At 34.3% G+C, this 114,011-nt stretch overlaps 5 protein-coding genes across 7 annotated transcripts; 3 read left to right on the top strand and 2 right to left on the bottom strand.

The window, feature by feature from the left end:
• The first annotated feature begins 1,100 nt into the window (after positions 1–1,100).
• LOC138327955 (cysteine-rich hydrophobic domain-containing protein 2-like) lies at positions 1,101–19,683 on the top strand. Its single transcript, XM_069274462.1, has 6 exons — positions 1,101–1,259; positions 11,520–11,574; positions 13,353–13,508; positions 14,765–14,821; positions 15,038–15,097; positions 18,531–19,683. Exons 1-6 carry the CDS (start codon positions 1,144–1,146, stop codon positions 18,579–18,581), a joined length of 495 nt encoding a protein of 164 aa, XP_069130563.1. The 5' UTR covers positions 1,101–1,143; the 3' UTR covers positions 18,582–19,683.
• Positions 19,684–35,679: 15,996 nt separating this feature from the next.
• Positions 35,680–61,263, top strand: LOC138327957 (uncharacterized). 3 transcript variants are annotated; one of them, XM_069274464.1, is made up of 8 exons: positions 35,680–35,950; positions 40,685–41,813; positions 42,174–42,322; positions 42,644–50,744; positions 51,086–51,707; positions 52,478–52,550; positions 53,737–53,885; positions 54,453–61,263. In XM_069274464.1, the coding sequence occupies exons 1-4, from the start codon at positions 35,924–35,926 to the stop codon at positions 42,776–42,778; spliced, it is 1,440 nt and encodes a 479-aa protein (XP_069130565.1). In that variant the 5' UTR covers positions 35,680–35,923; the 3' UTR covers positions 42,779–50,744; positions 51,086–51,707; positions 52,478–52,550; positions 53,737–53,885; positions 54,453–61,263. The 3 variants fall into 3 exon arrangements, with proteins under 3 accessions (XP_069130565.1, XP_069130564.1, XP_069130566.1); XM_069274463.1 differs by having other exon boundaries at positions 42,644–48,404; XM_069274465.1 differs by lacking the exon at positions 53,737–53,885 and having other exon boundaries at positions 42,644–48,404.
• Positions 61,264–67,192: 5,929 nt separating this feature from the next.
• LOC138327958 (uncharacterized) lies at positions 67,193–70,278 on the top strand. The gene is made up of 3 exons (XM_069274466.1): positions 67,193–67,308; positions 68,129–68,551; positions 69,119–70,278. The coding sequence occupies exons 1-3, from the start codon at positions 67,263–67,265 to the stop codon at positions 69,544–69,546; spliced, it is 897 nt and encodes a 298-aa protein (XP_069130567.1). The 5' UTR covers positions 67,193–67,262; the 3' UTR covers positions 69,547–70,278.
• Positions 70,279–74,494: 4,216 nt separating this feature from the next.
• Positions 74,495–84,776, bottom strand: LOC138327103 (angiopoietin-related protein 7-like). The gene is made up of 4 exons (XM_069273087.1): positions 84,626–84,776; positions 80,615–80,710; positions 78,093–78,257; positions 74,495–74,765 (listed from the first exon to the last, which is right to left on the bottom strand). Exons 1-4 carry the CDS (start codon positions 84,774–84,776, stop codon positions 74,521–74,523), a joined length of 657 nt encoding a protein of 218 aa, XP_069129188.1. The 3' UTR covers positions 74,495–74,520.
• Positions 84,777–93,611: 8,835 nt separating this feature from the next.
• LOC138326889 (angiopoietin-related protein 7-like) lies at positions 93,612–113,651 on the bottom strand. The gene is made up of 4 exons (XM_069272874.1): positions 113,507–113,651; positions 112,217–112,313; positions 95,536–95,700; positions 93,612–95,244 (listed from the first exon to the last, which is right to left on the bottom strand). Exons 1-4 carry the CDS (start codon positions 113,615–113,617, stop codon positions 95,000–95,002), a joined length of 618 nt encoding a protein of 205 aa, XP_069128975.1. The 5' UTR covers positions 113,618–113,651; the 3' UTR covers positions 93,612–94,999.
• Between the last annotated feature and the right edge of the window lie 360 nt (positions 113,652–114,011).

The raw sequence follows: 114,011 nt of genomic DNA on the forward strand, positions 1-114,011 counted from the left end.
GATTAATCGCCGAGTTACCGACTTTCTACATAATTATCTTGGAATCATTACGTGGGCAGGTACATGTGGTAAGTCGACATATTCTTCTGTTTATGTCGACATCTTCCTATATGATGTCGACATAATGCCTTAATTATGTCGACATCATTAAGTCGTAAGTCGGCAATTCGATGGCAGAAATATGCCACCATACAAAACTATTGTTTTCATAAGCAATAAATTATTGCGCGTGAACGCAATACTACATGTATATCAATTGGTTTTGCACGCAATTTTTACGTTCACATGTAATATTGTGTTGCGTTCGCACGCAAAAGTATTGTGTCCATGCGCAATAATTATTGCCAGCGGTATTCGCAATGGGAAAGTATTACGTGCGCATGCAATACCTTTTTATCTTTTGATGTTCTTTCCCAATCACTAGCACAAACTTTCATTTATAATGATAAAACCGTAAGTTTCTAATAGATGACGCTGTATATATAGATGGAAACCAAAAATACAATAAAATGATAAATGTCCATCGGCCATCGTTTCATGATTTGTACAAGTACATGTACATTGTACATTGTACGTTATCACCAGGCCTGTCAACGTTCCGTTACAATTTTCTCTCGACAATCGATAAAAATGTTCTCCATACAGCAATACACTACATATTAGTTTAAGCTATGGTTATTGATTAAATTAGAAATTAAACTACGGGATAAAGGATATATATAGTAAACATATATTGACATATTTAAGCCATCACCAGACAAAATATCATTGTAATTATATATGTATTTGTTCGGACAGGACGTTAGTAAGTTGTAATAACTTTTGTGCAATCCAACAATAAAATTGATTTAAACCAAAAGCTAAACTACATGTACATAGTTACAACCTACGTCGTACATGTACAATTGTAATTATATCTTCCAGTATCTTTTGTTCATGTCTGGAAAAATCAAATTGCATATACATGTAGGAACAAAACATGAATAAAATCTATGCTCACAATAAGATACACACATAGACCTAATACGTGGCGGATGGATCATGACCGAATTTCTACTTTCACTTTCTACTTATAATGAACGCACCATTTGATGACGTCAACAAAACGTGTGCACAAGCACGAACGTGTATTAGAAGAAAGCAATGGCTGACTTCGATACGATTTACGAAGAGGATGACGATGAAGGGCCTCCGAGCGATAATCAGGAGTTGGTGGTACCCGATCCGATACTCGTAAGAGGAGCCGGGAATGTTACGATGTAAGTTTTACAAAAACAGAAGTCATTTTCACTTTCTTTTTACTAGAGAACTGTTGTGAACGATGCACCATATGACTCGTCGAGAATGTTTATTGTCATTGTTTGTCAGTACTGTGACAAATACTGATAGGATTTGCAATGTATGTGTATCGAATTAATGACACAGTTATATGAAATAGGAAAATAATTACAGTAAAGCTATTCAAATTAAAAAAAAAAACTTAACGTATAATGCCCTTTAACTTCGTATATGACAGCTGGACAGTGTTTATGGAAATATATATAGGTACAGGAAGTAGGCCTATATTTTGTTGACATTTTTTGACAGTTTCACCAATACAGTAGAATGTAAACAAAACACAAACATGTACATGTACAAGCGCACAGTATTGGCCACCAATGCACCTTTTATATGGTACCAATTAATACTAGCATTATGAATTCAAGGCAAATTAAGCTTCTGAAGAGCACAGCTGTATGTATATATATATATAAACAATATAAATAAAATATGAATAGATTATATAAAGTTATAATTATAACCTCAGAAATCAGATCTTTGATTTTTCTTTAAATGCAATTCTACAACACTATTGATGGATATTTTGTGGGTAGCAACATCGTCAGACATACAGATCAGAATGAAATACATTAAACTGGAAAAGTTCAATTTCCTTTGATCTTGTTTCTCTCAAATGGGAAAACTTGTATAAAAAATCCACTGGAATATACATGTTCCTTCATCTTTGGCAACAAGATTCATGCTGTCACGGCTGACGATACTGTGTGCGACACAGAGTATATAATTTTGACCAGTGTGCATGCATTTATTGTGTCGTTCTTGTCTATGTACAATTATATTATCTAAAATTACTTACAAAAGTTTTAAAGTGTATCCTGATGACACGTTTCTTCTATAATTAAGAGGCTCTGTATTATAATTGTCATTGTAGTAGAAATTTCTTGTAGAAAAAATTCTACTAGCTAGTGTACAAGGTGTATGGGTAAAAGTAATTGTTTATTGTATCCCTAATTACACTTGATTCTCAAATATATGGAATGATGGTCCCAATCTACAGACAATCAAATGTAAAAGTATGTCTGACACTTTTAAAATAAGTTAGGAATTGAAAAGCATTTTTTTTAAACATTTTAATTTTCAGAAAGATGTACATTGCCAGTGTATCTTTTATCTTTCTTTTTATAGTATCTCCTTGTTGTACAAGTATAGGTATATATCAATTTTTTGTTTAGAGTTAGGAAAAAAAATATTATATACAAATACATTAATTATGTATATATAGATAATTAAAAACCCACAGGAAACAAAAATCAGTAAGAATTGAACTGGATTTCTTGAATTTTTAATTAGCTGACGTGATTGACAATACCAGAACTTTGTTTTATAGTGCAGCCTTTTATATTGGCTAAGTCATTGTGTATCTGTGGTGATCCAATGGCATATAGTACACTTTTGATACAGGATCTCATGAAGCTGAGGAAGGCAATTAAAAGTTTAAACTAAATAGAATCCAGGCATGAATGATCAGTTTTTAGATTCCTGCAGCCTCTAGTACTTCATCACAGGTTGCAACTGCAACAAAAGTATTATAAAATCAATGAAGAAAGTAAATGTGAAAGATTCTATAGAAATTATTTAATTTGTATAATGTTACTATGGTATACATGTATGTGTAGGGAGGGTGGGAGTGCTGGTTCAATTGTTCTTTTACATAATACAGTTTCTGTATAAAGTAACCTACGTAAAATTTTGACCTTCCATCTGAGTGATCTTATATTTAGACATCCTAGCTTTTCAGAAGTTTATATTGATAAAGTTGGATTTATAAACATGTATGTATAGGGCATGGCAGGCATTTCTAGTTTTTCTCTAATTCAGAGAAAACCCCATCTTACTTTATAAGACTATATTTGAAGCAGTATACAAGTAAGGATCAAATTTTGGATATTGAAGCTTAATTATAAACTTGTATCAAGTTGTTATAAAAAACATTAGCATTTTAGAGCTGTTTTCAGATACTTGAGTTATGACATGTATTATGAATTTTAATTAATATTATGAGTCCACACATGGCTCATGATCAATTTAGGATAAGCATGACTTTGAAATGAAATAAGGGGAATGATATATAGTGTAACTGTTCCCCTGTACTGTCCTGTCCCGTCCAGCTAGCTTTGATATGTGGAGTCGAGGCATACAGATTTGTCTTAATTAATTATGACCTCTCTAATGTTAGTTAATTTTAAAAGTTTATAAGTCTAATAAGGCTATAACATATTATACATGTATTTAATCAACTGTATACATAGTACCATTTTTAGGTCATCTGACCGAAGGTCAGGATGACCTATTGTCATCGTGTTTTGTCCGCCGTCGTGCGCCGTCCGCCGTGCGTCGTGCGTAAGACTATTTATACAAAAGCCTACTCCTCCTTCATCCTTGGATGGATTTCATCCATATTTGGTTTGAAACATCATTGGGGAAGGACAATCATATTTTATATAAATGAGCCTGGTCCGACCCCTAGGGGCTGAGGGGTGGGGCCCCAAAAGGGCAAATTTTCTTAATTTAAGCTTTAAAATCCTACTCCTCCTTCATCCTTGGGTTGATTTCATCCATATTTGGTGTGAAGCTTCATTAGGGAAGGACAATTATATTTTATATAAATGAGCTTGGTCCGACCCCTAGGGTCAGAGGGGCGGGGCCCCAAAAGGGCAAATTTTCTTAATTTTAGCTCTAAAATCCTACTCCTTCTTCATCCTTGGATGGATTTCATCTATATTTAGTGTGAAACATTATTTGGGAAAGGCAATCATATTTTATATAAATGAGCCTGGTCCGACCCCTAGGGGCTGAGGGGTGGAGCCCCGAAATGGGCAAATTTTCTTAATTTTAGCTTTAAAATCCTACTCCTCCTTCATCCTTGGATGGATTTCATCCATATTTGGTTTGAAACATCATTTGGGAAGGACAATCATATTTTATATAAATGAGCCTGGTCCGACCCCTAGTGGCTGAGAGGTGGGGCCCCAAAAGGCAAATTTTCTTAATTTAAGCTTTAAAATCCTACTCCTCCTTCATCCTTGGGTTGATTTCATCCATATTTGGTGTGAAGCTTCATTAGGGAAGGACAATTATATTTTATATAAATGAGCTTGGTCCGACCCCTAGGGTCAGAGGGGCGGGGCCCCAAAAGGGCAAATTTTCTTAATTTTAGCTCTTAAATCCTACTCCTTCTTCATCCTTGGATGGATTTCACCTATATTTAGTGTGAAACATTATTTGGGAATTGGTTATCATATTTTATATAAATGAGCCTGGTCCGACCCTTAGGGGCTGAGGGGCGGGGCCCCAAAAGGGCAAATTTTCTTAATTTTAGCTCTAAAATCCTACTCCTTCTTCATCCTTGGATGGATTTCATCTACATTTAGTGTGAAACATTATTTGGGAAGGGTAATCATATTTTATATAAATGAGCCTGGTCCGACACCTAGGGGCTGAGGGGTGGGGCCCCAAAAAGGCAAATTTTCTTAATTTTAGCTTTGAAATCCTACTCCTCCTTCATGCTTGGATTGATTTCATCCATATTTGGTGTGAAACATCATTGGGGAGGGACAATCATATTTTTTATATAAATGAGCGTGGTCCAACCCCTAGGGGCTGAGGGTGGGGCCCCCCAATGGGCATATTTTCTTAAGTTAGCTTTAAAATCCTACTCCTCCTTCATCCTTGTATGGATTTCATCTATATTTAGTGTAAAACATTATTGGGGAAGGATAATCATATTTTTATGTAAATGCATGAGCTGGTCCAACCCCTAGGGGCTGAGGGTGGGGCCCCCAAAAGGGCAAATTTTTCTAATTTTAGTTTAAAATCCTACTCCTCCTCCATCCTTGGATGAATTTATTAGTCTCCGATCTCAATGAACACAAATATTGGTCTATAGGGGTTTTAATTGATGCCGAACAAGGCAAACATTTTCGTAAAGATTTTGGTTTTCCAAGATGGCCGCTGGCCCACTTCCTGTTTTAAGGTTTCAGTCTCCGAACTCAATGAAAATTGGTCTATAGGGGTTTTAATTGATGCCGAACAACATGCAAACATTTTCGTAAAGATTTTGGTATTCCAAGATGGCCGCTGGCCCACTTCCTGTTTTAAGGTTTTAGTCTCCGATCTCAATGAAAATTGGTCTATAGGGGTTTTAATTGATGCCGAACAACATGCAAACATTTTCGTAAAGATTTTGGTATTCCAAGATGGCCGCTGGCCCACTTCCTGTTTTAAGGTTTCAGTCTCCGATCTCAATGAAAATTGGTCTATAGGGGTTTTAATTGATGCCGAATACCATGCAAACATTTTCGTAAAGATTTTGGTATTCCAAGATGGCCACTGGCCCACTTCCTATTTTAAGGTTTCAGTCTCCGATCTCAATGAAAATTGGTCTATAGGGGTTTTAATTGATGCCCGAACAACATGCAAACATAATTGTAAAGATTTTGTTATTCCAAGATGGCCGCTGGCCCACTTCCTGTTTTAAAGTTTCAGTCTCCGACCTCAATGAAAATTGGTCTATAGGGGTTTTAATTGATTCAGAAGGGGGAACTTTAGGTAAGGACAATCATATTTTATAAAGGACCAAGGTAAGACCCATGGGGATAGTATGGCCGAGGTCCAAAATGGGAGCTTTGCTGAAATTTGGCTTTTAAATCTGACTCCTCCTTATATTAATCCTTGAATGGGTTTCGACCATATTTGGATGAAGGGCTACCAAGTTTGTTCAACAAATGACATTTACCTTTTTCAGAAACTTACATATTCAACTAAGGAGTTCCTTGTATTGTTTATATTAATCGTTAACCAATACTTTATACTGTGACTTTGTTGTTTTGTGCCATGAGTCAGATGACCGTTAAGGCCCATGGGCCTCTTGTATTAACATATATTTGTACACAGTCTTTTGTTTCAATACATATATTTTCATTGTTAATAGAATTTGTCCACCAAGAATGTTTATTCAGCATAAAATAGATACTGGTGTGTGTTGGAGCTCAATGTAGGATGGTACTTGTCCAGATTCACAAGCAAAAACAATGTTGGCAGTCTTTATGCAGTTATACTAGTCTGCCCATGCAGCAGTCTGTGGGTTAGACCCAATTTACTTACCACAAATCTGCACCACTCTTTAGTTTTATTACCCTGACTAGTCAACATAGAGGTAATTTTACTCTGTCTGCACCTCTTATCACTTAACATGTACAAAATTAAAGGAAAGGGTTGAACTCTGAAGCAAGGGTTTACAAATTTAATTAATCGTTTTTCTTTTTAAATGCTACGTTCATACAAATGTATAATGGTACCCGGTACATATGTCACCTCTTAATGATAACTACTTATTCCTCCTCTATATCTCTACTTTAATTTTAAAATAATTAATTAGCATAATTGTGATAGAAAGACAGAAATAGCTGTCTTCGTCCTATGTTGGGAAATACATGTAGGTACCCCTTTACCCCTTTACTTAAAGGGACAATTCAGTGAAGCTAATTCTGTTACATAACCACGAAGCAAAACATAATATAAATGTATTGTAATACATTCCTCATGAAACATATAACAAGAATATTGACAAAGTTCACAACACTGTTAAGTATTTTGATTGGTAGTGTTGAAATTCCAAATCATTGATCAATACGATTAAGTAGGTACAACATGTACTCTGTATTATTTTTAGACATCTAGAACATACATTTAATAAGGTAAACACACTACTGTAAGAGCTATTTGAGTAGTTCTAGACAAAATTTCTTTACTACACTAGCAAGGGCCAGGGTTCCGCATACAAGACATCCGATCACTATGTGTATATGGTGGACAGTAACCGAGTTTGAACATTTAAAGGTGATAAAAACAGATTTTAAATATGCTATTTTTGTGTTGATATTTGTTTATTGTGGTGCACTTTATGATTTCCAACAAAAAATACAGGTTGTATTTGACGTAATTTCCATAAAATGTGCTTGAAACGAAGTCCACAACGACCCTTGTCTAGAACGATCGCATCGCTTATCGCCCCTGATATCACCAGGTGGCCGTAGATTTGTGACGTCATCTGAGACCAACAGCTGTGACAAAAGAGCCGGGAAACTCAATGGGGCAGTGTTGCGGTATTGGCGATTATAGATATTTAAAACAGTCGCGCTACGTGTAGTTGCTATATTGAATAGTGGAAATGAATCCGTATATAATATATAATCTATAACATACAATGATATAATAAATACGATAGCTTACTCATTCTTATCGTCATATTCTGGGCTATAAAATTGTTATGTTCAGTATGTTAAAGATGCTCCGCCGCTGACAAATGGTAAATTTTAACTATCAAAAACAGGAGCAGACGATTTAGTATTTTTCTTCAGTTACAAAAGTTACTTACTTTACACCATTACCACCATTGAACAGTTTGTGAGCTTCTAATTTTACTTCAAGTTAAAAACATGAAATATAATTAATTGCATCCCGAAAAAAATCCGTGTTACTATATCCTATATGGAATGAAGTACTGATTGCGCATGCACCAAAGGCGAAATAAATTATTCTATATTATTGTTTGTGTTAATTAGACATATATATACACGATTAAACACCAATTATTGTTCAAATGGTGAATATCATTTATGCTCTGTCGGCGGTGGAGCATCCGTGTGTGCCACTGACTCAGGTTCAAGGGGGTTGCGCTTGACTTTTGTCTGTAACTTAAAACTCAAAACATAGACTTTAAAGTTAAACCAACAAGAAGAAATATAACTTTACAAGAAAATGGACCCAAATTACAATGAGACTACATGCTACATGCACATACATGTACATATAATGCATATTTATAAAAAAAAAACCGCCATCCCTCATACCCTATCCAAAACCCTATCATACCGCGATAAACGTGCCCCTATCCCGCCTTATGTACGTACTGCACACCTCTATATTTCCTATTTGAAGCTTAATCTTTCAGAACACCGCACAGAAAGGGCTAGACTTATTTATTTTCTTAAAGTTCTATAATGAGTTTTACGGATGTGTACGAAATAGAATAACATGTACAGTAGTAACAATACACGCACGGCCGATAAAAAAGACGGGACACAAAACACAGAAACTAGATACAATGACCTAATATGGATGACATGTACTCGTGGACAAGATACACATGTAATAGTTCAACTAACACAGGACCATGAAACAACATATATTTCTTATAAAACACAAATCATTTACAAGACCGCTTCATTATATTTTCTAACCGTGCAGAGTTTTGGAAATAAGAAACCTGTCGACCTTAGTAAATTTTAAAAGTATATGCACAGACCACAGCACACTAGATAGCCTATTGACCATTATGAGACGATCTAGGGGTCTAAATAAAAAAAAATCGGTAAAATTCGCATTCTACATATATATACGCAAGTGTACTATGTAGAATATAACAGGAAATTAATGAGTACTAAAATTGGCCAAATTTGCGAGCATTGTGGTGTTTTGGGGGTTTCGGGGGAGACCCTGTTAAGATATTACAATTTAGAATGACTGAGATATGGATTCACGATGTATTTTGATGATTTTGCGAGGGCTTAAGGCGAGATATTTTGTTTTTTGGGGGTCCTAAGGTCTCCCCCAAGAAGGAAAAATATTACTAAATGTATTTATGATTGCTGAGATGAGTTTTACGATGTATTTTGATGACTTTAGAGTGTTCTTAACATGGTAATTTTTCGAATTTAAATTCCTGCAATTAAATAATGATAACTGTGAATGTCATCATATCATTATGCAACCCTGCTCGATCTGAACTAGTCCACTAAACCTGCCTATATTATTAGGCTTTTTTCCCCCCTATATATTAGGCAAAAAAAAAAAAATAATTAAAAAAGCCTAATGATATGAGCAGGTTTAGCGGACTAGATCTGAACATACCTGTTTCACACCACCGGCACATTGTTGTGTAACCCAAAATAAATATGAAAATCCCTAAAATGAAGTATGAAAAATGTGCAGAAGGACCTCTTTTATTTTTAATGCGCATTTTGAGAACATTTCAGTCGAGGAAAATGGGGGGCAAAAGGACACAACTTATAAATTATTGATTTTTTTCTTTTAATCTGCATGTATTTTTCATGTCTCCGTATGTTTGTAACAGATGATTTTCTATTAAAACGGTCTAAAGAGGTGGGCCCCAATAATTGTCCATTTTCGCTACGATCTGATTCTATGTATATCAAAACTCCTCGGTTAATTTTATGTGTAAACTATAAATTACATACATGCACAGTCGTATTACTCCAGGGTGGACTGAATAGGAAAGAACTACTTATTCATTCGTGGTTTAACCCCTGGCACACCATAAGCCACATGACATATGTACCCGCGACATTAATGACATCATTATTTACATGTAGTGACGTCATTTCATAGGTTATGACGTCAATAATGTGTCATTATGTAGGGGATAAATCACGCTACCAAATAAGTCGAAATATAACATATTTTCTCCGTGTGTATTTCCGTAAGTACTAAGACATGTGGCTAAAATGCACATGCATGTTGCCAGTTCCGCGATCGGCACACCGGCTTCCGGTAGTTGATTGTCTCAGATGACGTCACAACTCATCGGAACTCAAGGGAGGTAAGTCATAGAAAAAAATATGTCGTCGAAAAGATGTGAAGATTGCTTTCATTAATTTTACTATTTAGAGACAAAATATAAGTAAATATCAAACTGGTATATGTTTAGATAGGCATTACAAATGTTTGTAGCGTATTATCTCATTTTCCATGTCCGTTCTGTTTTTATCACCTTTAATTCACATACATTTCACTACAGTGGACTTTTCTACAGTAATTAAGGCCAATTAATTTTTCGTTTGTTTCTGAAATATGTGCATTTTAATGTACTCTTAGACTGAATTGTCCCTTTGAAACTGTTGATTGATTATTGCATTTAGCAAGATATATATATAAACTTACCTGGTATGTTAAATGTTTGAGATGGAGGAGTGTGAAAGATCTTAATATATAGGAGGAAACTGGATTACTAGGAGAAAAATCCATGTGATCAAGCACTGGATATATAACACTGGTATATATGTTATATATGCCAATAATCTAGTGTAATAAATGAGAAGATTCTTTGTACCCTTTAAAGATGCTCCACCGCCGACAGAGCATAAACGATGTTCATCATTTGAGCAATAATTTCCGGTTAATCGTGTACATATATGTCAAATTAGCACAAATAGTAATATGAAATAATTTATTTTGCCTTTAGTAAATGCACAATCAGTACTTCACTCCATATAGGACATAGTGCCACGGAATTTTTTCGGGATGCAATTAATTATTTTTAATATTTTTATCTCAAAGTAAAATTAGAAGCTCAAACTTTTCAAATGTGGTAATGGTGCAAAGAAAGTAACTTTTGCAACTGAAGAAAAGTACTAAATTGTTTGTTTCTGTTTTTGATAGAGAAAAAATACCATTTGTCAGCGGTCACAGGTGGAGCATCTTTAATTAATTGTATGGTAACCCCTAATAGTATCGACTACATTGTGTATGAGATAGGCAAACATGTTAAAGAGACGGTCAAACTTGTTTGCTGCTTATTAAGAATTATACAATTTGAATTATCTGTAGATCGAGTCACTGTGTTGGTTAAATACATTAAAAATTATACAATTTGAATTATCTGTATGTCGAGTCACTGTGTTGGTTAAATACATTAAAAATTATACAATTTGAATTATCTGTAGGTCGAGTCACTGTGTTGGTTAAATACATTAAGATTTATATAATATGATTTATCTGTAGTTTGGGACCTCAATTACATTCATAATTTGAGATTTTTGAAAGTAAGATAGTTGGTGATGTCAGATGACATTTGTGGGTGTTAGATATATATTGGGTGATGATGTAATCTGTATGTGTGTACATGTATTTTTAAGTATGGAAGGTTAGGATGTTATTGTATTTGTTAGTTGTGGTTGCACAAATGGGCCAGCTTCAGAATTGAAACTATATTCCACAATCTGTATTAAAATCAATGTAATCCAATCTCCATGCAAGCAATGTATACTACCAGGGGTAATATTGACGTTAGTTCGTTAAATAAATTTGTGAATTTCTATGTTTGTTAGTGTGCTAAATGAATGTTTATGAATGTTTATGAATTTGTCTTTTTTTTCTAGATTTGGTCTCAGTAACAGATTTGACACAGAATTCCCCAACAGTCTTTCAGCAAAGGTAATTGTCATTGCATATGTTGCTAAAAGGTCATAGAAAACATTGTATGTTATTAGTTCTTTACAGAAAGGTCATAGAAAACATTGTATGTTATTAGTTCTTTACAGAAAGTATCATGATTAAGCTGATTAAGTGGCAAGAGTAAAATTCAAACTTGTTATCCCCCGCCCAATGAAGTTGGCGGGGGATATACAAATGGGTTCCGTCCGTCCGTCCCGTCCGTCCGTCCGTCCGTCCGTACGAATGGTTTCCGGAGCATAACTCTAAAACCAGTAGAGATATTTCCATGAAACTTCATACACACATTGTTCTTATGGTCTAGTAGTGCCTTTTGCTATTTTTAGGTTTTCATTTTTTGCACTTTTTCCGTTACCATGGAAACATTGCTGAAAATATCATATTTTTGTACCAGGTTCGTTTACGCAGCATAACTGGAAAACCGATTGAGATATATGTATGGAACTCCATAGACACATTATTCTTATGGTCTAGTAGTGCTTTTTGCTATTTTAAGGTTTTCACTTTTTGTACTTTTTTCTTTAACCATGGAAACATTGCTGAAAATGGCAGATTTTTGTGTAAGAATCGTTTCCGGAGCACAACTCTAAATCAGCAGAGATATTTCCATGAAACTTCATAGACACATTGTTCTTATGGTCTATGTAGTAGTGCCTTTTGCTATTTTTAGGTTTTCATTTTTTGCACTTTTTCCGTTACCATGGAAACATTGCTGAAAATATATCATATTTTTTGTACCAGGTTCGTTTCCGCAGCATAACTCTAAAACCAGCAGAGATATTTCCACGAAACTTCATAGACACATTCTTTTTATGGTCTAGTAGTACCTTTTGCTATTTTTAGGTTTTCATTTTTTGCACTTTTTTCCGTTACCATGGAAACATTGCTGAAAATATCATGGTAAATGGTAAATGTTACTTTGCAAAACTCCACCCATCTTTGTGTATATAGTCTAATATAAATGTCAAGGCTGTATACCTGATTCAACAATTGCAGCCCCGCTCTACTTGAATTATACTCCATCTTTCTTTAGCTCAACTTCCTTTTTCCTGGTTTTTTTCATACACATAAGTCTCCACAATCAAACTTACTTCAGCTTTGATATCTCTATTGGCGGGGGTCTGAATGACTATGTCCTTGTTTTTATTGAGATGATTATTAAACTAAGTTACTAATTAAGTTTAACTCATTCATCCCTGTAGACTCATTCTAACTCTTTTCATTCAAAGAATGGAACAGTTCTTTATGAGTTTTCACGAGTAAATCAGTTGAAAACTTAGCATACTTAATGTGTATGGATAATTTTGAAATAGAAATATCTGGGTCATGCCTGCATACCCTCTTAGCTTTAGATCTTACCATATTCAACCCTATAAGCGCTGTGGTCGCAAGTAGAAATTGAAAAAAGTAAGGGGTCCTTAATAAAACTAAATTTCATAGAATTAAAATAATTAACAAAAGAAATCAAATAAAAGTATTTCCATTACTGTATTACCTACAATGTTATGTAAACAAACATATTTTAGCATTGTCAAATTTAACGCAAATGTGAGAAACTGAACATTATGATTGATTAGTGAAGATAAAAGTTAGCATATTTCAGTAGTTCAAGGACGGGAATACCCTTTCATTAAATTCAGCACTGTACATGAATTAGTGCTTCAAAGATAATGGGGAAAGCACTAAATTAAAACTACCACTAAAATACTGTTTACATGAAAGCGTGAGTACGGTATGTTTATGTTGCTTGATGCCCACAGGTGGCTCCAGAGGAGTACAAAGCAACAGTGATCCGGTTGAACAGTGTACTGAAGAAGGCCCTACCTGTAAATGTCAAGTGGCTCTTCTGTGGATGTATATGTTGCTGCTGTACCCTGGGTTGTTCTCTCTGGCCTGTGGTCTGTCTCAGTAAAAGGGTAGGTAACTCTGGTCATACAAAGGCAATTACAAGTAATATTTGTCTTGTCATACCAAAGCAGATGTTTAATATCTGTAACTAACTTTTACCAATGGTGCAGACTAGTCAGATTTGTTTCATTTAATTCTATGGCATATAAAAGAGATATACAATTTTATATGTACCAAAGTAGTGAACTCCGACGTTTTCAAGGTTAATTACTCTATAGTCATGAAGGTACTCTTCAAGCATAATCTTACATGTGTAAATAACTTAGTCCTACAAATATTCTGTATTTGCATATTATAGCGTTATCTGTCCTTGCGCTTGATTGTGATTGCGAGCGTAATGTCATACTTTTCGGAGAAATTGATGTGAATTGCGCCAATAAAATATTGACGTCACAATTGATACCTTCATGTACCCGCAGGGGAGCTAACTTTGTATTATGCAAAAACGGAATAGATAGCATCAGAAACTGATTTCACCATACAGCCAGAGCGGGTACCTCAATCTATTTATTAGGCATTAACTCTCGAACCTCAACTTGCTGACTGGTATTTCAAGGTTGATAACTCCAATACTTTTCTACTAGAAATTCCATGTCATGATAATCTAAAGTCTACTAAAGGAATATAGGTAATACTTAATTACAGTAAAAGCAAGGGATAGCATATATTTTGTTTGGGTAAAGCTTATACCTTAACATGGTACAGTCGAAACTTGTTATCTCGAAATTCAACAGACCAACGAAAATAATTCGACTCATCCTGAATTCGACTCAAACGTAACGTCATCAGGTTTGATCAAAACGTGGATTTTAAAATAATTAGCAGTCATTGTTGTGGTATGTTCCCATAGGCCTGCGTATACCAATCGCGATATGTACAGGTAAACCAATCATGTGTTACGACAAACTACAGATGAATTTCAATTGTTTGCATACATGGTATATTTACGTAATTTTTTTTTTTTTGAATTTGAAACTTTGACTGAAATTAAATTTGCGATAGCCACTATTTTTTTTCCGCTGAATATCAGTAATAGGGACCAGGCATTGACTTTGACTCAATCGGAGTTTTGAGTCATTGAAATTGGAGTCATCTGATCTTAAAATTCATATAAGAAGAAGGAAAAAAAAAACCAGGCCTTCAAAATTAATTCGACTCAACCGGAATTTCGAGTCGAGCGATTTTGAGATAACGAGTTTTGACTGTATTCATCCTTTGTAGGGTTTGAGCATATGTATTAAAAGTTTACATCTTTGTTTTTCAGACAAGACATGCAATAGAGAAAGTTCTTGACTGGGAAAACACACGTTTATATCACAAAGTAAGTTTTTTTTTCTTGAGCATTAAGTTACATGAATTTGAAATAAAATTTCACATGATCCTGTATCTTTCCATCTGATTTGAAGGTGTTTTAACACAATATTTTCAAATATATGATTTCATGACTACAGTGTTAATTGTAAAAACACTTGATTATAAGCTTTTCATTGTATTGTTTTGACATCTTTGATGTGTATTTTCGTTCTCCTCTCTACAGCTTGGGTTACACTGGCGACTGAGTAAACAGCGCTGTGACTCCAGTAGTATGATGGAATATGTAAGTTTGCTTCTCTTCCATTTTGTATACACCAAGTCATAATCCTTAATATATATCAGCACAAGCAGAGAGTTCTTCATTGCACCATACTACTTAGTCCGCTAAACCTGCTATATTATTAGGCTTTTTTTTTTTTTTTTTTTTTTGGCCTAATATATAGTCAGCTCGCGGTACCTCTTAAAAATGTGAAATCGTAGGCCAGATTTGGCCTACGCTACGTCAGCGGCATATTTCTAATATATCGTCCATGCAATGCCGGGAAAACGTACACATACCTTTATATTGGGATCTTATGCACTCCTTTGCCCCCATGTTACATCCCATTTATGAAATTAAACAACTGTGTACAATGAAATACTTCCGAGACCCTTCTATTTCACACATTTGTAATGGCCGCCGTATACACATTTAGTAGAGCAAATGGCAGCCAATCAACTTCGCTTCCGGTTTTATTTTTAAAAAACCACGTGTAGTTGAAAGATAAACAAAATTCTACCGTGTATATATGCTACATGTATATGCAACGTGAATATCGCGAAAGTTATGCGGTACCAGCAATAGTCGTGTTCAATTTGAATATTTGACAACATGTCGTGTATGTCGACCATGATTTTACTTTAAAAACTCTAACTGGCTAGCATTTTGTTTATCTTTCAACTACACGTGGTTTTTAGCTCACCTGGCCCGAAGGGCCGGTGAGCTTATGTCATGGCGCGGCGTCCGTCGTCCGTCGTCCGTCGTCCGTCGTCCGTCCGTCCGTCCGTCCGTCCGTCAACATTTCCTATAAATCGCTACTTGTCCTAGAGTTCTGCATGGATTGTAACCAAATTTGGCCACAAACATCCTTGGGGGAGGGGGAACAGAACTTGTATAAATTTTGGCTCTGACCCCCCAGGGGCAGGAGGGGCGGGGCCCAATAGGGGAAATAGAGGTAAATCCTTTAAATCGCTACTTGTCCTAGAGTTTGGCATGGATTGTAACCAAAATCGGCCACAAACATCCTTGGGGGAAGGGGAACAGAACTTGTATAAATTTTGGCTCTGATCCCCCAGGGGCAGGAGGGGCGGGGCCCAATAGGGGAAATAGAGGTAAATCCTTTAAATCGCTACTAGTCATAGAGTTCTGCATGGATTGGAACCAAATTTGGCCACAAACATCCTTGGGGGAGGGGGAACAGAACTTGTATAAATTTTGGCTCTGACCCCCCAGGGGCAGGAGGGGCGGGGCCCAATAGGGGAAATAGAGGTAAATCCTTTAAATCGCTACTTGTCGTAGAGTTCTGAATGAAATGTAACCAAATTTGGCCACAAACATCCTTGGGGGAAGGGGAACAGAACTTGTATAAATTTTGGCTCTGATCCCCCAGGGGCAGGAGGGGCGGGGCCCAATAGGGGAAATAGAGGTAAATCCTTTAAATCGCTACTTGTCCTAGAGTTTGGCATGGAATGTAACCAAAATCAGCCACAAACATCCTTGGGGGAAGGGGAACAGTACTTGTATAAATTTTGGCTCTGATCCCCCAGGGGCAGGAGGGGCGGGGCCCAATAGGGGAAATAGAGGTAAATCCTTTAAATCGCTACTTGTCCTAGAGTTTGGCATGGAATGTAACCAAAATCAGCCACAAACATCCTTGGGGGAAGGGGAACAGTACTTGTATAAATTTTGGCTCTGACCCCCCAGGGGCAGGAGGGGCGGGGCCCAATAGGGGAAATAGAGGTAAATCCTTTAAATCGCTACTTGTCCTAGAGTTTGGCATGGAATGTAACCAAAATCAGCCACAAACATCCTTGGGGGAAGGGGAACAGTACTTGTAAAAATTTTGGCTCTGATCCCCCAGGGGCAGGAGGGGCGGGGCCCAATAGGGGAAATAGAGGTAAATCCTTTAAATCGCTACTTGTCATAGAGTTGTGAATGGAATGTACCCAAATATGGCCACAAACATCCTTGGGGGAAGGGGAACAGAACTTGTATAAATTTTTGCACTGACCCCCCGGGGGCAGGAGGGGCGGGGCCCAAAAGGGGAAATAGAGGTAAATCCTTTAAATCGCTACTAGTCATAGAGTTCTGCAGGGATTGGAACCAAATTTGGCCACAAACATCCTTGGGGGAAGGGGAACAGAACTTGTATAAATTTTGGCTCTGGCCCCCCGGGGGCTGGAGGGGCGGAGCCTAATAGGGGAAATAGAGGTAAATCCTTTAAATCGCTACTAGTCACAGAGTTCCGCATGGAATGTAACCAAATTTGGCCAGAGATATCCTTGGGAGAATAAGAATTGAGTATGTATAAATTTTGGCTCTGGCCGCCCGGGGGCAGGAGGGGCGGGGCCCAATAGGGGAAATAGAGGTAAATTCTTTAAATCGCCACTTGTCATAGAGTTCTATATGGATTGTAACCAAATTTGGCCACAAACATCCTTCGGAGAAGGGGAACAGAACTTGTATAAGTTTTGGCTCTGGCCCCCCAGGGGCAGGACGGGTGGGGCCCAATAGGGGAAATAGAAGTAAATCCTATAAATTGCTACTTGTCCTAGAGTTTTGCTTGGATTGTGACCAAATTTGGCCACAAATATCCTTGGAGGAAGGGGAACAGAACTTGTATAAATTTTGGCTCTGAACCCCTGGGGGCAGGAGGGGTGGGGCCTAATAGGGGATTTAGAGGTTAATATTAAAATTCCTTCAGAAAAGAAACAATGAACCTGTATTCAGAACATTACTTGGCATTACAAACCAGGTGAGCGATACAGGCCCTCTGGGCCTCTTGTTTAAAAATAAAACCGGAAGCGAAGTTGATTGGCTGCCGTTTGCTCTACTAAATGTGTATACGGCGGCCATTACAAATGTGTGAAATAGAAGGGTCTCGGAAGTATTTCATTGTGCAGAGTTGTTTAATTTCATAAATGGGATGTAACATGGGGGCAGTGGAGTACATAAGATCCCAATATAAAGGTATGTGTACGTTTTCCCGGCATTGCATGGACGATATATTAGAAATATGCCGCTGACGTAGCGTAGGCCAAATCTGGCCTACGATTTCACATTTTTAAGAGGTACCCGCGAGCTGACTATATATTAGGCCAAAAAAAAAAAAAAATTAAAAAAAGCCTAATAATATAGGCAGGTTTAGCGGACTACATACTACTAGCTAGTTTACTTTTGTTAAAGTGGTTTTTATCAGTAAGGATATTCTTTTCCGAGGGAAAACGTTCTGAACTTTTGACATGAGGATGAATCTTGTCGGATAAACGTATTGTCCTATAGGGATGACAAGATTTTATTCACAAAAACAAATGTCTAGTTGCTGTTTCACCATCATCATTTTCATATACATGTATTTATTAGATATGAGTACATATCATTACAGGGTTAAAAATACAGATCTATGATTTATAATTTTATGTTAACAACTGGTAATTGTGTACTTCATGTTTTCCAGGTACTGCTCATCGAGTTTCTACCAAAGATCCCAATATTCCGACCAGACTAACTCAATGCCAATCCACCCTGCCATATTTGCTGCCACAAAAAGTTTGTGTGTAATTTATCAAGCATTTACTTACATCTTCGTCCGATGCCATGGCTTCATCTGAACATCTAGACATTACACATCTCATGTTAGAAAATATCATGTATTTACTAACATGTCACAGTTATATACATTTTCTCCATATCATCTTTTTGCGAAATGTCTAGATGTTAATGTTCCATACGCTATTTAGTGTGAGGAAAGGTATGTGTGTATGAATTTTTGCTGACATGTAATCTGTTTGGTTGAACTACCATCTTTCAATTTTTTTTTTATCTAACATAAAATGTATATTTTGGATGAAATGAATCTAACACTATAAATAAATCGCCAAGTGGATGCTACTTTGGAAGTTAGATTTGCTGCACTAGCTGCTATTTTATAATCATCTCAAACTCATTTTAACTGTATTATATGAATCACTGGGGCCCACCCGCGTAAAGAATTGTGCTTATAGGAACTAGCACATACATGCCATACCTCCCGGCGTGAGACAAAACCTCCCGTATTTTAAAGCCTTTTATTGTCTCCCGGCAGGAGAGTCTAAATTCCCGATTTCTATAAACCCCTCCGTTTTATTTTCGTTGCCACATTTGTGTACATGCTAGGTTAATTTTAGCACGAGAGTAACCACTCCCTGACCCCCTGACCAACACCCAAGTGGCCCTAATTAGCAGCCTTGGGCTATTTCCACCTTGGCTTGTGGTGTCACTTTCACTCACGTCTGTGTATTACGTAAACTGAAGTCAAGCAGCCGATCGCGATCGGCTGCCTAGAAAACAATCAGCTGGCCTTTCAATAAATTTTATGACTATACAGCTAGTGAGCATTACAACAAAACAAATACTGCTTACAACTGTGAATGATTTACTCACGTTTTTAATGTTAAATAGGCCTATCTGTATTTGATGGATGTCACAAACTTTGCAATCGTAATGGCCGCCATTTTGGGTAATTGTAATAGATGATCCGGATTTTATAGAATTTCCGGATTTCCTAATAACCACGTTTTTAAAAATGGAAAAAGTATTATTTTTTTAGAATTTCTGTGTGAATTTATTTTTAGAAAAAAATATATTAATTATAAAAAATTATCAGTAGTAACTGAATTTAAATAAATAAAATTAAAAAGAAATTTACTTTTTTTCTCTCTCAGATTAAATTACATTTTGAATACTACTGTAACGATTCTGTTTTTTTTTTTTAATTTAGTGCTTGTAAATGTAAGAACTTTATCTAAGTTAATTATCCGTTATTGTGAAAGATTATTAAAAAGCCCAGTCTAATATTTCGAACAATAAAACTGCTCCAGAACTGGGTGTATATAGGGATGTGACTACTTTTGCAAAACCACACATTCCTTTATTTCAGTAAAATTCAATATGAATGCAGAATTTCATCATAAAAAAGCAGATATTTAATTTATTCATATATGTCGCGCATATATGCTAGCATGACAAAAGTCAGGGTGAATATGTGTAAAAGGGTTGATTGGAATTTTCACATTTATGAATTAAAATACATTGTTTTAATTGTTGGTAATTATATTTGTCTTAATGGTTGCTGGTCAACACTTGTGTATATATATATATATATATATATAAATTTGATAATACACATGTACTTGTAAATCATTTTTGTGTAGTTGAAATACTTGTCATCTATCCCACATTTGTTGCAATGAAATAATGTACATGTATAGACTCATACATTTTCATGTCATTCTGAACCATCTGAGTTAAATCCATTTGTCTACAGTGATAGAGTGAAACAAGGGGAAGTAACTCTGATATACAGTGATAGAGTAAAACAAGGGGAAGTAACTCTGATATACAGTGATAGAGTGAAACAAGGGGAAGTAACTCTGATATACAGTGATAGAGTGAAACAAGGGGAAGTAACTCTGATATACAGTGATAGAGTCAAACAAGGGGAAGTTACTCAGGTAGATCAGGATGATATCCACTGGTCTCTCAAATTGTAACATTAAGCATTTACTAAATATTCAGTTTGCTACCAGTACGTCAGTGTTAAGGAAACAGAGATAACACAGGGACTTGGACAGATGTTTTTACCCAGATTTAATTTTCATTTATTACAGATTGTGGGTTTAGAATTATTCCAAGCCCCTGTGATGGTAGAGTATATTATATGCAGTAATCTACACTTGTAAATATGGTGGCATATCTGATGTTTTCTAATGCTGGGGATTTAACACGAGGCTAACATGTGGTAGGTTTTTATATTTGAGGAATTTGGGATACCACATTTAAATTCAGAAATCAAATGAAAAAGGCTTCATTTATGCCTATCTTGTATAAGGTTTATTTGTATGTGTATTTGTAAATCAGAAGAAAAAAAATTATCTTTTGTAAATGCTATTTGCATCAATGAAAGTCCTATCATTTCTTGCTATCAAAAGAACTGTGTTTTGTAAATATGTTACCAAAGTAAATGACCATCTATTACATATATACACCCATCCTCAATACTCTAAGGGGAACTATCACTGGTGATAGTACTATGTCATACCAAAACTGAAGGCATTTCTGAAAAAAAATCACCAATCATCAGCCTACAAAGATTTCCTTTGAAGATTAACAGAGATTGACACCCAGATAAAGTCATACAGTTTACCTTTATTTGATGTACATTACTGGATCAAACAACTTGTCTCATCTGTTTTTGCACACAGAGTCTTTAGTTTTACTATGGCATAGTCCAAGGGGGTATATAACGGCAGTGATAGTAACCCCTCGAATATTGAGGATGATATATACCATGGGCATAGTCTTGTGTTTAGTACTCCATGTATATGCACAGTGATAGTGAACAAACGGTTACTCTACCCAGTTTTGTACTAATGTCTTAGAATTATATAAAATGTAAACAAATCTACATGTACGTTATATATCATTGGTGTATATCAGATTCAGATTCACTATTAAATGTGATGTATATATCAGTTTAACTTTTGTCTTTTCCCAGGTATAATTGCCATCAGGGATTTTTGCTTCAGGTTTGTGAATTGAGATGTTAATCAAATTATGTATTAAGTGCATTTTTCATGAGATGAATTAAATATATAAATTGAAGGTGATGACTAGGTAAAATGCATAAATTTTCAAACCTTTAATATATTTACAGTGACTGCACATTCTACAGCAGATAAGCCATAGTAAACGTGGTTTTCATATTTGTGGCACTTATCAACAAACTTTTGACTGGTCCTGGATCGCTAATTAACAGTAAGATATCACACACAAAGCTCTATAAATGTCAACATAGCTTTAACTATATTAAGTGAATTTATTTGAAGTAAGAAATATTGGCCACAGATTTTAACTGAAATAATTAAATTTTAATAAATAATATGAATTTTCTTTATCGACCATCAAATTCTATGTTAATTTTTTTTATTACAAATTCAGTTGTATTTCTTTGATTCTAATATTTGCTAAATTCTCTTATGGTATGGTTATCAAAATTGATGACCTTACATAACCTAATACATATGGTAACTAAGATGACTGGATATTAAATAAGTTTACTTGATTCATTAAGGATTTAAAATCTTTAAATGAGGGAGCTCTGATTGCATTCTTCAGTTGTAAAATGATTTAATACCTCAGAAAAGTTGTCTTTAAAGTTGTAGAATATTTTTGATTATTTTACTTCAAAAAAAAAGAAAGAAAATATGTATCACAAATATTATGTATAAATTGATTCTTGTTTGTTTGTGTGGGAAACTATGAAGATAGAAACAGATCATTATATTTAACTCTGTTGTACTTCTGTCTCAGGTTTATGGAAGTTATAAGAAATTGCTTTTGTGTGTTTTGCATCTCTTGATTTTGTGACTTTGTTTTTGTAATGTAGCTATTGTGTATATAATGTTTATTGTGATGACATTCTCGTGGATTCTGTTTTCATTTGTGTACATGTCTTTCATATTCTGTAAAAAAACTTCCTTTCGTGGCTGTTAAATTTTACATTTACCATTTCCAAAAAAGTTGGTGAAGATTAATATTCACAGATTTAGAAATTGAATGAATTCACGAATTGATTTGGTTTGCAAAAGAAAGTTTGTAACAGTTTTTGTCTAAAAGGGACCCAACATCAGTGGTAAGAATTACACACCAGAAATGAAGAGATCTTAAGACGCAAAAGTTGTGTGTTCATTTATTCTTAATGAATACCCCACAGATTATTGTTAAAACAAAAGAACCAAAAAAAAAAAAAAAAAAAAAACCATATCAAAGTTTTTAGATTGTCTATTTTGTATTTTATCTTTCTCTTATAAAGCTGACAATTCTGCCAAATGAACAATGGGGCTCACTAAATCTAGTTAATTGCATGTTAAACTGCCTAGTATTGGTCAATGCCACTTTTTACTTTTTTTTCCAAATGATTAAATCTCTGACAAAATTGGACTTACCATAACCATGATATGCATATTATACAATGTGGGGGAAATGTTTGGTAATCACCATCAAATAGTCCATGTTGATATGGTGTTAAGTTCTCTGGTAAAGCTGTAGTCATGGTAGATACATGTAAGATAAAGGATTTATTCCAGATATTGTATATATAGTTTATTTATATAACCAATTGGATTAGCAGGATAGGGACCAATATCTAAACGTACAAATATATGAACGCTTTACTAAACATAGTGTTTCAATTTGTTTTTATTAGCTCACCTGGTCCAAAGGATCAAGGTGAGCTTACGGCGTCCGGCGTCTGTCGTCCGTCGTCCATCAACAATCGACTTCTTCTACATAACCGCTGGTCGGATTTCAACAAAATTTGACTGGTAGCATCCTTATGGGCTACTAACTATAAATTGTACAAATGATGGGGCTGACCCCCAAGGGGCCTGAGGGGCGGGGCCAAAAGGGGTCAATTTGGCTATTTCCATAAAAACGACTTCTTCTCTGAAACCAAGCATGGGATAGCACCCATAATGCTATGGTAGCATCCTTATAGGGTGGGGATTCAAAATTGTACAAATGATGGGGCTGACCCCCAAGGGGCCTGAGGGGCGGGGTCAAAAGGGGTCAATTTGGCTATTTCCATATAAATGACTTCTTCTCTGAAACCAAGCATGGGATAGCACACATAATGCAATGGTAGCATCCTTATAGAGTGGGGATTCAAAATTGTACAAATGATGGGGCTGATCCCCTGGGGGCCTGAGGGCGGGGTCAAAAGGGGCCAATTTGGCTATTTCCATATAAACGACTTCTTCTCTGAAACCAAGCATGGGATAGCACCCATAATGCAATGGTAGCATCCTTATAGGATGGGGATTCAAAATTGTGCAAATGATAGGGCTGACCCCTGGGGGCCTGAGGGGAGGGGTCAAAAGGGGTCAATTGGGCTATTTCCATATAAATGACACTCTCTGCAACTAAGCATGGTATAGCACCCATAATACAATGGTAGCATCCTTATATGGTGGGGATTCCAAATTGTGCTAATGATAAGGCTGACCCCTCGGGGCCTAAGGGGTGGGGACAAAAATGGTCAATTTCCATATAAATGACTTATGCTCATAATGCAATGGTTACATCCCTTTATAGGGTTTGGATTCAAAAGTTTGCAAATGATGAGGCTGACCCCCCCCCACCCCCCCCCCCCACCCCGGGGGCCTGAAGGGTGAAGTGGCTGACCCCCCCTCCCCACCCCCCCCACCCCCATCTCCCACCCCCACCCCGGGGGCCTGAAGGGTGGGGTCAAATGGGTCAATTTAGCTATTTCTATATAAATGACTTCTTCTCTGCACTCATAATGCAATGGTAGCATCCTTATAGGGTTGGGATTTGAAATTGTACAAATGATAGGGCTGACCCCCTGGGTCTTAGACGGCAATAGATGCGGGTCAAAAAGGTCAATTAGAAATAGGCTAATATTTTCATATAAATTACTTTGTCTCTGAACCATTGTATTGGATAGCATATTTGTATGGTATCAATAGCATCATTGTATGGTTGTGATTCAAAATTAAACTTTGGGAGTCAATTTTGCTTATTTTTCTAATTGTCAGAGTCTTGTGATAATTACTAAAAAAAACACCAGGTGAGCGATACAAGCCCTCTGGGCCTCTTGTTTTGTTAGATGGAAATATTGATAGTTTTTGCTGCACAGAGATTGAAGATTTCACTAAAAGTGAAAATAGAACAGAAATTAACAGTTAAAAATTCTAAATGTCTACTGGTACACTGTATTTCATAAAGTTGTTAATATGATGTTTCAGAGTTAAGTCCCTTTGATTATTATTTCATTATTATGATTCTGACAAACTCTGATGTGTTCTTTGCAATTTCTCATTAATTCATGTGTTAATTGATAATTGCAAGCAGTATTTCTTGATAGTTTACCAATTTTGAATTGTATCAAATTATGTATATGACTAACTTGTTCCTTTATTGGAGACCTTGTGATGAATTGTGAAATCTCATTTATTGGTATTGTAAGTGAGGGAAGCCTAATTATTGGTTATGTTGAGTTCATCCTGTAGATGAAAGTTTGATTTTATTAAGTGCTTTTATTATGTGAAATCAAACGATTTGAAATTTTTAGCTTTGAATGGTGCTTATCATTTCTTGAAATATTGGTTTGTATTTGAAAATAAATGTTTATATCATGTTTATGAATATCTATGAACTTTGTGGAAAAAAAAATCCACAAAAATGCTTCAACTGAATTTTACATCCAACACCAGATTTGCCATACTGAGTATTTAGAAATGATTAAATTTTAGAGTTATTGTAATAGTTATAAATATAAAAAAATAGCTATAATAACACTTTGTAAATGAGAGGCAAATATGTCTTGAATTTTGTGTAAATCTAAGGCAAGAAAGCTGCTATTGTACATGTGGTGTTGGTAAGATAGTCTTGTATTTGAAAAAGATACACATCTTAGTATATGTTGTGTGGGAGGGAGAAGTAAAGTATGTATAGTGTACATGTACATATGATATATATGGGATAGAGTGCAGATAACTTAGTTTATGATGTGTGAGAAGACAGGGGAGATAACCTGATAATTGTAAGTTTAAAAGAGAGGGGCGATAACATGATAGTTTTAAGTTTTGAAGAGAGGGGAGATAACCTGATAGATTTAAGTTTTGAAGAGAGGGGAGATAATCTGATAATTGTAATGTTAGAACATAGGGGAAATAACTTGATATAAGTTTGAAAATGAGGGTAGATACCGATAGTTTAAGTTTAGAAGATAGGGGAGATAATGCAAGGAACAGGGTAGATAACCTGATAGATGTAATTTTATAAGATAGGGGAGATAACCTGATAGCTGTAATTTTATAAAATAGGGGAGATAACCTGATAGTTTTAAATTTATAAAATAGGGAAGATAACCTGATTGTTGTAAGTTTAGAAGATAGGGGTGATAACCTGATAGTTGTAATTTATAAGATAGGGGAGATCGTAAGTTTAGAAGAGAGGGGAGATAAATGATATTTTGTTTTTTTAGAAGAGAAGGTATACTGTATTAACTTTGGTGAATTGTAGTCACATGGGAAGTTTTGATTGCACTTAAATAAGTTGCTGTACAGTATAACCATGCAGATGAGAAGACAGGGACAATACCATATTCTTTATGGATAGAGAAGGAATATAAGCTAGGGTATCTTGTATGGGGAGCATGAGAGGGGGATTTGCAGCATTTGCTATGTGGAAAGAGAGAAAAAGAGGGGAGATAACAAAGTGTATGTTTGGAAAGACAAGGGAGAAAACCTGGTTTATGCTATATGGAATAAAGAGGAAAATAAATGTGACTGTTTTGTTTTTGAAATTTCATAGGTGGGGAATAATTAGCTGTATACTGTGTTTGAAGTAATTGGTATAAATGTACTAATGAAGTGGAAAATAGTGTATATAATGTTGATGTGTGGATGGTGCAACTGAGAATAGTATTTGGGGGAAAGAAGTTAGATTACTCTGTTTATTGTCAGAGATGAGTGATAATTAACCCTGCATGTATGTTGTGTATGAAAGATGTCCCTGTATGTTTCAAGTTTTGGTATGCGAGTCCTATATCACATTAGTGTACATATTAATTTTGGTTTTGTTAGTTTTCAGTAGTATCTGTATGACATTTGTGTACATATTAACTTTGTTTTTGTTAGTTTTCAGTAGTATCTGTATGACATTTGTGTACATATTAATTTTGTTTTTGTTAGTTTTCAGTAGTATTTGACAATTGTGTGCCTCAGTAGTGGTGTGTAAGAGTCGCTGTGTTAGTAACACATTCCAATGCAAAATATACATTTTAATGTTATAGAAGGAAACAAACTATTGAATTAAGATTGCATGTGTAAATCATATTTAGTATTAATTAAGATATGTGAATTGTCTTTTTTCAATATAAGAAAATGCTGATTTTTTGAAATAAAATGTAAAACAACAGATCTTATTGTTGTTTTGATTTTCATTTTGTGGTTGATCAGTTCTTGTTGATCATTATTGGTGCTTGAGATTTAATGAAAAACAAAGTAAACCTTTATATTGTTATGTCAACAGATTTAATTAACACAGTTCTCTTGAAATAAATTCAGATTCAATTGACATAGTTCTCTTGTAATCAATTCATGTATAATTGACATAGTTCTCTTGTAATCAATTCAGATTTAATTGACATTGTTCTCTTGTAATCAATTCAGATTTAATTGACATAGTTCTCTTGTAATCAATTCAGATTTAATTGACATAGTTCTCTTGTAATCAATTCAGGTTTAATTGACATTGCTCTCTTGTAAGTTCTCAATTCAGATTTAATTGACATAGTTTCTTGTAATCATTCAGATTTAATTGACATAGTTATCTTGTATCAGTTCAGATTTCAGTTCTTGTATTAATTGACATAATGCTCTTGCTGCAATCAATTCAGATTTAATTGACATAATGCTCTTGCAATCAATTAAGATTTAATTGACATAGTTTACTTTTAATCAATTTATCTTTAATTGACACAGTTCACTTGTAATCAATTCAGATTTATAATTGATATAGTTTACTTGAAATAAATTCAGATTTAGTTGACATAATTTACTTGCAATCAATTCAGATTTAATTGACATAGTTCTCTTGTTATCAATTCAGATTTATTTGACATAGTTTACTTGTAAACAATTCAGTTTACTTTCACTGACATTTTCACAATGCCACATGTTTGTAATTAACAGTTATAGTATGATTCAACATCTACTAGAGCTGTGTGCCTTTTTGAACTATTCTTAACTTTTCACTTGTTGAATAGTACATGTATCCCTATGATAGATATTCTAGAAATTGTACCTTTCTGGGACTAACCGCGGTCTTTGCAAATATGCTACAAAAGTTTGCAACATGCAACGAAAGGTAATTCGTAGCATAATTGCAACTTTCGCGGTTTGACATAAATATACGAATAACAAAAAGAAATGTATTGTTTAAATGTTTTATTTAATTATTTAAATGAGAATAAAAAAGATTTCTAAGGCGATTTTACTTTTAAAATTATTATCATTATTAATTAGAATAATTGAACCGAATTACCTCCCCTTGCAAAAAATGGACATAAAATTTTATAATTGCTGATGTGAGGTGTAAAAACGGCGTTATTGTTACAAATAATTTTTCTAATTTTTTGTTCGGTTGCTTATGATTTATAATAAGTATTTAGCAATCCATCAAGGCAAGTATTACAAATGAGTAATTTGTTTTGCCCTGGGTTCGACTGCCGCGTTAGCTTGCAGATTCCTATGTCTCGCTACAATATTCAAAGGTACTAGTGAGTATGGACAATGGACGAAATCAAATTCATTTTACCGTTTATTAATATTTAACATGTGTAAAGGCGACAACAAGAAAATACCCGCGTGGCTCAGTGGGAAGTACTGTGAAATGGACAGTTTTGCTGCTAATATTCTCATGTTTTCGCTATCAGAATTAACTCCTACCCATCAATGAAAGACCGAGCACGTGGCGCTACACACCGGGCCGATTATCGATAGTTTAACCTCCAATTTCACAAACACCGTTCTCCAGCAAAGATTCTCAAAATATCTCCTTAACGGTTAACCCCGAAACTCAACACAGGAGGCTCCCACTCTTTTCCAGCCTAACAACGGCTCTCAACACAAGAGTGAAGACTTTTAATTACTATCGAACCCCGTCTAAAAGCGAGACATGCCAAGTCCGACATTGTACAATTTCACAAGTATTTCAAACTCAAAAATATAGCAAAAATATCGACTGACAGCGAAAAATACACAAACAGTAATGTTAATGCATTTCCGTACTATACGATAACAGCAAATTAGGGAAAGGATGGGCGACAAATATATAAAAATTACATAGGATTCAAAAACACAACCCTCACCTCTCAAGGCCCGGTAGAAAACTGAAAGCCTCGGCGCAGTCCCGAGATCTCGTGCCCAGCAAATTCCCGCCAAAGTCCCGGTTAATATAATTTCCGGAAAATATAGCAACGAAGCGCACCGCAGCTTCGTTACACCTACATCCCCAATCTATGGTATATACTTGTCCCTGTATAAGATATTCCAGGGATTGTTCTTATTCCCATGACTTGTAACAAATACTGATTTTTGAGAGAGAATTGAACTACGCTGGCTCCAGATATGATCTATGTAGATTGTTTAACATTTGAGACATATATCTTATAGGAAAATTTTGTTTTCTTTGGCAATATGAAGTCGAAGCTTACCTTTTTGCTTCTCCATATGCCTTCTGGGTTTTTTCGTTGCTACCCACTTCTCATTTGAAAATTCTAGCTTCTGATTTTGACCTATAGTTGGTTTGTATCGTTGATGAATCGGAGAACACTCTCTCTTTCAAAGCAGCACTGCAGGATTTATTTTCTTTGTACTGTTTTTCCTCAAAATTATCAACTTTAATTTTATTTTCGCATTTCTAATTTAGTATTTATGTTTCTGTTCTGATGTCAGTATTTAATTGTTTTTGGTCCATGATGGATATATACGTAGTGATATTTTGATATTATGAACCATTTAATAAATGCTTGGAAAAGGAAACTACATATGTTATCACATAAAACTTATTCTGGAGGCAGATGACTAGGACATGGAAGGTAACTGAATAAGAGGTTCCCGAAATAAATTGTTAGTTACAAATAAGGAGGGGGATACTAACAGATATAATAAAAGGTTCAACCAGACTGATCACAAGGAAACAACTTTGATTTGTCCACTGACAGGGAAAACGGATGAAATCTTACCGTGCAAATACAGAATGATATGTAAAATAAAATGAAAAGATTAATGATTTAAAAACGAAACAAACTATTACCAGAGGAATGAAAAACACAGCAGGAATGTACATCAATAGTTGGGTTCTGCATAATAGGGAAATGGGTTTTGTCTGGTAGAAGGAAGGAAGTGTATATTATGAAGCTCAAATAAAAACAACCGAAAAGAAAATTTCTGCGAGAACACAGAAGCCATGTACATGTTACTTCTTATATGGTTAGATCTGCATGTGCATGTACGTTAGAGATTGAAAGAATCAAATGGGAAAGAATCACGATAAAAACAGTTCTAATTCGCTTGAATTTACAGCTAGCAAGTTTTGGCAGAAATTTTGGCTACCCAAGAGTATTTGAGTAAACTCTAAATGCCATTTATATGAATGTCTAGCATAGTCACTGTATAGTGTACCCGATCTGGAGTGGATACTTCAAGATGGCGGCCGGTTCAGAACGAAAAAGGTAGGTGTCGATTACAAAGTGAGGTTTCTGCAGAAATATGGAGCCGATTTTTCCATAGTACGGCTAGATTTTGAGAGAATTTGACAAGGAACACGCACATCCATTCCTCTGGATATTTCATTACGTTTTATGGTTGTATCACTGCTCAGAAGTAGGCGGAAGTTGCGATTTAAAAATTGAAGCGTAACAATCATTGTAAACATGCGATTTTCGGACGTTTTGATGCTTATATACCGAATGTTTCATCACGTATATCACAAAATGGCGTTTCTACTTAATTCTGTCAAAGCACAACTCATTTGGTCAACTTATTAATTAGTAATCGATGTTTAAACAATTTCGCATTGACATGGAGTGGACCCTGAAAATTTACGATCTTTTAATCACGGAGTAGACTCGAAATTTTGGGCACGGAGTATACTTTTTGGATACGGAGTGGAAAATTGGAAATGATAATAATTACATCCATTCATGTGTACGGTATGATATTCATTCGAGTTGCATTAAATTACTTTCGTTTAACAATTATTGTATTGATGTTTGTAGGGACCATGAGTTCGATGCAGTTAAAAGGCGTTAGTTGCGAGGTAACGAAGAAAGGGAAACGTGAGCAAGCCAGATGAACCTTCCCGAAAGCCGCTTTTTAGTTAGGGAATTTCACCGAGCCCACGACACCAAAATCCTTACACGTTTTAGACGTAGACTCAATCTTTAAAATTTCGTAAAACTATGAAGCAATGAAATATTTCAAAGCCATGTTAAAGTATATCATTATGATTCACTATTAATTGTGATGACATTATGAACAATGATTATAATACAAAATGATATTATGTGAGAATAAACACCAAACGTCGGCGAGAGCTCCACTGTAAAAAACTGAATTTATTTCTGACTCCTGGTTACGTAAATTCTGAAAATCAAATAAAAATAAAAATTATATCTTTTAAGCACAGACAGTTATCAAAATGAACTTGTGTCAAAAACAAAAGTAAAGGACTAGCTATATTTTAATAATAAAAACAACTGTTCTGCAAATGTTCCAACCAAATACATGTATGAAGATATTATTCATGGGTTAGGATGTTCTTACGCAACGTATCTTCAAAGTCCAGGGGCCCACCTGTACTGCTTGTCGCAGTGTCGACATGGATATTTCACAAAGTGATGAACACGCCTCTCCTATCGGCCCTAGTAAAATGTTTGTCACAGTTCGAACACTTTAATGCTTCCTGTCAGTGGCTCTCCATGTGCCTCTTGAGATTACAACTGCCCAGTCCACTCCGTATCCAAATGTGTCCACTCCGTATCCAAAAAGTATACTCCGTATCCAGAGGAATGGAAGTGCGTTTTCCTTGTCAAATTATTTCAACATCTAGCAATGCTATGGAAAAATCGGCTCCTTATTTCTGCAGAAACTTCACTTTGTATCGGACACCTACCTTTTTTCGTTCTGAACCGGCCGCCATCTTGAAGTGTCCACTCCAGATCGGGTACACCACAGTGATAGTGGTAGATCATGAGAAACAACGAATCAAAGATGCCATTAGCAAGGCAAGACTTCTTAGGCTACATGATCAAATGGCATTAGCTATGTCAGGCCCACAAAAAGTGTCCTTGATATATTTTTAAGGCTTCATAGATTGGTGAATTTAGTGTAGTAAGTGTTATCTTGCAACAATACATGGCATATGGCTGTTTAAAAAATTGAATTTAAAAATGATTAAAACAAACCCAGATGTTTCTGTACCTTGCGTACTTTGCGATTTTAGAAAGGGATGATTTAATATATAATAGAGAATTTATCTTCCCTCCACCCCCCCCCCCCCAAAAAAACTACTATTTACATTCAATGATGACGTCACAAGCCAAACCAAACGCTCTTCGGCTGAATCAACGAGATTTGTTGCTGTACATAGAATTGGTTTGACTATGTCGTATTGTCTCTGGGATGACCTTTCGCTGATGTTGTTGTAACGGTTCTTTTTACTCAAATTGATCTATGAAATATTTGACAGACTCCTTTATTCCATGTCCCAGCCTCTATAAGCCGAAGAATGTGACACAGAAAATAAAAAAATTAAAAAAAAAATCTCGTTATTACGAAAAAACATTAGTTTGTAATAACAAGATAAGTTCTCTAAATAAAGAGATAATTATAACTTTATTACGGAAAACAATCAGTTTTGATTTCCTACGTTATAATATTCGGCTTTTATTGTACGAATATTGTAGTCAACATATGGAATGCGTTGAATTCCAACAGGCTAAATACATATACATGTAATTCAATGTAACGACACCAACAAATAATGTAATTACATGTATTAAGTATATAGTTTGTTGTACATTGGCATCATTCTATGATGGTCAGGCTTTTGTCAAAAAAAGATATAATTTTCTAAATATTAACCAATAACTAAATATGGAAAAGCATTTCTGAAATTATTGTTTTAGTCCAACATTTGGGTAGACTCAATACAAGTTTTATACTTTGGTATGCAATGGTATATTGTGTTTTTTCTGCTTCAAGCAGACCTTGCTTAAATCCATTCTTCTGTCTCACTGTAAACATGCCTTACACGACTATATTGTAAATGGAGCTTATGTTAAATAGGCATTTTAAAAACCACAGAGCAAAATACTGATATGATCAATTGTCATCAAACCAGTTTTAGATTTTGAGCTGAACTCTAAAGCTAATGTAGTAACGACCTTCCTCAAAGTCTTCCTCTAACTATCATACAACTCTTATTATCCATGCTCTTATTTATCTGCACTCGTCTTCTTTCAGGCTTGATGCAAATAATTTGTCTTCAGTTTTTATACCAATATCTTGATTTCCTTCCTTGGTCCTTCCAATTTACTGTTGTTCAATTCATCGCTCGAGTGCTTGTTGTTTTTCTCTATATTATCTTAGGTCACTCCGGCACCCATAAACGTCACTCCGGCACCCATAAACCTGGTATGTCCTGAAATGGCCATGGCTGTTAATTGCACGTTACACTTATCAGACAATATATGGAAGAAAATGAAACTTAACAAACCTTTCACTGCAGTCCTCCCATATTCGGTTGCAATATCTACCAAATATATCTACACTATGTTCTATCCAATCTCAACTGATTTATCAATGCTTAGAAATGAAGAACTTACACACACCGAAAACATTTTCCTTTTTACATGTATTCAGAAATTCTTCATCCAATCTCCCAAACTTTTGTATGGAGTTACAAGCTTACATATTACATTTTGTGATAACAAGGATTTGCAAATTTTGAACGAAAATGATTTAAACGCCACACCTGATGATTGTTTAGCTAAATCGGGGACTTAAAAGATATATTTACTAGTACAATTGTAGCTAGGCTTACATGTCGAGTACATGTTATAATACTAAAATGAGTTCAATTATTACGTCAAGAGGTTATCTTTTTACTTTTTTTAAATTTCCAAACATTTTATATATTATTCATACATACCAACACACAAACATATTACTACATACATACATACATATCATACATATCATACATTCCTGCATGGATACATGCATACATGTACATACATGCTATAGCAACGTATACATATTACAACATATATGTGTACATACAATGTAATGGCATCATGCCAGTGGCATAGCATAACACACATATACTAAGCATAAGAGGCATAGATAGCACCATAAAATACATGCATATAAACATACAAATACATCCATGCATACATATATAGCAAGTCATAACTCACACACATGCATCCTCACATTCTCTCACACACACATTCACACCCCCATGCAGACAGACAGACGGACAGACGGACACACTAAAGAATACAGATAAGGAGGAAGAGGAAAGAAGAGAGAGGAGGAGGTACCTTTATTTAATTACACATATAAGCATAATGTTTTTCGCAAAAATATATTATAAATAAAAGACTGCGCAGATGTTAAATCATCAGGCCAACCAGCTATACAAACCAAAACAAAAGATAAAAGAAATTAAAGTAAGTTAGTTGTAAAAATAGACTAAGTATATGAAAGACTTGGGTAAAGGTATAGACTTAAGATCCAATAAAGGTTTCAATTTCCTTCAACCTTATTCAAATTGCCTTTCAACATGGTCTCTTTGACTATTTTACATGAATTTTTGAACTAAAAAATGTTCCTTAATTACATAAATAAGAGCATTGATGTTCAAAAGTTGCTGAGACATCTGGTTTTATATACCACTAAATCAAAACGGAAATTATGATTAAAAATTATGCATATGGTGGGCTTAAGATGATTGACTTGTATGCTTTCATTCATTCATTAAAGTTCGGCTAGATAAGCTCATTCTTGTCTTCATGCAAATGGTATCTGATTCTCAAGTCAACTCTAGATTTAGATAAGGATATATAATTGTGGGAAAGATTTTGCGAAATTGTATGTATCCAGGTGTCCTCATCCATGTTGGAAAGATGTCTTTAAAGCATGCGATAAATTAAATTATTCTGAAGCTATGAGGCTAAATAGACAAGAGTGTATCCTCAAAACACCTTTTTGGTACAAACTGGTTTTTTCCCAACTGGTTTAGGTCAGGTATCTATATTTTAAGTGTTTTGATCAAAAATCCTGACAATCCTACCTTTCTTTCTTTTGATGAGTTTATACAAAAATTTGGAATTAATACTTATTTTTTACGATACCATGGATTAATGTTGGCAATAAAACGCTATTAAGAAATATCGAGTTAAAACCAGAGAAACTTTCACATCCTTTTATACCACAATTATTATTTTTTTTAAAGCAAAAAGGGTATGAAAGATTTCTCTAAGTTTATCATAACTCCATCAACAACTCCTGCACCTACTAGAAAATGGAATCTGAACGTTAACTTTAATACAGAAATGAGGTTGAAAAATTAAAATCTTCCACTTAAGGTAAAAAAAAATTCCAAATAGATATGGTCTCAAGTCAGAATTATTCATCATATCTTAGTTACTAATGCTTTCCTTCATATGATAGGAATAAATCTTGGTCCTATGTGTATTTTACATGGAAAGGGAGACAATTACACATTGCTTGTGGGAATGCAAGGCGGTGCAAACCCTTCTTCAGAATTTTGAAACTTTGTTAGACTTGTTCTATATCCTTTTTGCATATTATGAAGATTCAATCTCTTAAGAATAGTTTTACAAAATTGTAGCTCTATTGACAATACATTTTTGATAATTATGAAACATTACATGTACACAAGGACTTTACTACCTACAAATGTACATGTAGATTAATTGCAAAAATAGCAATATACTTCCTCTTTCCGGGAAAACGTACGCTATAAAAAACATATGACGTCAGGAATATAGTTCTGCATTTTCTTCATCTAGATGAGCTGTATTGCTTATCAGAACCATCTTTCTATCGTAGTTGATTTTTCCATGAGACCAAGTGGCTAACAATCAGAAGTTTGTTTAATGAGGCCAATATAAGGGCTACTTTTAAGCGGAAGAATTCGGTAAAGTGGTCGGAAGTTTTCAAAGTGACTGTGGAAACGACAGATTATGTAATGGATCAAATTCTTTGTGTTCAGAAGGTAAGTGATAAGTCATTATAATTAGTATTACAATAAGTACTCAATTCATTATAATTCTACATACAAATTTTATTTACGTTTTATTTGTCTTCAAACGTTTAGAAATGGGTGTGTGTGTGTTTAGCGTGGTTCCAAAGTGCGAATTGCAATTGTATCAGTGTATGTATACATTGTAAATAAAATTATTTCATAGTTGAAATGAACTACACCCATACATTATTGACAACATACTTAAGTCGTTTAACTTACTCTCTAGATCAGTGCTTACGGTTAATTTAGTATTCTTTTGAGGAGTTAATGGACTTTAAACAACACAGTTCATGTTTATTGTCGGAAATCACTAAAGTAGTGCATGCATTATCATGTTACCTCATGTGTTGTTTGTACCCATGATTATATGTGTATATCTAATACCTACATGCTACGCATACAATCTGTACTATAGATATTACTCCTCTCTCTAGAAATACATTTACATTGTATGGGTTTTGTATACTTGCTATTCAATAACCAAGCAGTAAATACATGTACTATGTGTTCTCTTTCTGTGATATATAATTGAATCTATGTTTAGAATTGTCAGGCGTATGTCTGGCTCTACAGTTTAACTAATTCTATAGGCTGTTTTTGGGTTTGATTTTACACTATGGATATTTTGAAAAATAACCCATCAGCTTCACGTTAGCGTTAGAAAACAATAGACACTATCTGATGTAGATCTGCTGTAATATATGTGTCAATCTTAAGCTAATTACAAAATGTATACATTTTTGTCCGAATCCAATACATTCATCATGTAATTAACATTGATATATTTCCATTGACCCACAACATAAATTAACAACTATGGAAGAACACAACCAACTTATAGACTATCAATTCTATTTGAATGGACCTTGTAAGGCATTGTATATATAGGTTACCGCATTATATTAAACCTACCTCGTATAATACTAAGGATGTTCCAACAACTGTTACTTTTGTATCTGTATTGATAATGATTGGGGATGATTTCTAGCATAAATCCATATAAAGTAATTGAATCGATCCGATAGTTCACTAAATCCCCAGGAATCCTCGTGTTGGATATACCCCCGGTATATGTTTGTTCATTGTAACCTTGCACATGATAACATGCATATACATGTTTTTGTACTTTAAAAAAGACAACGTGATATCCTGATATATAAACACTGACCTACACTTATCAGGAATTTCAAATATCTATGGTCTATTATATGACATAAAGTGTGTGTTCAGGGTGTATGCAATACACACGGGAAGTGCAGATTTTGTTAATTTGAGATCAGTAGGACTTAAACCCGTATTATTACAAAGTACACAGTGCATTCTACTTCAAGTACTAAATTTGGATATAAATGCAGAGATAATACTCATATAAATACTCATATAAAAACACAGCAATAAGACAGTGTGAAATGTTTACAAAATCTAACTTTACATTTGTGGTGGCTCGGTACAAAACATGAATATAAACTGAAGATAAGTTAACACCCATAACTTAATATATAAAGCAATGAAAAGAAAGAAACATTTGAACGATTATACTAAAACATACTAAACTGATTTGATAAGTGTGTTTGGTTTGCTTGGTACAACTAAGGGTATTAGGGTAAAACATATATGGTTTCCAACGGATGCTGTTTACCCTAGGAAATTTAAAACATTTAAAGTTTTAAATAGAGGTTCCCCAACAAGTGACTGTTGTTTATCATGATTATTAAACGCGAGTAAGTTAAGTTTTAAATTTTAAAAAGACATGAGCTTTAGCGAGTGTCTTTTGAAAATTTGAAAATTAACTAACGAGGGCTTAGATAAAATATCTTTTTCAATTAAAAACAAGTAGATATGGATATTACTGAACAAATAACTGAAAATTGATGAAGGTGAACAAATGATCCGTTATAAGCTAGCATTTATAGCAAGCTTACAAAGATTGAGATCAATTTGTTATGATACGTCATATCAATTAGCTAGCATTTATAGGAAACATAGTTCACAATAATTGGGATCTGTTGGTTCATTATCATTATATGATACAGTTCAGCGATGGCATCCTCTTTTGAAGTGGTTTACAATTGTACTTAAGGACAGGGGAAGAACAATTCCCCATATGGATTTGGAAGAGTATGTTTTAACGCAAAATGTTTTAAAATATTTTATAACTAGATAAAGGTAAAGGTTCAATTCGATGAATTTGTAAAATATCTCATTATAATTCAATTTTGCTTGTTACGAGTATTTTCATTGGCTTTAAAATTTACTTAATCAGCCCATAAAAGAAAAAATGGCGTCGCCAGTTGTGACGTTGCTTCTGATTGACTGAGATGACTGCGTAATGATTTCATAGACAAAAGAGTCCAAAAATGATTTTTGAGTATTGAAGAGATTATCTTTAGTAAATTGAATTATAAGGATTAATTTGAATAGATTTTTTATGCTATGGAGATAAAACACAAAAATCTGAGTGTACTCTCATCATAAACAGCTTCGCGGTCCATTTAGAGTACACTCAGATTTTTGTGTTATATCTCCATAACATAAAAAATCTATTCAAGTTAATACTTAAATATTGAATAAAGAAAGTTCCTTTGTTCGGAAAAATAAAAAGTGACAATTTATTTATCATGAATATACTGTACATGCATGAACCTAATATTAATTAGTAATTAGAAATAACTGAAAACATTGTTCTTTACTCATGTTGTTAAAACGCGTGTCCAAAGAGCTACTCTACATTTGAAATACTTAGACATTTTCTATCTATTTATAAATTGGTTTCCAAATTGAAATCAGGAAAACCAGTTATGAGGTGTGCTGAACAGATTTGGTATTGCTTTCAAATCACGTGGTTTTCTTCTGTTAATATTATGGGCCCTAACTGTTTAAAATCGAGAAAACTGGTGCATATAGGTAAAAGGGATATGTCAAATAGCATATCATGTAGTAACATTTTGGAAATGTTTTTTGTCATGGTAACGAAATGAAAACACATGATTTATTAAAATGAAGATGAGGCCTTTGCGATGTTATGACAATGTCTCGCTCTTTAACTTTTCATATTTCTTTTTTTTTACAAATTTGAAGAGTTAAAACATGTATTTACATAAGAGAGAATAAAAACGTATTTTTGTTTCGTCCGAGTTGTTCATATTTTATAAATGGTTGTAAAGTCTCAAAGCAATGCTAATTGTTTTTATTACTGTTAAGAAAAATGAAAATATATGAATACAATAAATAAGTAGTATATATTACTGGGTATGTAAAATTCATTCACTAATTATTATTTTGTCAAGGAACCTATATGGTCACGTTTAAATTTCTAGCTACTTACAACGAACGTTGATTTGTTTTTTTTAAATGCTACTGGCTAAAATTACTTTGATCAGATTTCATAGTTAAGATTTTACTATACTTTTAAAACGGTTGGAAACACTATCATTTGTCAGAAAACGCCTTTGAGCAATCCGAAGACTTTAACCCATTCTTTTAGAAAATATTTTGTTGGACTTGACTGGCCTACGTAGCTTAGTTATATTTCATAACACTATAACATGTTGTTTGTTTTTCAGACGTTAACTTAGCGACAGTAACAGGAAACAAGTCATCAATATTTTGGGGCCAATATTTTCCTTTGGCCAAAATCAACAGGAAAGGCAACACTTTCCGGAAATACAACATTTCATCGCTTGACAGGAAACCCCCGATACCGGAAATTTTCGGCTGTTCACCAGACACAATAGTTACATAATGTGGTGTAGCAAAGACGTCTGATAATCATTTACAACCTTAAGTACAGCTGATGGCGATAAACTTAAGTGGATAACAAACAAATACAAACTACAATATGAATTATAAAAAGAGAACATCTTTATTTGTTATATATATATATATATATGTATTATATATGTTGTATTTATTATATTAAATTGAGGTTTTACTTATATATGAGAAAACTTATGAAAATGCTAACCAAATCAAAAACTAATTATCATTCCTTTAAATTGGATTGTTATAATTTATATCGTCGGTGCCATGGGTATTGTGATACCAAACAATATAAGCGATTTATACATTTTCTGGATAGAAAAGATGGACAAAATATAGTAATTATAAACACAGCACGTCTCCCACCACGACTCCATGTTAACGATGGACGTCAAGGCCATGATGGAGAGACAGTGTTTCCTCGTACCTTGCTGGCCTTTCTGACGGAGGATGGACTGAGGGTCGACTTTCCTGACAATTTCCATCATCTTAATACTCGTTATACGGCTATTCGTGCTCGAGTTCGAAATGGATTAAGGAACACCACCCATGGGGGAATGCTTAGAAGCAACATACTTTTATAATCTACGAAATAAGCATGTTTCGATATATTCTATATTTGTCACATATCACTGAATGATGTATTATAAAAAAATGTTTTATGCATGTTATTAACATAATTATTATTTAGAAATATAACTTATATGTGATATGCACATCCTTGATATGACGTTAAGCGAATAACAAACACAGCATGAACAACAATGATGTACATGTACCATTAACAAATACATTTTATTAAATTTCTCAAGTGGTAATCAGTCCCCTTTAAACTGATACAGAATCGTAAAGTAGATCAAATATTTCATCATATAGATATTTAGATATAAATTGCATCGAATGCGCAACTAATTTTCTATTGCGTTTCATTACAAATTGTTGTAGAGAGCACGTGAAAGAGACCTTGAAAGTCACATAAATGATGCTAATAACAGCCGTAGTGCGGTGCAAGTCCACAGGGCGAGGAGTAATATAATTGATTGGACGAACACCAATGGGGTGGATAATAGTAATGGTACGAATGACATCCAAGGGACGAGTAACGGCAACGGTGCGGTTATCCACCATGGAGCGGATAACTACCTACACGATTGTATGATTAACATTCACAGAGATGGCAACATCGGTGCGGCTAACAGGAATGGTGCGGCTAACATGTACGGTGCGGCTAACATGTATGGTGCGACTAACATGAATGATGCGACTCACATGAATGGTGCGACTAACATGTATGGTGCGACTAACATGTATGGTGCGGCTAACATGTATGGTGCGACTAACATGAATGATGCGACTCACATGAATGGTGCGACTAACATGTATGGTGCGACTAACATGTATGGTGCGGCTAACATGTATGGTGCGACTAACATGTATGGTGCCACTAACATGTATGGTGCGACTAACATGTATGGTGCAGCTTACATGTATGGTGCGACTAACATGTACGGTGCGACTAACATGTATGGTGCAGCTTACATGAATAATGCGACTCACATGTATGGTGCGACTAACATGTATGGTGCGACTAACATGTATGGTGCGACTAACATGTATGGTGCAGCTTACATGTATGGTGCGACTAACATGTACGGTGCGGCTAACATGTACGGTGCGGCTAACATGTATGGTGCGACTAACATGAATGGTGCGACTAACATGTACGGTGCGGCTTACATGTATGGTGCGGCTAACATGTATGGTGAGACTAACATGAATGGTGCGGGTGCGACTAACATGAATGGTGCCGCTAGCAGGAGTGGTGCGGCTAGCATGAATGGTGCGCCTAACAGGAATGGTGCGACTAACAGGAATGGTGCGGCTAACAGGAATATTGCGGCTAACATGAATGGTGCGGCTAACAGGAATGGTGCAGCTAACAGGAATGTTGCGGCTAACAGGAATGGTGCGGCTAGCATGAATGGTGCGGCTAACAGGATTTGTGCAGCTAACAGGAATGGTGCGGCTAACATGAATGGTGCGGCTAGTAGTATGGATACGGAACGTTTAGAAGGTAAGAATTCATTTTAGACTTGTCATGTATTGCACATATGAGTAAATATATTTGATATTATGATGTACAAAATGATGAAATTAATTAACAAGAGATGTAATATACAACTCTAAATATATGTTTCACCTGTAAATATCCTGATGGTAATACTTTATTCAAATCAAGACAAACTAACATTTCAACAAAATTAATATCAAAACACTGTCTTCAAAGAATTAAATTAAGATTATGTATACCCATCATTACATCTACAAACATTGACCACATTGAATTAATTAAGTGAATGGATGTTGTCTTTGCATGTTAACAGTCAGTGCATCAACAGATGCAATTGTATTTTTGAATGCTCTTTATTTTCAGCGGGTTTATTAGATGGCAGAGGTTGTCAAGAAAGATGGAGAGAGTGGATATATGTTAGGGTTCACTTTCGCAGATCACAGGTTTCATTCCAAGTGAAGAAAAGCATATCAGTGGCCGAGTTTATCCGGTCTGACGAATTTGTGAGGAAGGTAAGGCAATAGTTAATGATCATATAATAAACAAGATACTTCAGTAACTGTATGATAAAAATTATCAATTCATGTAATAATATAAAATTACAAAAATAGAAACATAAACGAATAGTATATCGCCTATAGTAATGGATGGTATTTAGTATTTTGAATTAAAAAAAAATATTACCATGTAATTTATTTAAATAATAAAAGCAGATTTAAATGATTTCTTACATGATAATCGTGTTAGTTTTAAAAGTAGTCAATAAAATAATAAATCTAGAAAAACTGCCTTTACTTCGTCTTCAATACATATGTATATATTTTATTTTGAAGGCAACTGCTACATGGGACATTGCGGAGGATGAACTGCTCGGCATGGTACTGAGACAGCACGGCCGTGTGATTGAAACACTGGAGACCGACTGCAATCTACGTTTAGAAACAGGCCATTTGGACCTCTTCATTTAGTAATATTCATGTACATAGTTCACTGATAACTGTTCAAACCCACATCATAGTAATCGGACTAATCGTAATCAGATGGAGCTTTGCAAGAACGATCATGTTTCAAGAAGAAGAATGGTGAAATAACAAACACTTTCGCTTTCGGTACAATTTTTGAATAAAATAAAAAAGATCAATTTGAGAAAGTGATGTAAATATGTATATAGTCATAGTTATCAGTGGATACCATAAGAACAGTACATAGTGATTATAATGATGATACTTAGCATAACAAATAACAATGAAGCTTTGTATTAATTTAGCTGTATTTACTTAATTTACATTCCTTATAGTTTCTATCATGAAGCCAGATGTTCCTTCATTTATATGTTTATTCTTTAATAAAGATTCATTCATGTAGGTATTCTTAATACACACACACACACACACACACACACACACACACACACACACACACACACACACACACACACAGACAATTTCACACACAAACACACACACACACAGACAATTTCACTAGCCAAGGGTATAAATTACGAGACTCTCCCTGAAACAGTATCGTTCTGAATAATATACCTTTTTTTTGCTAGCGAAGATGATGTATATGACAAACAAGATCAGACCGTAGCTAATAATAATTGATTAAAGGGAGACAATCATGAAGCAAATCACACTTCAAACAAGATTTGAATTTATATACAATAAAACCAGTCTCTACGCATGTATTTGATAGCCAGGTGAGTCAAATTAAACCCCTAAACAGTTCCTTTCAGTAACTCTAACTTGATCTTGCATATTTCATGATCGAATTCGTTTATTTTTGTTTGATAATTAACAATGTAACAGCCACGGTCATGTAAGGACGGTCTCCGTTGCGTTTATATAGTGTGCAGCCAGTGTTTCGGTAGAGTGCGGTATGTTCGTGTTGTGTTTTCTTGTATAGTGGAACTCTTGCCATTTTTAAAGTGCTATATCACATAAGCAACACACCCCACCCGGTCACATTATACTGTCAACGGATGAACCAGTCGTCCTTCTCCAAGTATGTTGAACGCTAAGCAGGAACAGAAAATACCATTTTATAGACTTTTATGTGTCTCGGTCAGGGGTCAGAACCGAGAATCTTTCTCATAGGGGCGAGCGCTCAACAGAAAGCCAAAAGTGAGGCTGTGTCAAGGGCAACGTTAGGAGGACAAAAGTTGGTTAGGCAGAAGAGAAAATATCCTAAATTAAGTCGCATTTACGATCATGCACTATGGGCAGCAGGTAAAATATGCTTGGATTTCGGATAAATTATTCATTGATCCTTACATTTTCGTACACTTAAGGTATTAACCCTATTTAAAAGTAACTTTGATTATTTTTTGTTTAAACACAATGCATATGCCTATATTCATACTTTCTTGCTCTTTTGATTAATATGTTGTACAGGGTTTGCTTTTTTATATTATTCGATTGTATTTTATTGTAATTGGTGTTGTGAAAGATACTAAGAATATGTTAATATGTTTAGGAGTTACTCAACGAATCGCAAACAACAATGACCAATCAAATATTTTTACCCCCTATCATAATATTCTGAAATGAATTGGTTTTCAGAGGATTTAAACTGATTGAGGTTCTACACCTGGTAAGGTTGTCCCTAAAATAAAATTATATACCTATATATACGATTTATCAATTAAACCAGAGGATTTAGTATGCCACCGACTAAGATTATACCGCTGGTAAATAAGGATGTGTTTATGTGGCTATGTGATGTGGAATTTATCAAACGAGTTCAATAATTTGATATGCCACGAGCCTTTAGACAAGCGGCAAATCAAATTATTGAACGAGTTTGAAAAATTTCATATCACATAGTCACGAGTGTAAGATTTTATTTATCACATAACTTTTAATAATAGAAATATAAGTAAAACTTTAAATTTCGTCTCTATATAAAACAGTAGAAATCCGGCTTGGATGTGACGTTTCCGTCTACTGAGAAAATCATGCGACGTTATATAAAGATTATGACGTCAAAACTACCTGTCATGTCACAATAGTGTTATTACACATGTGTCTTATGATGTTTATGACATGGCCGTATGACAATGCTGGACGGGCCAGTTATGTGATAAAAACAATTCTTAACCTGATATCGGTGGTGCCTAAAGGTCCTCAGTAGGAAAATTGATACCAAAAAGGTTCACCTCCTGTAAATAAGGTCACAGCAAAATGCATAGTAAAGTCTACCTGCAGTACTTTGAAAGTATATCATGATACCAGTGGGTCATCCCTGGTAATTAAGGGTAAATAACTAATTAATTCAAGGTTGTTTGAAGTCGTACGAGTAACTCCCAAGAAACCACATGCTACGCTATTTAGTCATAGGTCAGGTTGTAATTTTTTTATTTGTATACATTGTATCTCTTGATATGATTTAAGTATGGACATCTGTGAGAAGTCAAAAAAAATTATATCAAATATTTTTTTCTCACATAGATTTTTGGAAATAGAGATCATACAACAGAAAAATGGAAGAAAAAAAATCTTTGTTCGTGTGCTCGTTTTTCAGCTAATATCTCTCAAAGATACATAATTGAGGTGTTTGATATGTATGGATGTTTACGAGAAGTCATCTTTGAAACTATAGCAGTTATGAATAATAACATTGTCTTTTTCTCAGAATAACAACATATGCTACCCTTACCTTTTCACTTTTAGCTACAAATTTACCATTTTCTGCCATTTATGCCAAATTAAACCCTTTATAGAAAAAGTTCTGGTATTAAACTGCAGTATTTTGCATACAAATAGGGAAGAGTTTGTCCTTTCTAAATTAGGCAGAAAAATTTGGGGTCCTTGTTCTTACTTTTCGACCTAATTAGATATTTGTAATTTTTCAATATCTTAGAGTAAAAAATAAAAGTGTTCAAATTACCATTGAATGTAAAAATAAAGTAGCAAAAGTGTATTATTTCTCACGTTAATGCTTAATAAGGGTTTTTTTCTCAAAATAACAGCATAAGAAGAGGTTCAGATATTAAACGTTTGTTAATATTTTGCATAGGGAAAAGGTTGCTCTTTCTAAATCTGGCAGAAAAATAGGGGTCGGTGTGCTTACATTTTTGCCCCATTTAAATATTTGCTGTTTTTTTCCAACACTTTAGAATAAAACATAAAAGTGCTCTATTTACCATTAAATGTAAAACAAAAAGTGATAAAAGGGTATCATTTCACACATTTATGCTTAATATTTTAATTTCCAAAAAATAGCTCTATTTAGCTGAAAAGACAGGCGCAGTGATGATTAAAGTAAAAAGAAATGAAGTAACAAAATGGTAAATCCCATAACTTTCTTGATCTATGTCAAAACGAGAATTCAACGAGACTGAAACCTCAGAGGTATGCATCCCTAATTGCTTTGTATTAGGACGAACTATAAGCAGTAATAAAACAATTGAACTATAATTTTGCCTCATTGTATTGTGTTTACAACTAGTAACGTTTTGAATGGATATATAACCCTCTTAGGTATATAACATGTATTTAACATTAAGAATTACTGTTGACTCGTAGATTGTTGTGTACTTGTACTTTGTGGCAAAGTTAAGGGCTCGATGTGCATACTAGTGTAAAATCTAATCCGGTCAAACAAAACGCTCCTTGTACCTGCTATAGACACTAGTAAACATAATGGCATGGTTATGTGGTAACAGAAACATCTTCCGAATACTGAGGACTTGTTTTCTTGAAGTTTACAATTTTTCGCATATTTTGAAAACATGTACAAATTCCACAACAATTTACGAGTCAAAAGCAATACCAATTGTTAGACCCGATCCATACACAAAATTTGACCTCTTAGTTATGTTCAAGTACACCTAAGAAATGAAATATAGACATAGGACGATAAAGATATTCTTAAATGATAATCAGCAATAACTGAGTTAAGGGTGATAATCATGACGCAAATCAAATTTCAAACTAGATTTACACCAATTCAACTTTCAAGTAAGTGAAACCAGTTCTATCAGTAAAACTCAATACGAATTGAAGCCCATGTATCATGTTTCCTCTTGCATATATTACGAAACAATTACTAGTTTGGTTGCGGACAAGGTATAAAAAACAAGTACTTGTTTCCTTGAAGTCAAAGACAAATTCCATCAAAACAACAGAAAGAACAACTGCCACCGCGCTATTATAGTCATCATCGTCTGTTTGTAATACAAAAAACTCAATAAGTTTTCCACACCTTATTAAACAATATAAATCTTTCATCTGACATGACATGAATATGAATTACTGAACATGAAACATGCATTGGGTTAAACTCAATAACAAAACAACAGGTAGAACTGTGGCCACCTTTTACTACTTGATACACTTTATGTCAACGATTTGAATAGGTGTTATCACTATAATTCGAATCAGTGATATGACGTATGCAAATGGATGATATCACCAAATAGTTTTTAGAGAAAATTCACTCCATATATAGCATTAATTTTAAATGTTTTTATGTACTCTATGAAGTGAATCTAATTCGTACGTAGTAGTTTAGATAGACATATTCGTGGTTTGTCAGTTAAACAAAGATAATAATGATTCATAAAACATGATTCAATATTTTTATATTCAATAACATGGTTCCATTACAAGTAGGAAAACAAGGAACATTTCTGTACAGCATTTTGGTGTTCTACAGTCATCTATATGCAATCGTATGAAATTGTTTTGACGCAGGTCTTTTTGCATACCATCCAATGAACAATATCTACACTTGACATTCAAAAACGTGATAGTATATTTATATGGTCAATCAGGTGTCTGTATCGAGACCATATGTATGTGACCTAAATAAACAACGAGAACATAAATAAAACTTCAAACATTATTTTAGTACTTGTATCAATTATAACAAAAGCAAGATATCTTTTTAGTATACATGAAGAACAACTTTAAACCTTTAACTATTATTAGGTGATTCTTTCTTATTTGTGATTTGAACATACTCGCATAACAGTGTAGATAAACTGTCAATAACAAATATGTGTGGTTTTTATCACATGATCTTAATTTATCTAATTTATAAGTCTTAAAGGCAAAACAGATCAAATGTTATACAGGAAAAGGTAAAACTATTCCCGCGATTAAACTGTCATCTAAATGAAAATGATTTTGTGATTTCATTGTTTCATAAAAAACTATACTCACTACTTTAAAATGTGCCATTTCTAATTGTTTTTATAAAAATGGTATGGTAAAAGAGAAAATCTAACGGTACAACTTCTTTTTATCATTACATGCACCCGATGAGTCACTTCCGGTTTTCCTGGAAAGACAATCTAGGCTAATCTATAGGACCCGAGGTACAACTAACTTCGATTTTTACGAAGACATTTCATTGTTGCCTTCATCAAGATCTTTAATATCTTTAAGCAAATACTTAACTGCTTTCTTTATCAGTGTTTACTGTATAATTCATCACTTGGATACATTCACACGTCCGAAGGCTAACGACGTAGTGACCGACATTTGTGGTACATGTAGCTTAGCAAGTCCATGTCAAAAATGTCACATTTTGATTGACTTTCACTCAAGTATCTTGTTGAATAATGGAAGAGTGTGTATTGTTACGGTAAGTTATTTAGTGCGTAATATTATTGATTTCCACAGAGATTGTTTTTATATAAGTAACCACAAACAAAAAAGTCATTTATATAGGTCATTGTTTGTATAGGCGCCAGTCCCGCTGAAGTCTCGTTACGACATAGATCAAAGAAGTTATGCGATTTTCAAATAAAATTCATCAATATCTGTAGCAAGTTTTCAGTTGCAAATTTTGTCAAAATATTACATTTCTTTTCCTTGTAGATTTTTCGATATAGGGATTTTAAGAAATGACCCATTTGGCGGCCATTTTGAAAATATTTCTTTTTTCGCTTTGAGTATAGCCTAAGTTTTACCATTTTTTTTTTTGCTTAAATTGTTTTTACTTATCATCACTTTTTGCTGTATCGAGCTACTTTTGGCTGTAAAACTTTACTAGATTCATAGTAATTAAAATATTAAGCATAAATGTGTGAAATGATACCCTTTATCACTTTATTTTTACATTGAATGGTAAATAGAGCACTTTTATTTTTTACACTGAAATGTTGAAAAATAAACAAATATTTATTTAAATGGGGCAAAAAAGTAAGCACACCGACCCCTGTTTTTCTGCCAGATTTAGAAAGTTGAACATTTTCCCTATACAAAATATTAACAAACGTTTAATATCTGAACCTCTTCTTATGTTGTTATTTTGAGAGAAAAAATCCTTATTAATTATGACTGCTAATTTCTAAAGAAGACCACTATACAATAAATTCTACAAACATCCATATATATCAAACACTTAATAGGAAAGTAAGGCTTTAATCTATCGTGTATATGGTCAAAACGGCAAAATTCCAATTCTTTGAGAAACCATAGCTCAAAAAGAGCTGATATATGTTGTAAATTCCATTTTCTTCTATGGTATGAACTACAATTTCCAAAAATCTATATGAGAAAAAAAAGTTTAATACAAGAAAGATTTTTACTTCTCAGCGAGGTACAGCCTTAAAGAGAAAATTTAGAGATTGATGAATTCCACTTTATTGTTAAGAGTCTTATTTCGCTACCGTTGATATTCCTGATCATATACATGTAGCTAAACGATTAAGCTGATGTTATATGTAAGCTATACACAGAACACTATGGTATAATAAACTGAATAAGTTTATTTTTAAATTGTAATTATTCACTTTTTGATAATAAACGAAATTGAAGTCTAATGAAAAAATGCTTTCACTTGTATAAAGTGTCATACAAAGCAAAAAAAAAAAAAAAAAAAAAAAAAAAAAACCATCTTGTCATTAACACATTGATAATACTAGGAGATTGTGTATGAATAGTATGAATAGTTATTCAGACCCGATATAAGATGATTTGAAATACAATACCTTATAAGAAACGATAGTAGCAGACGTGTCACAATTCCAAGTCCGAAACGTTCATATACTTCCAGAAATTCAGAAGAATAAATCTACTGTACATTAATTCTGTAGAAAACAAAAGAGTAAAGCAAAATTATCCAATTGCCAAAATATGAATCCTGTTTACGTAATTTAGATGAATTGCACACGATTACGGTCGTTATATATAATACGCATATACATGTATCTTCGGTGGTTTATATATAGGACAATCGTGTGACATTATACGCGAGGCGCATTATCTATATAAACTTAGCTTTACATTTTAAAAGTCCTTTATCTGTATTTATTTAAACCCTTTGTCAGACATGGTGTGTTCTTTTTTCTGTCGGTATACATGTACATTACTCATTGATAGTGCACGTAATGACATAAGAATTATTGCTAAAAATGGCGCCAATTATTAGACTTGTCAAAACTGCTCCAAGGGACCTTCTTAAATTCATTTTACGTAAATCCTTTGCAGCTTTTACAGTCTTATCTCTAGTAATGTAATTTCTTCTTTAAAGTTAACATAGAGACCTCTCCGATACCCAATAGTATAACCGTATCGATTTCTGTACATAACTTGAAATTGCAGTACCATCACATGTATCTAAATCTAAACTCCAGTTTAAAACTGTTGACGATGTATTACCAGTCAGTGCCGTCACAATTGTCGTGCCAGCGATCACATGCACAAAAGATGACTTTTCAAATGGCTCCGTCCTTGACGATAGTGAATTGTTTATTTATCATAGATGCAACATATCTATCCTTTATCTAATCATTGTTACCATGACAAATGTAAACAAAAGCACTGAGCTGCATTAAGTTGGCGGTCATTGGACTGGATAGCGGCAAATTCAACATGAAACACTAGCGCGCTTCATCAAATTTGTTGTTGTCCAGTTGTGATTCAATTTAAATGAAAGGCTTCAGTTTTAAACTATGGTGGCATACCTCTGTGGAAGAAGGTACTTATGCACGCAACTCAATCTTAGCTTTCGATAATAGAAGCAATTCTCTATTACTAAATATACGAAAATCGTAAATCGATGAGATACGTTACGGGACCATGAATAGTTATTTACAATGGAAAATAAAATATTTATATGATCGCATATACATGTAGTTGTGCTGGTAATTAGTGAGTTATCATTTCATTGTTCATTGCTTTCTAATCATATCTTGTTAAGTCAGAAACGACAAAATATAAAACTTTAACGATTTGTGAAACCATTTATGAAGCTATATGTGGATATGTATAACTGGAATTGTGAAGAATTTATGTGATTCATTTTTCTCTCTATTTCAGCATTTAGTATGTGAAGGCAGGTCTTCGATTTCACTTCAGTGGACAAAATCAGATGATATATATTTACATTTGGAATATTAATCAGTTGGATAAACAAGGAAAACCTAGTAAAATTGTGTAAATTAATTATTTCACTAATGTGTACCCCCTAAAAGCCCAATTTATTGATTAAAAGAACAAGATGAAACATGACATAGTAAACCAAATCATAACTAATGTTTTTGCATTATTGATGTCTTATTTATGTACATGTATGTCAACCTACAAAGAGACAGTCAGACGTATGACTGTGATCAAACCAAAACCTTACATTGTCAATTGTATGCATCCATACCTGGGATATACTAATATGACACAGTACAAAAGAATTATACAATTTTTGGATAGACGACATGTACAAAATGTCATAATTGTTTACCCTGCGCGTCTTCCTCCAAGACTGCACGTTAACAGTGCAGCCCAACGTCATGATGGAGTGTTTCCTCGCATCCTACCAGCCTATCAGATAGAAGGGGTGCTAAGGGTGGACTTTCCTGTTGATTTCCAGAATCCTGACAACCCTTATACAACTGTACGTGTTCGGATTCAAACCATCGACGGAGGTACTGGAGCACGGATATCGGTGAGAAAAACAACCTAATCAAGCTGTTGAATACAAAAGTTTAATCTATAGTTTATCTATAAAATCACATGTTAAGATAAAACAGCATTACGTTATCGTAGTCAGATGTTTGTTATATTACTGATTTTGGTTAAAACATATTCTGATACAATTGACCAATAGCTGCATCATTGCCTTGTTGCTTTAATTTAGACATTATTCAGGCGAATAATGACAGATGACAGTGCGTCACGCTGAAAGGATATAAGCATGACCGCTACCTATTTTTTTTATTTCCCCTTCTCCGTTCTGCACGCATTTCATCTCTGTTCTTACATGGTTTCCGTGATGCTACGATACAGAAGTCAGCCTCATTTGGACACCATTTTGCCCCTCACATCTCTGATTGGCTTTGTCTTATGAAACTGCATCCTCGAAATTCCAGGGTTTATTTTCCAGGGGTTTATATAACTGTCGTGATATTAACCCCTGGATTATGTCATAACAAACTGAAGGCAAACCAGTAGATAAAGTTAGAATTTAATAACGGTACACTGTGGTGGACTGTGTGGCTTTGAAGTTAGACATTACTTTCCCTGTGATCTTCAAATGAAATTTACCTTCTATTTTACTATTGGTAGTCCAGGGGTGGATATAACAATAATGAAAGTAACTCCTGGGGTATCGAGGATAATGTGACTGCATCATGATGATAAATATTATTGTTTATCTACCCCCAAGAAAATCAAAGGTAATATTAATTGATGTCCATTCTGCTTTCATTCTTGTAGAATGTACACCATAGGAGTTATGAAAACAACGTCAATTTGGCCCATAGCGACCATGGCGGCATGGGATATACAGGTAACATAACATATTATTTAAGTCGTTTGAGGATACGAATTAGAATGGAATTATTTTCTCCGTTGCTGAATGTGCGCCGCTAGAGGCCGTGTATGTTGTCCGTGTTGATAAGAGCGACCACGTTGCATAGTCAACACGTTAATTTTAAAGGTAGTTTTGAGGTATAATAGGTTAGGGATATTAATTTGGTAAATGAGAAAGACGTACGCTGTAGTGAATTTCATTGTACAATATCTGTATGATGCGGTAGTGAGGTGTGAAGTTGTTTAATATATACGTATTCCGAATTTGCATATTACAGAGTTATCTGCACTTGCGAGTAGGAATTTATTGTGACGTCATGTGTTTGCGAGCGTAACGTCATACGTTTCGGATAAAACGACGTGAACTGCGCTCACAAAATAATGACGTAACAATCGATACCTACCCGAAAGGGAGCTAACTCTGTAATATGCAAAGACGGAATACATGTATATGAAGTTAATAAACTCAGTCCGCGGCGTGGTCCCGCTTTTTGCAATTTACATGTTTTGTTGAGTTATTTTTGTTATCAGTCACAAATGGGTTGTAGGAGAAATACTTATATTTTGGACGGTAAACATATCCACTTAAATATAAAAACAAACCTGCTGCAAATAAAAAAAATGTACGCATATGTATTTGAATTAAAAGTGAATTGTCATATACACTAGAACATAATGTACAATGAAGTGTAGGGTAAATCCGGTTCGTATCCAGTGTATCTATACTTGTATTTGCTTATAATATAAATTTTGAAAATCAAAATTAAATGATAACATACAGTCATGCTAATGCCCATTTTTTCAAAGTCCTATGAAAAGCCAGAATAATTTCAGTGTCATAATGAAAAGAAAGTTATAGTAGCACTTGACAACCATACTAAAGTTACAAAAGCGAACTAGCAAGCCAAGTAATGCATATGATTATGTGTATGATTGTATCCATGCATCATCGGCAAATACTTATCAAAATAAATTTAGATATTTACTGAATGCAAAACCATAAATGCAGTTTAAGATGATCCAATTCAATGATATTCAATTAAAATAAACACTTGATCCAGTGATAAGAAGTGTCTATCACTGAGTTTGTAAATCAAACGGTGTATTTGAACTGAATATCATGTAAGATAATGCATTAATAATGCGGTACGGGGATATTGCAGCAAATCAACGAAATGGTATTAGCCGGGAAGGGAGACATAGAGGTAGAATAACCGTCAGAGTTCACTGTGGTGGATCACACATTCAGCTCAAAGTATTAACGGGCACGTCTATCTCTGGGTTGATAGGCTCCACAGAATTTGTGAGAAAGGTATGACCCTAATCTAGATATATAATGATAATAGATTTAAAATGCTGCTTACAGATGGACAAATATATGAAATAAAGAAAACTCAACACATTCTTTAACGTTTTCGCCCTGTATAAATTTTATAGAGTCGTCTAGGCACGGCGAAAACGTTAAAGTGTTTATTTCATCGGTATATATAATATTTATTGTTATCTATATAATATATATACATTATTGTAAATATTCATATTTTAGCGGTAATCAGATTTCAGTATCCATACGACATTTTGCGGGATAATATGATTGAATTAATTTTATATTATGTATGTTCTTAGTGTAGCCAATAAAACTTGCTTGTTCTTGATCTTACTTGTTCATAATAATCGCATTATAATTCTACAGCACCAGAATAATCACTTTTATAATGCTATATTTCAAACATTATTTCAATTATTCAACATGTAAAAACAAAACTGATATGTGACTAAATAAATACAATCTTTATTCTTTGAAAATTTGAAAACTATTTAATGAGAAATTAGATTGCGTTCCGTCTTTTAGATATGTGTTTTAACTTCTTATATCAAGGTATCTGCTAAATGGAACATACCTGAGAATGATTTGAGAGGAATGGTACTGAGACAGCAAGGCCGAATGATTGAGACCCTCGAAAATGACTGTGATCTACATCTAAGTACAGGCCACTGGGACCTCTTCATTTAACGGCGTCTCAGTGTAGGAACATAGACAATTTTGGTTGTCCTTAATTTTATCCTAGGGCAGTGATAAAGCTTAAATGGAACACTAAGAAATGATCAGTCTCATTTATCTTGGTAAGGTGGAACGTTTAATTATGCTAAGATATTACAATGGCAAATTAATACAAAAAAATATTTATTATAAATATCACTTTAGAAAGATCTTAATTTTCCCCACCATTCACTGATTTGACACCAGTTCTAGTCGTGGGAGATTTCTCTGTCAACCCATAGGGTATTTTAGATTGCGCGCGCTTACGTTGACTTCGTGCGGTGTGACCGTGGCGTGCATTGTCGATGACGTCATCAATATTGACGCGCAGACAACGGAACCAAGTTCATGTCGTGGCGAAAATGCTTCTTTTAGGCTAAAAGAATCATTCCATACATATGAGTGTGAGACAACAAAATCACAATCCTCGGGGCGGGGGAATTCCTGAATGTCCAACCTTCGTCAAGCCTCGGATTGAACGTTCATGATTTACCCCTCGGGATGTGATTTCGTTGTCACACCCTCTAGATAGGGAAATATTCTATTAGTCATTGGTGATAATTTAAACCATGCACTCTTTAAATTCTAAAAGGCAGTTAAACAGTTAATTCATGCATCCGGAAACCTGCATAACAACATAATAAATTTCAACATTTTTTAGCCCACCATCATCAGATGGTAGGCTATTCAAATCGCCTTTCGTCCGCGGTCCGTGGTCCATCCGTAAACAATGCTTGTTACCGCTTAATCAGAAAGTGCTGAAGGGATCTATCACAAATTTTATAAGGAGGTTCCCTAGGAGCGCCATGCTGATTTTTAGACGTATTGAAGAAACAATATGGCCGCCATGCAGCCATCTTGGTTTAGGCAGTTAATGTTTGTTACCGCTGTTACGTTCATTCATTTGGTGGTAAGAGTAAGAAATTAGCTCCACAGTGTCTAGATTCTTATTTTATTACCCGAGTCAAATGTTCATTAAAGGGTGTTAAATTGGTCGGTTCTGTCCAGTTTGGGTCTGGGGGAAACCTAGACACTTGGTCAAGTAGCCGTCACTAATTAGGAATGGTACTAGTGTATAGGTAGGCTGTGTACAGGAGCCTGAACTCTAGGCAACCGGTGTGTGTGTGTATTTTTAGGGTCAAGTTGGCCTACTTCTCAGAGAGATGGCATTGTATATATTTAGTTTAGGGGAATTCACAGAATTATCTTAGGGGTCACTTGGAGTTTTAATTTAGCTTTGCTTGGAAAGTATATTTAGCTTCATTTTGGATGTTTCGAGTGTATATTTAGTATAGGGGAAATTCCTGAAGTCTTTACTTAGATTCCCTAATTTAGATGCTCGGCTGAGCTTATATATAGTCTAAGGGTATTTCCTTAAATCTTTACTTAGATTCCTTAATTTAGATGCTGGTAGATTCTATATTTGTATTTTGTAGATATAGGTTATGTTTATGCATGAGCTCATTAATGAATGGGTATAAAAAGGGCTGCGGCCCTGGGACCGGGGCTTTTTCGACAGGATTTTACAAGAGTGCTTACCCTGGGATTGGGACTAATTGAGTGCGCTTTTGGATAGTAGTGTTTCGCTGGGAGCGGGACTTAGGCTTTTCTTCATTTCGCTGGGAATTAGAGATATTCCGCTTAGATTTGTTTCTTAATTGGATAGTTGGGATCGTCAACGTAGTGACGTTAGGATTTTAGGTTTTATTTCGTATCAACTGTGTTTCGTCATCCTGTACATATTTTGAGTGTTGTAAATAAATTGTAAATATTACTTTAAGTGAGTTTGTGGTTATTGGAAACGCGACAAATGGTGTCAGAAGTGATATTAGTCTAGAGAAAGCAACAGTAGTCAAAGAACGTTACAACTGGTGTCAGAAGTGGGATTCGTACTTAAACACGCGCATCCAAGGGATTATTTTAAAAATTCGGATTTTCGTGTATGTTCGGGATTTATGTGCCGTTAGATTCGAAAGTGTTCGGGATTTATGTGCCGTGAAAATTCGAAAGTGATTGGGATTTATGTCCGGTGAAATTCGAAAGTGTTCGGGATTTATGTGCCGTGAAATTCGAAAGTGATTAGGATTTATGTGCGGTGAAATTCGAAAGTGATTGGGATTTATGTGCCGTGAAATTCGAAAGTTTTTGGATTATATGTAACATAGATATTCTTATACTGGATTTAATTTTGATTTAACCTGCTGGAGTAAGATGGTTCTTCTGTACGACATGGCGTGTGGATTAGCAATTCTTCTTCTCTCATGCGAGTTAATGTTTGACAACTCGTATGTTTTACATGAAAACCATGATAGAAAAGAAAGTGTGAATAGTAATAGAGAACGTAGTTTTCCTGTTTATCTGTCGGTTTCAAGGGAATATCTTGTGAATCTTGAGTCGGACCAAAATTGGGATCCAGGAAAATAAGTGAAGTTTTTATATATGTAAATAAGCCTTACGACTGAAACGCATCATGGATATTGCAAATAGAGTTATGGTTTTGGTAATGTGCCTTTTTCGGATTATAATGTAGAAATATTAGAGTTTTAAATAACTGTCGTAACACTTACCATTTTTGGAGTTTTGGTGCGATTTCAAAACTGCCAAAAGGTACTGAGAGATTTGGAAATATAGACATATTTGCCAGTTCTCATGCTAAGTTTTGATGAGGTATTAAAACTAGGGGTCATGGAGAGGAACGTGGAAATGTGTTGGAGATATTGTTCATTTGTACCAAAGATATGTAGATACTTGGAAGTGTTTCGCAGTACTGTATCAGTTATTAATGTCGGTTTGAGATAGGTGATGAACAATCTTGTGTTTTCGCGAAAGTTTGAAAACATAAGTCTCACTGGTTCACGTAGGTGAGATGTTTATCCCCTATATGGCCAACAATGTGACAGTGAATAGTTAATGGAAGTATTGGAGTGGGGGTCTACTCTAGGCAGGAGATCCACAAAATCAAGATGAATGAACTGATTTGAGACGGGGCAGTAGACATCACAAACAGCCCGGCCGCTTCGGATTGATAGGCTTGGATAAGAAAGGGCTCGCGGGTAATGAGGGATTTTATTGCTAGTGACTGTGTAACACACATTGGAGTTGACTTGTGTGTGTCTGTAAATAGTGTCATGCTGTATGTCAAGACTTTACCTAAATGTAAATGGAAGAAATTAGGGCCACCTGTGTTGTCAAGATAGTGTGGACAGTGGAAATTTAGTAAAAGTTACGAGGAGAAAATGAATTTGTCAGAATCAAAGATGAACATTTCGGCCACGGTTTCGTCCATCCAGACTGAGTTAGTGTTTCTAAATTTCTTTTCATGTGGTTAAAATGGACATTTTCCGTATTGAAGCTGATTTGGCACCAGTAATTTTAGACTGAGAGGGGAGGGGGAGGTTGTCATTATCTGTCACATGACTTTGAGATTGGAATCAGGAAACAAGCAATTGAGATAGAACATCATTTTCTAGTGTGGAACCAACACGCAAACATGTATTCGCCTGTATCTGTAACGAAGGAAATACAAATCATCGTTCAAGACAAGAAATACAACAACATCAACGGAGAAACTCTCTACAAGTCTATATTCAGGAACACAACAGTATATCTCCAGGATCATCAAATTCAGCAACCAAAAACTTCAGGAAATACAGAAAACGGAACCGGTTATTCTTTGGAGTAAAGCCAAGAAAAAGTGTCTTAGAGCCTACTAGTGTTAGAAATTAGCCAGAAAGTGCCAATAATGTGCTAGAAATTAGCAAAAGTGCCAATAATCAAAGTGTTAGAAATTAGCAAAAGTGCTAATTATCAAAGTGTTAGAGCAAAAGTGCCTATATTCCAAGTGATAAAAATTAGCAAAAGTGCCAGAATTCGATGGAATTATTCAAAGTGTTAGAAAAGCAGAAAATGTGTCAATTATCAAAGTGTTTGAAATAAGCAAAAGTGCCAGAATTCGATGGAATTATTCAATGTGTTATAAATTAGCAAAAGTGCCAGAATTCGATGGAATTATTCAATGTGATAGGAATTAGTTAAAAAGTGCCAATAAGTGTTAGAATTTAGAAAAAGTGCCGAAAATTCGTTGGAGAAATCATTGTGTAAGAAGTTATTGAACTGCCTAATTAGTCTAAGTGCTAGAACCATTCGATACAAAAAGTGGTGTTAGATTTAGAAAGTGATGTGAAAAGTTATTGAGGAATAGGAATTTAGAATTAGTGTATATAAATGTGATTTCAGTGCTGTGATTTCGTACGGATTACTGTGCCATTCGTATGAATTATTGTGCCATTCGTATGGATTATTGTGCTATTTGTATGGAATATTGTGCTATTCGTATGGATTACTGTGCCATTCCTGTGGATTAAATAGTGTATATAGTAAAAATCATTTCCGTATTGCTATTTGTGTGAATTAGGGATAGCATGTGTAGCGAAGTGATTTAAGTATTGCTTTTTATGTGGATTACATCAAGTGCATCTATTTGTGTAAATTCGTGTAGATAGGAGAAAGTGTAGATATTTAAAGTGATTTAATTTACTTTCCATGTGGATTACAAAGAGTGTGCATATATTGCAAAATATCTCAGTGTTGATATTCGCTGGATTTAATAAGAAATGATCAAATGTGTGCTTAATTATGTTAAAATTGGCACCTCATCTTATTTGGCACTAAAATTCTCGTCTATGATTTAAATCTGGCTGATGATAGTGAAAATTATTTTGAAATTGATCAAAGCTCTTATGAAAATTGTAGTATAGGTATCTAGTGTAGGCTCTAAGAATGAGTGTCATTCTTTGGGAGGAATTTCGACGGGATCGGCTGCGTGCAACGATCAACAGCTCAAAGATTGGATGGATATGGAACAACGCAACCGTTGGGGCAAACAACGACTCTAGTGTTTGGAACACCACAGCGACAAACGTAACGTCAAGAATCAACGGCACCAACAAAGAAATGTAGAAAAGTACATCAAAAGAGAAAAAGTAAAGAATCTTCATCATCAAAGATTGACATCCTCAAAGATCGACAGCGACATGAAAAGTAGAGTGAAGAATCAACAAAAGACATATATCAAAACCAGAATCAATTGAGGGGCCTAACAATCACTTTGCAGTAATGTTCCATGTTCTACGATGACACCTTATGATAAACTTTGTTATACAAGTCAGTGAAACTTTTGAAATATTACCAAAAGAATGAAAGTTTCATACCTGAATTTGGATTTAGCAGCAGCCGTAATGAACTTTGACATATTTAGTGGCAGCCATAAAGAACTTTAACATATGTTGTGAAATTTACCTAAATTGGGATGTAGCAGCAGCCGTAAAGAACTTTCACACTAATATTGTGAAAATTTATCTGAATTGGGATGTAACAGCAGCCACGATGAACTTTGAAATCAATATTGTGAACTTTCTTGCAAACGTTGGGATTTAGTAGCAGCTATGATGAACTTTGACATTTAAGTTTGTGAAAACTCTTACCTAAATTGGGATTTAGCAGCAGCCGTGAGGAACTTTGACATTAATTGTGTGACAATTCTTACATTAATTGGGATTCAGCAGCCGTGAAGAACTTTGACAGTAAAATTTTGTGAAAATTTCATTTCTGAATTGGGATTTAACAGCAGTGATGAACTTGACAATAATAAGTGAGATATTTATTATCTATATTGGGATTTTAAATTCATTTTTGTGATTTCTATAACGGATTAATCTCAATGGGATTTAATTGTGTTCGCAGGAGCTCACACCAGGCAGGAGATAATGTTACGTTCATTCATTTGGTGGTAAGAGTAAGAAATTAGCTCCACAGTGTCTAGATTCTTATTTTATTACCCGAGTCAAATGTTCATTAAAGGGTGTTAAATTGGTCGGTTCTGTCCAGTTTGGGTCTGGGGGAAACCTAGACACTTGGTCAAGTAGCCGTTACTAATTAGGAATGGTACTAGTGTATAGGTAGGCTGTGTACAGGAGCCTGAACTCTAGGCAACCGGTGTGTGTGTGTATTTTTAGGGTCAAGTTGGCCTACTTCTCAGAGAGATGGCATTGTATATATTTAGTTTAGGGGAATTCACAGAATTATCTTAGGGGTCACTTGGAGTTTTAATTTAGCTTTGCTTGGAAAGTATATTTAGCTTCATTTTGGATGTTTCGAGTGTATATTTAGTATAGGGGAATTTCCTTAAGTCTTTACTTAGATTCCCTAATTTAGATGCTCGGCTGAGCTTATATATAGTCTAAGGGTATTTCCTTAAATCTTTACTTAGATTCCTTAATTTAGATGCTGGTAGATTCTATATTTGTATTTGTAGATATAGGTTATGTTTATGCATGAGCTCATTAATGAATGGGTATAAAAAGGGCTGCGGCCCTGGGACCGGGGCTTTTTCGACAGGATTTTACAAGAGTACTTACCCTGGGATTGGGACTAATTGAGTGCGCTTTTGGATAGTAGTGTTTCGCTGGGAGCGGGACTTAGGCTTTTCTTCATTTCGCTGGGAATTAGAGATATTCCGCTTAGATTTGTTTCTTAATTGGATAGTTGGGATCGTCAACGTAGTGACGTTAGGATTTTAGGTTTTATTTCGTATCAACTGTGTTTCGTCATCCTGTACATATTTTGAGTGTTGTAAATAAATTGTAAATATTACTTTAAGTGAATTTGTGGTTATTGGAAACGCGACAAATGGTGTCAGAAGTGATATTAGTCTAGAGAAAGCAACAGTAGTCAAAGAACGTTACAACTGGTGTCAGAAGTGGGATTAGTCAAGAGAAAACAACAGAAGTTAAGAACGTTACACCGCTATTTCTCATAAAGTACTCAAAGGGTCTATCTCAAATTTCATAGGTAGGTTCCCCTAAGGCATTCGTAGTGTCATGCTGTTTTGAGACTGATCGAAAAAAGCAATATGGCTGCCAGGCAGCCATCTTGGATTTTAGCAGTTGATGTTTGTTACCACTAATTCTCAGAAAGTACCGAAGGAATCTATATCAAATTTCATATGTAGGTTCCCGAAGGGCACTCAGAGTGTCATGCTAATTTTGAGACTGATCGGAAAAAATATGGCCGCAAGGCAGCCATCTTTGATTTTGGTAGTTGAAGTTTGTTTCCGCTAATACTCAGAAAGTACTGAAGAGATCATTCTTAAATTTCATATGTAAGTTCTCCTAGAGCCATAGTTGTGCATATTGTATTTTAGGACTGATCAGTTAACAAGATGGTCGCTATGCCGTCATCTTGCATTTTGATTGTTAAAGTTTGTTACCGCTATTCCGCAGAAAGTACTGAAGGGATAATTCTCAAATTTCCATGTAGGTTCTTCTAGGGCCCTAGTCCTGCATATTGCATTTTGAGACCGATCGGTCAACAAGATGGCCGGTCACCATCTTGGATTTTGATAGTTTAAAGTTTGAAAAGCAGAGAAAAGAAGTTTTAAGTTTGAAAAACAGAAAAAAGAAGTTTCAGTTTGAAAAGCAGAGAAAAGATCCATCTTTCATTTGTCAGACATAGATCAATCTTTGGTGGGCGTCAATATACCTCTGGGATCTCTTGTTATGTTGATAAGTTTACAAGGGTTATCTCCCTTTCACAACTGATTTTCAAGAAAGAAAACTATATACAGTTACTCCCCTGTTGAAAGTAGCAATGAAGCATGAGAAGTATTCTTCCTTTGCGCATCAGAATAAAAATCAGTTTGAATTTCGCCTTGGTTAAAGGTTGTCCAATGGCTTTTACTCACACACTACCCCCCTAAACTTTTTATATAATTAGAATAAAATGTCTCTTGAATGACATAAATGTTGCTTATTTAGTTTATGTCTTATCGTCAGCGATTCACTAGAAATAGTAAACTCAGATATTTATCTATTTGCTGGTGAAAAAAAATATATTTAAAAAAAACCCAACAAATATAGATATAGAAAACGAAATTATATTACAGCCTGATTGGAACACCATGGGTACCTGGAGCGCCATCAGGGCCCGGCACCATAAAACTTTCTCAGACAAATTTTTTAATCAATTCTATGTAAAATCATATACTTGAGTAAAAATTCTGTCTGAGAATAGTTTTATGGTGCCGGGCCCAGGACTCGATTGTTCAAAAGATGATAAGCGTGATCACGTGATTAGTGAACTTTTCAATTGTTTTATTTTCTGCAATATCTTTGATTACACTGTATATCTTTTTCAAACGGATAATTAAAAAATGTAATGCATACAATTCTATAAAATTTTGTCATTTTTTTGACATAGATATAGTTTTATCTTAATTTGAAATTGTCCTTAAACTGTTGTGAGTCCAATAACCCTTTTAACAGCTTTTAAAGATGCACACAGGGAAATGCAAACATCTTAAAGGGCGAATATAATCATATGAAATACCGGGAAACACTGTGGTGAAAACACACAAGGAAATATCTATCAGGCATAACTTACGTAAATGTGACAGTATTGGCTATTTTTTTATCAACAATTCAAAGAGCGCATCCTTGAACAAACTCAACGCTGCTAGTTGTCAGTACAGTAAGAATGAATGGGGTATATTATTCGGTGTCTTTGACGGCACGCTTCAGCTTGATAGCAGTATGAAGTGGGCAATGGTTTCCAATATTTCAGGGACACAACATGGATATAGCACAGCCTCCTAAAACATTTAGACGTTAACACACACAACAAACTGCATGCAGGAGAAATCTTCATTAAATCACATTAGCTGTTAATAGGACGTTAAGTCTAAAACCCAGCCAATCATTTAAATCGTGATTTCAAATCTATGACCCGTTTAACTCTAATTTCTATTATGACTTATGCATGATGTTCGTTTACATAAACTTAAATCATAAGCTGTATCACCTCTTTCATTAAGGTTCTTTGAGTCTTATCTGACAAACAGATCACAAGCAGTAAGCTACAAGGCTGTCATGTCTGATTTTAAACCTATAGATATTGGAGTACCACAGGGTTCAATACTTGGGCCACTGCTGTTTATTTTAAATATAAATGATTATCCTAAATGTCTTAAACATTCTACTGTGATTATGTATGCCGATGATACCTCACAAAGTGTGAGAAATACGTCAGTAGATCTTTTAGAGGCACAAATGAAAGATGATTTACATTGTACAATCAAGTGGATGAGAGAAAACAAACTCAGTCTGAATTTGAACAAAACCCAGTGCATTGATTGGATCATTACAGATGTTATCCAAATGCCGAGAGTTTAATTTAAATATAAATGATTTTCATATTGAATCTGTACATTGTGCAAAACTCTGTTTTTGTTGACCGTTGTCTTTCATGGAAAGACCATATTGACTATGTATCTAAGAAAGTCTCAAAAAAGATTGGTGTTCTGAAAAGGCTAAGGCCATTTATGTCAAATGATGTTCTAAAAAAAGTTTACCAAAGTATAGTTTTTCCACAATTTATATATTGCTCTGTTGTTTGGAGTGAGGCCAGTAACAAATCTTACATTCATAAATTGTGCTAACTGCAAAACAGAGCAGCAAGAGTTTTACTAACTGTTAGAGATATTTAAACACCATCTAAAGTACTTTTTACTCAGTGGCTGCCAATAGAAAACTATTTTATTTTTAGGAAAGCTGTTCTTGCTGACAAAATTTTACATGGGGATACTCCTAGTGTCTTCAGTAACATGTTTACCTATATTAGGGATGTTAGTATGAGAAATACCAGATCTTCAATTTAAAATAAGTTTTAGATTCCTAATGTTAGAACAAGTTATTTTAAGCGTTCATTTGTTTACACTTGTTCCAATTTACTAAATCGATTAAACAATGATATTAGAAATGCCCCCAGTGATGCTGTTTTTAACAACAATATTTAAAGGATGTGTTTTCAAAATTTGAGTTATATACTTTCTAACAATATTTTAGAAAGCAACCATATTTACATGTTGTATGAATGTATATGTCTTTTAAATTAAGGTATTGTCTGTATTAAACTGTTGTCTGTGATAACTGTATATATTGATGCAGGGCCATATTGTAAATTAGACTTGTCTAAATATGTAACCCTGGTTAAATAAAATATTTTATTATTATTTATTATTATTATTTATGCAGCAATTATGTTTTGGGTATTCTGTAATGCGCTTAAAGTGTAGCACGACAAACGAAATAAGGTGTTAGATATTAATTATAATGTACTTTAGCACGACAAACGAAATAAGGTGTTAGATATTAATTATAATGTACTTTATATTTCAAATACAATAACTCTTGACACCAAGTAAAAATTAGGATTTAGTAGGTCAAAAAGGCCCACTCAATACGTTGTACTTTGTCGTTTTGGCGACGTAGTATATACATTTGTGTATATTTGTAAGTGTTACCGAAAATCAAATTCCAATATGTCATAGCTTTTAATAAGAAAGTTTAATAAAACATGATTTGATGTCAATGACCTGTTTCGCTCTTGATGTGTAGAAATGTTTTAGTATCAAAATAAATTATTGTACATTTTGTGACCCCCAGCGTAGAAGATCTTTTTCCCAAGATCCATTCATGAAAGAGTAGTTTTTTATTCCATGAGATGAAACTTCCTTGACTGGCAATGAGAGTAGTTATCATATAAAAATCTTCGCTTCCAATTTTCATCAATAAGTTCACGCGGTTGTGTTATATGGTGAGCCATTTAAGAATATTATGTGGGAATAAACACAAACAGTCTTACTAACATTGCGTTATTAATATAGGGATACTTACAATAAGCGGTATAGGTATACGCATACGTACAAAACGTAAATGTATTGGAAGACGACAATCATTATTCCTAAAATATTTCTTTCTTCGCGTACTGAGTATTGAATTTAAACAAGAATACGTTTTCGCGTGTCAATGAATATGTGTCATATTTTTGTTCGGACATAGCAGCTAGAGTATACAAGTCTGATTATTCAATGTGTGCTCATTTTACACAAAGAAGGACAAAGCATGCATTTTTCACGTTTAAATGAACATACATGCGCTTTCTTAGCTGATTTTTGTAGACGCAGAATAAAAAATGTGGAATTTTTGTATATTAATTATGTTCGCTCCCCTTCCAGTACTATGCGTATACCGCTTATTTCAAGTATCCCGATAAAGAGGATTATTAACTTAATACACCAGAAAGATACAAAATAATAAAACTAAATTTGCATTTCATAAACCATAGATATATAATTTACAGAAATTCTAGTTATGTTGATTTGTTAACTATTTGCCAAGACATAACGCACAATGTTCGGTCACTTTTACGTCACGCCGGAATTTCTTTGGAAAAAGCGTTGAACAGTAAAATAATATAAGCGCAATACTATTTTTTTAAATTGAAAAACAGAAAGGATATATTTATTCAATTACGGGAGGACTTTTATCAAAATATTTGTAATATTTATGTTTCTATTGATGTGTTTTTGTTGAGAAAATGACGTTTTTTGGCGCGACAGATGTAACACGCACCTGTATGCGGTTTCAGTTAAAGTGTCACTGTGGTCATACTGAACACCACATGGCGGTAAAATTTGACAAAGAGATTCCCCAAAAACGAACTATCGTGATGTCATTTCGTTATAATGAATTGTGACGTCATACTTCAAAATGGTGGACTTTGTTTGTAGACTTGCCGATCGACAGATCCGAAGAGAAAAGATAAAAAAGTGAAAAAACACAAATACACACAGTACAAAACGGTACTAATACATGAGATAGAGACATGAATTGTTAATATAAAAATACGTTTTTCTTCTATTTTAATAACATGTCAGAAAATATAGACTGCGACGTCGTTCTACTTTTTTATCGAACAAAACCTTTGTCTTGCAGAAATGACACAAAATGAAATTCTTAAATTGACTGTTCTGTCACGCAAGTTCACGACGTTGAAAAATGACTTTATATTAGGAAGTATGTTTTCTATTCAGAATAAAAAAATACGTTTTTGCTCAAATATACGTGTGCGAAATCTCTACTGAAAATTCAAAAAAGTATTCGAAAAATTGCGTTTTTTCTTTGTCTTGCAGGTTTGCCGAATGTCGGAAATGACGTCAATTGCGCTCGTCATGTTATATAAGATAACGACGTCTTTTACATTAATAACGTTACATAAAAGTGACCGAACATTGTGCGCGACGTCAAAATGTTCAGGCTCGGTCACGGTATCTAAGGTTAATGAAGTGAGGTAAATCTATATTGATTGTTGACTATACACATTTATTCCGTATTTGCATATTACAGAGTTATCTGCCCTTGCGGGTAGGTATTGATTGTGGTGTCATGTGTTTGCGAGCGTCACGTCATATTTATCGCAGAAAACGACGGGAATTGCGCCCACAAAATAATGACGTCACAATTGATACCTACCCACAAGGGAGCTAACTCTGTATTATGCAAAGACGGAATAGGCAGCTTTAAATGTTTTTATTGACGAAGACTAGAACAAACTGCTTGAATGAAAAGTAAGTAATAAACCGAGGCAGCCTAATGTTAAAACGAACTAAGGACCAGATCATTGAATACATATCTTCTATCACACGACATTCAATGAATATATTACGTAATGCTAACCATTGATTGAAGCGACACAGCGATTTTGTATTATCATAGCGACAGGTAAACTAAACATGTTTACAGGTAAACAAACATGTCGTTTACATGGTCAGGTATAATGAAGAAAACACCAGTAAGAGGTATGTAACTTATATTCATATTTATGCAAAGGTGTTAAAAACCACTATGATACCATGGCATCTTCAGCAGCAATATGATTATCATAAAATGCAATTGCGGTAGCTTTGTATTAATCGCTTAGTCAGTAACAGCGAAATCAATATAGTCAAAACTTACTCTGATGGGATTATGTTCTATTCGAGTTATACGAATCTGTATAATTATAAAATCCTCCTGTACATTTCAGAATAAACAAAGATTGCAAGAAAACTTCAGCTATCTGCCAGTCCTGTGTAGCAAACATAAACCAAATCCAATTCAACAGCTTTGCTTGATATTAAGATATAACCATCTAACATGCATTTCTAACAAAATTACCGCTGCCCGCTATTTTAAGTTCCAGCACAGTGAAGTATCCAATGAAGGCGGTATTATTTAGTCATAAGAGACATTAGACTTTTACAAAATAGAAACATCACCACCGACTCGGTGTCAGTATATAACTATGAAATTAATCAATCGTGCGAGTTCACAAGGTAGGGGACGCTATTACAATCATTTCGCAATCGAATTTTAAATCCCAATTTTGTAAATGTAACACGCATTTGAACAATTGAGAATTACTTCAGCTTAAATTGAATTGAATAATCGTTAGTATTTATGGAGATATTACACAAAACTTAAATGGACACTCATCACAAACCGCTTCAATATGTGTGTAGAGAGCACATTTACTTTTTGTGTTATATATACATGTAGTAGTACATGAATTAAAACCTATTCAGTTTAGTCATATACAGGGGTCAATAGTCATTTCTTGACTTGCATTCATTGCTTCAGGATACTCTGATTACCACAGTTACATTGGACACCATAATAAGGCAGAGAGGATGAATACTGTTGGCCACCTATTATTGGTCATACTAACTGTGAGTGTCATAAGTGCTGGAGTTATCCTGAGAAACCAGTTAATGCAGATGCATTCTGATAACATTCGCCAGTACAAGTCCATACCAAGGAACGCGATATCCCAATCCAAAGTGTTGATGAGTTTACGAAGGATGCAACAGGTGGTCGGCAGTATCGCGGCCCAAAAGAACTGCTCACATTCTACTGATTACACAGATATTACCAGCGAAATAGCGGAAAAATTATCAGAATTGTTTGAAGATCAAAGTCGTCTACCAGTCAGAAAAATATGTGACGTACCATCTTCTACTATTCCACACACGAATGAGGAATTTGCTGAGTCAGACGACGAAGGTGAGGTCGATGATGCTTACGGTGGCTCCGTTTTTATGAGCTAAATTGATGATATTTAATTTTGTATTTAACTCCGATAACAAAGTCTTATCATCCCAATAGAATAATATCCCTATCGTTTCTACTCCCTAATAAATAAATAATTCGATTCAGATTTTTTGTTTGTCCATTTTGACATATCCATACATACATTGTATAGATGCTACTTTTGTCAACATATCAAACCATGGGCTATTGAAAGGATATATCAAAGAACTGAACTCCTTTATTTACTTCTATATAACAAAAATAAAGACAACTATTACCATTACCTATTTGTCACGTATATATTTATTTACGATACTCGATTGGATCCGTATCACACGATCAGAGCGTGTTTGTACAACATTTCCCGAAATGATAAATAGATAAATGAATAAATAAATAACAAGATTGCCAAAGATCAGAATGGAATGTTCATAATCACATTTGTTTGGCCGAAAATGCAAGTTTGTTTTCAATGTTGATAGTTTATCATGAATATCAACTAAATAAAATTCCAAACTAACTTGCTTTTGTTGATTACAGATTCTGATCGAGAGGTTACTTACTTGGATATGGTTGGTGGTGTGGTGCCATGGGTATACCTGACCGGCGTGTGGATTTACCGTCTTGTCTTGGTTGCTGTAATTGGATATCTAATGTTTGAGGAATTGCCCGTTCGCTTTCGAAGCAGCGATGGCGTGACGTTTATCCAAGAGACGGTTTTGATATTAGTATTGTGCGTTGGTTATTTCCCACACGTGCTGATGGACGTGTGTGGATCACACTGTATGACTTGGTACTTCAGTCTCGGTAAAGCCATGTCCCGTGTACTGTGGATTATAATAGTTTGCTTTGTGAATCATGGCATTTCCGAAGACATGGGTCTGTTGACACCCGCGTATGTCGTTTTTACATTCTCAAGTATTATTTTGATGTACAATGGTTTTTATCCTGAGAGAATGTTTACATAAATGACTGACATTAAAGACTCCATGAACAGTTTATTTATTCGTATTCTGCATGCGGCTTTGAAGTGTATACTTGTTATACATTGTAAATTAATTTCATGTGTTACACCCATTAATTGGTTAGAAGTTTAAGGTTAGTTTTACATAGACTGTATGAATTTTGTACCTCGAGAATTATGTCGTCATACACATTATGACGTTTTCGCGGGGAATTTTAAAAGTGGCACAGTCATTGGCCAAACAACTATTGGCTATGATATCAATAACACTATAACGGAATTTCTTTTATTGAGTAAAAGCACGAAAATTAATGCTTGATTAGTACCTCACTGAGTTATATAAGCATTATTTTCATTATGTTTTGATTTTATAAATGCATAGACAAATCACCCAAGAAAATCAAGACTATAATAAGACATGCTTGCTCAGTGCACCAGCATATTCACCAAAACTGATAGTGGAATAGCTGACCGAACCACGTGAGACTAGAACCTAGTGTTTTTTTGTATTCTTCTTGCAAAAATAATGTAAATGTTTGATAGCAATTTCAATTGATTAATCAAGAGAATTTTCAGTTTTGATGTAAGAGCCTGGTGGTCAATGTTTACAATAGAATAGTGTAATTATTTATGCGTCATTGTTGTTGGGAGAGGGCTTTTATAAGTTGCAATAACTTGTGTCCAATACGGTCGTAAAATGTTTTTGAAATAAAATACGTTTAAACTGCAATAGATAGAGCTGTGTAAAGTAATAGTTGCTAATCGTTTTGTTCAGATACATATATACGGCGTAAAAAAGGAAGTTAGAAATAAATGAAGAAAAAAGAAAATGCTGTCGTTTATGGTTATGTCTTAATCACATAACTGGCCCGTCCAGCCATGTCATACGGCTATGCCATAAATATCGTAAGACACATGTGTAATAACACTTTTATGCCGTCACATATATATTTCACGTCATAATATATATATGACGTCGCATGAATGTTTCAGTGGACGGAAATGTCACATCCGAGCCGGATTTCTACTGTTTTATATAGGGACCAAATTTAAAGTTTTGCTTATATTTCTATTAATAAAAGTTATGTGATAAATAGAATCTTACACTCGTGACTATGTGATATGAAATTAATCAAATTCGTTAAATAATCTGGTATGCCACTCGCCTAAAGGCTCGTGGCATATCAAATTATTGAACTCGTTTGATAAATGCCATATCACATAGTCACTCATGTAAGATCCTCTATTTGCAAGGGTAAATTGTGAAATGTTTGCAGGGATATTAATGCGATTTTAATAGCAAATGAAGAGAAAGAGCGATAATGGAGTTATCGTTCTTGAACGAAATGTCAACACGGCTAATTAAACATACCAACACGCTTATAACCGCGATTTGGGTAATAAGAAAAAATAAGAAAAAATATGAACGAATTTGCTGAAATTTTGCATGCCGATCAATCTTGGCCTGATCTATCGCAATCATAATTTTAATATTGCTCAAAAGATGAAAACTTGGCGTTGAAAAGACAGCGACTCAGTGTTCACATGTGCTGACCATGGTCCAAACATTACCGAAGATGACACTGAGGCCAAAATTCCTTCCAAACATCCTAGAACTGTTTTTAGATAATTAAAATGCTACAAAAACAGTTAAGACGGTTTCCAGATGTAAAATTGAGGTTTTTTTTCTCTCTTTTCTTGGGGGTTTCATCCGCGAACCCCCGTTGGCACTTCGAAGCGGCGATTCAAAATGGCGGCATGTTTACATGACCCGTAGCAATCTCTGACATGCGCACTGGTTATTATGTTTCTTAAGTTCCGGGATCCGCTATACTAGAAACTTCCCAAGTTTGGAAACAAGTAAATGTACACTATGTGGAACGTTGTGTGGTTTTTCCCCGGGTACTCCTATTTTTCTTGAGCATCTAATCATATATAAACCTGGAGCGTCAAAATGTGTAAAATGTAAGATGTGCAGTAACTTGACGGATAAAAGATGCAAACAGTGAATTAAAACCCTACAAAGACAAGAGACCTTTAAATTCTACATGTAATGTCGCATGTAGACATATAATATGAATTTAAGGCAAAGCGCAGCTACGTGTAAAAATGTGAATATATTTAGGATAATAACCTCAGAACGACATTAAAACTGTTTACTTGTAGTCCGATCATTGATTTTTTATAAAATGCTATTCTTCACCACCATTGATGGATGTTTTGTCTAGCAATAGGCCTATATATTGATGGTCGTCTGTGGCCGCGATGGCCGAGTGGTTAAGATGTACCGACATATTACCACATGCCCTCCACCTCTGGGTCGCGAGTTCGAATCCCATGTGGGGCAGTTGCCAGGTACTGACCGCTGGTCGGTGGTTTTTTCTCCGGGTTCTCCGGCTTTCCTCCACCAACAAACCTGGCACGTCCTTAAATGACCCTGGCTGTTAATAGGACGTTAAACTCAACAAACCACTGTAATCTCTCAAGGAGGAAAACTTGGCAACGTGCCATGTATCAAAAATACGCGGGAATATGTGCCGTCATCTTTGGCACCAAGCTTCCTGATCATGACGTCACGGTTGGAGGTGCCGTGCGCCTGACAACACACAGACAGTATACCATTTTGACCAGTACATTTATTGTGTCGTTCTTGTCTTTGTGTAGTTATCTAAAACTACTTACAGTAATTTCAAAGTGTTTCCTGATGGCACGTTTTTGTCTATAAAGAAAATTTCAAATCTCGTCGTGCTGATAACGAGATTTTAAAACATGGCTGCCTGCATGGAGGCGCGAGACTTTTCCCGCGGGACACGATTTCAAAGTCCAAGGGGTACTGGAATGCATTGGAATCTATATGCTCACACACGTGTTATGGTTAGTAGAGCTTCGCTCTACGCGGCCTTCGGCCGCGCAGAGAGCTGCGCTCTTATAAGGCATATGTACTATGAAGTACACACAAAATGTTTTGTTATACTTGGCATACAGATTACCGAAATTAACTGAAAGTTTCAAAACTAAAAGTGAATAACATTTATACATATCGGACCATATAATAACACCCCCCCAAAAAAAAAATAAATAAAAAATAAACAAACAAACAAACACCAATTCGTCAATCCCATTATCTACATGTATTTAACAATAATTGTCGTTTAGAAACGTATACACAAGGTATTTTGAAAAAAAATCATCATCAATATTTAACATATAGGGTAGTTTATAGATAAAGTTATTGAAAGGTATCAAAAATGTAATAATTTTCTGATTACAGAACCTAGACTAGCCTTTCATAAACTAATTGCACAAATTCACAAAGTAAGCCATGTAGCATGATATCAAATGTTGAAACATATGCTATGTATTTACATTGTATCTCTATATATAAAGCAACAGGGAGATCACTGCTATACAAACATACATTGTAGTTGCACATAAATTTTGACCAAGAATGTCTCATTTATTTTATTTTGAAAACAAATACCATTATTTGCAAGTTTAAAAAGTGCTGGCTGGTGCTCAAATCTCCTGCAATTATAGAGTTATCTCCCCTGCTGACAAATTATATGTCTGTATATCCATTCACTAATCAGATTGATGTTTTTACAAGACTTCTATGTAATTTGTTACATATATAAGATGAAGTACATGTATATGAAACTCTCTGTAAGTTTGATAATGACATGATTTCACCATAAAGCATTTTAATGTTTTACTGAAGTTTTACTGAACTTAAAAAATAGACTTTACTGTAAATGCAGTTCTAAAGTTGAACCTAGACAATATGATGAGATGAAATGATTCACTGGGATTGAATAAAGGGAGGTAATGTGCATTTTTTTTTAATTTTAGAGGAATGCAGTAGACTTTAAAATGAATATTTATGAAAATGCATATTTTCAGGGTAAAACTTCAAAACTTGTGATGTCATATGCATGATATTTTCACTTCTTTGATATCATGTCATTATTTATATATCAGAATCAGTTTATATATTGCAGAACAACAGTGTAAGTATGATTTGTGCTGTCATTGATTATTTATTAGGTCATAGATACTGTCCATATATACATACTGATGATAACATCTGATATCTACATGTATGTGATAAGCTACGATGAAGGGCTACTAATTTTGATTAAATGAATGACCTTAACCTTTATTCAATGCCACATGAGTCAAATAGGCTTCATGGTTTTTTTTATCAAGAACCTAGCGGCCTAGACACCTGATATTACCTTGGCCATACATAGAAATTCTTATTGATTCTCTTACATGTATGTACGTTTACAAATATATACAGTCTTTCAAAGCATAGCAGTCTCTTTTAAAAACAGATCTACATGTACTTCAATCTCTTCATGTAATCTGCGACATTCCCTCAGGTGTCGCCCCACTAGTAATAGGCCTATAAATACTTAGGACTATGATTTCAAGAACATTTAGACCTGTGTCTGTAGATCATTAAATACAACACTCCCGCACTGTATACTGTAAACTAAATTATTCTCGCGTATTTCACGGGCGAGAAAAGTTCGCGAGGAAAGCAAACACTAAGACGCAATTTGAGATGACAATCCAGTAATGTAAACGAAAAGCAGTCACAGACGAGAATGGTAATATACAGTTGGTGACTGGGGTTGACGGCAACAGATTATTTGCTGGATCTGAAGGCAAACTGTTGCGCGAGGCCGAAGGATGAGGACAACAGTTTGTGTGAGGGTCCAACAAATCATCTGTTGCCCGAAAACCCAGCCGATGACTGTTACCCCATTGTGACGCAAATGTTGGAAAGTATTTCTTTCAATTTCCGATTTCCTTGCTAGTTCAACAGACAAATACGCCCAACAGGTAGTCCCATTACACTAACGAACATATAAGTTGTGTCCAAATGTTAAAATGTTCTTACGCTGATATCTGTTTTATATTCATGCAAACGTGAGCAAAGAAAAAAACCACGAAATCTGACATTACTGATAATCTATCGAATCATCATTTTCGTCTTCTTCAAAGGTGTAAAGGTTCCACTTGGGAAATTCTTCCATAACATAGCATTGTTGTTACCTACATGGGCGGCAGTCCTATACACGCCATTCAGGTTGGCATCATAGCAATTCTTGAACCACCAACCAATTTGATAGGACGCGGCACAGTTTAAGTTAGAAACGTCATTATCTTTGTCGTCGGTGGAAAACTTGGAGCCGTTGTGGTAGGTAAGGGCATCATCTTTATTGAGAAATTGATTGGAAAAACAAAATACTTCCAGATAAGCCGAGGCAAACTCTAATGGTAAAATTAAAACTTGTATCATATCAGTATTATATGAAAGCCAATAACACGTATATATATAAATCTGATATAGATATCTGGAATGGTAATGAAAGTACTTTGTACGAATGATTAAGGTTTAAGACCCCATTTAAACTAGTGATGTTTTGTATGGCTATATATCACTTCTTAGGTGTACTTTGAACATAATTTAGTAGATATAAAGTGTCTATGCATCCGTTCAAACCGTCCCATATATGTCATCTTTGCATGTTATAATCTACAGCCGCCATTTTCCTGACAAGGTCAAAAAGGGTTCGATATGTACGCCTTTGTAAAGTCGAATCTGGTCAAATCAACGCTCCTACTACATGCCATCAACACTACATGTAGTAAACATAATGGCATGGCTATTTGGTGAAATAAATGTGTACTAAACTCAGTGGAATTTTTTAGCATCTTTTGGCAAAATTAACAAACAGCATTACAATCTTCGAGTCAACAGTAAAATCCAAGGTTAAATCGGATGCATATGCACTTTAAATCAACTAAATTATGGTGAAATACACCTAATAAATGATATATAGGCATACAAAAATATATTTAACCGGGGTCTTAAAATTTAACAAAACAACTTGTTTATTTCAGCAATTTTATGGAATAAATCAATAGGATTGGACAACAGTTATAATAGTGATATAGCGAGATTAAAGCTCTCTCTCTGTAACTATTATTTTTAAAATTTGATGATATTACATTTGAAAAGAATTTAAATATTTGCCTGTGTTTCTTTATTACTATGATAACAACTTGTTTGGCATTAAAGATGCAAAATATTCATGATTCAACATGCAATCGTTTTGTTTTGTTTGAATGCAGAATGAGGTGAATCGTAATTATCTGAATTTAAAGTATATCAAGTATGCTAGACATAAACAATATGACGTTATAGATGTTTACATACAAGTATGTACAGTAAAAGCTGCTTTATGACGCCCTGTTAATAACACTTCTTTTTGCTGCCCCAAATGACCCATAGAAGATTGTGCTATAAGGGATCAACCAACTAAATAAAAAAGACCTTCGAAATGGCCCCTGTGTATACAAGATTGAGCCCAGGATAGAATTTTAACCCGGCCGCTGATTGGCTGGCTAATTATGAATTTCAAAAGTAAAAATGTTTTCTGACAGGTAATTATTCCTTGATAACCATAATATCAATTTGGAAATTCATATTGAGATTTAGGTTCAAAATATCAATTTTGATAATGAATAGGTAAAAACATTAGAATTTCCGGATATTTTAGTGCAAAATGCGCCTGATTTCAATAAAGCTACCCTGGTTGGAGTTTGAGCAGAAGGACCCAAACTTTTTTTTTCTATCTAGTGTTTATATGAGAACCTAGACTTTAATTATAGAACACAATACCTAACTAATATTTCTTTGTTTTAATAATACAGTACAAAACTTTAACAAAGTTTAACACTGTGGTCTATGTAAAATCATTTAGTTGGTTGCTCTCTATAGCGAACGCAACCGGAAGTATAAGAGTCAGTCACTGGAGCCGAGTGAGTCCATGGATACAAAGGTAAGTCGACAAGTTTTGGAATAATATGTGTCACTGTGACTATGCATGCAGTTTATTTAGAATTGGCCAGTAAGTTAATGGTACATATAACGTAGATTCAGGTAATTAGCACGGCTGTAAACGTGTGACATGTGCGTTTAACACCAGATGGGTACGATCTCATGGGTGCGCGATGCATGGTCTCCTCAGTTGTCAGAATTTAGTTCACAGAACTGTATGCATGTTCCAGTTTAGGTGAACCAGGAATTAGCGGCCAAATCAAGAAATTGGGGGGTCAGTCATCTCTGCCATATTGGAGTGCCGAGAGCCATAAAGGTATAAAACATAAGTTACAGCTTATACATTTGAAATTGGTAACATTAAGGGGAGACAATTATATTGTATTACATAATGTCTAGTTTGGGGTGTGGTATTTAGACCTGCCAGGTATCATTGGTGGGAGGGGGGGGGGATGGGGGGGAGTCATCTCAGGTAAGCTAATTTAACTAATTGTACTGATTAATTGTAATATTAGGGCTAATTAGTTTATTAAAAGTATGCATTTTATGTTATAATGATGAAAAGACCATTTTGTGAATATTTTTTCCTTTAATGAAACATATTAATGGTGTTTCAGGGTCATTCAAGATTTCCGGAAATATGTGTTGGTTGCACAGATTCCAGTCATGGACAAAGACATGCATCTTTTGTGCTCATTACAGGTTTGATCTTTGTTTAATTTGTTTATTTTAAACAGAAAGGCTCTGAAACCATGTTCCTGGTAAATTTGAATATGTAAAAGGTTTGGTATATCTGGTTTTCTTCCAAAATCTTGACATTTTCTATATTATAGGGGTACTTGATTATGTAATGGATTATCTCCCCTTGGCTGGGGACTTTTCCTATTTTTTCATTATATTCAGAAAGTTTAATGATGTAACTAATAATTAACTTAAACAACATTAATACTATTTCAATATTTAATGCATAATTTGCAATTAATCAACACAGTGTGTAAGTTCAACATTTCATGTTTTCAGAATTACTGCGCGGGTGACTGTCCGAAGGTGAAGCCCTGTCCTGGACAAACCACTTGACCGATTAAGTTCATATTACAGATTTGACATACAGCCGAAATACACTTTACATCATAGGTGAGTATTAGAATTTTAATTTCTGCTATAGGGATCAACCAACTAAATAAAAAAAAGACCTTCGAAATGGCCCCTGTGTATACAAGATTGAGCCCAGGATAGAATTTTAACCCGGCCGCGCTGATTGGCTGGCTAATTATGAATTTCAAAAGTAAAAATGTTTTCTGACAGGTAATTATTCCTTGATAACCATAATATCAATTTGGAAATTCATATTGAGATTTAGGTTCAAAATATCAATTTTGATAATGAATAGGTAAAAACATTAGAATTTCCGGATATTTTAGTGCAAAATGCGCCTGATTTCAATAAAGCTACCCTGGTTGGAGTTTGAGCAGAAGGACCCAAACTTTTTTTTCTATCTAGTGTTATATGAGAACCTAGACTTTAATTATAGAACACAATACCTAACTAATATTTCTTTGTTTTAATAATACAGTACAAAACTTTAACAAAGTTTAACACTGTGGTCTATGTAAAATCATTTAGTTGGTTGCTCTCTATAAGGGTTTTTGCTTTGTTAATTTGGTGATCTTCATAGAAATATAAATCAGAGTACTTACTGGAAAGGGTTCCAGAGAATCCCTGTACGGTAAGTCTGTAATACTGTTCCTCGTTGGCTACCTGGAATGTAAAGTACTGGGCATATCCCTTCGCCCCGTCCCAAGCCTCCAGTTCTACACGTAGAATCCGCGGCGTACTCGCCAGTAAATGGAGATTGTCATTACCTATAATGGAGATATGGCGTGATCTGTTACATTGATTTACGACAGATAACCGTTTTGCCTGTTATAGAAGATTTAGGTTAAATCCGTTCCTGATTTATATATATATATTATGTATTGCCAATGCAACGGACCCAGAGGTCCAGGTGATTACAAAGTAGGAAAATAAACTATAATATATAAAACTATAATCTATAACTATCATAGTAATTAAGAAACACAAACACATATCTAAATTCTTTTTCAAACGTCTAAAATATAATTAAGAGATTTTAATGCTGATATTGAAAATACATGTATGCCTTCATTTCAAACATACATGTACATTGTACAATAAGATAAATGATGTTATGTAATGTTTTGAACTGGTGTAAGTTTATAACCATGTCTACCTAGGATGCCGTTTTGAAGAACAAAAGTGCACAATTATAACTACAACATTTTTCACGCTTGTATACGAATATAAGGAGTTGACATTTAAGCTGTTTGTTAAAGCAATAAAATAAGATATTATATATAAAATGATAAAAAACCAACATGACGCATATTTGTATTTTAAGTCCTATTATGTTTTTTTTGTAGTACTTTTAATGTAAAAAATACTATATTTTGCCTAATGATAGAATGTATATCCCAATGGCGATATTGCTTTCAAGTTTGCAACAAGGATGGGAAAATCCCCGTCAGATTGAGAGAAATTTCGTAGTTCTGCCACTCTCCATATAAAGACAAACCACACGGACTTAATTGTATAACCTTTGACCTCACATATATTTGTCAATACGCTGTAGAATTTGACTACCAACCACCATAAATAGTCTTCTTAGTTTTTATTAAAATTTTGATGGTAGTTGATATCTAAGGCTCTGAATATATGCAAATTCTTTACAAACTATCAATGTAAGATTCGCCGAATGAAAATATAGAAAGCGAGTTACACTTTTATTAAAAGCCAATTACAGGTATATGTCTATGTATGTAGTAGGGAACAACCAACTAAATGAAATAAAGACCTTCGAAATGGCCCCTGTGTATACAAGATTGAGCCCAGGATAGGATTTTAACCCGGCCGCTGATTGACTAGCTAAATTAGAAATTTCAAAGGAAAAAATGTTTTCTGACAGACAATAATTCGTTGATAACCATGATATGAATTTGGAAATTGTTCTAGTGTAAAATGCGCCTGATTTCAAAATGGCTACCCTGATTGGAGTTTGAGCTGAAGGACACGAACTTTTTTTTTCTATTTAGTGTTATATGAGAACGTAGACTTTAATTATAGAACACAGTAGCTAACTAATATTCATCTGTTTTAATATTACATTACAAAACTTTAACACTGTGGTCTATGTAAAATCATTTAGTCGGCTGTTCTCTATTAAGCCAACATTTCTTACACGACCTTCAATGCACACAACATCTGTAGCCCTGGGTACGACAGCCAGATAGTACATTGTATACGCGCACGTACCAGGGGCGTCTGAGGGGTTTCATATTTTTATTGAATACGTCGCTCTTTTGTATTTTTTTGCGTATAACTTTGTGGTTAAAGTTGTCGAATTATGGTACATTGTTCTGTTAAAGTAATACATTTTTATTTTGAAAAGTAAAACATGTGCAACAAGGATGAAGATTGTTAAACATCGAATAAAACCAGAGCATGTTCTAAATCTACCCCATTGTCGACCACATTTACAGAAACTAATTTTAGACAAACACATGTACGAATTATATTTTATATATTTTTTTCAATTATCATTTTTGTCGAAAATGTGGACATTTGAACAAAACTCAGTGAAATTAAATTCATTAGGAATATCAATGTTTAGCTATGTAGTTTTATTTATACTGTCAAATCATAATAGGAATTTAATCATACATGTATCATAATAGCAGTTCCCTTGTAATCTAAATTATTAAGAAATTAAATGGCAACTCTAATATAACTCTAATTATCGTCAGGGGTTCTGATTTAGTTCTATTTTTTCATGTTCAAATTACAGTATACCAATTCATGTTCTTATTCAGAATGTCGTTTCACTAAGTGCTTTTTTTAGTGTGAACCATCTAAAAATTGGTTACCTTATCGATATCGCTCACTAATACTTTGCATTACATATTGTGCGTTGGCTTTTCCTTTTATACTTTGTGCTTCATGAAAAGGACGTTTTATTCGATGAAAATTACACTAATAAAATCATTGGATATCAGACGGATTATGTAAAACAATGTTGTTCCAGATGTTCCAATTATTCGGGATTGCAGATGGGAAACTCCTGTATACCTGTAATGCTGATATATATATACAGTATCTTACATTTTAGACTCCCCGAAAAGTTTCAGACTACTTGCAGACTTACCAATCCAAAAGTTTCCAAGGACATCCCCAAACCCGTTTTTATATTGGTTCCAGTTTCGCATGAAATCAACGACTACGCTTGTTCGTCTCTGTATCACTTACTCAATTGAACAGCGAATGATGACGCTGCACGTAAGGTAGAATTATTCATCCGAGACGACAAAAAAGTTCAATATTTTAGTGTAAAATAAACATGACAAACAAAGTAAATTTCAGAGATAATTTTATTTAATCAGATCAGAACTTTAAGTAGGTATCAAATTTTGCAAAAAGTTCATATATAGCGTAATAACATAAAGTATTTGTTCTCGGCCACATGTGTGAACTCGGTGACCGTTATTGTGCAGCGAGGCGAGGCTGACGCACGCTTACACAGTGGAGTTTTCCGAAGTTGTCAAAACACCAGTGTTCAAGTAGCTAAATTTGTTTGAGATTGTCGTCTGACTTGACGATATTACATCCTTCGGAGCAATGTGATTATATAATCTACGCTTATATCCATCGCCATCTAGGCTATAGATGGAACAACTTCACTTGTGTTCGATGGATACAATGTATTTGTGGTGACGCGTAACTGTCAACACGTGGATTACAAGCGGTGCAGGTTTTATAATACACATGATTAAATTCTCAAAGAACAAAGACAAGAGGATATGTTTATAACTGACCTCTATCAGAAGGTCTCACGCCCGTCCACCCAAAAGACTCGATCGTATGACGAACACAGACACAGAGGTAATGTTTACATTTGACACCCATCATTTTCAACAAAAATGAAAGCACGTCGCCCCGGTCGGGATATTTTTCCGTTTCTTTATACAATTGTTAATTTAAAAATTGTTTGAATCATATGTAAATATATAAAACATGTATTTATTGTTTACATTTTCCCAAAATTCTATGAAAAAACAACAATATACACGTAATGTTGCATCAAAATGTAAACAAAGCCATGTGTTTGTTTAAAAAAAGTAGTCCTTTTACGTTGCATAGAACATTTTCTTACGCAAGGTCAAAGTTCAATGTTACCATGCAGTTATGGTAAACAAAATCGGCTAGTATTAGCGTATAGTGACCAAGCATAGCAAGTGTAAATATATGTGAATATGACGAATAGGGATAGTCTACGCGAGGTTCACAATATGTGGTAAAACCCGAGGCTTGCCGAGGGTTTTAACTACATTTTGTGATTAAAAGAGCTTTTCTCTCTCATACTTAATTATATTACTATGATGTTCTGCCCTTTTGAAATAAATTCAAAAGAAAATGTGACTGCAAGAACATTATCCATGCATGAAAATTGCGTGATATTTTCAACTAGAATTCCATTGTTTGTATCTTTTAAAGTAAATCTAACCTAGTTTCTGAAGAAAATTGTTAAAATTGTACCTCAAAAATAGTAATTTTGTTATAGGTAGCCATGCAATACAGCCTCAGGCGACATGCGTGTATTGCCCTAGACCAGCAAGTATTGCACGTGTAGGTATGAGGAATACTTTATATATACTGGGTACTTTTACTTTAATACACATAAGTGGTATCGACAGACCATAAGGTCCACTAGACTAGATAACAAATATACAATACACAATGCAACATGAATAGAAAATACCACAGATTGCATTTAGTGGATAAAAACATAAACACATGAGTAATGTATAATTAGATAATAATGTTAAACGGTCGTTAAATGGCACAAGAGTTACATTTTTCTGACAATAAAATTAATTAGTGGGACAGAAAATGACAATAAATTGATAAAAAACAATCGAAAGTGCTGACGACAAAGTTACAAAGAAAGATATTTTCTAACATGTTTGTCTCCTTTGATTATTATATTCGGCAGGATGATATTATGTTATTACCAGTTGCGTCATCATGTCAATACATTACAACATGAAGTCAATTATTTCATGTTTCAATATTACTTACTCAGTGCTGTGTACTATGAAGTTTGACTTTGTGTCATCTTTCATCATAAATGCACAATTAAAAGCAGTAAATGACAAACTTACAATCCACAGGCGGTTTTCTGTATCGTGATCCAAAAACACTTGGAACCTTTTCCCCGTTGTTGAAGTGAAATTGTTCAGACCTGGGGCTACAATATGGATATGGATAACAATGTTCGTTAGGGAATAAATGAAATCCGTTTTTACAAGGCATTGGACAAGATAAGACCTATGACAATATATGTTGGTACATGTAAATATCATCAGCGGCTTTATTTTTTTGAGGTTCTCAGAAAATAAGACTAATACTAATGATTCTACGAGGATCAAGCTCATTAACAATATATTTGAAGGGCGGCGAATTCAAAGAGACAACAGATGTAATGTGGTAAATGATTTTTTCATTTATTTACTGAAAGTAACTATTCTATCTATACCGTACTGCTGGGACAAATTAATTATTTTTTTTTATATTTTAATCTTCATAATCAAACATAAAAATGATAAATGACTTAAGTCAAAAATGTTTTAACAAAGTTACATCTTGTTTTAATGTAGTGCAGTTTATGTAATATGGTATATTTTGTAAGTCGTGGAAAGCCACCTGATCAACAGTATTGTACTCGTATATGTCACAATTCATGCCAGTTTCAAGTAAGACGAAATGCTTAACATTTTAGACAACCGAGTTTTTTTTTTGCGATTTAGTGACCGTTTTAATGTTACTGACTTTGCCAGAAATATTTTCCTCCGAACAAAATTTTACGTAAAAATTGAGGATATTAAAAGTATTTTGAATTACGTTAATGTGGCAAAAATCAGATTGACCATAAAGTTTGAAGTACATATCTATGAAGTATACTTCGCAAATAATAAATGTTATAGATGCTCCACCGCTGACAAATGCAGACGATTTAGTATTTTTCTTTAGTTACATAAGATACTTACTTTAAACCATTACCACCATTGAAAATTTTAGCTTCTCATTTTAATTCATGATAAATATATTAGTAATGATTAATTGCATCCCGGATTAATCTGTGGCACTATATCCTATATGGAATGAAGTTCTGATTGTGCATGCAGCAAATGCAAACTGAATTATTTTATATCATTTTTTGTTCTAATTTGACATACATGTATATATATATATATATATATATATAATTAAACATCAGTTTTTGTTCAAATGATATAAAGTATCGTTTATGCATTGTCGGCGGTGGAGCATCTTTAATGGAAACATAATCAAAACCTATAAAAAATGATTATATTATGATAGTACATAAAAAGGATGCAAATATGAAAAGAAATGTTGGACATGTTATTGTTTTCTTCAGTAATCAATAATATATATAATCAACATAGGTTTTAATGAATTAATCTGTGATTCGTCTTTTACGCTTTGTGTATGAAAACATAAGTGAAACAGTCACTTAAAAATACTAATATCATTATAACAATGTGAAATGAAAAAGTAAGTCACAACTTAGGTCACTGTACTGTGGAGGTAAATATTTGGCAAAGTGAGTTTTTTTTATTCGATTTGCTAATATCAAAACGTGTGCATTTAAAAATGGTCAATTTTGATCTCATCTATATGTATCATTCGGCATGTCTTTGTTGCTACTTTTGAAGACTCACTACCTTTCCAGAGCATAACATTAATAGCATCAGTAAATATATACCGATGCCATAAGATGAGGTTAAAACACCAAACATATGCAAGATTTCCTGCGTAATATATGATAAAAGTGGGGGTCATTTCGCTATATTGTCGTCTGGCGCAGTGATAGTTTATTACCATGTTATGAAAAGATACATTTTATTTATTTTAATCAAATTGTTCAGAAGGTGCATGTAGTACTAACGGTAAGCTAATTATTTCTGGGACTCTAAAGATATATTGATCTCGTTTTACATTCCTTTTTAAAAATTAAAAGCCGTTTCGCAAAGGTAGTGGGCCTTTAATTAATGATATTTTCGATTACACAACAGAGTGATTTCCAAATGTTTATATAACAATCTTCTTTACACACAATGCAAATTAAGATGCTTACCAAAAACCTTTGAGAAGTAGGTGGTTGTATTGAACACCACGGCGCTCTCCTTCTCTCCAATCAAACGGGAGTAGGTTTTACACGTCTGTCCGCCATCAGTAAATGAGAAAGACAAGCACCCGTCCCTAGTTTGGCACTCTGATGCGCACATTACACGGTTTCGAATTCCATTAAGTGAACTGATTATATCCGAACTTAAGTCCAATTGGTCAAATTTGTGTAATACCTTGAATATATCGTCATTACAGTCATTCGCACTTGAGGTAAGAAAAGATGTAAGAAACAAAATCAAAATTATTTCCATTTCTTATCACTAATATTGTTTCCTGCGACATCAGACACCTAGTGAATAAAAGTGTGCTCTAACACCGTTCATGAATCTCTGTCACCACACACACACACATATCAAGTGTGGTATGTACATTGAATACATTGTAATTGTATCTTTTTACTCTTGTTTTCGATTGGTTGTATTTGAGCGTCTATGAATCAATTAAACGAACCTAGTTCATTTGATTGACATCATGACAATATAGTACTTAGTAAGTTTATATAGTACTTCAATGACATTTAAATAGAGGATCGAATGGGATGGAAATTTTGATATTTTTCACGAATTTTCACATCACGAGATGAAATATAAATATCATTCATCAAGAAACAAGGCATAATCTATTTATTATATTTTGAACATCTCTATTACAGATCTAAACTAGTAACTAATACTAGTACACTAGTACACGTATTTCAATCAGACGCGGTTTTCCCGCTTACCAATTTAGTTCCTCACATGGGGCACACCTTGCGAGGAAAATAATATAAGATAATCTAATTAAATACATTTATGCTCCAACAATCGAAAAAAAATATTAGGAATAGTGTTATTTGGTGTCTCCGATAGGGGACTAAAACACAATATACACAACAAGTTGTCAATATGAATCTAAAAACGAAATTTGAAATTTTGATGCCTGTCGGCGATCTTGTTGTCCAATCAGTTACAAAAATATGTACATACATTGTGTGTATAGCTAAGCACCTAAGAATATTTCTTTCGACACTTTGTGTGAAACAAACGATAGTAAACTTATTTTTTCTGTCAGGTATCATTCTAGTAGATTTCAGATTGCAATATGCAAAACTATGCACCAAAAACGAACCTACATATACAGTTTGAATAGGATATCTTCTGGACATTTGAGAAAAAGGTGCATATACAAGTGCCCTAAAATATCGATGATAAGCCACGGCTTATATTCTTTTTTTGGTAGAAAATCCCAGGCTTATTTTCAAAACTGGCTTATTTTTGAGCCCATCTTATTTTCGAAGTCATTTGTCTTGAATGGAGTCGTAGGCTTACTTACAAGACCGGTTTACTTTCGAAACCTTCCATCGTTGCACGTACATAAGAATACTCATGATCACTTAATTCATGTATAACGCACGTCCTCTATATTTGTAATAAATGTGCACATGCTCGGCAAAAATACTCCGTTTTATGTTTGTGTTTGTACCAAGTTCTTTGCATGATTAAGATTGACAGTTCATATATCACAACAAAAAATAAATTTGGGACAAGGAAGTAATTCCAACCGTGTGGACAAAACAAAATTGTCAAATTTTCGAGGCGATCTGCCCCTTTATCAAGACATACAGAACGAACACGATTACATAATAGGATAAGAACAGTAATGCGGGACAAAGTAGACAAATATTAAACTATACAGCACAATGGAGCGCAATTTACCCTTCGGCAAGTGGCAGCCGAAGGCCGGATCTACAAAAATGTATCCATGCTGTTCGTCAGAACGCTAAAATATGAGCGATGACTGGAAAGCGTGCCACGAGTGACGTCAAATGTGTGGCGAAATTTATTTATGGTGCTCATTGGTATAGGATGCAAATTTAGTCGCCTATCTCCTCGGTGTGTTTGCAAAGAAGCAAAGCCCAAAATTTAGTCGCCTTTACTGGGTTACTGGGCAGCATATGTAAAGGATCAAAAACGCGTAGAACAGAACGGGAAAATGCTGGCAGAAGGGATAATTAATTGAAAAGCAAGTGATCATTTGATGTCAATTTGTATATTTAACGTTCGTTAATGCCTTTGGGATAGCGGGTCTGTAGATTCCGTCTTTGCATATTACAGAGTTAGCTCCCTTGCGGGTAGGTATCGATTGTTACGTCATTACTTTGTGAGCGCAATTTACGTCGTTTTCTCCGAAACGTATGACGTTACGCTCGCAAACACATGACGTCACAATCAATACCTACCCGCAAGTGCAGATAACTCTGTAATATGCAAATTCGGAATAGGTAATCCAGAATATCTCTCTCGATCGACGCTTGGTTTGTGTCAAACAAAAGAAATATGTATACATAATTAAATAAATCTATTATTTGATCAGCAATCAGAATTTTATTCATACACTACACAGAACATTATGGGAATTTTATATCATATATAGGCGGCTTATATTAGGATAATTTTCCTGCAAGTAATCCAAGGCTTACTTTCAAGTGCAGCCTATTTTCAAAGCCGGCATATGTTAAAGATACATTTGACTGTAAGAAATCCAAGGCTTACTTTCAAGACCGGCTTATTTTCAACTCAGGCTTATTGTCGAGATTTAGGGCATGGCAAATAAACAGGGATCTTAAGTGTCGTTATATGGCAAAATGGCGTCCAAAGCTCCATTTTGAGTTTTTTAACATAAATCACTAAGAAATCACTAATATCTCTTATTGACTCCAGTTACTTAAGGATGTACTCCTCTAAGATGTCAAAATTTTCTTGTATTAAACTTTTTTTTCTTATATAGAATTTTGGAAAGAGGAGTTCATACAATAAAAGAAAACGGAAGAAAAAACATATGTCCGTGTACTCGTTTTTGAGCTATTGTCACTCAAAGATACCGAGTTGAAAAAATATCGGATTTTATGGGAATTTTGCCGTTTTGACTATATACACAAGATATTAAGGCCATAATTTCCTAATGAGGTGTTTGATATGTATGGATGTTTGGAGAATTTATTGTCCAGTAGTCTTCATTAGAAATATACCAGTTTTGATTAATTAGACTAATATTTTTTCTCGGAATAACAACATATGCTACCCCTACCCCTTAATTTTGAGCTACAAAATGCACAGTTTTTAGCCTTTTTGCCAAATCTTACCCTTTATAGAAAACGTTCTGGTATTAAACTTTTGTTAATATTTTGCATATCAACAGGGAAAGAGTTGTTTTTTCTAAATCAGGCAGAAAAATGGGGGGTCCGTGTGCTTATTTTTGCCCCATTTGAATATTTGTTATTTTTCAGTATTTTAGAGTAAAAAATAAAAGTGCTCAAATTACCATTAAATGTAAAAATAATGTGACAAAAGTGATTCATTTCACACATTAATGCTCAATATTTTAATTTCCATGAACCAAGTAAAGATTTACAGCAAAAATTAGCTCGATACAGCTAAAAATACTGGCGCAGTGATGATTTAAGTAAAATCAATTTCAGTAAAAAATGGTAAAACTGTGACTCTACTCAAAGCGAAAAAAGACACAATTTCAAAATGGCTGCCAAATGAACCATTTCTTAAAATCCCCATATAAAAAAATCTACTAAAAATAGAAATGTAATTTTTGACAATATTTGCAACTGGCAACATGCTACAGATATTGATAGATTGTATTTAAAAATCTCATAACTTTTTTGATCTATGTCGAAACGAGACTTCAACGGGACTGAAACCTCAGAGGAATACATCCTTAGAATACATTTCATCCTATTTAAGGCATCGCGGTTCAGAACGACGATATGTTTATTATATGTGAAATTGCAGTTCGTAATAACATTTGTTTGATAGACAGAATAATGTAAAATAAGATATAAACCCACATTTGCCTGTTTTGTTGTAAGTGTAGGGCCGATCATTTTATTTTAGCCTATGCAACCATCGTTATGCGTAGTCTTGGAACCACCATATTGGGTATAAGATGTGTTTAAATCGGTATTAAATTGGTACGTGATGCAGATATTTCGAAACGTTGTGTCGTTTTGTGTCATACAATACAAGTTACATCACATTGAATAAACGATTTTTGTAACGCATACTTTTATGATTTTCAAATAGGTTTGTATTAAACGGCAGATCAAATGATCAATGATATGATTTAGGCCAACTATAACACATGTGCCATGATGTGTGGTTTTCTGTGTATATTGCACCATGAATTAAGTCTTTCCATTTGAAAAAAGGAACGCACTGTTGGTTTATGATATCTTACTTTAAAACACTTGGACAGAAGTTATTCAAATTATGCATTGAGCTACATCTGTCCAGTGTAAATATAAATCATTGTCTGTGATACTCAATGTAAATGTCGAGGTCAGACCGTGATCGGGACGTAGTGAACGAATATGTGGTGTATTGCATGCATTCCACTTCGTGGTGAGAGAGACACACACATAGAACTGTGTGATTGAGTACAGATATGTAATTTAAAGAACTGTTCATCTTACGGTTACTTTTACGTTTATGTGGAGATATAATGAATGACAAATTAATGATTAAGTAGCGCACGTCTCCTTAAATAACTGCATTTTCCTTTTATAAATGACTAATGAACATCAGTCCACCATGAGTGAAGTCGATAGGGGCCTATTCACTTCCTTGTTAATCTATGGAAATTCTAAATGTGATGTATACGTACCAAGGCTTTATGACTCATACGAGTCAGTTTTGTTGGGCATCTCACAGTCATTACGAAATTAGATGACCTAATTATATTTCATTATTTTTCTCTCATTCATTCATGAACGAAATATGCTGAATTTAAGCATTATTCTTGATATCCTTTGAGTTAAGGAAGTCATAGACAAAACTAGAAGGATATTCTTCATAGACGTGATGCATCTATAATTCGCTTCTACGAAAAAGAATGTCCACCCGCTTTTGTCTATGACTTAATAAACCCAAAAGAAATAGAAAATGATGGTTATAATTTAATTTTAATTTAATTCAATGACGTAATAATTATATATATTTAAACTTATATTTACAATAAAACAAATTCAGTTGTGGCGCATTGATATCTTGTCAATAGTTTAGTTTGACCAATGACTGTGTCATTTTTTTAAAGTTTTAGCGAAAACGTTATATAGCACCATTATCATTGGGGTGTCAATTATGTCAAAATTAATATTGTCATCGACAATGGTCACCGAATGTATTGATGACGTCATTGTGCAGCGCATGTGAACTATCCTCCAGTACACATGAGATAACTCTGCGTGGATTATTGGAGCAAATATACAAAATAATGAACAGGGAAGTTAGAATAGAGACTGATATTGAGGATAGACATTCATGCGCATGCTACTTTTGTTTGGATCAGGAAACGGTTAAGAAATGCCTCTTTTTAACACTTTATACACTAATGTCGTTTGTGACTGGACAACAATGACCATCAAATTGTATTCAGTAAGGCGAAATGATCGAATAACCCAAACAATGAACCAACTATTCATGAATCATGTAAAAATATGAAAAAAGCCGAAAATTAAACACGTCTTTCCGTTTCCAGCTAGTTTAAGTAAATAATACATATGCACTGTTCCATTGTATAGTGACAGTGCACTTCATAGGCATGCCATTTTGTTCCGTGAGAACCATGCAGGAGCCCGTTATTGTTTACAACACGAATACGTGACTCCATGTCATTTGTTCACATTCAATTGACATTTTATCGATGTTTAGTTACGACTTAAGTTATAACTTAGTTATATGTATGGATGATTCCAACAATGAAACCTAACAGCCACACCTAGATTCATTGTTTGTTGGACCTATTTACAAGTTATTTTACATGATTCTGCCAATCAAAACTACCAGTTCCACATTAATTTAACCAAAGCCTCGAACCGAACTAAGGTATTTTTCTTTACTATGAATCAATAGTTGTATTTAACAAACTGTTCCCAGTAAACATGTCCGACATTTGAGAGACTAAAATCATTCTATCACTGAAACGCAATATCTATAAAAGTTTTCCACGAAACATTCGATAGACATGAGGGATTTCTCACTCATGATTGATTCCTGATGCGGGGCTTTGGACGTCAATTTTTGTTCGCATACCAAATTACATGTTCAAATACCAAGATACGTTCAGAAACGTTCTTTCTACCTCATCGGTGATATCTGCACTTCCGGTGATGGTGAGATCTATCTGTCTTACCCAGGGCAAGACAGCCTGGACAATCCATATCACCCTTGACCAGGAACTCTTCACGTGCGTGCTAAATTTTGAACTTATGATATTCGCATATTTTGTTGATGTTTACCTGGTAAAAAGACTATTATAAATAGTTTTGATACAATATGTGTTAATATTTCTTTGACTTCGAATATTTCTTGTTTATCCCAGTGAAACAAATTTCAATAAGTTTTTTGAAAAAGTAAAATAAAAGAATTAAGACTATACAATTAGTAAATAAACATATGTCTTTTTTTAAATCGTGTATGTTTTAAACATTTGTTGGGGAAATTACAAGGCGCCCCGGCATACAGCTTTTAACTCATAATAAAAAATGTTACATACGTATCAATAATATATGTGTTAAATCTATATCTCACAATGAAGAAAGATTGTACTATGGGCAGATTAAATGAGACTTGAAAATTATTTTTATTTATCATAATGCTTACCTAAGACGATAAAAAAGAGTGACTTTAGTTTTCAATCTATATTCCTGTTTAATATACATACATTTTTATTTTTATATAATGATACTATTAACTATTTAGGTGAGGTAACTCCCTGTAAAGTAATAATAGATAAATATGTTTATTTGTGCAAACTTGTGTACCCTTCAGTGGTTGACTAAAGGTCTTTGGACTTTATAACCTGTACCTGTTTAATTTAATTAATATTACCACAATATATACTATAAAGTATATTTAGAATAATACCACTACTATTTTAGTAAACGTAATAAAATTAATAAACAAATAAGTTCAATTACAAAACCATTCTTCATCAGCGAGTTACTCCCCTTTACTTTCGGTGTATATCTCTGTTTGGCCAGTCTAGTATCTATGTAGAGTAGTATTAAAAAGACATTTGGCTCCCGCATCTTCTGTAAATGTCTTCAATAAGGTATATGTATGTCTTGAATTAACAATGTTTGTCCTCCATAAAACAATTCACTGGTGATTTTCGTCTCACAATCATTATAACAATAAATAGTTAATAATATCATTATATGAGAATAAATTCCACAAGTTAAAAGCCATTTCGGCAAGACATGCACCTAAGTCCCATCAAATGAGCTGGCTAGATCGAAGTGTTATTGTCAAAATCATGCCAACAAATATATTTTACATCTGTATTTTAACAGGAGCTGCCAGGGATGGTGCACCCTGAGGTCACCTTCCCGAACAATATTGTCCTTACACAGGAGGGTTTGCGCCCAGCATACAAAATATAAATGATTCAAATGCTATTGCAGAATTAGTATTTAGTTGAGAAGGAAAAAAATAGGTAAAATCTTCAAAGGAACATCTTTATTTTCTGATTATGTTGAATGTACATTTTGTAACAGCTATAATGATATAAGTACAATTAAAAGGACACAACGTTTTGAAATATGAAAAATGGCTTTTTAAGGAGATCTTAAATATTTTGTTAGCTCAATGTATTGAGATTTAATGTGTATGATTCAATATTTATAATGAAGAGAATGAAATAATTAAATACATTATGAAATAAACAAGATATAGCACTAAAAGACACTGATAAACACGCAAATAACTATAGATATGCACCATCAAATCCAAAAGTTACTCATATCATACATATTAAATATTTAAACATACACATCATACATACAAAAATCACTCAAACGTTCCATATTTATCCATTGTTGTTACCGCAATAGAGAAAATATAATATAGAACTTAAGCTTCATATAAAGAATACAATTGAGCGGTCACCAAAGAGAATGGTTTCTAATTTAAATTCCCCAATATTGTCAGGTTTTTTTTGTTTTGTATTAAACCATGTATCTTTTGAAATTTGAAAAGGTATTTATATGCCAAGCCTATATCCATCTACCACATTTCCCGGAAACTCATATCAAACCATCACTAAACGCAACGGATCAGTTTATTTCTGTAATATACAACAGGAAACAGGAAGAACACAATTTTAGAAATCACAAAAATTTGTCATCAGGATACAACAGAAAGGATTAAAACAGATACAGAGGAAACAATCTAAATAATATTGGTATATAAATTGAAATCACCGCATCACAGGAAAATAAAAAAGTAATCAGATTAGGGAAAATATCGATCTGAAATGAAGTGGAAGTACATAGGCCTATCGTATTACTCTGAACTGTTCAGAAACAAAGAAAACCATATTCAGGAACATTCAGAATCTTAAAAACAACAGAAAACACTTTACAATACACAACCGCAATGACTTAACATAACGCGAAAGAGATTGTGAAAGGATATCAAGGAAGAAGCATAGAAATAACAAGTAGAGGAACAAGCAGGATTTATCTACAGAGTCCAGTGACCGACATGGGACAGACGGAGCATCCGTCTGGAAAAAAATGGAGTGATTTTGAAAAGCTAGTGTTGAACGTTGATAAAGTGATTTGGATAAATGTTTAAGAACATGACGACCAGTACATCTAGAGGAAAACTACGCCCGTGGCCATTGCCTAACTATAAAACTATGTTTATAATTATTATTTACATTTTGCCCTGATGTTATCAAACATTTGTTTGTTTTCAATTGAACATAAATACATGGCTTTACATCCTTTAATACCCTTACAGAAACTAAAATATGGCGAGGTATCTAAATCTAGTTTGTTCAACACACTAAAGATTTGAATTATTACATTTCTTCCTGATACAACTATATATACTTTGATAAAACAAAACAATTTCTAATTCTATAAAAAATCTTGATACAACTATATATACTTTGATAAAACAAAACAATTTCTGATTCTATAAAAAATCTTGGTTTGGAATTAATAAAGGGAATGAAGTTTTTTTCCCAAACATTTCGAACACCCTTATCAAACCATCTTTTGTTAAAAAAATATTATCACACAATGCAATAAAAAAGGGTTGTACCATAAAGGAAGTCTTAAAAATTCAGAAGGAATTCTTACATGTATTGCTTCAGACACCCTCGCGCATGCCTCGAAAACATGGTTCCAAAATGTATTATAATTGGTTCAATAGTTGTTGATTAAATCAGTATTTAGATTTTTTATACATCAAATTGTACATCAAATTTTGTCCGTTCCTGAAACTTTTTAAAAGCTTTTCAGATAACATAACAATCATTCACAATTAATCATTTATGGTCTTCTAAGCCTTTTACGGTTGGCAATCCCACTACAGACTTATTTAGAACATACAGTTTTACATATCATCTAGGATAATTGTTTTATATGTTCCACACTACAATATCTTAATAATATAACGGCAAGGTAGTCTCTGAACAATAGCTGGCGCATATTGAAATCTTCCCTGGAAGGGATATCCCCAATCCTTTAAACTTTTGGAGATTGAGAATGACGATGACCGTGATTTGCTTCAGTAAAAGTCCGCACAAATATTTTTTTTACATAAAAACGGGTTGTAATATACTTTAATTACAAAGACTGATCACATATACTAAATAGTTACTGTGACAATTTTACTGTGTTATTTTCTCTCCTGTTACTTATCATCTCTGTTTAAATGTAAAAATAATGAAATCGTGAACAAATTCAGGAAACGATGTCGTGCGACAACCCTTAAAACACCATGAATATTAAAACAAGAAAAACAATTGCGAAATGGAATATTTTTGACAGATATGTGACTTAAATAAATAAAAAATGTTTGAACTTTCTTTACTTGAATTCAAACATGTCATGTCTAGACATTTATTAATCAAACCATGTGATCTTCCTCTTTAATTTTGGTTATTCAAACCTGCTGAAACACAGGGCTGGACCGGGCATGCTTCAAAGCTCTCTATTTATAAATTTATGCACTGCTGACAAGTACACAAATCATGAAATTAAAACTAAAGACATCCATCAATTTGCGGAATGTTGAGAAAAAAATCTGGATTTAAGCACAAGTAAGAATTATTTTACAATTATCTTTAGAGATTGTTCCGATTTAGATAGCGTCACGTAAGGCACTGGAAAAGGCTTTTTCTCAACGCTTTCTTCATTGTCCTTTTTATTTTGCAAATATGGAGTGGACAGTGGGAAAGCATTCTTATGCTGGTATCACATTAATGTAAACGTGAGCAAAAACAAAACAAGCCCATGAAATCTAAGTCTTGTTGTCTACTATCGAATCATCATTTTCGTCTTTTTCAAAGGTGTGCATACGATGTGACTACTGGGAAAATACTTCCATAGCATAGCATTGTTGTCACCTGTTCGGGCGGCTGTCTTATACAGGCCATTCAGGTTGGCGTCATAGCAATTCTTGAACCACCAACCACATTGGTAGGCAGTGGCGCAATTTAGTTGAGAAACATCCTTATCGTAGGTGGAAAAACCGCTGCCGTCGTGGAAGCCAAAAGCATCACCTTTATAGAGAAATTAAATTGATAAACTTCATCATCAATCAACAAGATACGATGTGTGAATGGTTAAAAATAACTCCAACATAAGGATGCAATGTTTATGCTTCACCATGCAATCATTCGTATTGCTCAGGTATTGAAAGCGTTTTAGCTTCATCAAGACTTTCTGTATAATAAGATCACTTTAACCACCATTAGGCATGTGTATATTGAACATTGTGCTATAAGGTTTTTCCTTTGTTAATTTTGTGGTGAAGTTGATACATAAAAAAACTACAAAAACAGAATACTTACGGGACACGGATCCGGAGAATCCCTTTACGGAAAGCCTGTAATTCTGGTCCTCGTTGGCTACTTGGAATGTAGAGTACTGGGCATATCCCTTCGTCCCGTCCCAAGCCTCCAGTTCTATACGTAGAATCCGCGGCGTACTCGCCAGTAGATGGAGATTGTCATTACCTTTAATGGATATCGGCGTGACAAATTACTTGAAATAGCATTATTTGCATTGTCATTTTAAAAGTCTGTTATCATACATAAAATTAACAAGCACTTTTAAATGAGGAATAGAAAACAAAGTTTTTAACATTCTATAGGAATTGACATACAAGTAAACCAATGTTATTTACCTCCTATCAATTACCAAAAACCGACCAGACTACCCGGTGTCTAGACTTTTCAATTTACCGAGGCATATTTTGAGGGACATGCAGGTGCTCGCCAATAATCCCTCCCCCACTTGAACTGAAACAAAACGTCATTCAAGGGAAAGGTTCTTGATCACCAACCTGCAGACCCGAACGTACGATTCCATTGATTTTTCAATGGATTATTTTTTCCAATCAATAAGCAACATCGACGTCTTTACTGTGATGTCATGGTTATGTCGGGTTTTCGCGACATTCTCGAAGTTTTTTCTTCATACTAGTATGAGAATAAAAAGAATACTTAATCAGAAAATCGGATTTATTATGAAAACAAATAAAAATTAATTATAAACATATATCTGAAGAATACGAATTACTTGAAGTAGTAAAAATGGAGCAAAGAAGAAATTCTTTTTGTGGACAGAATCTTGTTGAATGTTCGAGGCGATCTGCTCCTTTGCACAGACAGAAAAGAACAAGTAAAATTGCATATTGAAGACAGTCACTAATGTTCACAAAACATAAACACATACAGAACACACAGAAAAAACTATTGGGACAATGGCGCTGCGTATTGTCTGGATTATCCATTTGGTCAATGACAATTTTATAGTCGCGATCGCCGAAGGCTTATGTAGTTTATTGAAAGGCATATTATTATGATGTGCAGTTTATACTATATCAAAATTATAAATTATATATTATTTACATACGTAAACACTTAGTGTAATAAAGTGTGTAACACCAAGCGTACCAAATAGAGGTTTGTTTGTTTATAAACAAGAGATGGATATTACCCCTATGCTATGAGCAAACACGCCCGCAGTGGGGATCTCGTAAGGATTTTACTATGTAGGTCTGAGATCCAAAAGAAAACTTGGCAAACCCAAACAAATAAACTTATTGGTTAATATATAAAGCGAAGTGTTCTACGACATAATTGCATGGAAGTAACCATAAAATATGTAAACATTTGAAAAATGACGGAGTACGACAACTCGCCCCAAATTTTATAAGAATCTCTGGTATGATAATATGAAGAATAGAGATATTCTACCCGAGGATCACAAAAACCTGAACATTTTGTGATCCCGGGGGAAGAATATCCCTATCCTTCATATACACATATCAAAGAGTAGTTTTCTCTCATACCTCGACGTTTTATTGCAATTTTGCTTCTATGATTTTCCTCCATTTTGAAATAAATTTGAAAAAAACGCAACTGAAACTCAAATTCTCCATACGTGAAAATTGCGTGATATTTTCAACGCAAATCCTGTTGTTTGTATCGTTAAAAGTAAACACTGCCTAGTTCCTGAAAAATACCAGCCATTATTACACATGTAGATATTAGAGAAAATTCACGAATTAAGTCGGCCCAGATGGCCTCATTCCTTGATATGGCTACCTAAGGGCAGCACAGCACCAGCATACCATTGTCAAACAGACAACAGCAACTGAATAGTGTTGAAAAATAAATGTTACATGAGGTCAGGGTGGAACCTTTATGCCTCGGGATTATCGGGTCTACAGGTTGGTGAAGAACTTTTCCCTTTATTTGTCTCGGATCATGTGGGACAGTGACAAGTTTTTTTTTGTCAAAATTTAGCAATTATTATCCCTTATCTTCTATAACCGACATTTATTTCACATCAATTGCGAAACAATTGATATAACTTATAACTAAAATTCAAAGTAACGTAAAATTTGTTCTAGAAAATTTCATTTTGTTAGTAGAAACACATTTTCTTGTTAGCGTTATCAATCTAGAAATTGGGTTTTGACAGACATTTTCTGTAGAAATAGTTGCTTAATCAATACTTAAAAATACTTACTAATAGTGTTATTCTTCGGCTTTGTATGGATATCATACAGTGTGGTAATCTACATATCATACATTGTGGTAATCTACATATCATATAGTGTGGTAATCTACATATCATACAGTGTGGTAATCTACATATCATACAGTGTGGTAATCTACATATTATACAGTGTGATAATCTACAATATCATACAGTGTTGTAATCTACATATTATACAGTGTGGTAATCTGCATATTATACAGTGTGGTGATCTACATATTATACAGTGTGGTCATCTACATATTATACAGTGTGGTAATCTACATATTATACAGTGTGGTAATCTACATATTATACAGTGTGGTAGTCAACATATTCTACAGTGTGGTAATCTACATATTATACAGTGTGGTAATCTACATATTATACAGTGTGGTAATCTACATATTATACAGTGTGGTAATCTACATATTATACAGTGTGGTAATCTACATATTATACAGTGTGGTAATCTACATATTATACAGTGTGGTAATCTACATATTATACAGTGTGGTCATCTGCATATTATACAGTGTGGTTGTCAACATATTATACAGTGTGGAAATCTACATATTATACAGTGTGGTCATCTACATATTATACAGTGTGGTAGTCAACATATTCTACAGTGTGGTCATTTACATATTATACAGTGTGGTAATCTACATATTATACAGTGTGGTTGTCAACATATTATACAGTGTGGTAATCTACATATTATACAGTGTGGTTGTCAACATATTATACAGTGTGGTAATCTACATATTATACAGTGCGGAAATCTACATATTATACAGTGTGGTAATCTACATATTATACAGTGTGGTCATCTACATATTATACAGTGTGGTAATCTACATATTATACAGTGTGGTAATCTACATATTATACAGTGTGGTAATCTACATATTATACAGTGTGGTAATCTACATATTATACAGTGTGGTAATCTACATATTATACAGTGTGGTAATCTACATATTATACAGTGTGGTAATCTACATATTATACAGTGTGGTAATCTACATATTATACAGTGTGGTAATCTTCATATTATACAGTTGGGTTGTCAACATATTATACAGTGTGGTAATCTACATATTATACAGTGTGGTAATCTACATATTATACAGTGTGGTAATTTACATATTATACAGTGTGGTCATTTACATATTATACAGTGTGGTCATCTGCATATTATACAGTGTGGTTGTCAACATATTATACAGTGTGGAATTCTACATATTATACAGTGTGGTCATCTACATATTATACAGTGTGGTAGTCAACATATTCTACAGTGTGGTCATTTACATATTATACATACAGTGTGGTTGTCAACATATTATACAGTGTGGTAATTACATGTGTGGTCTACATATTATACAGTGTGGTAATCTACTTATTATACAGTGTGGTAATCTACATATTATACAGTGTGGTACATATTATACAGAGCGAAATCTGCATATTATACAGTGTGGTAATCTACATATTATACAGTGCGGAAATCTACATATTATACAGTGTGGTAATCTACATATTATACAGTGTAGAAATCTACATATTATACAGTGTGGTCATCTACATATTATACAGTGTGGTAGTCAACATATTCTACAGTGTGGTCATTTACATATTATACAGTGTGGTAATCTACATATTATACAGTGTGGTTGTCAACATATTATACAGTGTGGTAATCTACATATTTTACAGTGTGGTAATCTACATATTATACAGTGTGGTAATCTACATATTATACAGTGTGGTAATCTACATATTATACAGTGTGGTAATCTACATATTATACCGTGTGGTAATCTACATATTATACAGTGTGGTAATCTACATATTATACAGTGTGGTCATCTGCATATTATACAGTGTGGTTGTCAACATATTATACAGTGTGGAAATCTACATATTATACAGTGTGGTCATCTACATATTATACAGTGTGGTAGTCAACATATTCTACAGTGTGGTCATTTACATATTATACAGTGTGGTAATCTACATATTATACAGTGTGGTTGTCAACATATTATACAGTGTGGTAATCTACATATTATACAGTGTGGTTGTCAACATATTATACAGTGTGGTAATCTACATATTATACAGTGCGGAAATCTACATATTATACAGTGCGGAAATCTACATATTATACAGTGTGGTCATCTACATATTATACAGTGTGGTAGTCTACATATTATACAGTGTGGTTGTCAACATATTATACAGTGTGGTAATCTACATATTATACAGTGTGGTTGTCAACATATTATACAGTGTGGTAATCTACATATTATACAGTGCGGAAATCTACATATTATACAGTGTGGTCATCTACATATTATACAGTGTGGTAATCTACATATTATACAGTGTGGTAATCTACATATTCTACAGTGTGGTCTTTTACATATTATACAGTGTGGTAATCTACATATTATACAGTGTGCTTGTCAACATATTATACAGTGTGGTAATCTACATATTATACAGTGTGGTAATCTACATATTATACAGTGTGGTAATTTACATATTATACAGTGTGGTCATTTACATATTATACAGTGTGGTCATCTGCATATTATAAAGTGTGGTTGTCAACATATGTACAGTGTGGAATTCTACACATTATACAGTGTGGTCATCTACATATTATACAGTGTGGTAGTCAACATATTCTACAGTGTGGTAATCTACTTATTATACAGTGTGGTAATCTACATATTATACAGAACGGAAATCTACATATTATACAGTGTGGTAATCTACATATTATACAGTGCGGAAATCTACATATTATACAGTGTGGTAATCTACATATTATACAGTGTGGAAATCTACATATTATACAGTGTGGTAGTCAACATATTCTACAGTGTGGTAATCTACATATTATACAGTGTGGTAATCTACATATTATACAGTGTGGTAATCTACATATTATACAGTGTGGTAATCTACATATTATACAGTGTGGTAATCTACATATTATACAGTGTGGTAATCTACATATTATACAGTGTGGTTGTCAACATATTATACAGTGTGGTAATCTACATATTATACAGTGTGGTAATCTACATATTATACAGTGTGGTAATCTACATATTATACAGTGTGGTAATCTACATATTATACAGTGTGGTAATCTACATATTATACAGTGTGGTAATCTACATATTATACGTGTGGTAATATACATATTATACAGTGTGGTCATTTACATATTATACAGTGTGGTAATCTACATATTATACAGTGTGGTTGTCAACATATTATACAGTGTGGAATTCTACATATTATACAGTGTGGTATCTACATATTATACAGTGTGGTAGTCAACATATTCTACAGTGTGGTAATCTACTTATTATACAGTGTGGTAATCTACATATTATACAGTATGGTAATCTACATATTATACAGAACGGAAATCTACATATTATACAGTGTGGTAATCTACATATTATACAGTGCGGAAATCTACATATTATACAGTGTAGAAATCTACATATATACAGTGTGGTCATCTACATATAATACAGTGTGGTAGTCAACATATTCTACAGTGTGGTCATTTACATATTATACAGTGTGGTAATCTACATATTATACAGTGTGGTTGTCAACATATTATACAGTGTGGTAATCTACATATTATACAGTGTGGTTGTCAACATATTATACAGTGTGGTAATCTACATATTATACAGTGTGGTTGTCAACATATTATACAGTGTGGTAATCTACATATTTTACAGTGTGGTCATCTACATATTATACAGTGTGGTAATCTACATATTATACAGTGTGGTAATCTACATATTATACAGTGTGGTAATCTACATATCATACAGTGTGGTATTCTGCATATTATACGGTGTGGTAATATACATATTATACAGTGTGGTAGTCAACATATTATACAGTGTGGAAATCTGCATATTTTACAGTGTGGTATTCTACATATCATACAGTGTGGTAATCTACATATTATACAGTGTGGTAATCTACATATTATACAGTGTGGTCATCTACATATTATACAGTGTGGTAATCTACATATTATACAGTGTGGTCATCTACATATTATACAGTGTGGTAATCTACATATTATACAGTGTGGTAATTTACATATTATACAGTGTGGTCATCTACATATTGTACAGTGTGGTCATCTGCATATTATACAGTATGGTAGTCTACATATCATACAGTGTGGTATTCTACAAAATATACAAATACGAAGAAAACAAATCGAACATTTATTTTGATAGAAAAAAAACAATTATACTTTGTAATCTTTCATTTTTGCACTCAAATATGAATTTATTCAAACGCAGGAATTCTTTAAAAACAAATAAACTTTGTTAATTAATATTAAACATACCTGGTATATCCATTGCACATATACATAAAAATAATTAATCAATCATTTACAAAAATGAAACAGGTCATTTATCTGCTACGAGGACAGTAACAGTGTGGTGAATGCTGTATAAATACATATAACTTGATAATGCAAAGAAAATTCATATTGCTAGATACATTGTAAAAATATTTTTAACATTATTTTTGAAGACAAACAGTGTTATATGGCACAGTTTTTAAACTAGCTAGTAAGGTAGTTCACAGCGTAACTCCATTGTAATGAAGGGATTTATGAACAATTTTGTAGGTAAAATTAATTGACCCATCCCCGACTCCGCCCCTTTTTATTTTTTGACCAATGAAAATAATTCACCCCTTCACCTCGGTCCTGTCGTCACGCCCCCCCCGCCTTTAGGTCGGACAAACACGGCGCTTGACCGACCTGCCTTGGACTTTACATTTACGACCGTTTCTGATACTATAACGGTGAAAGGATGCACATTTGGTCTATGAAACTTTGACATTGGGTATCCGGAGCGTGTGAGAGATGTAAGAGCAACATTTATCGATGTTGAGGTGGATTCGCACATGTAACAGTAGTCCGCTAAACCTGCCTATATTATTAGGCTTTTTTAATTTTTTCTTTGCCTAATATATAGTCAGCTCGCGGTACCTCTTAAAAATGTGAAATCGTACGCCAGATTTGGCCTACGCTACGTCAGCGGCATATTTCTAATATATCGTCCATGCAATGCCGGGAAAACGTACACATACCTATATATTGGGATCTTATGTACTCCACTGCCCCCATGTTACATCCCATTTATGAAATTAAACAACTCTGCACAATGAAATACTTCCGAGACCCTTCTATTTCACACATTTGTAATGGCCGCCGTATACACATTTAGTAGAGCAAACGGCAGCCAATCAACTTCGCTTCCGGTTTTATTTTTAAAAAACCACGTGTAGTTGAAAGATAAACAAAATGCTAGCCAGTTAGAGTTTTTATAGTAAAATCATGGTCGACATACACGACATGTTGTCAAATATTCAAATTGAACACGACCATTGCTGGTACCGCATGACTTTCGCGATATTCACGTTGCATATACATGTAGCATATACACGGTAGAATTTTGTTTATCTTCTACACGTGGTTTTTTTAAAAATAAAACCGGAAGCGAAGTTGATTGGCTGCTGTTTACTCTACTAAATGTGTATACGGCGGCCATTACAAATGTGTGAAATAGAAGGGTCTCGGAAGTATTTCATTGTGCAGAGTTGTTTAATTTCATAAATGGGATGTAACATGGGGGCAGTGGAGTACATAAGATCCCAATATATACATTGTAGGTATGTGTACGTTTTCCCGGCATTGCATGGACGATATATTAGAAATATGCCGCTGACGTAGCGTAGGCCAAATCTGGCCTAAAATTTCACATTTTCAAGAGGTACCGCGAGCTGACTATATATTAGACAAAAAAAAAAAAAAAAAAAAAAATTAAAAAAGCCTAATAATCAAGGCAGGTTTAGCGGACTAATGTAACAGACTCCACGATTAGCTGGATGTTGACAAAATCGACAAACACGTTTTGTTCAAAGGTACGTTTTCGTAAGTTTTAAAAAAAAATTATTTTTAAATATTTCAAAGTTAGAATAAGAATAGTGATATAGCTTATTTAGATATATGTACGAAACGATATAAACGTAGTGAATCAATGCAAAACGTGACCAGTCGGTGAACGAGCAGACGACAGGTAGCTTGATCAGTGAGTAGGCGTACTACTACTGTACGCCTTCATGCAGATCAATCAACAGTGACAATAGTGGCCTACCTGCGATTATGAAGTTATGGTTGAGGAATTAATGCACATGTAACTTGAAATAGACTTCAGCAATCAATGATCACATGGCACATTTAAGTTTACTTCCCCGTGAAAATGTATTTAGTTTAAGGGGGGGGGGGGGGGGTTGGCTGTTATGCGGGTAATAATCAATATTGAAACACGTTTTGAGAATAACTGTAGGAACAATTTACAACAAGGATTTTACAAGGGTTTCTTCATCAGAAACGTACTTGCTATCACGTCTCTTAGCTAACCTGTCAAAAGTCATAACAGCATCATTCACTAAAGGCTACATGACAGTACTTGACACAGGGACATGTAAATTCAGACAACACAGCGCATGTATTTTATATCTATATAGGGATTTTAGGTATATAAGATGACCTGACCCCGATTTCACGAAACATTGATCCAGTCACATAAAGAGAAAAACTTAGGTTTTGACTGAAGTCTGCTTTTTTGTTTCTTAATTTAGGATTACAAATTAAAAATGGATCTATATACAACTAAGAGAATATACCGTACATCTTCTATACATGTAAGCGTGAGTTATTTTTGGACCAAATATTTTGTGATTTTTTTTAATTATTATTCTATACTACACACCGATACTCCAACTCGGGGTCGCTGTTACAAAGATCTCACAACATGTGGGACAAGGTTTTTAAGTATGCATATTTATTGACTCCATTAATTTAAAGTAATATTAATTATTGTAATACATTTTGTTTCATATCAGCGTTTCCATGGCGGGCATGGTCCTAATAGCAGAGAGACAAAAGGTTCACACCCTGTGCGTCAACCACCTAAGAGGAAAAATCATTTTTCCACCATCAGTAAACAGGAAAGGTAAATTGATTACAATGCATTACAAAGTTACGATGGCCCATATCAGCCGACATGGCAACTGCTTTATGCTAGGTTTACACTGTTCCCGGCGACCACGGTAGCCCCGTTTGCCCGAAACGTGGTGCGCCGTGGAATTTTGGCTATTTTTGCAACTGTATTTAAGTTGAGCTAGGTCTTGTGAAGTTTTGCCACGGTCTTTTACGGATTACGTGGTGGACCGTGGATATAGGGGAAAGTGCTGTTCCCGGAGGTTAAAGGAACACTACGGCTTTAGCACGGTCTATCAAGGATACCACTCCGTTCTCTCCTGGCCTGTTACGATCTGATGAGGTCTGCTACGTTTTACACGTTTTGATCGAACTCCAATACGTTTTTCACGGTCCGCCAAGGCTTACTAGGATGAAAGTCTTATGCCGGGCTTTTTGGAGCAACTGAAACAATATTTATTGCCGAAAATGTCATTTCAAACACGTTTTAATTACAAAATTTGATAAAAGCATATTTGGTATAAATATATAATTATCATAGCCAAGTGTTTTTACGCAAATATTTTTTTCTGTATTCATTTAATCTGCCTTTTGCAATAATAGCTTTGGTATAATTAGAGGGTTTAAATGTATTTGATAATGACTATTTCTATTCATTAATACAAATAATTCAATGAAGTAGCAAATATAAACCAGCTAGGCCAGGCAATGATACTCCATCATATATTGCTTGCAACGTATAATCGTAATATGACGTAACATGCCGTATCACGTCGGGCTTTCAACCGCTACAAGCCGTGAGATGCCTTGACAGAACGCATCCAAACGGTTTTCATCCACCTTGGCTTGCCGTAAAAACCTTGACAAACCTGGACAAAACGGCACAAAACGTGCAGCCAATCTGCATCAACCGTGATCAAACGTGGAAAAAACGCAACAGAACGTCACAAAACTTGAAATCACCGTGAGTTTCTGGGGAACGTGCTTGCTGCCCGTTCCACCACGGACCGTCTTGAAGTTCTGTTACGGCCTCGTACGCACTGTCAAGTTTTGTTACGTCAATCCCGTTTTATTACGTCCTGTGGCGTTCACCATCTGTACCGTGACTGCCGTGGCAAATTTTTTGACAGTTTAAAAATCTGGCACGGCATCCACGGTAATCACGGCCGCTCACGTTTGTCTATCACGTCCTTCTGCGTTGTCTCACGTTGTCTCGCGGTCACCACGTTTTGTCCACGGTGGCCTGAAACGGGGCTGCCGTGGCCGCCGGGAACATAGTGTAAACCTAGCATAACTAAACTGTAGTTGTACACACATTTGTGGTGATTGTCATGGCAACTGCTTTAGTAAAAAGCACTTGCCAACGAGTTTTGTCATTTAAATCGTTTGGCAACTGCTTTACTAAAGTAACTGTTTTGTCATCCTTACGCGTGGCCCATATCAGCCGTATTGGCGAGTGTCTGGCTTTTGAGACAATTAACATTCCACGCCGATATCAAGCCTAGTTTGATGCCGTACAGGTGTGCTGATTAAATGACCTTTGAAACCAAAACGATACTTTACGACACAAGACAAAGGCGATTAAAGTTATATACAAATAACATAGCCATAGGTGGTAACAAGTTATTGTACCGTAATTAACGGTAAACTAATTTTGAGAGCCGGATGGGGAGAGGTTACAGCCCTAGGATAGGGACAATTAAATAATAGCTAGATTATATCTCCTTAGTTTGAAACTTAATCAGATTTGTATACATAGTAGAGACAAAAAAATCGAGCCAAATTTCAGTGATTTTTTTCCAATATACTAGGGACTGGTTGCCAGTCTAGGAGGGAAGCTAATTTAATGCAGGCATTCAATTCACCTAAATCTCTCATTACATGCCCCTATCTAGGGACAACCCATATTTTTACATAATACCTGATATTATTAAAGATGAATAAACATGAGTATGAAATTTTATAATATATTGAGTTACTTCACTGAAAGCCTATTTTCATTTAAACGTCAACATTAGAAACAGATTGCGTTACCTACCAATGATTCTACCAAGAAAAGTGTCGTAAAATATCGTTTTGGTTTCAAAGGTCATTTAATCAGTACACGTGTACAGCGTCAAACTAGGTTAGATGTCGGCGTGGAATGTTAATTGTCTCAAAAGCCAGACACTCGCCAATACGGCTGATATGGGCCACGCGTAAGGATGACAAAACAGTTACTCTAGTAAAGCAGTTGCCAAACTAGTAAAATGACAAAACACGTTGGCAAGTGCTTTTTACTAAAGCAGTTGCCATGACAATCACCACAAATGTGTGTACAACTACAGTTTAGTAAAGCAGTTGCCATGTCGGCTGATATGGGCCATCGTACAAAGTATCAGTTATTATGTGTACAGGCTACAACAAATTCACATCAGTGAGAGTTGTACCTTCATTGTAGTATTTGTACATGTCCGAGTGATTGAAGATGTCTCAATATATTCTACAATCCCTTCGTCTCTGGGTCACAAGTTCGAATACCATATGGGGCAGTTTTCTCCGGGTACTCCAGCTTTCATCCACCAACAAACCTGGCACGGCCCCAAATTACGCTATAATTATACTTGTATTATTACTTGAAATCAAGATTTGAAGGGCTAAAGTGTCTGTAGAGGTCTTACAATTATACATGTATGTAATAATTTAATATGTCAAATTATTTAACGAGTTTATCAAATTTCATATTAAGTACTGCAGCCGCAAGTATATGGATGCATAGAAAACAAATCAATTTCGTTTCTATATAGGAGTAACGTGACGCTACCCAAATTGGAACACTTTTTGAAGATAATTGTAAAAATTTTCTTACTTGTGCTTGAATCCAAATTTTTTTTCTTAATATTCCACAAATAGATGCCTTTATTTTAAATTTCATGATATGTTTACTTGTCAACAGTGCATATGTTAATAAAGTTTTGAGATAAAATTATATATGAGAGTCTGAAATTAAAGAATGTCAAGGCTCAAATGAAGCGACCCCATCCCAACTTCCTTTGGAGAGGCTGAGACTGTTAACGAATAAATATCAATGTTTGAAAAAGAAATGAAAACAAGGGTTTACAGGATAATTTTATGTTAATAAGTCTTTTGAATTATTTAAACTAATTATTTGTATTGACCAAACAGACTTTCAAGGCTTTAATATAAACTAACCAATGCAAAATGTTATATAATATATGCTGAGGACAAATAAAACTTCATATACAATGTCTTGATTTTCAAAAGGTCTATATGAGAGATTAGTGTCAAGAACTAAGAAGCATTGTTTGAGTTTATGGAATTATTTATATATATATATGATATGTCTCTTCATTTGATTTCAGGGGTTGTTCCGATGGACGTTTTGTAATTTGGCAATTAAGAGAACATCCAACATAGACAGGAAAAATCTTCTTTGACACTGTATGCAGATACCAAACATTACAGAGAAAATTTTCCAGCTCTTCAGTTCAAACTGACAAGCAATGACATCATTTTAATGTTCATGAACTTTCAGAGACAAATGAGGAGCAGTTCAGATACTACACTGGATTTACAACACAACAGTATGATTATATTGTGAACTTTTTTGTATCAGATGTTGCAGAATATCCTATCAACTTGCCTACCAATAGACAGAAAGAAGTTATGTCACTGTCTGTTGAAAATCAACTGTTATTACATGTAGTTATATTGAAAGTCCGTCACGACTTTGATTATGTGAATCTTGGTTACAGATTTGGCATTAGAAACCAAACTGCAAGTGTATTGTTCCCCAACTGGATGGATTACTTGTATTTATGATGTGGAGAATTTTCTATCTGGCCATCAAGAGATGTTATATATGAACACATGCCCAAAGTTCATCAGCTGGAGTTTCCAACCACATTTGCCGTATTTGATTGCACAGAAATAAAGATTTCTAAACCAACATCATTGTCTTTCGTATTCCAAACCCACTCGGATTATAAGTCTACAAACACATTGAACTTAAGAGTCTTGTGGCATGTGACCCAAGAGGTTCAATTATTTTTATACCTGTGTTATTTGATGAATTTATGTCTAACAAGGAAATATTCAAGCAGTCAGGGTGTCGGGAAATGCTGAAAAAGCTTGTTATGGAGAGATACCTACATGATATGGATGGCATCATGACCGACAAAGGATTTAACATTCATTCGGAGATTGAGGAGTGTAATCTCAAGTTCATCTCTGGAATTCATTACACAATTTTGGTATAATTTTGTTCATTTTATGTACACGTAAAATTTTGATATTAAAAGTAAATGTAGAAAAGGCATAACAATGATAACATGCCATTTTCCCTGCTGTAAGAAGACATTTAATGAAAATAAATTTGCAGGTCTGAGGTTACAGTCATATGCTCATGATGCTTTTATGAAAATGATTTCAAAATTACAACACAGTATAAACTGTATACATTTTGACATAATACTGTAACTTCTGTAATTTCTTTACATTCTAAACAGAGAATTCTTTAAACTGATGTTGTACATCAGTTCAAAACATTTCTCAAAATCAAAACAGCTATCTTCTCATCATCACAAGTATTATTTAACTGATGTGTTATATGATATATTATACCATTATTGGACATTCTATATTCTTCATTGCAAGATTTCAAGAAAAGTTTAAGGCTGCAAAATAAAGCAATTTATGGTGTAATATTAGAGATGGTGTCATTGTTCTTATCTGATCATGAGATGTATGAGCACTGTCGCTAAGACTACATTGTAAGACTGCAGTTGCTATCAGAACTTGTGCTTGAGACAAGCTGAAGAATTTACGAGAGAAATAACATAGGAACTAATAAAAGCAGTTGTGACCCGAGTCAGTTATACATATGTATCACGAGGTAACTCCTGTGACTCAACTGACGGGTACTACGTCAAGAGTAAACCACGGTTATAACGAACACTTACCAGTAGATCAAGTGAGTTTTTTATTTTCATTTCGACTGCCTTGTGTTTGCAGTAATAATGAACCTGATACATTGTAGCTATCCTTTATGATACTATTTCCTTGATTCGTTAAAGCCGTGTTTACTGTAGACGAAGTACTTCCTGACGGCTACGTATCGCTGAGTAGTTGCGTTCGGAACTGTCTGTCATTCGAGCGAGGGGGCGGAGCCAAGGAAAGGTAATGTTTGTAAACATTTATAAATACACATGGAAAGCCTGCATATACAGTTAAAGTTTTTTTTTCACTTGGCCTGCAACACATGGGCAAATAGATAAAGATATTCTCACTGTATTTAAATCGAGATGCAGAAGATGCGGCTGGTCATTTGTTTCGTTGGCTCCGAAACTGACAGTTTATCGATGCTGGTTTTGTTAGCGAAAACTGGCAGTTCATCGATGCTGGTTTTGTTAGTTTAACTTTCCCAAGATACCCCTCGATAAAATATTTGAAACCCCATTGGAGCCTATTGTGTTGATTTTAAACTGATGGATTCTTTTGAATACTTTTAAAGAAAAGTCGTGCGGAAGATCCTTCAAGTTGCTGCACGGATTATCGCAGCATCCGCCATCTTTCCTCTGTGTTTGTCCGACCTAGCAAGAGTAACCATGCTTCGGGAAAGTGGGCGGAGCTTAGCTCCGATTGGGGATGGGTGAATTAATTTTAGTTTAAATAGTATTTTATTCATATAATGATACATATAATACAGTAAATAAACACATTTCGGGATCGAAAAACAAGCTTATATAAATTCCTTTCCCTGAAATATCAAGCCAGAGGAATGTTCGGCACTGGAAACACCTTTTACAAGATATGTATAAAGAAAGTTTAACGCAGAAAAATATTAAATTTAGAAAAATACGTGTACGTAGAAACATGTGGTGAATACAAGATAAATACATACAATGAACATACATGTGGTGATTACAATATAAGAAAATGGATTCATAGTTCTGTTAAAATTTGGTATAAAGTGCATTTTTCAATTCTAGTAATTGCATTTTGTTTTGTGCCTGAGTCAGGATATTCCCCTATACAGCAGCATTATAGTCCATTATTGGGAGAATATATTCATTTTAATAAACTTTTGTGGGGTCGCCATTTAAATATCTATACATCCTACGCAGTAAATCAACTGCCATGGCTAGTTTTGATAACAATTGTGTTACCTGTTCTACACAAGTGAGTTTTATATTAAGGTATACACCAAAAAAGCTTTTGTCATGCTGTAGAATTTATTTCCTCATTATCTGCATACAATGGCATGTTTATATGATCACCTGACTTTTTTTACTGGAAATTAACATAACCCTAGTTTTCCGTTGATTTAGTTTCAGTTTATTTGTACACCAGTTTACAATTTGGTTCACCTTTTCTTGGAGTTGACTGGTAACACTAGTATAGTCAATACACCCTTCATAGTACTGTCATCTGCATACATATATATTTGATAGTAATTTACATAAATTCTAAACAATAAAGAGTTAAGTATCGATCCTTGTGGAGCTCCTGATTTTATGAATTCAGGTGATGAGGAGATATTTCTATACTGAATTTTTCGAACTTTACCACATAGGTATGAAGCAAATCAATTAATACCGGATGGTAAATATCTAATATTTGTGAAGAAGTACATTATGATCTACGAATCAAAATCCTTCCTAAAATATATAAACATTACTCCTTCCATTTTGTTTTATCTATGCCATTAAACCATCTATCACACAAAGTGGCTAGTGCTGTCTGACATGAATGCTTTGATCTGAAACCTGACTGTGCAGCATGTAAAAGTTAGTATTTTTACAAGATATTTTTATAGATGATCTACACGGATTCATACAAAAGTGTACAGAGGAAGTTTGTTCATACCCCGATGGAATTAAAAATTAGTGATATTAACTCGGATGTTTTCATTTAAAAATTGAATGTCCTTCAGTTGTCATGCATAGCCAATAAGAAAGCCATTTGGGTAGAGGCCAATTCCATAAAGCGCGCTACCGTTTAATGCCAACTGAAAGACATTCAATGCTTTTATTTACATTTGATAACAATTATATGAAGAGATCCCAAGAGTTTTTGCATCTATCCATCTTCCGTGATCGCTAGCACGACAATTGTGACGTTATAAGAAGCGGATGGCAGTTTATATACTGATGAATGCCAACTGCGGTTGGTAAGGTTACATAGTGGGACTGCTATGAAAGTGTAAATATAGTGGTAAGAAAAAAATGAATTGACCAATCAGAAAACCAGATTTAGTATGAAAGCAAAGCAAAGAAAAACTAATAATTAGCATATGCAAAAATATTTCATTGATGAAATGACTGAATATCAGGCGGTTTATGAGATATAATATGTACAACTTTTATAGTTTTTATATAGTTTTAAACAAGTTGCAGACTTACCAATCCAAAAGTTTCCAAGGAGATCCCCAAACCCGTTTTTATATTGTGTCCATTTTCGTCTGAAACCAACATCTTTATTAGTTCGTCTCTGTATTACCTACGGTTAAACAAATAACTTGATAAAATAAAAGATGGAAGGAAGGAAGCCAATGAAATAATGAATCAAGAAAGAGGAAGAACTGATCCTTAGACTTGTTGTTTGAAGCATAATAAAATACCATTGAAACTTTAACAATTTACTAAATTTTATTTATTACACATACATTTTACATCCGGGTTAATTGCCTTCCATGGATTAGAGCTTTGAACCTAATAACCGGTTGCCGTCGATATTCATATTAATATTCATTAGTGATTTCATTAGGAGAAACACAGCCATGAATACTTCTTTGGCTCATCACGGAAGTATATGATTGGAAATGGAAATACTAGCTCTATCGTTAATGCTACTTTTATGACTAATGCGTTCTGACATTTTCTATTATCGATATCGAGTAAGTGACAAGGTGGCACTTCATTCCTTTTACGATGTAATGTTTTATTCAGGTTAGCCATAAATGACGGAGACTAATTGTCATGAATAAAATGTTAGGCAGGTTTATTTTCCGGAACGGCTTTGACTTTTTTTAATTGGAATGTAAAACGAGTAACTTTGAAGCGTCGGAAAAGTTTTCAGCATACTACATTTATTAACACTTTCTGAACAATAGCTTAAAATAAAGCAAATATGTTCTGTTTCCCGCCGTCTAAATTACCGTTTCTAATTATTTTAAAGTTATATGTGCCATAAGTGGGTAAATTGACATGTTAGTTTTTCTTCAGTTGTCTATTGAAAGCCATGGAAACCATACAGTTTGATTAATTGGGGTAAAGAACATCATTCAAATGGGCCGATAAACATGTATCATGCCTTATGAACAGGAGTTTCAACTCATAATTTATGCACTGTACCATTTTTTATTTTAATATGTTATGTATACTCTGATCGGAACATACATGCAGCAGTCACTTTTTATTTACTGATGACAGAATAGAATATGGAATGAAATTGTAGATCAAAACTTGGCTTCGTAGTCTGACCTATGTACTCATTTCATTGCACTATAGACGTAATCATAATGGATTTTGACAGTATTGTAAAATATCATTTTCAGTTCTTATCTGTACTTGTAAAATTAAAACCTACATACGTACAGTATAGTAATTCTCAAAAACATTAAAACCTCTCTCTGATTCGTTAGTATGAATATATTTAAAGTCAATATCAAAAGCAGTAAGCCACAAACTTACAAACCACAGGCGGTTCTCTGTATCAAGATCCAAAAACGCTTGGAACCTTTTCCCTGTTGTTGAAGTGAAACTGTTCAGACCTGGGGCTACAACACAAATATATATTATCATTATATATAATACGGATCCGGATTGCTGCCAATGGTTTGTTTTTAATTTTCGAGTGACGTTTAAATACATCAACGCTGGAGGTTCTGTTAAGTCAAATGCTAATTTGAGATTAATTTGCTCCTAAGCTAGATTGAAAGGCTTTGCCAAAATATATTCTTTTCGTTTTTTTCATGACTATATCAAGCGTTTCCAGATACATATTTGTATTTGTTTCTTTCTGGCTATAATTTCTGAGTTTTTTTTAAATCTATCAAAGAATTGCATAATGTTTTGCAAAAGTGTGGGTTGCAAATTGGATATAAATGTTACTTCGTTTAAGACGTACATTCTTGATACGAATTTCTGCTTATTACGAAGTAAATTTATTTACACTTCTTTGAGAAACGTATAACGA

The sequence above is a fragment of the Argopecten irradians genome, chromosome 7 (assembly GCF_041381155.1).
Source record: "Argopecten irradians isolate NY chromosome 7, Ai_NY, whole genome shotgun sequence".
NCBI lineage: Eukaryota > Metazoa > Mollusca > Bivalvia > Pectinida > Pectinidae > Argopecten > Argopecten irradians.

Bases quoted from the DNA above. Each gene is read 5' to 3' on its own strand.
- LOC138327955 (XM_069274462.1), top strand. From the start codon at position 1,144: ATGGCTGACTTCGATACGATTTACGAAGAGGATGACGATGAAGGGCCT. The intron at 13,509-14,764 runs GTAGGTAACTCT...TTTGTTTTTCAG, and splicing joins TGGTCTGTCTCAGTAAAAGG to ACAAGACATGCAATAGAGAA. The intron at 15,098-18,530 runs GTAAGTTTGCTT...CATGTTTTCCAG, and splicing joins CCAGTAGTATGATGGAATAT to GTACTGCTCATCGAGTTTCT.
- LOC138327957 (XM_069274464.1), top strand. From the start codon at position 35,924: ATGGATCAAATTCTTTGTGTTCAGAAG. The intron at 35,951-40,684 runs GTAAGTGATAAG...AAATTGTTGTAG, and splicing joins AAATTCTTTGTGTTCAGAAG to AGAGCACGTGAAAGAGACCT. The intron at 42,323-42,643 runs GTAAGGCAATAG...TTTATTTTGAAG, and splicing joins CTGACGAATTTGTGAGGAAG to GCAACTGCTACATGGGACAT.
- LOC138327958 (XM_069274466.1), top strand. From the start codon at position 67,263: ATGTCGTTTACATGGTCAGGTATAATGAAGAAAACACCAGTAAGAG. The intron at 67,309-68,128 runs GTATGTAACTTA...TCATTGCTTCAG, and splicing joins GAAGAAAACACCAGTAAGAG to GATACTCTGATTACCACAGT. The intron at 68,552-69,118 runs GTGAGGTCGATG...TGTTGATTACAG, and splicing joins TGCTGAGTCAGACGACGAAG to ATTCTGATCGAGAGGTTACT.
- LOC138327103 (XM_069273087.1), bottom strand. From the start codon at position 84,776: ATGTGCGCATCAGAGTGCCAAACTAGGGACGGGTGCTTGTCTTTCTCA. The intron at 80,711-84,625 runs GTAAGCATCTTA...CAATTGAGTAAG, and splicing joins CTACTTCTCAAAGGTTTTTG to TGATACAGAGACGAACAAGC. The intron at 74,766-78,092 runs GTAAGTACTCTG...TTCTCAATAAAG, and splicing joins ATTCTCTGGAACCCTTTCCA to ATGATGCCCTTACCTACCAC.
- LOC138326889 (XM_069272874.1), bottom strand. From the start codon at position 113,617: ATGATAATATATATTTGTGTTGTAGCCCCAGGTCTGAACAGTTTCACT. The intron at 112,314-113,506 runs GTAAGTTTGTGG...GTTTAACCGTAG, and splicing joins CAGAGAACCGCCTGTGGTTT to GTAATACAGAGACGAACTAA. The intron at 95,701-112,216 runs GTAAGTCTGCAA...TATCCATTAAAG, and splicing joins CCTTGGAAACTTTTGGATTG to GTAATGACAATCTCCATCTA.